The 144,179-nt window shown below is 42.0% G+C and overlaps 1 pseudogene; it reads left to right on the top strand.

Moving 5' to 3' along the window:
- Nucleotides 1–66,726: 66,726 nt before the first annotated feature.
- On the top strand, nt 66,727–118,275 carry LOC129556293 (frizzled-3-like; annotated as a pseudogene).
- Nucleotides 118,276–144,179: the final 25,904 nt, after the last annotated feature.

Genomic DNA, 144,179 nt, shown 5'->3' with positions numbered 1-144,179 from the left:
TTCCCGCTTGAAACTCGACAGGTTACTTAACATCCTTTATGCGACTCAAAAATTACACCGACATACCCAGCCCCAATCGAGAGAAACAATGAGTTTCTGGCCACATTGACAAATTTCCCCGTTTTCCAGTCCTCTTTTCCAGTTGAGAATCGAATCCTCTGCTTTCTCTGGAATGGAATTCACACGTTCATGTTGCACAGTACGAAGAGGTGGGTACTACCTTAAAACTTGGGAGGATCCCCAGGTCTTCAAAACACAAATGGAAAAGGTACAGATGTCACCACTGACTCAAGATATTGTCTGATTCTACTGCACAGGTTCAAATATATCCTCGAGTATCAACTCACAAGACGAGTGGAGACCTGACTCCCCAAGAATACTGGATACAATCTCCAGGTATAAATTCAACTCTAATGTGCACAACACCCATTTTAAAACTCGAGAAGTAAGCGCAGTTCCATGTTTGAACAAGAGACGAGGCCTGATTCCCCAGGTGATTTTGAGAGCAACCCCGAGATCCCTTTCAACACTGGCAAGGAAGACACAGTTGACCGACCTAAAACTAGATGCGGCCCTATTCGTCTGCTGAGCCTCGAGAGGAATCCCGAGGTTCCCCTTCCAACACGATAGGAGACCTGACTTCCCTGGGGCAACAGAAGCGAGTTCCTGAGGTCCCCGTCGCAACTCAGGAAGAACCCCAAGCTTCCCGCACCAACTCGAGAAACACCACAAAATTATACCCTCAATGCCAGATGAGGAACCGTTCCGCTGCAGAGTCTCGAGCGAAATCCCACATTTACACTTGAAATTCGAACGGGTTTTGACACACTTTATGTGACCCAAAAACTTCCCCGATATAGCCGTCCACGTTGAATAGGATCACACAATTTACATACACAACACTAGATGCGGCCCTATTCTTCCACAGCGCCTCGAGAGGAATTCCGAGGTTGCACTTCAAACACGAAAGTATACCTAACTTCCCTGGGACAATGTGAGCCCGTTCCTGAGGTCACCGTCACAGCTCAAGAGGAACCCCAAGTTTTCTGCCACAACTCGAGAAAAACGATAATGTTCCCCCATCAATGCGAGATGAGGAAATTTTCTGCTGAAGAATCTCAAGAGAAATCCCACATTCCCGCTTGAAACTCCAACAGATACTTGACACTCTAATGCGACTCAAAAAGTTCCCTAACATAGCCGTCCCCACTGGAGAGGAGCACACAAGTGATGGACTCAACTCGAGATGAGGCCCTATTCCCATTTAACGGCTTGAGAGTAATCCCGAAGTTCCCCTTCCAACAAGAGCGAGTTCCTAGGTCCTGGTCGCAACTCGAGAGGGACCACAAGCTTCCCACCCAAAGTCGAGAAAAACCAAAATATTCTCCCTTTAATGCGAGATGAGGAAATTTTCTTTTGCAGAGTCTCAAGAGAAATTCCACATTCCCGCTTGAAACTCGAACACGTCCTTTACACGCTTTATGTGACTCAAAAACTTTCCAGATATAGCCGTCCACACTGCAGAGGAGAACACAGTTTACTTACACAAGGCTAGATCAGGCCCTATTCCTCTTCTGTGCCTCAAGCGGAATCCTGAGTTACCCCTTCGAACACGATAGGAGACCTGACATCCCTGGGACAACACGAGCGAGTCCCTGAGCTCCCCATGGCAACCTGAGAAGGACCCCAAGTTTCCGCCGCAACTCAAGAAAACCACAATATTATGCACTCAGGGCGAGATGAGGAAAATTTCCCCTGCGGAGTCTCAAGAGAAATCCCACATTCCCTCTGGAAATAACAACGGGTACTTGACACCCTTTATGCGACTCAAGACATTCCCTGACATAGAATTCCCCACTGTACAGGAGCATACAATTTCTGACTCAAATATGAATGATGCCCTATTCTCATTCCACTCCTCGAGAGTAATAACGAAGTTCACGTCCAACACAAAAGGGGACCTCACTTCCCTGAAGCAGCAGAAGCGAGTTCCTGAGGTCCCCGTAGAAACTCGAGAGGGAGCCAAAACTTCCCGCTGTAACTCGAGATAAACCACAAGATTCTGCCCTCAAGGCGAGATGAGGAATATTTCTGTTATAGATTCTCAAGAGAAATCCCACATTCCTTATTTACAGTCGAGGTTCTTATCATCATTTATGTGACTCAAAAATTACACCGACATACCCAGCCCCAATCGAGTGGAACAGCGAGTTTCCTGCCACCTCTGACAAAGTGCCCTGTTTTCCAGTCTTCTATTCCAGATGACAGTCGATTCCCCTGCTTTTTCTAGAAAGGAATCACGATGTGGCCGTCGCAAGGTCAGAAGAGGTCGGTACGCCCTTGAAGCCCGGGAGCATCCCCAGGTTTTCAAACACAATTGGAAAAGGTACCGATGTCCCCACCCACTCGAAATATTCTCTGATTCCACTGCACAGATTCAAATGTATCCTCGACTATCAACTCACAAGATGAGTGGAGACCTGACTCCTAGAGTATCCTCGTTACAATATCCAGGTACAAATTCAACTTGACTGTGGCCTAAAACACCTTTTACAACTCGAGAAGAAAGTGAAGTCCCTTGTCTGAACACTAGACGAGGCCTGACTTCGCAGGTGAATTTTAAAAACAATCCAGAGATCCCTGTCACCACTGGAGAGGAACACGCAATTGACCAACTCAACGCTCGATGCGGCCCTATTCCTCTAAGGTGCCCCGAGAGGAATCCCGAGGTTCCCCTTCCAACACGATAGGAGACCTGACTTCCGTGGGGCAACACAAACGAGTTCCCTGAGGTCCCCGTCGCAACTCAAGAGGTACCCCAAGCTTCCCACCACAACTCGAGAAAAACCACAAGATTCTGCCCTCAAGGCGAGATGAGGAACATTTCCATTGCAGATTATTAAGAGAAGTCCCACAATCCCGGTTGAAACTCGACAGGTTACTTAACCTCCTGTAGGCGACTCAAAAATTGCACCAACATTTCCAGCCTCAATCGAGAGGAGCACCGAGGTTCCTGCCACAATGGACAAAGTGTCCCGTTTTACAGTCCTCTTTTCCAGATGACTGTAGATTCCCCTACTTTGTCTGGAATGGAATCTCGATATTCCCATCGCAGAGTAGGAGGAGCGGGTACCACCTTGAAACTCTGCAGGATCCCCAGGGTTTCAAAACACAATTGGAAAAGTGACCGATTTCCGCACCCACTGGAGATTTTGTCTGATTCCACAGCACAGGTCAAATGTATTCTCGAGTATCAACTCACAAGGTCAGTGGAGACCTGTCTCCCAAGCATTCTCGATATAAACTCCAGGGCAAATTCCACTCGAATGTGGCCTAACACCACTTTTATATCTTGAGAAGAAAGCGGAGTTCCATATCTGAACACTAGACTAGGCCTGACTCCCCAGCCGAAATTTTAGAGAAAGCCCGAGATTCCTGTCACCACTGGAGGGGAACACACAGTTGACCGCCTCAACGAAAGATGCGACCCTATTACTCTGCTGCACCTCAAGAGAAATACCGAGGTTCCCCTTCCAACACTGAAGGACACCTGACTTCCTTGGGAAAACACGAGCGAGTTCCTGAGTTCCCCGTCGCAACTTGAGAAGAACCCCAAGCTTCCCGCCGAAACTCAATAAACAACACAAGATTAATCCCTCAATGTGAGATGAGGAAGTTTTCCGCTGCAGAGTCCCAAGAAAAATCCCACATTCCCGCTTGAAACCTGAACTGGTACTTGACACCTTTATGCGACTCAAAACCTTCCCCGAAATAGCCGTCCCCACTGAAGAGGAGCACACAATATACATACACAACTCCAGATGAGGACCTATTCCCATTCCATGCCTCGAGAGGAATCCCGAAGTTGCCCTTCCAACATGAAAGGAGACCTGACTTCCCTGAAGGAACATGAGTGAGTACCTGAGTTCCCCGTCGCAACTCGAGAGGGACACCAAGCTTCCCGCCGCAACTCGAGAAAAGCCACAAGATTCTGCCTTCAAGGCGTTATGAGGAATATTTCTGTTGCAGAGTCTCAAGAGAAATCCCACATTCCCGCCTGAAACTCGACAGGTTACTTAACATCATTTATGCGACTGAAAAATTACACCAACATACCCAGCCCCAATTGAGAGGAACATCGAGTTTCCTGCCACCACTGACAAACTGCCCCGTTTTCCAGTCTTTTATTTCAGATGACAGTCGATTCCCCTGCTTTTTCTAGAAAGGAATACGGACGTGGCCGTCGCACAGTCAGAGGAGGCCGGTACGCCCTTGAAACTCGGGAACATCCCTAGGTTTTCAAACACAATTGCAAAAGGTACCGATGCCCCCACCCACTCGAAATATTCTCTGATTCCACTGCACAGATTCAAATGTATCCTCGACTATCAACTCACAAGACGAGTGGAGACCTGACTCCTCGAGGATTCTCGATAAAATCTCCAGGTACAAATTCAACTCGACTGTGGCCTAAAACACCTTTTACAACTCGAGAAGAAAGCAGAGTCCCATGTCTGAACACTAGATGAGGCCTAACTTCGCAGGTGAATTCTGAGAACTATCCAGAGATCCCTGTTGCCACTGGAGAGGAACACGCAGTTGACCAACTCAACGCTAGATGCGGCCCTATTCCTCTGAGGCGCCTCGAGAGGCATCCCGAGGTTCCCCTTCCAACAAGATAGGAGACTTGAATTCCCTGGGGAGAAACCAGCGAGTTCCTGAGGTCCCTGTCTCAACTCGAGAAGAACCCCAAGCTTCCCGCCGTAACTCGAGAAACAGCACAAGATTCTCCCCTCAATGCGTGATGAAGAAATTTTCCGCGGCAGAGTCCCAAGAGAAATCCCACATTACCGCTTTAACCTCGAACTGGTACTTGACACCCTTTATGTGAGTCAAAATCTTCCCCACATAGCCATCCTCACTAAAGAAAAGCACACAATTTAAATCAAAACGCTAGATACGGGCCTATTCCTCTGCTGCGCCTCACGAGGAATTGCTCGGTTCCTCTTCCAACACGAAAGGAGACTTGAATTCCCTGGGGAAAAACCAGCAATTTCCTGAGTTCCGCATCTCAACTCGAGCGGAACCCCATGATTCCCGCCTCACCTAGAGTAAAACCACAAGATTCTGCCCTCAAGGCAAGATAAGGAACATTTCCGTTGCAGATTCTCAAGAGAAATCCCACATTCCCATTTGAAACTAGACATTTTACTTAACATTCTTTATGTGACTCAAAAATTACACTGACATACCCAGCCCCAATAGAGAGGAACACCGAATTGCTGCCACAACTTCAAAGTGCCCCGTTTTCCAGTTCTCTTTTCCAGATGAGAGTCGATTCCCCTGCTTTGTATGGAATGGATTGGAATTCGGACTTTCCTTTCAAACAGTACGAGGAGGCCTGTACCATCGTAAATTTCGGCAGGAAATCCATGGTTTCAAAACACAATTGGAAAAGGTACCGATGTCCCCACCCCTCGAGATATTGTCTGATTCCACTGCACAGATCAAATGTATCCTTGAGTACCAACTCACAAGACGAGTGGAGACCTGACTCCCCGAGCATTCTCGATACAATCTCCAGGTACAAATTCAACTCGATTGTGGCCTAACACCCCATTTACATCTTGAAAAGAAAGCAGAGTTCCATGTCTGAACAGTAGATGAGGCCTGACTCCCCAGGTGAATTTTGAGTGCAACCCCGAGATGCCTGTTGCCACTGGAGAAGAAAACATAGTTGACCGACTCAAAGCTAGATGCAGCCCTAATCCTAGGCTGCACCTAGAGAGGAATCCCAAGTTTCCCCTTCCAACATGATATGAGACCTGACTTCCCTGGGGCAAAACGAGAGAGTTCCTGACGTCCCCGTTGCAACTTGAGGAGAACCCCAATCTTCTCGCAGCTTTTCAAGAAAAACCACAAGATTCTCTCCTCAATGTGAGATGAGGAAGTTTTCTGGGGCAGAGCCTCAACAGAAATCACACATTCCCGCTTGAAACTCAAACTGGTACTTGACTACCTTTACGGAACTCAAAAACTTCCACGATATAGCCGTCCCCACTGAAGAGGAGCACACAATTTACGTACCCAACACTAGATGCGGCCCTATTCCTCTGCTGCACCTCAAGAGTAATCCCGAGGTTCCCGTTCCAAAATGAAATGAGACCTGACTTCCCTGGGACAACACAAGTGAGTTTCCAAGGTCCCCGTTGCAACTCAAGAAGAACCCCAATCTTCCCTCAGATTAAAAAACAGAAAACACGAGAAAAACAGAAGATCCTCTACTCAAAGGGAGATGAGGAAACTTTCCGCTGCAGAATCTCAACAGGAATCCCATATTCCCACCTGAAACTCGAACGGGTACTTGACACACTTTATGTGACTCAAAAAGTTTTCTGACATAGCGGTCCCCACGGGAGAGGAGCACACAATTTACGGAATCAACTCTAAATGAGGCCCTATTCCCATTCAATGCCTCGAGAGTAAACTCGAAGTTCCTATTCCAACACGAAAGGAGACCTGACTTTCCTGAAGCAACACGAGGGAGTTCCTGATGTCCCCGTCGCAACTCGAAAGGTACCCAAGTTTCCCGCCGCAACTCGAGGAAAACCACAAGGTTCTGCCCTCAAGGCGAGATGAGAAACATTTCCGTTGCAGATTATTAAGAGAAGTCCCACATTCCTGGTTGAAAATCGACAGGTTACTTAACCTCCTTTAGGCAACTCAAAAATTACACGGACATTCCCAGCCCCAATCGAGAGGAACACCGAGGTTCCTGCCACAACAGACAAAGTGTCCCGTTTTGCAGTCCTCTTTTCCAGATGACTGTTGATTCCCCTGCTTGGTCTGGAATGGAATCTGGACATTCCCCTCGCACAGTATGATGAGGCTGGTACCACCTTGAAATTCGGCAGGATACCCTGGGTTTCAAAACACAATTGGAAAAGTGACCAATGCCCACACCCACTCGAGATATTGTCTGATTCCATAGCACAGGTCAAGTGTATCCTCGAGTATCAAGTCACAAGACAAGTGGAGACATGTGTCCCCGAGCATTCTCGATACAATCGCGAGGTACAAATTCAACTCGACTGTGGCCTAATACCCCTTTTACAACTGGAGAAGATAGCGGAGTTCCATGTCTGAACACGAGACAAGGCCATACTCCCCAGGTGAATTGTGAGAGCAACCCGGAGATCCCTGTCGCACTGGAGAGGAAAACACAGTTGACCAACTCAACTCTAGATGCGGCCCTATTTCTCTGTTGTGCCTCGAGAGGAATCCCGAGGTTCCCCTTCCAACACGATAGGATACCTGACTTAACTGGGGCCACACGAGCAACTTCGTAAGGTCACCATCGCAACTCGAGAAGAACCCCATGCTGACTGCAGCAACTGGGGAAAAACCATAAGATTCCCCCTTCAATGCGAGATGAGGAATTTTTCTCCTACAGAGCCTCAAGAGAAATCCCACATTCCCGCTTGAAACCCGAAAACGAACTTGAACCATTTATGTGACTCAAAAACATCCCGGACATAGCCGTCACCATGAAGAGGAGCAGACAATTTATGTACACAAAGCTAGATGCGACCCTATTCCCCTGCCACGCCTCGAGAGGAATCCCTATGTTCCCCTTTCAACACTAAAGGAAACCTGACTTCCCTGGGACAACACGAGAGAGTTCCTGAGGTCCCCGTCACAACTCGAGAGGAAACCAATGTTTCTCGCTGCAACTCGAGAAAAACCACAACATTCCCAATTCAATGCGAGGTGAGGAAATTTTCCTGCTGCAGAGTCTCAAGAGAAATCCCACATTCCAGCTGGAAACTCGATCGGGAACTTGAAACCCTTTATGTGATGCAAAAACATCCCCGACATAGCCATCCCCACGGAAGAGGAGCAAACAATTTACATACACAATGCTAGATGCAGCACTATTCCCCGGCCGCGCCTCGAGAGGAATCCTGAGGTTCCCCTTCCAACACCAAAGGAGACCTGACTTCCCTGGGACATCACGAGCAAGTTCCTGACGTCTGCGTCGCAACTTGAGAGGAACCCCAAGCTTCCCGCCTCAATTCGAGAAAACCCGCAAGATTCTACCCTCAAGGCGAGATGAGGAACATTTCCATTGCAGATTCTCAAGAGAAATCCGACATTCCCTCTTGAAACAAGACAGGGTATTTAACATCCTTTATGTGACTCAAAAATTACACCTACATACCCAGCCCCAATCGAGAGGAACACCGAGCTTCCTGCCACAACTGACAAAGTGCTCCGTTTTCCAGATGACAGTCTATTCCCATGATTTGTCTTAATGGAATCTGGACGTACCTGTCACAGAGTATGAGGAGGCCGGTACCACGTTGAAACTCGGGGGATCCCCGGGGTTTCAAAACACAATTTGAAAAGGTACCAATGTCCCCACCCACTCGAGATATTGTCTGATTCCGCTGCACAGATTGAAATGTATCCTCGAGTATCAAATCACAAGACGAGTGGAGACCTGACTCCCTGAGATTTCTCGATACAATCTCCAGGTACAAATTCAAATCGACTGTAGCGTAACACCCTTTTTACAACTCGAGAAAAAGTGGAGATCCATGTCTGAACACGAGACGAAGCCTGACTCCCCAGGTAAATTTTGAGAGTATCCCAAGATCCCTGTCACAACTAGAGAGGAACACAGTTGAATGAGTCAACGCTAAATACGGCCCGATTCTTCTTCTGCTCCTCGAGAGGAATCCCAAGGTTCACCTTCCAACACGATAGGAGACGTGACTTCCCTGGGGCAACATGAGTGACTTCCTGAGGTCCCCGTTGCAACTCGAGAAGAACCCTAAGCTTCCCATTGAAACTCGAGAAAAACCACAAGATTCTCCCCTCAATGCGAGATGAGGAAATTTTCCACTGCAGGGTCTCAAGAGAAATCCCACATTCCTGCTTGAAACTCGAATTGGTACTTGACACCCTTTATGCGACTCAAAATCTTCCATGACATAGCCGTCCCCAATGAAGAGGAGGACCCAATTTATGTACACAACGCTAGATGCGCCCCTATACCTATGCCGCTCCTCAAAAGGAATCCCAAGGTTCACCTTCCAACACGAAAGGAGACCTGACTTCCCTGACGCAACACGAGGGAGTTCCATAGGTCCTATTCACAACTCGAGAGGGACCCCAAGCTTCCCACCGCAACTGGAGAGAAAAAAAAAGATTCTGCCCTCAAGGCGAGATGAGGAACATTTCCATTGTAGATACTCAAGAGAAATCCCACATTCTCTCTTCAAACTCTAAAGGATACTCAGCACCCTATACGCAACTCAAGAATTTCCTTGAGACACCGGGCCAACTCGGGAGGATCAGTGAGCTTACTGCCACAGCTCAGAACTTTTTTGCCACCACAAGGATCCCTTGTGAGTCCTTTTTGTCTTTTTACAGCACAGAGAACTGTATTTAATATCTTTTAATCACGTGAAGCTCAACATTCAGAAAACAAAGATCATGGCATCTGGTTCCATCACTTCATGGGAAATAGATGGGAAAACAGTGGAAACAGTGTCAGACTTTTTTTTTTGGTCTCCAAAATCACTGCAGATGCTGATTGCAGCCATGAAATAAAAAGATGCTTACTCCTTGGAAGGAAAGTTATGACCAACCTAGATAGTGTATTAAAAAGCAGAGACATTACTTTGCCAACAAAGGTCTGTCTCGTCAAGGCTATGCTTTTTCCAGTGGTCACATATGGATGTGAGAGTTGGGCTGTGAAGAAAGCTGATCGCCGAAGAATTGATGCTTTCGAACTGTGGTGCTGGAGAAGACTCTTGAGAGTCCCTTGGACTGCAAGGAGATCCAACCAGTCCATTCTAAAGGAGATCAATCCTGGGTGCCCACTGGAAGGACTGATGCTAAACCTGAAACTCCAATACTTTGGCCACCTCATCCGAAAATTTGACTCACTGGAAAAGACTCTGATGCTGGGAAGGATTGGGGGCGATAGGAGAAGGGGACGACAGAGAATGAGATGGCTGGATGGCATCACCAACTCGATGGACATGACTTTGTGTGAACTCCGGGAGTTGGTGATGGACAGGGAGTCCTGGCGTGCTGTGATTCATGGGGTTGCAAAAAGTCGGTCACGACTGAGCGACTGAACTTAACTGAACTGATCACTGCAGGTATTGACTGCAGCCAAGAAATCAGAAGACATTTCCTTCTTAGCAGTAAAGCTGTAACAAACCTAAACAGTGTTGAAAAGCTGAGAGAGACATTACTCTGTCAACAAACGTCCGTACAGTCAAGGCAATTGTCTTCCCAATGGTCACATATGGTTGTGAGAGCTGGACCGTAAAGAAGGCAAAGTGCTGAGGAATTGATGCCTTCAAACTGTGTGCTGAAGAACACTCTTAAAGAGTCTCTTGGGCAGCAGGGATATCAAATCAGTCAATCTTAAGAGAACTCAAACCTAAATACATGTTGGAAGGACTGATGCTGAAGCTGAAACTTCAGTATGTTTGGAATATGATGCAAACATTAGAAAAATCCCTGATACTGGGAAAGATTGAGGGCAGAGAAAAAGAGAGAGTCAAAGGATGAGATGGCTGGATGCCATCACCAATGCAATGGACATGAACTTGGGCAAACTTCAGGAGATGGCGAGGGCTGCAGTTCATGGGTTTGAAAGAGTTGGATTGGCGACTGAACAACAACATCAAGAACAACAAATAAACTATAAGGGGCTTCCCAGTGGTGCTAGTGGTAAAGAATCCACCTGCCAATACAGGGGACGAAAGAGATATGGGTCCAGTCGCTGGGTTGGGACAATCCCCTGGAGGCGAGCACAACAAACCACTCCAGGATTCCTGTCTTGGAAATTCCTTGGACGGAGGACCCTGTTGGGTTACAATAAAGGTATGATCATAGGGTCACAGGAGTCAAACATGACTGAAGCTACTGACTATGCATGCTTTAAGCTATAATTGAAAATAACTTGAAAAGAATATATAGATAGGGGCATCCGTGGTGGCTCAGACAGTAAGGAATCCACCTGCAAAGTAGGAGACTCAGGTTCAATTCCTAGGTCAGGAAGATCCCCTGGAGAAGGGAATGGATGCCCACTCCAGTATTCTTGCCTGGAGAGTTCCATGGACAGAGGAGACTGGTGGGCTACAGTCCATGGGGTCATGAAAGAGTCAGACATGATTTAGTGACTAAACAACAATGATAACATATATATATGTATATATACAAAAAGGAATCATCCTGTTGTCCACCTGAAACCAACACATTTATATCAACGATACTTTAAAAAACTTTTAAACAAAAAATATGATTCTAGTCTAATAAATATTTCTAAGTGGATCAATATGAAAAAAAGAAAAAAGAAAAACCCCGTTTTCCACTCGTCATGTCGAGATGAGGATCGATTCCCCTGCTTCATTTGGAAAGGAATCCCGATGTTCCCGTCGAATCTGAAGAGGAGATTGATCTCTCCTTGAAACTCGAGAGGACACCGGGGAGTCATGCCACAATTCAAAAAGACACCGATTTCGCCATCTTCTCGATATAAGTCCTGATTCCACTGTACCGATTCAAATGGAACCCCAGGGATCAACTAACACCTCAAAGGGAGGCCTGACATCCAAGGTGCATCACTGAGAAAAAGACCCAGGACAGAAATACAACTCGACAGGTGGCTTCCCACCCCTTTAACAGCTAGAAAAGATAGCGGAGTTGCATGCCTGTACAAGAGACGTAGCATGATTCCCCTGTTGAAACTTCATAGGAACACTGAGATTCATGTCAGAACTGGAGAGGCACCCTGAGGTTAGCACCTCAGAGCCAGATGAGACCCTATACACATGCACTGACTCGAAAGGCATCCCAGAGGCTCCTCACACCTCAAAAGGATTCCGGACTTCCCAGAGACAACTAGAGAGCCTCTGTGAGGCCCCTGTTGCAAATCAGGGATCCGAAAGATTCCTGCCCCATCTCAAGAAACACTGTGTGATTACCCCTTTAAATGCGAATTGAAGCGTGATTCCTCTAGAGTGACTTGAGAGCTATCACAAGCTTCCCCTCACAACTTGACTTCGCTGAGGCAACACAAGAGTCTCCATGAGTTCCCTGTCATAACTCAAAAGGAAAGCAAACTTCCTTCCACAACTGGACAAAAAAACACGAGATGGCCCAGGAAACGTCACATGAGGCACTTTTTTCGTGCAGCGCCTGGAAATCAATCCAGAGTTCTCTCTCAAGATTCAAAAGGAGGCTTGAATCCTTATTTACTTCTCAAGGGGCTCCCAGAATACCAGTCTTCAATCGAGAGAAACCAGGAGTTTCCATCGACACCTCTAGAAAATCTCCATATTAACCACCTCCTCATGATATGAGCTTTCAATCCCTGCTTCAACTCAAGAGGTATCCTTCCTTCTTCTCAAGAAGGTTCCACAAGAGGAAACCTTTGTCTCCTATTGAAATCGAGTGCTCTTCCACATATCCTGCTGCATGGATAAAGTACTCTGAGTTGCCGTGCTAATAGAGGTAGGTACTGATGATTTAGCAAGGCTGCAATGGAACACTGAGTATCCCCTCACAACATGATGGGAGACCTGACACCCATGCTGAGCATATAGAAATACTCCTATTGAACCGCCTGTTCACGACACGAGGACTGACACCGCTTTTACAACTCGAAACGAAAGCACAATTCCATGCCCCAAATCGAGACTAGGCCTGATTTCCCAGGAGAATCTTCATAGCAACCCCCAGATCCCAGTCACCAATGGAGAGCAACACACAGTTGACCGACTCAACGCTAGATGCAGCACTATTCCTTTGCCGCCACTCGAGAGGAATCCCAAGGTTCCCCTTCCAACACTAAAGGAGACCTGACTTCCATGGGGCAAAACGACTGAGTTCTTGAGGTCCTGGTTGCAACTCTATAGGAACCCCAAGCTTCCCGCATCAACTCGAGAAAAACCACAAGATTCTCCCTGAAATGCGAGATGAGTAAATTTTCCTCTACAGAGTCTCAAGAGAAATCCCACATCCCAGCTTGAAACACAAACGGGTACTTGACACCATTTATGCGACTCAAAATGTTCCCTGTCATAGCCGTCATTATGGGAGAGGAGCACACAATTTAGGGACACAAAGCTAGATGTGGCCCTATTCCGCTGACGCGCCTCGAAAGGAATCCCAAAGTTCCCCTTGCAACATGAAAGGAGACCAGAATTCCCTGAAACAACACGAGCAACTTCCTGAGGTCCCCGTCGGCAACTCAAGAGGGACCCCAAGCTTCCCACCACAACTCGAGAAGAACCACAAGATTCTCCCCTCAAGGCGAGATGAGGAATATTTCCTTTGCTGAATCTCAAGAGAAACTCCACATCCCCGCTTGAAAATTGAATGGGAACTTGACATGCTTTATGACACTCAAAAAGTTCCCCAACATAGCTGTCCCCACTGGAGATGATGACACAATTTAAGGACTCAACTCTAGATGAGAACAGATTCCCATTCCACGCTTCAAGAATAATCCTGAAGTTTCCCTTCCAACATGAATGGAGACCTGACTTCCCTGAAGCAACATGAGTGAGTTCCGGAGATCCCTGTCGCAAATTGAGAGGGACACCAAGCATCCTGCTGCACCTCGAGTAAAAACACAACTTTCTCCACTCAAGGCGAGATGAGGAACATTTCTGCTGCAGATTCACAAGAGAAATCCCACATTCCCGCTTGAAACTCGAAAGGCTACATAACATCCTTTATGCGACTCAAAAATTACCCCAACATACCTGGCCCCACTCGAGAGGAACAGCGAGTTTCCTGCCACAACTGGCAGAGTGTCCCATTTTACAGTACTCTTTTCCAGAAGACATTCGATTCTCCTGCTTTGTTTGGAAAGGAAACCGCACTTTCCCATTGCACAATACAATAGGTCGGTATCACCCTGAAACTGGGGAAGCTATTTGGGGTTTCAAAACACAATTAGAAAAGGTACCGATGTCCCTACCCACTCGAAATATTCTCTGATTCCACTGCACAGATTCAAATGTATCCTCGAGTATCAACTCACAAGACGAGTGGAGACCTGACTACCTGAGCATTCTCGATACAATCTCCAGGTACAAATTCAACTTGACTGTGGCCTAACACCCCTTTTACAACTCGAGAAGAAAGCGGGGATCCATGTCTGAACATGAGATGAGGCCTGACGCCCCAGGTGAATTTTGATGATAACCCCGAGAACCCTGTTGCTACTGGAGAGGAATCCTGAGTTAATGGACACGAATCTAGATGCAGACCTATTTCTCTGCAGTGTCTCAAAAGAAATCCCACATTCCCTCTTCAAACTCCAAAGGATACTCAGCACCTTATACGCAACTCAAGAAGTTCCCTGAGATACCCGGCCAAACTCGAGAGTAGCAACGAGGCTCCTGCCACCGCTCAAGAAGAGCCCCGTTTTCCACTCATCATCTCTATCGATTCCCCTGTTTCTTATGGAAAGGAATCCCTATATTCACGTTGAATCTGAAGAGGAGGCCGATCTCCCCGAGGAACTCAAGGGGACCCCGGGGAGTTGCACCACAATTCAAAAAGACACGGATTTGCCCATCCGCTTTACATAAGGACAGATTCCACTGTACCGATTCAAATTAAACCCCCGGGATCAAATAACACCTCCAAGGGAGGCCAGACTTCCCAGGTGCATCATTGAGAAAAAGTCTCAGAACAGAGATTCAACTCGACAGGAGGCCTCCCAGCCCTTTTACAACCCAAAAAGAGAGTGGGATTTCATGCCTCAACAAGAGACGTGACATGACTCCCCTGTTGAAACTTCATAGGAACACTGAGATCCATGTCAGAACTGGAGAGACACCCTGAGGTTAGCGCCAGAACCCCAGATCAGACCCTATTCCCCTGCACTGACTCGAAAGGCATCCCAAATATTCCTCACACCTCAAAAGGATTCTGGACTCCCCAGAGACAACTTGAGAGGCTCCGTGAGGCCCCTATTGCATCTCAAGTGATCAGACAGATTCCTGCCCCAACTCAAGAAACACTATGGAATTAAACCTTTCAATGTGAATTGAAGCCACATTCCTCTGCAGTGACTCGAGAACAATCACAAGCTTCCCCTCGCACCTTGAAGTCCCTGAGACAACACGAGAGTCATCCTGAGATCCCCGTCATAACTTGAAAGGAAAGCCAAACTTCCCTCCGCAACTCGCCAAAAACCACGAGATGCCCCAGGCAACCTCACATGAGGCATTTTTTCCTGCACCGCCTGGAGTGCAATCCAGACTTGTCTCTCAAGATTCGACAGGAGGCTTGAATCCCTATTTACAGTTCAAGGGGCTCCCAGAATACCCGTCTTCAATCGAGAGAAACCCCAAGTCCCAGTCCAAACCGCTAGAAGAGCCCTGTATTCTTCACCTCCTCACGATATGAGCATTCAACCCCTGCTTCTACTCAAGAGGAATCCTTCCTTCCTCTCCCACCACAAAAGGAGGCCTCTGTCTCTTATTGAAACTAGAGTGCTATTCTGCGGATCCTGCTGCAAGGATAAAGGACTCTGGTTTCCTCCTCCAATTGCGGTAGGTCCTGATGATCTAGCACAGTTCCAATGGAACACCTAGTATCCTCTCACAACGTGATGGGAGACCTGACAACCATGCTGAGCCTATAGAAAAAGCTCTATTGCACCTTCTGATCACGAAACGAGGACTGACTCCTCATTTACAACTTGAAAGGAAAGTAGAATTTCATGCCTCAAATCGAGACGAGGCCTGACTCCCCAGTACAACCTTCATAGCAACCCCGAGATCCCTGTCGTCAACGGAATGTTAGGCCAAAGTCGAGCTGAATTTGTACCTGGAGATGGTATTGAGAATGCTTGGGGAGTCAGGTCTCCACTCGTCTTGTGAGTTGATACTCAAGATTACATTTGAATCTGTGCAGTGGAATCAGACAATATCTCTAGTGGGTGGGGACATGGGTACCTCTTCCAATTGTGTTTAGAAAGGCCGGGGACCCTCCCGAGTTTCAAGTTGGTACCTGCCTCCTCGAACTGTGCGACCGGAATGTCCAGATTCCACTCCAAACAAAGGAGGGGATTCGACTGTCATCTGGAAAAGAGGACTGGAAAATGGGCCACATTGTCAGTTGTGGGAGGAAACTCCTAGTTCCTCTCGATTGGGGCTGGGTATGTCGGTGTAATTCTTCAGTCACATTAAGGATGTTAAGTTGCCTGTCTAGTTTCAAGTGGGAATGTGAGATTTCTCTTGAGAATCAGCAACGGAAATGTTCCTCATTTTGCCTAGAGGACAGAATCTTGTGGTTTTTCTCGAGTTGCTGTGGGAAGTTTGGGGTCCCTCTCGAGTTGTGACGGGAACCTCAGGAACTTTCTCGTGATGCTACTGGGAAGTCATGTCTCCTTTCGTGTTGGAAGGGGAACTTCGGGATTACTCTCGAGATGTGGTATGGGAATGGGGCCTCATTTAGAGTTGAGTCCGTAAATTGTGTGCTCCTCTCGAGTGGGGACGGCTATGTCAGGGAACTTTTTGAGTTGCATAAAGGGTGCCACGGAAAAGGCAATAGCAAGCCACTCCAGTACTATTGCCAAGAAAATCCCATGGATGGAGGAGCCTGGTAGGCTGCAGTCCGTGGGGTCGCTAAGGTTCGGACACGACAGAGCGACTTCACTTTCAATTTCACCTTCACATATTGTAGAATGAAATGGCTACCCAATCCAGTGTTCTTGCCTGGAGAATCCCGGGGATGGGGGAGCCTGGTGGGCTTCCATCTATGGGGTCACACAGAGTCGGACAGCACTGAAGTGATTTAGCAGCAGCAGCAGCAAATGGTGTAAATACCTGTTCGATTTTCAAGCAGGAATGTGGGATTTCTCTTAAGAGTGTGCAGCAGAAAAGTTCCTCATCTCCCTTTGAGGGGAGAATCTTGTGGTTTTTTTTCGAGTTGCAGCCTGAAGCTTAGGTTTCTTCTCGATTTGCGATGGGGACCTCAAAAACTCGCTCATGTTGCCCCATGAGCAGGGGAAGTCAGGTCTCCTATCTTGTTGGAAGGGGAATCTCAGAATCCCTCTAGAGGCACAGCAGAATAATAAGGCCTTTTCTAATGCTGAGTCGGTCAACCATGTTTTCCTCTCTTGTGGTGACAGGGATCTCGGGGTTCCTCTCAAAATTCACCTGGGGAGTCAGGCCTTGTCTTGTGTTCAGACATGGAACTCTGCTTTCTTCTCGAGTTGTAAAAGGGGTGTAATGCCACATTCGAATAAAATTTTTACAGGAGATTGTATCGAGAATGCTCTGGATTTCTCTTGAGAATCTGCAAGGGACATGTTCTTCATCTCGCCTTGAGGGCAGAATCTTTCTGTTTTTCTCGAGATGCAGTGGGAAGCTTGGTATCCCTCTCGAGTTGCGATGGGACCTCAGGAACTCATTCGTGCTTCTTCACGGAAATAAGGTCTCCTTTCGTGTTGGAAGGGGAACCTCTGGATTCCTCTCGAGGCACAGCAGAGGAATAGAGCCGTATCTAGCATTGAGTCAGTCAACTGTGTGTCCTCTCCAGTGGCGACAATGATCTCTGGGTTACTATGACTGTTCTACTGGGGAGTCAGGTTTCATCTCGTTTTGAGGCACGGATTTCTGCTTTCCTTTCAAGTTGTAAAAAGGGAATCAGTCCTCGTGTCGTGATCAGGCTCTTCATTAGAGCTTTTTCTATCAGCTCAGCATGGGTGTCAGGTCTCCCATCAGGTTGTGAGCGGATAGTAGGTGTTCCATTGGAGCTTTGCTAGCTCACCAGGACGTACTTCAATTGGAGGGGGAACTCAGAGTTTTTTAACCTTTAGCAGGATCTGCGGTAGAGCACTCGAGATACAGTAGGAGATAGAGGCCTCCTCTTCTAGTGGGAGAATAAGAAAGGATTCCTCTTGAGTTGAGGCAGGGTTGGAACGCTCATATCTTGAGGAGGTGGGGAATACGGAGCTCTTCTAGAGGTGTGGATGGAAACTCGGGGTTTCCCTCAATTGAAGATGGGTATTCTGGGAGCCCCTTGAATTGTATATATGGATTCAATCCTTCTATCTTATCTTGAGAGAGAACTTGGGATTGCTCTCAAGTCGCTGCAGGAAAAAAACGGACTCATGTGACGTTGCCTTTGGCATGTAATGGTTTTTGGCGAGTTGCGGAGGGAAGTTTGGCTTTCCTTTCGAGTTATGACGGGGAACTCAGGGAGAGAGTCGTGTTGCCTCAGGGAAGTCAAGATGCAAGGGGAAGGTCATGATTGCTCTCGAGTCAGTGCAGAGGAATCAGGCTTCAATTCTCATTGAAAGGGGTAATCCCGAAGTGTTTCTCGAGTTGGGGCAGGAAACTTTCGGATCCCTCAAGTTGTAACAGGGGCCTCACGGAGCCTTTCAAGTTGTCTCTGGGAAGTTCAGAATCCTTTTGTGGTGTGAGGAGCCTTTGGGATGCCTTTCGAGCAGGAGAATCGGGTTTTATCTGAAATTGAGACTCTAAACTCAGGGTGCCTCACCAGTTCTGACATAGATCTCAGTGTTCCTATGAAATTTCAACAGGGGAGTCATGCCACGTCTCTTGTTGAGGCATGGAGCTCGCTATCTTTTCGAGTTGTAACAGTGGTGGGAGGCCTCCTGTCGAGTTGAATTTCTGTCCTGGGTATTTTTCTCCATGATGCATCTGGGAATTCAGTCCTCCCTTCATGATGTTCGTTGATCCCGGGGGTTCTCTTTGAATTGGTACAGTGGAATCAATCCTTTTGTCGAGCGGATGAGGAAATCGGTGTCTTTTCGAATTGTGGCACGACTCCCCGGGGTCCTCTTGAGTTCAAGGCAGATGGGCCTCCTCTTCAGATTCAGCGGGAACATCGGGATTAATTTCCAGAAGAAGCAGGGGAATTGATCCTCATCTCAAGACTACGAGTGGAACACGGGTTTCTTCTTGAGCTATGGCAGGAACCTCGCCGCTCCTCTCGAGTTTGGCCGGGTATCTCAGGTAACTTCTTGATTTGCCTATAGGGTACCGAATATCCTTTCGACTTTGAAGAGGGAATGTGGGATTTCTCTTAAGACGCTGCAGGGGGAAGGGGCGTGCTGTCGAGTGGAGTGGAGAATTTCATGGTTTTTCGCTAGTTGCGGCTTGAAGCTTCTAGGTCTTCTTGAGTTACGACGGGAACCATTGGGACTCAGTAGGTTTGCATCAGGGAAGTCAGGTCTCCTGTCTTGTTGAAAGTGAAACCTCAGGATTCCTTCCGAGTCCCTGCAGGACATGAGGGCCACATTTAGACTTGAGTGGGTAAACTCAGTGTTCCTCTCCAGTGGCCACAGGGATCTTGTGGTTGCTATGAAGGTTACACTGGGGAGTCAGGCCTAGTCTTTGTTGAGGATGGAACTCTGCTTTGCCCCCGATTTGTAAACGGATTGCCAGGTCTGCTGTCTCTTCAAGCGGGAATTTGGGCTTTTTCCAAAAGGCTTGACAGGGGACTCATGCCTCTAACCGTGTTGGGAGGTGATAGTCTGTGTTCCACTGGAGCTGCTGTAAGTGCAACATGACTCTTCTCTCGTTGAGTGTGAACTCGGAGTCCTTTGAACTTGCTACATGACCCAAAGGGTTGCCCTCCAGTGTCAATAGATGTGACAGGACTCCTCAAGTGGTGCGAGGGGAAGTTGGGATTCCTCTTCAGTTGAGAGTGGAATGGCCCATTATCTTCAGCTGAGGTGCGATCACAGGTCTTCTCTTAAATTGTGGCGGGGAAATTCGGTTTTCTTCTCTTACCAGGACGGGTATCTCTGGGCTACCCTTAAGTTGCATCAAGGAATTCAAGCCTCATTTCGAATTTTGAGAAGGAACTCGGGACTTCTGTCTATGTGCTGCAGGAAAAAAAAAAAGGGCCTCATGTTGCTTTGAAAGAGGAATCTCGAGGCTTTTCTCGAGTTGCTGCAGGAAGAGTGGTGATCCTCTCGAGTTGCAACGGTAATATCAGAGAGCCTCCCGTTTTGTCTCTCGGACGTCAGAACGCCTTTCCATTTCAAGGTTACCACGGGATTCCTTTGGAATCGCTGCAGAGTAATAGGTCTGCATCTAGATCTGAGTCCGTTTAACTCAGGATTCCTCTCCAGAAGCAACAGGGTTCCCGGAGTGGCTCTCAAAATTCGAAGATACATTTCAACCTGTGCAGTGAATCAGACAGTATGTCATGTGTGGGGACATCATAACCTTTTCCAGTTGTGCTTTGAAACCCCGGGGATTGTCCAGAGTTTCAAAGTGGTACCGGACTCCTCCTACTGTGTGCCTGGAATGTCGGGATTCCATTCCAGACAAAGCAGAGGAATCGACTGTCATCTGGAAAAGAGGACTGGAAAACGGGGGACTTTGCCAGTTGTGGCAAGAAACTTGGTGTTCTTTTCGATTGGGGATGGGTTTTTGGTGTAATTTTTGATGTTAAGTATCCTTTCGAGTTTCAAGTGCGAATGTGGGATTTCTCTTTAGAATCTGCAAAGGAAATGTTTCTCTTCTCACCTTGAATGCAGAATCTAGTGGTTTTTCACGAGTTGCAGCGGGAAGCTTGGGGTTCTTCTTGAGTTGCGACGGGGACCTCAGGAACTCACTCGTGTTACTTCAGGGAAGTCAGGTCTCATTTCGTGTTCGAATGGGAACTTCAGGATTACTCTCGAGGCGTGGAATCAGAATAGGGCCTCATCTAGATTTGAGTCCGTAAATTGGGTGCTTCTCTCCAGTGGGAACGTCTATGTTAGGGAACTTTCTGAGTTGCAGAAAGGGTGTCAAGTACCTGTTCGAGTTTCAAGCGGGAACGTGGGATTTCTCTTGAGACTCTGCAACAGAAATTTCCTCATCTCGCATTGATGAGGGAATCTGGTGGTTTTTCTTGAGTTGCGGCAGGAAGCTTGGGGTTCCTCTAGAGTTGCTATGGGGACCTCAGAAACTCGCTCGTGTTGTCACAGGAATGTCGTGTCTCCTTTCGTATTGGAAGGGAAACCTCGGGATTCCTCTCGAGGCGCTACAGATTAATAGGGTTTCATCTAGCGTTGTGTTCCTAAATTGTGTGCTCTTCTTCAGTGGTGACGGTTATGTCGGGGAAGTTTTTGAGTCGCATAAAGGGTGCCAAGAACCCGTTCGAGTTTCAAGCTGGAATGTGGGATTTCTCTTGAGACCCTGCAGCAGAAACGTTCCTCATCTCTCATTGAGGGGAGAATCTTGTGGTTTTACTCGAGTTGAGGCGAGAACATCGGGGCTCTTCTCGAGTGCAATGGGGACCTCAGGAACTCGTTCGTGTTGCCCCAGGGAGGTCAGGTCTCCTATCATGTTGGAAGGGGAACCTCGGGATTCGGCTCGATGTGCAACAGAAGAATCGGGCCGCATCTAGCTTTGAATCAGTCAACTGTGTGTTTGTCTACAGTGGCGACAGGAAGCTGGGGGTTGCTCTCCAAATTCACTTCGTGAGTCAGGCCTCGCTCGTGTTCAGACATGGAACTTCGCTTTCTTCTAGAGTTGAAAAAGGGGTGTTAGGCCACAGTCGAGTTGAATTTGTACCTGGAGATTTTATCAAGAATGCTTGGGGAGTCAGGTCCCAACTCGACTTGTGTGTTGATACTTGAGGTTACATTTGAATCTTCTGTGGAATCAGACAACACCTCGAGTGGGTGGGGACATCGGTACCTTTTACAGTTGTGTTTTGAAACCCTGGAACCCGGCTGAGTTTCAAAGTGCTACCGGTCTCCTCGTACTGTGCACCGGGAGCGTCTGGATTCCATTCAAGAAAAAGAAGGGGAATCGACTGTCATCTGGATAAAAAGACTGGAAAGTGGGGCACTATTTCAGTTGTGGCAGGAAACTCGGTGTTCCTCTTGATTGGCGCTGGGTATATTGGTTTAATTTTTGAGTCACATAAAGGATGTTAAGTAACCTGTCGAGTTTCAAATGGGATAGTGGGATTTCTCTTGAGAATCTGAAACGGAAATGTTGCTAATCTCACCTGAAGTCTATTCTTGTGGTTTTTCTCAAGTTGTTGTGGCGGGACGCTTGGGGTTCTTCTCGAGTTGCGACGGGGACATCCGGAACTAGCTCGTGTTGCCACAGGGAAGTCAAATCTACTACCGTACTGAAATCAAGATTGCTGGGAGAAATATCAATAACCTTAGATACGCAGATGACACAACCCTTATGGCCGAAAGTGAAGAGGAACTCAAAGACCTCTTGATGAAAGTGAAAGAGGAGAGTGAAAAGTTTGGCTTGAATCTTAACATTCAGAAAACGAAGATCGTGGCATCTGGTCCCATCACTTCATGAGAAATAGACGGGGAAACAGTGGAAACAGTGTCAGACTTTATTTTGGGGGGCTCCAAAATCACTTCAGATGCTGATTGAAGACAGGAAATTAAAAGACGCTTACTCCTTGGAAGAAAAGTTATGACCAACCTAGGTAGCATATTAAAATGCAGAGACATTACTTTGACAACCAAGGTCCGTCTAGTCAAGGCTATGGTGTTTCCCGTGGTCATGTATGGATGTAAGAGTTGGACTGTGAAGAAAGCTGATCGCCGAAGAACTGATGCTTTTGAACTGTGGTGCTGGAGAAGACTCCTGAGAGTCCGTTGGACTGCAAAGAGATCCACCCAGTCCATTCTAAAGGAGATCAATCTTGGGTGTTCATTGGAAGTACTGATGCTAAAACTGAAACTCCAATACTTTGGCCACCTCATGCGACGAGTGGACTCTCTGGAAAAGAGTCTGATGCTGGGCGCGATTGGGGGTGGGAGGAGACGGGGATGACATAGAATGAGATGGCTGGATGGCATCACCGACTCAATGGACATGAGTTAGAGTGAACTCCGGGAGTTGGTGATGGACAGGGAGGCCTGGCGTGCTGTGATTAATGGGGTCGAAAAGAGTTGGACAGGACTGAGCGACTGAACTGAACTGAGCATTGAGTCAGTCAACTGTATGTTCATCTCCAGTGGCAACAGGGTCCTCGGGATTGCTCTCAGTATTCACCTGGGGAGTCAGGCCTAGTCTCATGTTCAGTCATGGAACTCCGCTTTCTAATCAAGTTGTAAAATGGGTGTTAGGACAGAGTCGAGTGGAATTTGTACCTGGAGACTGTATCAAGAATTCTCGGGAAGTCAGGTCTCCACTCGTCTTATGAGTTGAACTCAAGGATCCATTGGAATCTGTGCAGTGGAAACAGACAATATATCGAGTGGGTGCAGACATCAGTATCTTTTCCAATTGTGTTTTGAAATCCGGGGGATCCTGCTAAGTTTTAAGTTGGTACCGTCCTTCTCCTACTGTGTGACGCGAACGTCCGGATTCTATTCCAGACAAAGCAGGGGAATCGACTGTTATCTGGAAAAGAGGACTGGAAAAAGGGGCACTTTGCCAGTTGTGGCAGGAAATTCGGTGTTCTTCTCAACTGAGGATCGGTTTTCAGTGTAATTTTTGAATGGCATAAAGGATGTTAAGTCTGACAGCATGTGGTCCACTGGAGAAGTGAATGGCAAACCACTTCAGTATACTTGCCTTGAGAACCCCATGAACAATATCAAAAGGCACAATGATAGGATACTGAATGTGGAATTCCCCAGGTCAGTAGGTGCCCAGTATGCTACTGGAGATCAGTGGAGAAATAACTCCAGAAAGAATGAAGGGATGGAGCCAAAGCAAAACAAATACCCAGTTTTGGATGTGACTCGTGATAGAAGCAAGGTCCGATGTGGTAAAGAGCCATATGCATAGGAACCTGGATTGTTAGGTCCATGAATCAAGGCAAATTGGAAGTGGTCAAACAGGAGATGACAAGAGTGAACGTAGACATTCTCGGAATCAGCGAACTAAAATGGACTGGAATGGGTAAATTTAACTCAGATGACCATTATATCTACTACTGTGGGCAGGAATCGCTTAGAAGAAATGGAGTAGCCATCATGGTCAACAAAAGAGTACAAAATGCATTACTTGGATGCAATCTTATAAACGACAGAATGATTTCTGTCGAACATACAGTTGACAGACTCAACGCTCAGTTCAGTTCAGTTCAGCAACACTCGTGTTGCCTCAGGGTAGTCAAATTGCGAGGGGAAGGTAGTGATGGCTCTCCAATCAATGCAGAGGAATCAGGCTTCAGTTCGCATTGAAAGGGGTAATCCCAAATTGTTTCTCGAGTTGGGACAGGAAGCTTTTGGATCCCTCGAGTTGCAACAAGGGTCTCACGGAGCCTCTCAATTTGTCTCTGGGAAGTCTGGAATATTTTTGAGGTGTGAGGAGCCTTTGGGATGCCTTTCGAGTCAATGCAGGGGAATAGGGTCTCATCTGGGGTTGAGGCGCTAACCTCAGTGTGTCTCTCCAGTTCTGACATGGAACTCAGTGTACCTATGTAGTTTCAACAGGGGAGTCATGCAACGTCTCTTGTTTGGGCATGGAAGTCCGCTGTCTTTTCTAGTTCTAAAAGGGGTTGGAGGCCTCCTGTCGAGTTGAATTTCTGTCCCGGAGCTTCTTTTCCATGCCTCCTTTCGAGCTGAATTTCTGTCCTGGGGCTTCTTTTCCATGATGCACCTGGGAAGTCAGGACTCCCTTCGTGGTGTTAGTTGATTCCGGGGGTTCTGTTTGAATCTGTACAGTGGAATCAGTCCTTAGGTAGAGCGGATGGGAAAATCTGTGTCTTTTTGAATTGAGACACCATTCCCCAGGGTTCTCTCGAGTTTCAAGGGGAGATCGGCCTCCTCTTCAGATTTGACGGGAACATCGGGATTAATTTCCAGACAAAGCAGGGGAATCGATCCTCACGTCGAGATGACGAGTGGAAAACGGGTATCTTCTTGAGCTGTGGAGCGATCCTCGCTGCTCCCCTTGAGTTTGGCCAGGTATCTCGGTTAACTTCTTGAGTTGCGTATAGGGTACCGAGTATCCTTTCGACTTTGAAAAGGGAATGTGGGATTTCTCTTAAGATGCTGCAGCGGAAAGGGGTGTCCTGTGGTGTGGAGTGGAGAATTTCATGGTTTTTCTCTAGCTGCGGCTTGAGGCTTGGAACTCTTCTCGAGTTACAACAGGAACCACTGGGACTCGCTGGGTTTGCCCCAGGGAAGTCATGTCTCCTTTTGTGTTGAAAGTGGAACCTCGGGATTCTTTTCGAGTCGTTGCAGGGCATGAGGGCCAATTTTAGACTTGAGTGGGTAAACTCAGTGTTTCTCTCCAGTGGCCACAGGGCCTAGTTTTGTTGACAATGGAACTCTGCTTTCTCCCCGAGTTGTGAAAGCATTGTCAGGTCTGCTGTCTTTTCAAGTGGGAAATTTGGCCTTTTTCGAGAGGCTCAGCAGGGGATTCATGCCTCCAATCATGTTGGGAGGTGATACCCCGTGTTCCACTGGAGCTGCTGTAAGCGCAACATGACTCATCTCTAGTTGAGTGTGAACTCGGAGTCCTTTGACCTTGCTGCAGGATCCACGGGGTTGCCCTCAAGTGTCCATAAAAGTGACAACACTCATCAAGTGGTGCAAGGGGGAAGCTGGGATTCCTCTTTAATGGAAAGATGAATGGCCCATTATCTTCAGCTGAGGTGTGATCACCAGGCTTCTCTAAAATTGTGGCGGGATATTCGGTTTTCTTCTCTCATCGGGACGGGTATCTCTGGGCGACCCTTAAGTTGCTCACGGAATTCAAGCCTCGTATCGAATTTGTAGAATGAACTCTGGACTTCTGTCTATGTGCTGCAGGAAAAAAAAGGGCCTCATCTTGCTTTGAAAGAGGAATCTCCAGGTATTTCTTAGGTTGCTGTGGAAAGTGTGCTGATCCTCTCGAGTAACGACGGGAATATCAGGGAGCTTCCCGTGTTGTCTCTGGGAAGTCAGAACGCATTTCATTTGCAAATGCAACGTCGGAATTCTTTTGGAGTCGCTGCAGAAAAATAGGTCTGCATCTATATTTGAGTCGGTTTAACTCAGGATTCCTCTCCATGGTTCTCGGGGTTGCTCTCAAAATTCATCTGGGGAGTCAGGCCTCGTCTCGTGTTCAGACATGGAACTCTGCTTTCTTCTCGAGTTTTAAAAGGGGTGTTAGGCCACAATCGACTTGAATTTGTACCTGAAGATTGTGTCGAGAATGCTCGGGGAGTCAGGTCTCCACTCGTCTTGTGAGTTGATACTCGAGGATACATTTTAATCTGTGCAGTGGAATCAGACAATATCTCGAGTGGGTGGGGACATCAGTACCCTTTCCAATTGTTTTGAAATCCCGGGGGTCCTCCCAAAGTTAAAGGTGGTACCGGCCTCCTCGTACTGTGTGAAGGACATGTCCGGATTCCATTCCAGAAAAACAGGGGAATCGACTGTCATATGGAAAAGAGGACTGGAAAACGGGACACTTTGGCAGTGGTGGCAGGAAACTCGGTGTTACTCTTGATTAGGGCTGGGTAAGTCGATGTAATTTCTGAGTCGCATAAAGGATGTTAAGTAACCTGTCGAGTTTCAAGTGGGAATGTGGAATTTCTCTTGAGAATCTGCAACGGAAATGTTCCTCATCTCACCTTGAGGGCAGAATATTGTGTTTTTTCTCGAGTTGGGGTGGTAAGGTTGGGGTTCCTCTCGAGTTGTGACGGGGACATCAGGAAGTCGCTCGTGTTGTCCCAGGGAAGTCAGGTCTCCTTTCGTGTTGGAAGGGGAACCTCGGGATTCTTGAGGCACAGAAGATAAATACAGCCGCATCTAGCGTTGTGTACGTACATGGTGTGCTCCTCTTCAGTGGGGACGGCTGTCGGGGAAGTTTTTGAGTTGCATAAAGGGTGTCAAGTACCCGTTGGAGTTTCCAGCGGGAATATGGGATGTCTCTTGATACTCTGAAGTGGAAAAGTTCCTCATCTCACATTGAGGGGAGAATCTTCTGCTTTTTTCTCGAGTTGTGGCGAGAAGCTTGGGGTTCTTATCGAGTTACGACTATGACCTCTGGAACTCGCTCTTGTTGCCCCAGGGAAGTAAGGTCTCCTATCGTCTTGGAAGGCGACCTCGGGATTCCTCTCATGGCGCAACAGAGGAATAGGGCTGCACCTAGCTTTGAGTCGGTCAACTGTGTGTTCCTTTCCAGTGGCGACAGGCATCTTGGGGTTGCTATGAAGGTTCTATTCGGGAGTCAGGTTTCGTCTCGATTTGAGGCATGGAATTCGGCTTTCCTTTCTAGTTGTAAAAGGGGAATTAGTAGTACTGTCTTAATCAGGTGGATCATTAGGGCTTTTTCTATATGCTTTGCATGGGTGTCAGGTCTCCCATCATGTTGTGAGGGGATAGTCCGTGTTCTATTGTAGCATTGCTAGATCATCAGGACCTACCTCGATTGGACGGGAACTCAGAGTCCTTTATCCTTACAGCAGGATCCGTGGGAGTGCACTTGAGTTTCAATAGGAGACAGAGGCCTCCTCTTGTGATGGGAGAAGAAGAAAGGATTCCTCTTGGGTTGAAGCAGGGTTTGAACGCTTGTATCATACGAAGCTCTTCTAGAGGTGTGGACGGAAACTTGGGTTTTCTCTCCATTGAAGACGTGTATTCTGGGAGCCTCTTGAATTGTAAATAGGGATTCAAGCCTCCTATCATATTGAGAGGGAACTCGGGATTGCTCTCCAGGCGATGCAGGAAAAAAAGGGGGGGACCTCATGTGACGTTGCCTGGGGCATCTCGTGGTTTTTTGCGAGTTGCGGAGGGAAGTTTGGCTTTCCTTTCGAGTTACGATGGGGAACTCAGTGAGACACTCGTGTTGCCTCAAGGAAGTCAAGTTGTGAGGGGAAGGTCGTGATTGCTCTCTAGTCAATGCAGAGGAATCGGGCTTCAATTCGCATTGAAAGGGGAAATCCCAAAGTGTTTCTCGAGTAGGGGCCGAAAACTTTTAGATCCCTCGAGCTGCAAAAGGGGCCTCACGGAGACTCTCAAGTTGTCTCTGGGAAGTCCGGAATATTTTTGAGGTGTGAGGAGCCTTTGGGATGCCTTTCGAGTCAGTGCAGGGAAATAGAGTCTCATCTGGATTTGAGGCACTAACCTCAGGGTGCTTCTCCAGTTCTGACATGGATCTCAGTGTTCCTGTGAAGTTTCAACAGGGGAAACTTGTTGAGGCATGGAACTACGCTATCTTTTAGAGTTGTAAAAGGGGTGGGAGGCATCCTGTCGAGTAGAATTTCTGTCCTGGGGCTTTTTCTCCATGATGCACCTGGGAAATCAGGCCTCCCTTCATGGTGTTAGTTGATCCTGGGGTTTCTCTTTGAATCAGTACAGTGGAATCAGTCCTTGTGTTGAGCAGATGGGGAAATCGGTGTCTTTTTGAATTGTGGCATGACTCCCCGAGGTCCTCTCGAGTTACAAGGGGAGATCAGCCTTCTCTTCAGATTTGACAGGAACATCGGGATTAATTTCCAGACGAAGCGGGGGAATCGATCCTCACCTCGATATGACAAGTGTAAAACGGGGCTCTTCTTGAGCTGTGGCAGGAATCTTGCTGCTTCTCTCGAGTTTGGCCGAGTATCTCGGTTAACTTCTTGAGTTGCATGTAGGAAGCAGAGTATCCTTTTGAGTCTGAAGAGGGAATGTGGGATTTCTCTTAAGATGCTGCAGAGGAAAGGGGCGTCCTGTGGCGTGGAGTGGAGAATTTCATGGATTTTCTCGAGTTTCAGCTTGAAGCTTGGAGGTCATCTCGAGTTATGACAGGAACCACTGGGACTCGCTAGTTTTGCCTCAGGGAAGTCAGGTCTCCTTTTGTGTTGAAAGTGGAACCTCGGGATTCCTTTCGAGTCTCTGCAGGGCCTGAGGGCAACATTTAGACTTGAGTGGGTAAACTCAGTGTTCTTCTCCAGTGCCCACAGGGATCTTGGGATTGATATGAAGGTTCTACTGGGGAGTGAGTCCTAGTCTTTTTTGAAGATGGAACTCTGGTTTAAGCCTTAGATATGAACGGATTGTCAAGTATGCTGTCTGTTCAAGCGGGAAAACTGGGCTTTTTCGTGAGGCTCAGCGGGGGATTCATGCCTCTGATCATGCTGGAATGTGATACTCTGTGTTCTAGTGGAGCTGCTGTAAGCGCAATACGACTCATCTCTAGTTGAGTGTGAACATGGAGGCCTTTGACCTTGCTGCAGGATCAACCTGGTTGCACTCGAGTGTCAATAGATGTGACAGGACTCGTCAAGTGGTGTGAGGGGATGTTGGGATTCCTCTTCACTTGAAAGGGGAATGGCCCATTATCTTCAGCTGAGGTGTGGTCACTGGGCTTCTGTTAAATTGTGGCAGGAAATTCGGTTTTCTTCTCTCATCGGGATGGGTATCTCTGGGCGACCCTTAAGTTGCATCAAGGAACTCAAGCCTCATATCGAATATGGAGAAGGAACTTGGGACATCAATCTAAGTGCTGCAGGAAAAAAGGGCCTCATCTTGCTTTGAAAGAGGAATCTCGAGGTTTTACTCGAGTTGCTGTGGGAAGTGTGGTGATCCTCTCGAGTAACGACGGGAATATCAGGGAGACTCCCATGTTGTTACTGGGAAGTCAGAATGCCTTTCTATTTGCAAGGGGAACCTCAGGATTCCTTTGAAGTCGCTGCAGAAAAATAGGTCTGCATCTTGATTCGAGTCCGATTAAGTCAGGATTACTCTCCAGGAGCAACAGAGTTCTTGGGGTTTCTCTCAAAATTCACCTGGGGAGTCAGGCCTCGGCTCGTGTTCAGACATGGAACTCCGCTTTCACCTGAGTTGTAAAAGGGGTGTTAGGACACAGTCGAGTTGAATTTGTACCTGGAGATTGTATCGAGAATGCTAGTGGAGTCAGGTCTCTACTTGTCTTGTGAGTTGATACTCGAGATTACATTTGAATCTGTGCAGTGGAATCAGACAGTATCTCGCATGGGTGGGGACATTGGTACCTTTTCCAATTGTATTTTGAAACCCAGGATTCTCCCTAGTTTCAGGGTGGTACCGGTCTCCTCCTACTGTGCGACGGGAACGCCCGGATTGCATTCCAGACAAAGCAGGGGAATCGAATGTCATCTGGAAAAGAGGACTGGAAAACGCGGCACTTTTCAGTGTGGTGGGAAATCGGTGTGCCTCTCGGCTGGGGACGGGTATGTCAGGGTAATTTTTGAGTCCCATAAAATGTTAAGTAACTTTTCTAGTTTCAAGAGGGAATGTAGGATTACTCTTGAGACTCTAGAGTGGAAATGTTCCTCATCTCGCCTTGAGGGGAGAATCTTGTGGTTTTTCTTGAATTCCAGATTGAAACTTGGATTCCTCTCAAGTTGAGACGTGGGCCTATGAAACTCGCTTGTGTTGCTTAAGGGAAGTCAGGTCTCCTTTCGTGTTGAAAGGGGAACTTCGGGATTAATCCCGAGTCGTGGAATTGGTACAGGGCCTCATCTAGAGTTGAGTCGGTAAATTGTGTTCTCATCTCCACTGGGGATGGCTATATCAGGGAACTTGCTGAGTCACATAAAGGGTGTCAAGTACCCAATCGAGTTTCAAGTGGGAATGTGGGATTTCTCTTGAGGCTCTGCAGCAGAAAATTTCCTCATGTCACTTTGAGATGAAAATCTTGTGCTTTTTCTCGAGTTGCAGCAGGAAGCTTGGGGTTCCTCTCGAGTTGCCAAGGGGACTTCAAGAACTTGAACGTGTTGCCTCAGGGAAGTCAGGTCTCCGTTTGTGTTGGAAGGGGAACCTCGGGATTCCTCTGAGGCGCCACAGTGGAATAAGGTCACATCTAGCGCTGAGTCAGTCAACTGTGTGCTCCTCTCCAGTGGCGACAAGGATCTCGGGTTTTCTATGAAGGTTCAACTGGGGAATCAGGCTTCGTCTTGATTTGAGGCATGGAATTCTGCGTTCCTTTTGAGTTATAAATGGGGAGTCAGTCCTCGTGTCATGATCAGGCGGTTCAATAGGGCTTTTTCTATAGGCTCAGCATGGGTGTCAGGTCTCCCATCATGTGCAGCAGGATCCGCGGGATAGCCCTCGAATTTCAGTAGGAGACAGAGGCCTCCTCTTGTGGTGGGAGAAGAAAGAAGGATTCTTCTTGAGTTGAAGCAGGGATTGAACGCTCATATTGCCATGAGGTGTGGAATACGGGGTTCGTCTAGAGGTGTGGGCAGAAATTGGGGTTTCTCTCGATTGAATACGGATATTCTGGGAGCCCCTTGAGTTGTAAATAGGGATTCAAGCCTCCTTTCGAATCTTGAGAGAGAACTTGGGATTGTTATCCAGGTGGTGAAGGAAGAAAAAGGCCTCATGTGACGTTGCATAGGGCATCTAGTGGTTTTTGTAGAGTTGCATGGGGAAGTTTGACACTCCTTTTGAGTTACTATGGGGAACTCAGGGAGACTCTCGTGTTGCCTCAGGGAAGTCAAGTTGCACGGGGAAGCTTGGGATTGCTCTCGAGTCACTGCAGAGGAATCTGGCTTCAATTCGCATTGAAGGGGGTAATCACAATGTGTTTCTGGAGTTGGGGCAGGAAACTTTTGGATCCCTCGAGTGGCCACAGGGGCCTCACAGAGCATCTCAAGTTGTCTCTAGGAAGTCAGGAATACTTTTGTGGTGTGAGGAGACTTTGGGATGCCTTTCCAGTTAGTGGAGGCGACTAGGGTCTCATCTGGAGTGGAGGTGCTAACCTCAGGGTGCCTCTCCAGTTCTGACATGGATCTCATGGTTCCTATGCAGTTTCAACAGGGGAGTCATGCCACGTCTCTTGTTGAGTCATGGAACTCCACTATCCTTTCGAATTGTAAAAGGGGTGGGAGGCTTCCTGTTGAGTTGAAGTAGGGCCCAGGGGCTTTTTCTCAATGATGCACCTGGGAAGTCAGGCCTCCCTTAGTGGTGTTACTGTTTGCCAGAGGTGCCATTTGAATCAGTACAGTGGAATCAGACCTTATGTTGAGCGGAAGGGGAAATGGTGGCATGACCCCCCAGGGTCCTCTCGAGTTTCAAGGGGAGGTCTCCTCTTCAGATTTGACGGGAACATCGGGAATCCTTTCCAGACAAAGCAGAGGAATTGATCCTCATCTGGAGATGATGAGTGGAAAATGGGGCTCTTCTTGAACTGTGGCAGGAAACTCGCTACTCCTCTCGTTTGCGGCCAGGTATCTCAGGGAACTTCTTGAGTTGCTTATAGGGTGTCTAGTATACTTTCGAGTTTGAGGAGGGCATGTGGGATTTCTCTTGACACACTCAGCGGAAAGGGTGGTCCTGTCGCGGTCAAGGGAGAATTTCACTGTTTTTCTCAAGTTGCATCTTGAAGCTTGTAGGTCTTCTCGAGTTACCAAGGGGACCTCTGGGACTAGCTAGTGTTGCCTCAGGGAAGTCAGGTCTCCTTTCATGTTGAAAGTGGAACCTCGGGATTCCGTTTGAATAGCTGCAGGGCATTAGGGCCGCATTTAGACTTGAGTCAGTTAACTCAGTATTTCTCTCCAGTGGCCACAGGGATCTTGGGGTTGCTCTGAAAGTTCCACTTGGGAGTGAGACCTAGTCTTTGTTAAGGATGGAGCTCTGCTTCTCTCCCGAGTTGTGAAAAAGTTGTCAGGCCTGCTGTCTCTTCATGCGGGGAATTTGGGCTCTTTCGAGAAGCTCAGCCGGGGATTCAACCCTCGGATCATGTTGGGAGGTGATACTCAGTGTTCCAATAGAGCCTAGGTAAGTGGATCATGACTCATCTCTAGTTGAATGTGAGCTCAGAGTCCTTTTACCTTGCTGCAGGATCCACGGAATTGCCCTCGAGTGTCAGTAGGTGAGACATGACATGTCAAGTGGTGCGAGGGGATGTTTGGATTGCTCTTCAGTTGAAAAGGGAATGGCCCATTTTCTTGAGGTGAGGTGTGATCACGGGGCTCCTCTAAAATTTTGGGGGGAAATTCGAGGTTCTTCTTTCATCATGACGGGTATCTCTGGGCGACCCTTGAGTTGCCTCAAGGTATTCAGTTCTCATATCGAATTTTGAGAAGTTCTCGGCATTGCTGTCTAGGTGCTCCAGAATAAAAAGATCCTCCTCTCGTTTTGAATGAGGAATCTTGACGTTTTTCTCGAGTTGCTGCGGGAAGTTTGGTAATCCTCTAGAGTAATGATGGAAATATCAGGGAGCCTCCCGTGTTGTCTCTGGGAAATCAGAAAAGCTTTCCATTTGCAAGGGGAACCTCGGGATTCCTTTGGAGTCACTGCAGAGAAATAGGACTGCATCTAGATTTGAGTCCTTAATTAAGGATTTTTCTCCAGTGGCAACAGGGTTCTCGGGGTTGCTCTCAAAATTGACCTGGGGAGTCAGTCCTCGTCTTGTGTTCAGGCATGGAACTCTGCTTTCTTCACGAGATGTAAAAGGGGTGTTACGCCGAGTCGATTTGAATTTATACCTAGAGATTCCATCGAGAATGCTCGGGGAGGCAGGTCTCCACTAGTCTTGTGAGTTGATACTAGAGGATACATTTGAATCTGTGCAGTGGAATCAGGCAATATCTCTGGTGGGTGGAGACATCGGTATCTTTTCGAATTGTGATTTGACCCCTGGGGTTCCTTCCGAGTTTCAAGGTGATACAGGCCTCCTCCTAATGTGCGACGTGAACGTCGGAATTCCATTCCAAACAAAGCAGGGGAATCTACCCTCATCTGGAAAAGAGGACTGGAAAACGGTGCACTTTGTCAGTTGTGGCGGGAAACTCGGTGTGCCTTTCGAATGGGGACGGGTATGTCAGGGTAATTTTTGAGTTTCATAAAATGTTAAGTAAACTTTTGATTTTCAAACGGGAATATGGGATTTCTCTTGAGACTCTAGAGCGGAATTGTTCCTCATCTCGCCTTGAGGGGAGATTCTTGTGGATTTTCTCAAATTCCGGAGGGAAGCTTGGGGTACCTCTCGAGTTGCGACGGGGACCTCTGGAACTTGCTCGTGTTGCTTAAGTGAAGTCAGGTCTCCTTTCGTGTTGGAAGGGGAACTTCTGGATTCATTTCAAGTCACGGAATTGGAATAGGGCCTCATGTAGAGTTGAGTCTGTATATTGTGTGCTCCTCTACAGTGAGGATGGCTATATCAGGGAACTTTCTGAGTTGCATAAATGGTGTCAAGTACCCATTTGAGTTTCAAGCAGGAACGTGGGATTGCTCTTGAGACTCTGCAGCGGAAAAGTTCCTCATGTCGCTTTGAGGGGAGAATCTTGTGGTTTGTCTCGACTTGCAGCGGGAAGCTTGGGGTTCCTCTTCGAGTTGCGATGGGGACCTCAGGAACTCGCTCATGTTGTCCCAGGGAAGTCAGGTCTCCCTTCATGTTGGAAGGGGAACCTCGAAATTCCTCTTAGGTGCAGCAGGTGAATAGGGCTGCATCTAGCATTGAGTTGGTCAACTGTGTGCCCCTCTCTAGTGGCGACAGGGATCTTGGAGTTGCTATGAAGGTTCAACTGGGGAGTCAGGCCTCGTCTCGATTTGAGGCATGGAATTCTGCATTCCTTTCGAGTTATAAAAGGGGAGTCAGTGCTCATGTTGTGAACAAATGGTTAAATAGGGATTTTATCTATAGGCTCAGCATGGGTGTCAGGTCTCCCTTTATGTTGTAGTGGACACTCAGTGTTCCACTGGAGCTGTGATAGGATAGCAGGACATACCTCGATTGGAGCTGGCACTCAGAGTCCTTTATCCTAGGAGCAGAATCCACGGGAGAGCACTCGAGTTTCTATAGGAGGCAGAGGTCTCCTCTTGTGGTGGGAGAAGAAGAAGGATTCCGCTTATGTTGAAGCAGGGTTTGAATGCTTATATCGTGCTCTGGTGGGAAAACGGGGCTCTTCTAGAAGTGTGGAGGAAAACTCATGGTTTCCCTCGATTGAAGACGGGTGTTCTTGGAGCCCTTTGAGTTGAAATATGGATTCAAGCGTCCTATCGAATCTTGAGAGAGAACTCGGGATTGTTCTCCAGGCGCTGCAGACAGGAAAGGGACTCATGTGACATTGCCTGGGTCATATCGTTGATTTTCTGAATTGCGGAGGGAAGTTTGGCTTTCCTTTTGAGTTACGACGGGGAATTCAGTGAGACTCTTGTGTTGCCTCAGGGAAGTCAAGTTGCGTGGGGAGCTCTGGATTGCTCGCGAGTCAATGCAGAGGAATCGGGCTTCAATTATCATTGAAAGGGTAATCACAAAGTATTTCTCGAGTTGGGGCAGGAATCTTTCGGATCCCTCGAGTTGCAACAGGAACCTCACAGAGCCTCTCAAGTTGTCTCTGGGAATTCGGGAATCCTTTTGAAGTGTGAGGAGACTTTGGGATGCTTCTCGAGTCAGTGCAGGGGAATAGGGTCTCATCTGGAGTTGAGGTGCTAACCTCAGAGTGCCTCTCCAGTTCTGACATGGATCTCAGGTTTCCTATGAAGTTTTAACAGGGGAGTCATGCCACGTCTCTTGTTGAGGCATGGAACTCCGATATCCTTTTGAGTTGTAAAAGGGGTGGGAGGCTTCCTGTCGAGTTGAAGTTGGGTCCTAGGGCTTTTGCTCAATGATGCACCCAGGAAGTCAGGCCTCCCTTAATGTTGTTACTTTTTCCCGGGTGTTGTCTTTGAATCAGTACAGTGGAATCAGACCTTATGTTGAGCGGATGGGGAAATCAGTGTCTTTTTGAATGGTGGCACGACCCCCCAGGGTCCTCTCGATTTTCAAGGGGAGGTCTCCCCTTCATATTCGACGGAAACATAGGGATTCCTTTCCTGATGAAACAGGGGAATCGATCCTCATCTCACGATGATGAGTGGAAAACGGGGCTCTTCTTGAGCTGTGGCACTAAATTCGCTGTTCCTCTCAAGTGCGGCCGGGTATCTCAGGGAACTTCTGGAGTTGTGTATAGGGTGTCTAGTATACTTTAGAGTTTGAAGAGGGCATGTGGGATTTCTCTTGAGACCCTGCAGCGGAAAGGGTCGTAGTGTCACGGTCAGGGGAGAATTTCATGGTTTTTCTTGAGTTGCAGCTTGAAGCTTGGAGGTCTTCTCGAGTTACAACGGGGACCTCTGGAACTCTCTAGTGTTGCCTCAGGGAAGTCAGGTCTCCTTTCGTGTTGAAAGTGGAACCTCGGGATTCCTTTCGAGTTGCTGCAGAGCATTAGGCCCTCGTTTAGACTTGAGTCGGTAAACTCAGTGTTCCTCTCCAGTGGAGACAGGAATCTTAAGCTTTCCATGAAGGTTCCACTTGGGAGTCAGACCTAGTCTTTGTTGAGGATGGAGCTCTGCTTTCCTCCCCAGTTGTGAAAGGGTTGTCAAGCCGGCTGTATCTTCAAGCGGGGAATTTGTGCTTTTTGAGAGGCTCAGTCGGGGATTCATGCCTTGGATCAAGTTGCGAGTTGATACTCAGTGTTACAATGGAACTGGTGTAAGCGCATGATGACATTTCTCTAGTTGAGTCTGAACTCAGAGTCTTTTTACCGTGCTGCAGGTTCCACGGTGTTGCCCTCAAGTTTCAATATGTGAGACAAGACTTGTCAAGTTGTGCAAGGGGAAGCTGGGATTGCTCTTCAGTTGAAAAGGGAATGGCCCATTATCTTGAGGTGAGATGTGATCACGGGGCTTCTCTTAAATTGTGGTGGGAAATTCGGAGTTCTTCTCTCATCATGACGGGTATCTCTGGGCGATCCTTGAGTTGCCTCAAGGAATTCAAGCTTCATATCGAATTTTGAGAAGATCTCAGGATTGCTATCTAGGCACTGCAGGATAAAAACAGCCTCCTATCGCTTTGAAGGAGGAACCTTGAGGTTTTTCTTGAGTTGCTACGGGAAGTTTGGGGTTCCTCTCGAGTTGCGACGGGGACATCAGAGACTCGCTCATGTTGTCTCAGGAAAGTCTGGTCTCCGTTCGTTTTGGATGGGGAACCTCGGGATTCCTCTGAGTAGGAGCAGAGGATTAGGGCCGCATCTAGTGTTGGGTCAGTCAACGGTTTGTTCCTCTCCAATGGCGACAGGGATCTCTGGGTTGCCATGAAGGTTCCACTTCGGAGTCAGACCTAGTCTTTGTCAAGGATGGAGCTCTGCTTTCCTCCATAGTTGTGAAAAGGTTGTCAGGCCACCTGTCTCTTCAATCGGAGAATGTGGACTTTTTTGAGAAACTCAGCCAGGGATTCATGCCTCGGATCACGTTGCGAGGTGATACTCAGAGTTCCAATGGAGCTAGTGTAAGCCCATCACGACGCATCTCTAGTTGAGTGTGAACTCGGAGTCCTTTTACCGTGGTGCATGATCCACGGGGTTGCCCTCCAGTTTCAATATGTGAGACGGGACTTGTCAAGTGGTTCGACGGGAAGTTGGGATTGCTCTTCATTTGAAAAGGGAATGGCCCATTATCTTGAGGTGAGGTGTGATCACGGGGCTCCTCTTAAATTGTGGCAGGAAATTCGGATTCCTTCTCTCATCGTGACGGGTATCTCTGGGCGATCCTTGAGTTGCATCAAGGAAGTCAAGCCTCATATCGAATTTTGAGAGGAACTCGGGATGCTGTCTAGGTGCTGCAGTATAAAAAGAGCCTCCTATTGCTTTAAAGGGGGAACCTCGAGGTTTTTCTCGAGTTGCTGCGGGAAGATTGGTGAATCTCTCGAGTAATGAGGGGATTATCAGGGAGCCTCCCGTGTTATCTCTGGTAAGTCAGAAAGCCTTTCCATTTGCTAGGGGAACCTCGGGATTCCTTTGGTGTCTCTGCAGACATGCTGCTACTGCTACTGCTAAGTCACTTCAGTCGTGTCCGACTCTGTGCGACCCCATAGATGGCAGCCGACCAGGCTCCGCCGTCCCTGGGATTCTCCAGGCAAGAACACTGAAGTGGCTTGCCATCTGCAGACATATAGGACTGCATATAGATTTGAGTCTGTCAACTCAGGATTCCTCTCCAGTGGCAACAGGGTTCTCGCTGTTGCTCTCAAAACTGACCTGGGGAGTCAGTCCTTGTCTCGTGTTCACGCATGGAACTCCGCTTCCTTCGCGAGGTGTAAAAGGGGTGTTAGGCCGCAATTGATTTGAATTTATACATAGCGATTCCATCGCGAATGCTCTGGAAGGCAGGACTCCACTCGTCTTGTGAGTTGATACTGGAGGATACATTTGAATCGGTGCAGTGGAATCAGACAGTATCTCGAGTGGGTGTGGACATCAGTACCTTTTCAAATTTTGGTTTGACCCCCGGGGTTCCTCCCGAGTTTCAAGGTGATACAGGCCTCCTCGTAATGTGCAACGGGAACGTCGGAATTCCATTCCAGACAAAGAAGGGGAATCGACTCTCATATGGAAAAGAGGACTGGACAGCGGGGCACTTTGTCTGTTGCTGCGGGAAACTCGGTGTGCCTCTCAAATGGGGACGGGTATATTGGGGTAATTTTTGAGTCGCATAAAATGTTAAGTAACCTTTCGAGTTTCAATCATGAACATGGGATTTCTCTTGAGACTCTAGAGCGGAAATGTTCCTCATCTCTCCTTGAGGGGAGAATCTTGTGGTTTTTCTCGAGTTGCAGTGGGAAGCTTGGGGTTCCTCTCGAGTAGCCACGGGGACCTCAGGAACTCACTAGTGCTGCTTCAGGGAAGTCTGGTATCCTTTCATGTTGGAAGGGGAACTTCGGGATTAATCTCGAGTCACGGAATTGGAATAGGGCCTCATCTAGAGTTGAGTCCATAAATTGTGTGCTCCTCTCCAGTGGGGACGGCTGTATCAGGGAACTTTCTGAGTCGCATAAAGGGTGTCAAGTACCCTTTATGCAGGAATGTGGGATTTCTCTTGAGACTCTGCAGCGGAAAAGTTCCTCATGTTGCCTTGAGGGGAGAATCTTGTGGTTTTCCTCGAGTTGCGACGGGAAGCATGATGTTCCTTCTGAGTTACGACAGGAACCTCTGGGACTCGCTAGTGTTGCCTCAGGGAAGTCAGGTCTCCGTTCGTGTTGGAAGCAGAATCTTGGGTTTCCTCTCCAGGCATGACAGAGGAATAGGGCCACATCTAGCGTTGAGTCGGTCAAATGTGTGTTCCTCTCCAGTGGCGACAGAGACCTCGGGGTTGCTATTTAGGTTCTATGGGGGAGTCAGGCCTCGTCTGGACTTGAGGCATGGAATTCTGCATTCCTCTAGAGTTGTAAAAGGTAGTCAGTCCTCGTATGGTGACCAGGTGGTTCAATAGAGCTTTTTCTATAGACTCAGCATGAGTGTCAGGTCTCCCATCATGTTGTGAGCGGGACCTACCTCAGTTGGAGGGGTCACTCAGAGTACTTTATCCTTGCAACAGGATCAACGGGATAGTCCTCGAGTTTCAATAGGAGACAGAGACCTCCTCTTATAGTGGGAGAAGGAAGGGTTCCTCTTGAGTTGAAGCAGGATTGAAAGCTCATATTGTGATGAGGTGGGGAATACGTGGCTCTTCTAGAGGTGTGGACAGAAACTCAGGGTCTCTCTCGATTGAAGACAGGTATTCTGGGAGACCCTTGAATTGTAAATAGGGATTAAAGCCTCTTATTGAATCCTGACAGTAAACTCCGGATTGCTCTCCAGGCGCTGCCGGAAGAAAATGGCCTCATGTGATGTTGCCGTGGGGCTTCTTGTGGTTTTAGTTGAGTTACAGAGGGGTGTTTGGCTTTCCTTTAGAGTTATTATGTGGAACACAGGGAGATTTTCTTGTTGCCTGAGGGAAGACAAGATGCGAGGGGAGCTCAGGATTGCTCTCGAGTCACTGCAGAGGAATCGGGCTTCAATTCGCATTGAAGGGTTTAATCACGTAGTGTTTCTCGAGTTGGTGCAGGAAAGTTTCGGATCCCTCGAGAGGCAACAGGGTCCTCACCGAGACTCTCAAGTTGTCTCTGGGAACTCAGGAATCCTTTTGAGGTGTGAGGAGCCTTTGGGATGCCTTTCCAGTCAGTGGAGAGGACTAGGGTCTCATTTGGAGTTGAGGCGCTAACCTCAGGTTGCCTCTACAGTTCTGACATGGATCTCAGTAGTCCTATGGAGTTTCAACTGGGGAGTCTCTTGTTGAGGCATAGGATTCCGCTAACCTTTCGAATTGTAAAAGGGGTGGGAGGCCTCCTTTCGAGCTGAAGTTGGGTCCTGTGGCTTTTTCTCAGTGATGCGCCTGGGAAGTCAGGCCTCCTTTCGTGTTATTATTTGATCCTGGGGGTTCCATTTGAATCGATGCAGTGCAATCAGGCCTTATGTTGAGCAGATGGGCAAATCCGTTTCCTTTTCAGTTGTGGCATGACCCCACGGTGTACTCTCGAGTTTCAAGGGGAGACCGGCCTCCTCTTCAGATTCTACGGGAAAATTGGTATTTCTTTCCAGGCGAAGCAGGGGAGTTGGTCCTCATTTCCAGATGACGAGTGGAAAACAAGGGCTCTTCTTGAGCTGTGGCAGAACCTCGCTGCTCCTCTCGAGTGCGGTCGGGTGTCTCGGGGAACTTCTTGAGTTGCGTATAGGGTGTCATGTATACTTTAGAGTTTGAAGAGGGAATGTGGTATTTCTGTTGAGACGCTGCAGTGGAAAGGGGCGTCCTGTCACGTGGAGGGGAGAATTTCATGGTTTTTCTCGTGTTGTGGCTTGAAGCTTGGAGGTCTTCTCGAGTTACGACGGGGACCTCTGGGAATCGCTAGTGATACCTCAGGGAACACAGGTCTCCTTTTGTGTTGTAAGTGGAACCTCGGGATTCCTGCCATGTGGCTGCACAGCATTAGGGCCGCATTTAGGCTTGAGTAGGTAAACTCAGTGTTCCTCTCCAGTGGCAACAGGGATTTTGGGGTTGTTGTGAAGGTTCAACTGGGGAGTCAGGCCTAGTCTTTGTTGAGGATGGAACTTTGCTTTCCCCCCGAGTTGTAAAAGTGTTTCAGGCCTGTTGTCTCTTCAAGCGGGGAATTTGGGCTTTTTCGCTAGGCTCAGCCAGGAATTCAAGCCACCAATCATATTGGGACATGATACTCAGTGTTCCACTGGAGCGTCAACTCAGAGTCCTTTTACCTTGCTGCAGGATCCACGGGGTTGCCCTAGCGGTTCAATAGGAGAGACAAGACTCCTCAAGTTGTGTGAGGGGAAGTTGGGATTCCTCTTCAGTTGAAAAGGGAATGGGGCATTTTCTTGAGGTGAGGTGTGATCACAGGCCTCCTCTTAAATTGTGGCAGGAAATTCATAATTATTCTCTCATCGTGATGGGTACCTCTGGGCGACCCTTGAGTTGCAACAAGGAATTCAAGTCTCATATTGAATTTTGAGAAGGAACTCAGGATTGCTGTCTAGGCACTGCAGGATAAAAAAGGCCTAATCTCGCTTTGCTGGCATATTGAGTGCAGCACTTTCACAGCATCATCTTTCAGGATTTGAAATAGCTCAATTGGAATTCCATCACCGCCACTAGCTTTGTTCGTAGTGATGCTCTCTAAGGCCCACTTGACTTCACATTCCAAGATGTCTGGTTCCAAGTGAATGATCACCCCATCGTGATTATCTTCGTCTTGAAGATCTTTTCTGTACAGTTCTTCTGTGCATTTTTGCCACCTCTGCTTAATATCTTCTGCCTCTGTTAGGTCCATACCATTTCTGTCCTTTATCAAGCCCATCTTTGCATGAAATGTTCCCTTGATATCTCTAATTTTCTTGAAAAGATATCTTGTTTTTCCTATTCTGTTGTTTTCCTCTATTTCTTTGCATTGATCGCTGAGGAAGGCTTTCTTATCTCTCCTTGCTATTCTGTGGAACTCTTTGGAAAAGGTCAGCCTTCATTCCAATCCCAAAGAAAGGCAATGCCAAAGAATGCTCAAATGCACAATTGCACTCATCTCACACGCTAGTAAAGTCATGCTCAAAATTCTCCAAGCCAGGCTTCAGCAGTATGTGAACCATCAATTTCCAAATGTTCAAGCAGGTTTTAGAAAAGGCAGAGGCACCAGAGATCAAATTGCCAACATCCGCTGGATCATGGAGAAAGCAAGAGACTTCCAGAAAAACATCTATTTCTGCTTCATTGATTATGCCAAAGCCTTTGACTGTGTGGATCACAATAAACTGGAAAATTCTGAAAGAGATGGGAATACCAGACCACCTGCCCTGCCTCTTGAGAAACCTGTATGCAGGTCAGGAAGCAACAGTTAGAACTGGACATGGAACAACAGACTGGTTCCAAATAGGAAAAGGAGGACGTCAAGGTTGTATATTGTCTCCCTGCTTATTTAACTTATATGCAGAGTACATCATGAGGAACGCTGGGCTGGAAGAAGCACAAGCTGGAATTAAAATTGTCGGGAGAAATATCAATAATCTCAGATATGCAGATGACACCACCCTTATGACAGAAAGTGAAGAGGAACTAAAAAGCCTCTTGATGAAAGTGAAAGAGGAGAGTGAAAAGGTTGGCTTGAAGCTCAACATTCAGAAAACGAACATCATGGCATCTGGTCCCATCACTTCATGGGAAATAGATGGGGAAACAGTGGAAACAGTGTCAGACTTTATTTTTCTGGGCTCCAAAATCACTGCAGATGCTGATTGCAGCCATGAAATTAAAAGATGCTTACTGCTTGGAAGGAAAGTTATGACCAACCTAGATAGCATATTAAAAAGCAGAGACATTACTTTGCCAACCAAGGTCCCTCTAGTCAAGGCTATGGTTTTTCCTGTGGTCATGTATGAATGTGAGAGTTAGACTGTGAAGGAAGCTGATCGCTGAAGAATTGATGCTTTTGAACTGTGGTGTTGGAGAAGAATCTGAGAGTCTCTTGGACTGCAAAGAGATCCAACCAGTCCATTCTAAAGGAGATCAATCCTGGGTGTTCATTGGAGGGTCTGATGCTGAAGCTGAAACTCCAATACTTTGGCCACCTCATGCGACGAGTTGACTCACTGGAAAAGACTCTGATGCTGGGAGGGTTTGAGAGCAGGAGGAGACGGGGACGACAGAGAATGAGATGGGTGGATGGCATCACCGACTCTGTGGACATGAGTTTGAGTGAACTCCAGGAGTTGGTGATGGACAGGGAGGCCTGGCGTGCTGTGATTCATGGGGTTGCGGAGAGTCAGACACGACTAAGCGACTGAACTGAACTGAATCTCGCTTTGAAGGAGGAAACTCGAGGTTTCTCTCGAGTTGCTGCAGGAAGGTTGGGGATCCTCTTGAGTAACGACGGGAATATCAGGGAGCCTCCCTTGTTGTCTCTGGGAAGTAAGAAAGCCTTTCCATTTGTGAGCGGAACCTCGGGATTCCTTTGGAGTCACTGTAGAATAATAGGGCTGCATCTAAATTTGAGCCCGTCAACTCAGGATTCCTTTCCAGTGGCAACAGGGTTCTCGGGGTTGCTCTCAAATCTCACCTGGGGAGTCAGGCATTGTCTCATGTTCAGGCACGGGACTCTGCATTCTTTGCGATTTGTAAGAGGTGTGTTCGGCCGCAGTCAAGTTGAATTTGTACCTGGAGATTCCATAAGGAATGCTTGGGGAGTCAGGTCTCCACTCCTCTTGATAGTTGATACTCGAGGATACAATTGAATCAGTGCAGTGGAATCAGTCAATATCTCGAGTGGGTGGGGACATCGGTACCTTTTTGAATTTTGGTTTGACCCCATGGGTCCTCCCTAGTTTCAAGGTGATACCAGCCTCCTCGAAATATGCAATGAGAATGTTGGTATTCCATTCCAGACAAAGCAGGGGAATCGACTCTCAACTGGAAAAGAGGACTGGACAACGGTGCACTTTGTCAGTTGTGGTGGGTAACTGTGTGCCTCTCGAGTGGGCACGGGTATGTCGGGGTTATTTTTGAGTCGCATAAAAGATGTTAAGTAACCATTTGAGTTTCAAGCTGGAATGTGTGATTTGTCTTGAGACTCTAGAGCGGAAATGTTCCTCATCTTGCCTTGAGGTGAGAATCTTGTGGTTTTCCTCGAGTTGCAAAGGGAATGTCAGCAACTCACTCGTGTTGCTTCAGGGAAGTCAGGTCTCCTTTCATGTTGGAAGGGGAAGTTCGGGATTCCTCTCGAGGCACAGCAGGGGAATAGGGCCGCATCTACCATTGAGTCGGTCAACTCTGAGTTCCTCTCCATTGGTGACAGGGATCTCAGGGTTGCTCTGAAGGTTGATCTGGGGAGTCAGGCCTCATCTCAATTTGAGGCATGGAATTCTGTTTAATTTGGAGTTGTAAAAGGTGAGTCCTCATATCATAATCAGGCATTTCAATAGATCTTTTTCTATAGTCTCAGCATGGTTGTCAGGTCTCCCATCATGTTGTGAGGGGATAGTCGGTGTTCCATTGGAGCTCTCCTAGGACATCAGGACCTCCCTTGATTTCAGGGGACACTCAGAGTCCTTTATCCTTGCAGCAGGTTCCACGGGATAGCTCTCTACTTTCAATAGGAGACAGAGGCCTCCTCTTGTGGTGGGAGAAGAAGGAAGGATTCCTCTTGAGTTGAAGCATGAATTGAACGCTGATATAGTATTGAGGTGGAGAATACGGGGTTCTTCTAGAGGTGTGGACAGAAAGTCGGTGTTTCTCTCGATTGAAGATGGGCATTCTGGGAGCCCCTTGAATTGTAATTAAGGATTCAAGACTCCTATCTTATCTTGAGAGAGAACTCGTGATTGCTCTCTAGATGATGCAGGAAGAAAAGGGCTACATGGAATGTTGCCCGGGGCATCTTGTGGTTTTTGTTGAATTGCAGAGTGAACTTAGCCTTTCTTTTCACGTTACAATGCGGAACTCAGGGAGACTCTCTGTTCCCTCAGGGAAGCCAAGTTGTGAGGGGGCGCTTGGGATTTCTCTCAAGTCACTGCAGAGGAATCAGGCTTCAATTTGCATTGAAGGGGGTAATCACAAAGTGTTTCTCGAGTTGGGGCGGGAATCTTTCAGATCCCTCGAGTTGCAACAGGGGCCTCACGGAGCCTCTCATGTTGTACGTGGGAGGTCAGGAATCCTTTTAGGTAGAAGGAGCCTTTGGATGCCTCTCGAGTCAGTGCAGGGGAATAGGGTCTCATCTGGAGTTGAGGCAGTAACCTCAGGGTGCCTTTCCAGTTCTCACATTGATCTCAGTGCTCCTATGAAATTTCAACAGGGGACTCAGGCAAAGTCTCTTGTTGAGGCTTGGAACTGCGCTATCCTTTCGAGTTGTAAAAGTGTGGGAGGCCTCCTGTCGAAATGAAGTTGGATCCTGGGGGTTTTTCTCAATGATGCACCTGGGTAGTAGGCCTCCCTTCGTGGTGTTAGTTGATCCCTGGGGTTCCATTTGAATCAGTACAGTGGAATGAAGCCTTATGACAGCGGACAGGGAAATCGGTGTCTTTTTGAATTATGGCACGACCACCCGGGGTCCTGTCCAGTTTCAAAGGCAGACCAACCTCCGCTTCAGATTCGATAGGAACATCGGGATTCCTTTCCAGACGAAGCAGGGGAATGGATCCTCATTTCGAGATGACGAGTGAAAAACGGGGCTCTTCTTGAGTCAGGAAACTCTCTGTTCCTCTCGAGTGCAGCCGGTATCTCAGGGAGCCTCTTGAGTTGCGTACAGGGTGTCTAGTATCCTTTCAAGTTTGAAGGGGGAATGTGGGATTTCTCTTGAGACGCTGCAGTGGAAAGGGGCATCCTGTAGCTTTGAAGGGAAAATTGGATGGTTTTTCTCGAGTTGCAGCTTGAAGCTTAGAGGTCTTCTCGAGTTACGATGGGGATCTCTGGGACTCGCTAGTGTTGCCTCAGGGAAGTCATTTCTCCTTTCGTGTTGAAAGTGGAACCTCGAGATTCATTTCGAGTTGCTGCAGGGCATTAGGACCACACTTAGACTTGAGTCGGTAAACTCAGTGTCCCTCTCCAGTGACGACAGGGTTCTTGGGGTTGCTATGAATGTTCCACTGGGGAATCAGGCCTAGTCTTCGTTGATGGAACTCTGCTTTCACCCGAGTTGTAAAAGGGTGTCAGGCCTGCTGTCTGTAAAGGCGGGGAATTTGGGCTTTTTCGAGAGACTCAGCAGGGCATTCATTCCTCCAATCATGTTGGGAGGTGATACAGAGTTCAATTGGAGCTGTTGTAAGTGCATCAGGACTAATCTCTAGTTGAGGGTGAAATTGAAGACATTTTACCTTGCTGCATGATCCACGGGGTTGCCCTCGAGTTTCAATAGGTGAGACAGGACTCGTCAAGTGCTGAGTGGGGAACTTGGGATTCCTCCTCAGTTGAAAAGGGAATGGCCCTTTATCTTGAGGTGAGGTGTGATCACGGGGCTCCTCTTAAATTGTAGTGGGATATTCGGAGTTTTCCTCTCATTGTGATGGGTATCTCTGGGTGACCCTTGTGTTACATCAAGGAATTCAAGCCTCAAACTGAATTTTGAGAAGGAACTCGGGATTGCTGTCTAGGCGCTGCAGGATAAAAAGGGCCTCCTCTCGCTTTGAAGGAGGAATCTCGAGGTTTTTCTCGAGTTGCTGCGGGAAATTGGGTGATCCTCTCGATTAATGACGGGAATAATAGGGAGCCTCCAGTGTTGTCTCTGGGAAGTCAGAAAGCCTTTCCATTTGTGAGGGAAACCTCGGATTCCTTTGGAGTGGCTGGAGAGGTACAGGGCTGCCTCTAGATTTGAGCCCGTCAACTTAGGATTCCTCTCCAGTGGCAACAGGGTTCTCGGGGTTGCTCTCAAAATTCACCTGGAGAGTCAGGCCTCGTCTCGTGTTCAGGCATGGAACTCCACTTTCTTCACAAGTTGTAAAACGGTGTTAGGCCACAGTCGATTTGAATTTTTACCTGGAGATTGCATGGAGAATGCTCGGGGAGTCAGGCCTCCACTCGTCTTGTGGAGTATCACATAATCGAGGATACGTTAGAATTGGTGCAGTGGAATCAGTCAATATCTCGAGGAGGTGAGGATATCAGTACCTTTCCAACTGTGATTTTACCCCCTGGGTTCCTCCCGAGTTTCAAGGTAATACCGGTCTTTTCTTAATTTGCAATGGGATCATTGGGATTCCATTCCAGACAAAGCAGGGGAATCGACTGTCATGTGGAAAATAGGACTGGAAAATGGGGCACTTTGTCAGTTGTGGCGGGAAACTCGCTGTGCCTCTGGAGTGGGGACGGGTATGATGAGGTAATTTTAACTCACATAAAGGATTATAAGTAACCTGTTGAGTTTCAAGCGGGAATGTGGGATATCTCTTGAGACTCCAGAGCAGAAATGTTCTTCATCTCGCCTTGAGGGGACAATCTTGTGGTTTTTCTCGAGTTGTGATGGAGACCTCAGGAACTCGCTCGTGTTCTTTAGGAAGTCAGGTCTACATTCATGTTGGTAGTGGAACTTTGGGATTTCTCCTGAAGCGCGGAATGGGAATAGTCCCTATCTAGAGTTGAGTCCACAAATTGTGTGCTCCTCTCCAGTGGGGACCACTATGTCAGGGAACTTTTTGAGTCGCATAAAGGGTGTCAAGTACCTATTCGAGTTTCAAACGTGAATGTGGGATTTCTCTTGAGACTCTGCAATGGAGAAGTTCCTCATCTAGAATTGAGGGGAGAATCTTGTGGTTTTTCGTGAGTTGTGGTGAGAAGCTTGGGGTTCCCCTCGAGTTGTGACGGGGACCTCAGGAACTCGCTCATATTGCCTCAGGGAAATCAGGTCTCCTTTCGTGTTGGAAGGAGAACCTCGGGATTCCTCTTGAGGCGCTGCAGAAGAATAGGGGCACATCTAGCATTGAGTCGGTCAACTATGTGATCCTCTCCAGTGACGACAGGGATCTCGGGGTTGCTATGAAGTCTCAACTGGGGAATCAGGTCTCGTCTCGACTTGAGGCATGGAATTCTGCTTTCCTTCCGAGTTGTAAATGGGGACTCAGTCCAAGTGTCGTGATCAGGCGGTTCATTAGGGCTTTTTCTATAGGATCAGCATAGTTCTCAGGTCTCCAATCATGTTGTGCTGGGATACTCGGTGTTCCATTGGAAATGTGCTAGGACATTGATTAGAGGGGGAACTCAGAGTCCTTTATCCTTGCAGCAGGATCCGCATGGTTGCCCTTGAGTTTCACTAGGAGAGAGGCCTCCTCTTGTGGTGGGAGAAGAAGGAAGGATTCCTCTTGAGTTGAAGCAGGGATTGATTGCTCATATTGTTATGAGGTGGGGAATACGGGGCTCTTCTAGAGGTGTGGATGGAAACTCGATGTTCCTCACAATTTAAGATGGGTATTCTGGGAACCCCTTGAGTTGTAAAAAGGGTTTCAAGCCTCCTATCGAATCTTGAGAGAGAAATCGGGATGGTTCTCCAGGCGCTGCAGGAAAAACAGGGCCTCATGTGACGTTGCCTGAGGCATCTCGTGGTTTTTTTTTTTTTTTTTCAGTTGCAGAAGAAAGTTAGGCTTTCCTTTCGGGTACGACTGGGAACTCACGGAAACTCTCCTGTTGCCTCAGGGTAGTCAAGTTGCAAGGGAGAGCTCGGGATTGCTCTCCAGTCACTGCAGAGGAATTGGGCTTCAATTCGCATTGAAGGGGGTAATCACAAAGTGTTTCTCGAGTTGGGTCAGAAATCTTTGGGATCCCTCAAGTTGCAACAGGAGACTCACGGAACCTCTCAAGTTGTCTCTGGGAAGTCCGGAATTCTTTTCAGGTGTGAGGAGACTTTGGGATGCCTCTCGAGTCAGTGCAGGGGAATAGGGTCTCCACTGGACTTAAGGTGCTAAGGCCAGGGTACCTCTCCAGTCCTGACATGGACCTCAGTGTTTCTATGGAGTTTCAACAAGACATTCACAACACATCTCTTGTTGAGTCATGGAACTCCGCTATCCTTTCGAGTTGTAAAAGTGTGGGAGGCCTCCTGTCGAAATGAAGTTGGATCCTGGGGGTTTTTCTCAATGATGCACCTGGGTAGTAGGCCTCCCTTCGTGGTGTTATTTGATCCCTGAGGTTCCATTTGAATCGTTAGAGTGGAATCAGGCCTTATGTCGAGAGCATTTGGAAATTGGTGTCTTTTTTAATTGTGGCACTACCCCACGGGGTCTTCCCGAGTTTCAAGGGGAGACCAGCCTCCTCCTCAGATTCGACACAATCATCGGGATTCCTTTCCAGACGAATCAGGGGAATTGATCCTCATCTCGAGATGATGAGTGGAAAATAGGTCACTTCTTGAGCTGTGGCAGGAAACTCGCTACTCATCTCGAGTGTGGCCAAGTATCTCACAGAACTTCTTGAGTTACGTATAGTGTGTTGAGTATCCTTTCGACTTTGAAGAGAGAATGTGGGATTTCTCTTGAGATGCTGAAGCGGAAAGGGGTAACCTGTCACGTTGAGGAGAGAATTGCATGGTTTTTCTCGAGTTTTGGCTTCAAGTTTGGAGGGCTTCTCGAGTTACCACGGGGATGTCTGGGACTCGTTAGTGTTGCCTCAGGGAAGTCAGGTCTCTTTTCGGGTTGAAAGTGGAACCTCGGGATTCCTTTCAAGTCTGTGCAGGGCAATCAGTTCAGTTCAGTTCAGTGGCTCAGTAGTGTCCGACTCTTTGCGACCCCATGAATCACAACACGCCAGGCCTCCCTGTTCATCCATCACCAACTACCAGAGTTCACTCAGACTCATGTCCATCGAGTCCGAAATAACATCCAGCAATCTCATTCTCTGTCGTCCCCTTCTCCTCCTGCCCCCAATCCCTCCCAGCATCAGAGTCTTTTCCAGTGAGTCACCTCGTCGCATGAGGTGGCCAAAGTATTGGAGTTTCAGCTTTAGCATCAGTCCTTCCAATGAACACCCAGGATTGATCTCCTTTAGAATGAATTAGTTGGATCTCCATGCAGTCCAAAGGACTCTCAAAAGTCTTTTCCAGCACCACAGTTCAGAAGCATCAATTCTTCAGCGATCAGCTTTCTTCACAGTCCAACTCTCACATCCATACATGACCACTGGAAGAACCATAGCCTTCACTATATGGACCTTGGTTGGCAAAGTAATGTCTCAACTTTTTAATATGTTATCTAGGTTTGTCATAACTTTCCTTCCAAGGAGCAAGCGTCTTTTAATTTCATGGCTGCAATCAGCATCTGCAGTGATTTTGGAGCCCCCCAAAATAAAGTCTGACACTGTTTCCACTGTTTCTCCTCTATTTCCCATGAAGTGATGGGACCAGATGCCATGATCTTTGTTGTCTGAATGTTGAGCTTCAAGCCAACCTTTTCACTCTGCTCTTTCACTTTCATCAAGAGGCTTTTTAGTTTCTCTTCATTTTTCCATAACGATGGTGTCATCTGCATATCTGAGGTGATTTATATTTCTCCTGGCAACCTTTATTCCAGTGTCATCGGCATTTCTAAGGTGTTTTATATTTCTCCCGGCAATCTTGATTCCAGTTTGTGCTTCTTCCAGCCCAGGCTTCCTCATGATGTACTCTGCATAGAAGTTAAATAAGCAGGGTGATAATATACAGCCTTGACGAACTCCTTTTCCTATTTGGAAACAGTCTGTTGTTCCATGTCCAGTTCTAACTGTTGCTTCCTGACCTGCATACAGATTTCTCAAGAGGCAGGTCAGGTGGTCTGGTATTCCCATCTCTTTCAGAATTTTCCACAGTTTATTGTGATCCACACAGCCAAAGTCTTTGGCATAGTCAATGAAGCAGAAATAGATATTTTTCTGGAACTTTGTTGCTTTCTCCATGATTCAGCAGATTTTTGCAATTTGATCTCTGGTGCCTCTGCCTTTTCTAAAACCTGTTTGAATATTTGGAAGTTCACGGTTCACATATTGCTGAAGCCTGGCTTGGAGAATTTGGAGCATGACTTTACTAGCGTGTGAGATGAGTGCAATTGTGAGGTAGTTTGAACATTCTTTGGCATTGCTTTCTTTGCAATTGGAATGAAGACTGACATTTTCCAGTCCTGTGGCTACTGCTGAGTTTTCCAAATTTGCTGGCATATTGAGTTCAGCACTTTCACAGCATCATCTTTCAGGATTTGAAATAGCTCAATTGGAATACGATCACTTCCACTAGCTTTGTTTGTAGTGATGCTTTCTAAGGCCCACTAGGGCTGCATTTAGACATGAGTCTGTAAACTCTGTGTTCCTCTCCAATGGCGACAGTGTTCTTGGGGTTTCTATGAAGGTTCCACTGGGAAGTCAGGCCTAGTCTTTCTTGAGGATGGAACTCTGATTTCCTCCCAAGTTGTGAAAGGGTTGTCAGGCCTGCTGTCTGTTCAAATGGGGAATTTGGGCTTTTTCGAGAGGCTCAGCCAGGGATTCATGCCTCCGATCATGTTGGGAAGTGATACTCAGTGTTTCACTGGAGCTGGTGTAAGCGCATCTCTAGTTGAGTTGAACTCGGAGTCCTTTTACTTTGCTGCAGGATCCACGGGGTAGACCTCGAGTTTCAATTGGTGAGACAGGACTGGTCAAGTGGTGCTTGGGGTAGTTGGGATTCCACTTCAGTTGAAAAGGGAATGGCCCATTATCTCGAGGTGAGGTGTGATCACAGGGATTCTTTTAAATTCTATGGGAAATTCGGAGTTCTTCTCTCATAGTGACGGGTGTCTATGGGCGACCTTTGAGCTACATCAAGGAATTCAAGCCTCATATCGAATTTTGAGAAGGAACTCTGGACTTCTGTCTAGGCCCTGCAGGATAAAAAGGGCCTCATTTGGCTTTGAAGTTGGAATCTCAAAGTTTTTCTAGAGTTGCTGTGGGAAGTTTGGTGATCCTCTCGAGTAAAGTCGAGAATATCAGGGAGCCTCCCATGTTGTCTCTGGGAAGTCAGAAAGCCTTTCCATTTGCGAGGGGAAGCTCGGGATTCCTTTGGAGTCACTGCAGAGAAATAGGGTTGCATCTATATTCGAGTCCGTCAACTCAGAATTCCTCTCCAGTGACAACAGGGTACTAGGGTTGCTCTCCAAGTTCACCTGGAGAGTCAGGCCTCGTCTCATATTCAGATATGGAACTCCACTTTCTTCTCAAGTTGAAAAAGGGGTGTTAGGCCGCAGTCGAGTTGAATTTGTACCTGGAGATTCCATCGAGAATGCTCGGGGAGTCAGGGCTCTACTCGTCTTGTGAGCTGATACTCGAGGATACATTTGAATCTATGCAGTGGAATCAGGCAATATCTCGAGTGGGTGGGGACATCGGTTCCTTTTCGAATTGTGTTTTGACCCCCGGGGATCCTCCCGAGTTTCAAGGTGATACTGGCCTCCTCATTATGTGCGACGGGAACGTCAGGATTCCATTGCAGATAAAGCAGGGGAATCGACTCTCATCTGGAAAAGAGGACCCCAAAACGGGGCACTTTGTCAGTTGTATCGGGAAACTCAGTCTTCCTCTCGAGTGGGAACGGGTATGTTGGTGTAATTTTTGAGTCACATAAACAATGTTAAGTAACCTTTCGAGTTTCAACTGGGAATGTGGGATTTCTCTTGAGAGTCTAGAATGGAAAAGTTCCTCATCTCGCCTTCAGGGGAGAATCTTGTGGGGTTTTTTTGACTTGAGGCGGGACGCTTGGGGTCCCTCTCGAGTTGCGACTGGAACCTCAGGTTGTCGCTCTTGTTGCCTCAGTGAAGTCTGGGCTCCTTTCTTGCTGGAAGGGGAAACTAGGGATTCCTCTCGAGGAGCGGCAGGGGAATAGGGCTGCATCTAGCATTGAGTCGGTCAACTGTGTGTTCCTCTTAGGTGGCGACAGGGATCTCAGGGTTGCTATGAAAGTTCAACTGGGGAATCAGGCCTCATCTAGATTTGAGGCTAGACATTCTGCTTTCCTTTCGAGTTCTAAAAAGGGTGTCAGTCCTCTTGTCTTGATGAGGCAGTTCAATAGGTCTTTATCTATAGACTCAGCATGGGTGTCAGGTCTCCCATCATCTTGTGTGGTTATACTCGGTGTTCCATTGGAGCTGTGCTAGGACATCTGGACCTACTTCGATTGGAGGGGGAACTCAGAGTCCTTTATCCTTGCGGTAGGAAGAGCAGGACCTCCCTCGAGTTTCAATATGAGACAGAGGCCTCCTCTTGTGGTGGGAGAAGAAGGATGTATTCCTCTTGAGTTGAAGCAGGGATTGAATGCTCATATCATGATGAGGTGTGGAATACGGGGCTCTTCTAGAGGTGTGGATGGAAAAACGGGGTTACTCTCAATTGAAAACGGGTATTCTGGGAGCCCCTTGAGTTGTAAATAGGGATTCAAGCCTCTTATCGAATCTTGAGAGAGAACTCGGGATTGCTTTCCAGGTGCTTCAGGGAAAAAAAGGCCTCTTGTGACGTTGCCTGGGGAATCTCGTGGTTTCTGTCAAGTGGCAGAGTGAAGTTTGGCTTTCCTTTAGAGTTACGATGGGGAACTCAGGGAGATTCTTGTGTTGCCTCTGAAAGTCAAGTTGTGAGCGGGAGCTCGAAATTACTCTCGAGTCACTGCAGAGGAATCGGGCTACAATTTGTATTGTAGGGAGTAATCAAAAGTGTTTCTTGAGTTGCTGCAGTAAACTTTGGGATCCCTCGAGTTGCAACAGGAGACTCACGGAGCCTCTCGAGTTGTCTCTGGGGAGTCAGGAATCCTTTTGAGGTTTGAGGAGCCTTTGGGATGCCTCTCGATTCAGTGCAGGGGAATAGGGTCTCATCTGGAGTTGAGGCGCTAACCTCAGGGTGCTTCTACAGTCCTGACATGGATCTCAGGGATCCTATGAATTTCAGTAGGGGAGTCATGCCACGTCTCTTGCTGAGGCATGGAACTCCGCTATCCTTTTGACTTGTAAAAGGGGTGGATGGCCTCCTGTTGAGTTATAGTTGCATTCTGGGGCTTTTTCTCAATGATGGGAAGTCAGGCCTCCCTTTGGGTGTTAGTAGATTCTGGGGGTTCCATTTGAATCCGTACAGTGGAATCAGGCCTTATGTCGAGTGGATGGGGAAATCAGTGTCTTTTTGAATTGTGGCACGTCCCCATGGGTGTCCTCTCGAGTTTCAAGGGTAGACTCCCTCCTCTTCAGATTCAACGGGATATCAGGATTCCTTTCCAGACGAAGCAGGGGAATCGATCTTCATCTAGAGATGGGGAGTGGAAAACAGGGCTCTTATTGAGCTGTGACAGGAACCTCGCTGCTCCTCTCCAGTGTGGCCGGGTATCTTGTATAATTTCTTGCGTTGTGTGTAGGCTGTCGAGTATCTTTTAGAGTTTGAAGAGGGAATGTGGGAATTCTCTTGAGACACTGCAGTGGAAAGGGGTGTCCTGTCCCGTTGAGGTGAGAATTTCATGGTTTTTCTCGAGTTGCGGCTTGATGCATGGAGGTCTTCTCGAGTTACAACGGGGACCTTGGGACTCGGTAGTGTTGCCTCAAGGAAGTCAGTCTTCTTTCTTGTTGAAAGTGGAACCTCGGGATTCCATTTGAGTCACTGCAGGGCATTAGGGCCGCATTTAGACTTGAGTCGGTAAACTCAGTGTTCCTCTCTCATGGCAACAGGGATCTTGGGGTTATTGTTAAGGTTCCACTGGGGAGTAGGCCTAGACTTTGTTGAGGATGGAACTCTGATTTCCTCCCACGTTGTAAAAGTGTTCTCAGGCCTGCTGTCTCTTCAAGCAGGGAATTTGGGCATTTTCGAGAGGCTCAGTCAGGGATACCTGCCCCCAATCATGTTGGGAGGTGATACTCAATGTTCCACTGGAGCTGGTGTAAGAACATCACTACTCATCTCTAGTTGACTGTGAACTCGGAGTCCTTTTACCTTGCTGCAGGATCCACGGGGTTGCCCTCGAATTTCAATTGGTGAGACAGGACTCGTCAAGTGGTGTGCGGGAAAGTTGGGATTCCTCTTCAGTTTAAAAGGGAATGGCCCATTATCTTGAAGTGAGGTGTGATCATGGGGCTTCTCTTAAAATGTGGCGTGAAATTCGGAGTTGTTCTCTCATCGTGACGGGTGTGCTGGGCGACCCTTGAGTTGCATCAAGGAATTCAATCCGCATACCGAATTTTGAGAATGAACACGGGACTTCTGTCTAGGCATGGCTAGATAAAAAGGGCCTAATCTTGCTGTGAAGGAGGGATCTCGACGTTTTTCTCTAGTTGCTGCGGGAAGTTTGGTGACCCTCTCGAGTAACGACGGGAATATCAGGAATCTTCCCATGTTGTCTCTGGGATGTCAGAAAGCCTTTCCATTTGCGAGTGGAACCTCGGGATTCCTTTGGAGTCACTGCAGAGAAATAGGACTGCATCTAGATTCTAGCCCGTCAACTCAGGATTCCTCTCCAGTGGTAACAGGGTTCTCGGGGTTGCTCTCAAAATTCACCTGGGGAGTCAGGCCTCGTCTCGTGTTCAGGCATGGAACTCTGCTTTCTTCTCGAGTTGTAAAAAGGGTGTTAGGCTGCAATTGAGTTGAATTTGTACCTGGAGATTCTATCGAGAATGCTCAGTGAGTTAGGTCTCCACTCGTTTGTGAGTTGATACTCGATGATACATTTGAATCTGTGCAGTGGAATCAGACCATATCTCTAGTGTGTCGGGATATTGGTGCATTTTCGAATTGTGGCTTGACCCCCGAGCATCATCCAGAGTTTCAAGGTGATACCGGCCTGCTCATAATATGTGACGGGAACGTCGGGATTCCATTCCAGACAAAGCAGTGGAATCGAATCTCATCTGGAAAATAGGACTGGAAAACGGGGCACATTGTCAGATGTGGCGGGAAACTCGGTGTTCCTCTCGAGTGGGGCCGGATATGTCAGGGTAATTTTTGAGTCGCATAAAGGATGTTAAGTAACCTTTCTTGTTTCAACCGGGAATGTGGAATTTCTCTTGATTCTATGGAGCAGAAATATTCCTCATCTTGCGTTGAGGGGAGAAACTTGTGGTTTTTCTCGAGTTGCAGTGGGAAGCTTGTGGTCCCTTTAGAGTTGCGAGGGGGACCTCAGGAACACGCTCATATTGCACCAGGGAAGTCAGGTCTCCTTTTGTTTTGGAAAGGGAACCTCGGGATTCATCTCATGGCCCGAGAGAGGAATAGAGCCACATCTAGCATTGAGTCGGTCAACTGTATGTTTCTCTCCAGTGACGACAGGGATCTCGGTGTTGCTATGAAGGTTCAACTGGGGAATTAGGCCTTGTATCGATTTGAGGCATGGACTTCTGCTTTCCTTTCGAGTTGGTAAAGGGGAGTCAGTCCTCTTGTCATGATCAGGCAGTTCAATAGGGCTTTTTCTACAGGCTCAGCATGGGTGTTAGGTCTCCCATCATGTTGTGACCGATACTCAGTGTTCCACTGGAGCTGTGCTAGGACATCAGGACCTACCTCGATTTCAATTGGAAGTGAGAAAATCCACGGGATAGCCCTTGAGTTTCAATCAGAGACAGAGGCCTCCTTTTGTGGTTGGAAAAGAAGGAAGTAATCCTCTTGATTTGAAGTAGGGATTGAATTCTCATATCATGATGAGATGGGGAATATGGAGCTCTTCTCGAGGTATGGACGGAAATTCGGCATTTCTCTGGATTTAATACTGGTATTCTGGGAGCCCCTTGAACAGTAAATAGGGATTCAAGCCTGCTATTTAATCTTGAGAGAGAAATCGGGATTGCTCTCCAGGTGCTGCAGGAAAAAAAAAAAAATGGGCCTCATGTGACATTACCTGGGCCATCTCGTGTGTTCTGTCGAGTTGCGGAGGGAAGGTTGGCTTTCCCTTCGAGGTATGACGGGGAACTCAGGGAGATTCTCGTGTTGCCTGAGGGAAGTCAAGTTGTGAGGGGGAGTTCTTGATTGCTCTCGAGTCACTGCAGAGGAATCTGGCTTCAATTCGCATTGATGGGGGTAATCACAAAGTGTTTCTCGAGTTGGGGCAGGAATTTTACGGATCCCTCGAGTTGCAATAGGGGCCTCACGGAGTCTCGCATGTTGTCTCTGGGAAGTCAGGAATATTTCTGAGGTGTGATGAGCCTTTGGGATGCCTCTTGAGTCAGTGCCGTGGAATAGGGTCTCATCTGGAGTTGAGGTGCTAACCTCTGGATGCCTCTCCAGTTTTGACATGGATCTCAGTGTTCCTATGGAGTTTCAAAGGTGAGTCATGCCACGTCTCTTTTTGAGGCATGGAACTCTGCTATCTTTTCGAGTTGTAAAAGGGTGGGAGGCTTCCTGTCGAGTTGAAGTTGGGTCCTGGGGCTTTATCTCAATTATGCACCTTGGAAGTCAGGCCTTGATTCACAGTGTTAGCTGATCCCGGGGGTTCCATTTGAACCGGTACAGTGGAATCAGGCCTGATGTCGAGCGGATGGTGAAATCGGTGTCTTTTTAAACTGGTGCATGGTCCCTAGTGTCCTCTCGAGTTTCAAGGGGAAACCGGCTTCCTCTTCAAATTCTACGGGAACATCGGATTTCCTTTCCAGACGAAGCAGGGGAATCGATCCTCATCTCGATATGAGTGGAAAACGGGGCTCTTCTTGAGCTGTGGCAGGAAACTCGTTGTTCCTCTCGACTGTGTCTGGGTATATCCAGGAACTTCTTGAGTTGGGTACAGGGTGTTTAGTATCCTTTCGAGTTTGAAGAGGGAATGTGGGATTTCTCTTGAGACACTACAGCAGAAAGGGGCGTCCTGTCGCGTGGAGAAGAGAATTTCATGGTTTTTCTCGAGTTGTGGTTTGAAGATTGGAGGTCCACTCGAGTTACGATGGGGCCCTCTGGGACTCGCTAGTGTTGCCTCATGGAAGTCAGGTCTCCTTTCCTGTTGAAAGTGGAACATCAGGATTCCTCTTGACACACGGCAGGGGAATAATGCCACATCAAGCATTGAGCTAGTCAACTGTGTGATCCTCTAAGTGGTGACAGGGATCTCGGGGTTGCTATGAAATTTCAACTGGGGAGTCAGGCCTCGTCTCGATTTGAGGCATAGAATTCTGCTTTCCTTTCCCTTTTTTTTTCTTTGTTATGAATTTTTATTTTTTAAGGTGATTTTTATTTATTATTTTTTTATTTTACAATATTATATTGGTTGGTTTCACCATACATTGACATGAATCTGCCCCGGGTTTACATGAGTTCCCCTTTCTGTAACCCCCTCCCACCTCCCTCCTCCCCTTATACTCCCTCTGGGTCATCCCCGTGCACCAGCCCCGAGCATCCTGTATCATGCATCGAACCTAGATTGGTGATTCATTTCACATATGATAACGTACATGTTTCAATGCAATTCTCCCAAATCATCCCACCCTTGCCCTCTCCCACAGAGTCCCAAAGACTGTTCTGTACACCTGTGTCCATTTTGCTGTCTCGTATACAGGGCTAAGGTTACCATCTTTCTAAATTCCATATATATGCGTTAGTGTACTGTATTGGTGTTTTTCTTTCTGGCTTACTTCACTCTGTATAATAGGCTCCAGTTCCATCCACCGCATTAGAACTGATTCAAATGCATTCTTTTTAATGGCTGAGTAATACTCCATTGTGTATATGTACCAAAGCTTTCTTATCCATTCGTCTGCAGATGGACATCTAGGTTGCTTCCATGTCCTCGCTATTATAAACAATGCTGCGATGAATATTAGAGTACATGTGTCTCTTTCAATTCTGGTTTCCTCGGTGTGTATGCCCAGGAGTGTGATTGCTAGATCATATGGCAGTTCTATTTCCAGTTTTTCAATGAATCTCCACACTGTTCTCCATAGTGGCTATACTAGTTTGCATTTCCACCAACAGTGTAAGAGGGTTCCCTTTTCTCCACACCCTCTCCAGCATTTATTGCTTGTAGACGTTTGGATAGCAGCCATTCTCACTGGCATGAAATGGTATCTCATTGTGGTTTTGATTTGCATTTCTCTGATTATGAGGGATGTTGAGCATTTCTTCATGTGTTTGTTAGCTATCTTTCTGTCTTCTTTGGAGAAATGTCTGCTTAGTTCTTTGGCCCATTTTTTGATTGAGTCGTTTATTTTTCTGGAGTTGAGCTGAAGGAGCTGCTTGAATATTTTGGAGATTAATTATTTGTCAGTTGTTTCATTTGCTATTATTTTTCCCATTCTGAAGGCTGTCTTTTCACTTGGCTTATAGTTTCCTTTGCTGTGCAGAAGCTTTTAATTTTAATTAGGTCCCATTTGTTTATTTTTGCCTTTATTTCCAATATTCTGGGAGGTGGGTTATGGAGGATCCTGCTGTGATATATGTCAGAGAGTGTTTTGCCTATGTTCTCCTCTAGGAGTTTTATAGTTTCTGGTCTTACATTTAGATCTTTAATCCATTTTGAGTTAATTTTTGTGTATGGTGTTAGGAAGTGTTCTAGTTTCATTCTTTTACAAGTGGTTGACCAGTTTTCCCAGCATCACTTGTTAAAGATACTGTCTTTTCTCCATTTTATATTCTTGCCTCCTTTGTCAAAGATAAGGTGTCCATAAGTGCGTGGATTTATCTCTGGGATTTCTATTTTGTTCCATTGATCTATATTTCTGTCTTAATGCCAGTACTATACTGTCTTGATGACTGTGGCTTTGTAGTAGAGCCTGAAGTTCAGCAGGTGGATTACCCCAGTTCCATTCTTCTTTCTCAAGATTGCTTTGGCTATTCGAGGTTTTTTGTATTTCCATACAAATTGTGAAATTATTTGTTCTAGCTCTGTGAAAAATATCATTGGTAGCTTGATAGGGATTGCACTGAATCCATAAATTACTTTGGGTAGAATACTCATTTTCAAAATATTTCTTTTTCCAATCCACGAACACGGTATATTTCTCCATCTCTTAGTGTCCTCTTTGATTACTTTCACCAGCGTTTTATACTTTTCTATGTACAGGTCTTTTGTTTCTTTAGGTAGATGTATTCCTAAGTATTTTATTCTTTTCGTTGCAACAGTGAATGGAACAATTTCCTTAATTTCTCTTTCCATTTTCTCATTATTAGTGTATAGGAATGCAAGGGATTTCTGTGTGTTGATTTTATATCCTGCAACTTTACTGTATTCATTGATTAGGTCCAGCAGTTTTCTGGTAGAGTCTTTAGGGTTTTCTGTGTAGAGGATCATGTCATCAGCGAACAGTGAAAGTTTTACTTCTTCTTTTCCAATTTGGATTCCTTTTATGTCTTTTTCTGCTCTGATTGATGTGGCCAAAACTTCCAGAACTATGTTGAATAGTAGTGGTGAGAGTAGGAGCCCTTCTTTTGTTCCTGACTTTAGGGGAAATGCTTTCTGTTTTTCACCATTGAGGGTAATGTTTTCTGTGGGTTTGTCATATATTGTTTTTATTATGTTGAGGTATGTTCCTTCTATTCCTACTTTCTGGAGGGTTTTTATCATAAATGGATGTTGAATTTTGTCGAAGGCTTTCTCTGCATCTATGATTTTTATTTTTCAGTTTGTTAATGTGGTGTATTACATTTATTGATTTGTGGATATTGAAGAATCCTTGCATTCCTGGGATAAAGCCCACTTGGTCATGATGTATGATCTTCTTAATATGTTGTTGGATTCTGATTGCTAGACTTATGTTAAGGATTTTTGCATCTATGTTCATCAGTGATATTGGCCTGTAGTTTTCTTTTTTTGTGGGGTCTTTACCAGGTTTGGGGATTAGGGTGATGGTGGCCTCATAGAATGAGTTTGGACGTTTCCCTTCCTCAGCAATTTTCTGGAAGACTTTGAGTAGAATAGGTGTTAGCTCTTCTCTAAATTTTTGGTAGAATCCAGCTGTGAAGCCGTCTGGACCTGGGCTTTTGTTTGCTGGAAAATTTCTGATTACAGCTTCTATTTCCATGCTTGTGATGGGTCTATTAAAATTTTCTATTTCTTCCTGGTTCAGTTTTGGAAAGTTGTACTTTTCTAAGAATTTGTCCATTTCTTCCAAGTTGTCCATTTTATTAGCATATAATTGCTGATAGTAGTCTCTTATGATCCTTTGTATTTCTGTGTTGTCTGTTGTGATCTCTTCATTTTCATTCTAATTTTATTGATTTGGTTCTTCTCCATTTGTTTCTTGATGAGTCTGGCTAGTGGTTTGTCAATTTTATTTACCCTCTCAAAGAACCAGCTTTAGGCATTGTTGATTTTTGCTATGGTCTCTTTTGTTTCTTTTGCATTTATTTCTGCCCTAATTTTTAATATTTCTTTCCTTCTACTAACACTAGGGTTCTTCATTTCTTCCTTTTCCAGTTTCTTTAGGTGTATCGTGAGGTTATTTAGCTGACTTTTTTCTTGGTTCTTGAGGTGTTCCTGTATTGCTATGAACCTTCCCCTTAGCACTGTTTTTACAGTGCCCCAGAGGTTTTGGGTTGTCGTGTTTTCATTTTCATTCATTTCTATGAATATTTTGATTTCTTCTATGATTTGTTCGTTATTCAGCAGCGTGTTGTTCAGTCTCCATATGTTGGCATTTTTAATAGTTTTTCTCCTGTAATTGAGATCTAATCTTACTGCATTGTGGTCAGAAAAGATGTTTGGAATGATTTCAGTTTTCTTGAATTTACCAAGGCTAGATTTCTGGCCCAGGATGTGATCTATCCTGAAAAAGATTCCGTGTGCACTTGATAAAAAGTTGAAATTCATTGTTTTGGGGTGAAATGTCCTATAGAGATCTATTAGGTCTAACTGGTCTATTGTATCATTTAAAGTTTGTGTTTCCTTGTTAATTTTCTGTCTAGTTGATGTATCCATAGGTGTGAGTGGGGTATTGAAGTCTCCCACTGTTATTGTGTTATTGTTGATTTCCCCTTTCATACTTGTTAGTAATTGTCTTACATATTGTGGTACTCCTATGTTGGGTGCATAAATATTTATAATTGTTATATCTTCTTCTTGGATTGATCCTTTGATCATTATGTAGTTTCCTTCTTTGTCTCTTTTCACAGCCTTTGTTTTAAAATCTATTTTATCTGCTATGAGTATTGCTACTCCTGCTTTCTTTTGGTCTCTATTTGCATGGAATATCTTTTTTCCAGCCCTTCACTTTCAATCTGTATGTGTCCCTCATTTTGAGGTGGATCTCTTGTAGACAACATATATGGGGGTCTTGTTTTTGTATCCATTCAGCCAGCCTTTGTCTTTTGGTTGAGGCATTCAACCCATTTACGTTTAAGGTGATTATTGATAAGTATGATCCCTTTGCCATTTTCTTTATTGTTTTGGGTTCGAGTTTATATACCCTTTCTGTGTTTCCTGTCTAGAGAAGATCCTTTAGTATTTGTTGGAGAGCTGGTTTGGTGATGCTGAATTCTCTCAGCTTTTGCTTGTCTGTAAAGCTTTTGATTTCTCCTTCATATTTGAATGAGAACCTTGCTGGGTACAGTAATCTGGGCTGTAGGTTACTTTCTTTCATCACTTTAAGTATGCCTTGCCATTCCCTCCAGGCCTGAAGAGTTTCTTTTCAAAGATCAACTGTTATCCTTATGGGAATCCCCTTGTGTGTTATTTGTTTGTTTTTCCCTTGTTGCTTTTAATATTTGTTCTTTGTGTTTGATCTTTGTTAATTTGATTAATATGTGTCTTGGAGTATTTCGCCTTGGATTAATTTTGTTAGGCACTCTCTGGGTTTCTTGCACTTGGGTGATTATTTCCTTCCCCATTTTAGGGAAATTTTCAACTATTATCTCCTCAAGTATTCTCTCATGGTCTTTCTTTTTGTCTTCTTCTTCTGGGACTCCTATGATTCGAATGTTGGGGCATTAAACATTGTCCTCATTTCTTTTAATTCATTTTTCTTTTTCTGTCTCTGTTTCATTTATTTCTACAATTCTATCTTCTAGCTCACTTATCCTATCTTCTGCCTCCGTTTTTCTACTGTTTGTTCCCTCCAGAGTGTTTCTGATCTCATCTATTGCATTATTCATTGTATATTGACTCTTTTATATTTCCTCTACTACCTTATTAAACATTTCTTGCATCTTCTCAATCCTTTTCTCCACTTTATTTATCTGTAACTCCATTTTGCTTTCCAGATTTTGAATCATTGTCACAAATAAAATTCGAAATTCTTTATCGGGTAGATTCCCTATATCTTCCTCTTTTGTTTGCGTTGGTGGGCATTTATCCTGTTCCTTTAATCCTGGGTATTTCTCTGCCTCTTCATCTTGCTTATATTGCTGTGCTTGGGGTGGCCTTTCGATCTTCTGGCAGTTTGTGGAGTTCTCTTTATTATTTAGTTACCTCATTGTGTGTGGGGTTGGACGGGTAACTTGTCAAGGTTCCCTGGCTAGGGAAGCTTGTGTCACTGTTCTGGTGGGTGGAGGTGGATTTCTTCTCTCTGGAGTGTAATGAAGTGTCTAGTAATGAGTTTGAGATGTCAATGGGTTTGGGGTGGCTTTGGGCAGCCTGTATATTGAAGCTCAGGGCTATTCTCCTGTGTTGCTGGAGAATTTGCGTGGCATGTCTTTCACTGAAACTTGTTGACCCTTGGGTGGTGCCTGGTTTCAGTGTATGTATGGAGGCATTTGATGAGCACCTATCAATTAATGTTCCCTGAAACAGGAGATCTCTGGTGTTCTCAGGACTTGGACTTAAGCCTCTGCCTCTGGTTTTCAGTCTTATTCTTGCAGTAGGTTCAAGACTTCTCCATCTGTTACTTCCAAAGCTGTTCCTTCTGTTAAAGCTCTTCTGTTTGCTGTTTTCTTCAGTGTCTAATTCCCGTCCTGACCCCAGGGAGCTGTGGTGGACACTTTTCTTTTTTTCTTTTTTTAGCTCACCTGTTCAGTCCTGCTGTGGGGAGGGAGGAACCCTGCTAACAAATGTCACTGGCATCTGTGTGGAGTGCTTGCAGTGTCTCGGCTACAATGGGATTGCTCCCGCTCGCGGCATGTGTGCTTTCCCTGTTTATGCTGCTCAGGCTCTAGGTTGCTCTGCCAGGAGCTGTCTGCGGCCGGCGCTGGGTTGCGTGCACTTCCCAGGTCTTATTGGCTCAGGTTCAGGTATTCGGGTACTCCACAAGGGCGCAGACTTGGTTGGGCCTGCGTTTTGTGCCTTCCCGGGTCTGAGCAGCTCAGGTGACCAGGCATTTGGCAAGTGCGGTAGCTGTGACTTATCGCCTACCCGGCCCTGCCGCTCGGTTTTCTGGGTGTACAACTGGCTCACCTGCTCAGGCAGATATCGACCAGCCCAAACCCAAGAAGTATTGGTTAGCAATGAAGCCTGCCTGCAGCTTGGTATGGGAAGCCTCTCTGGGGCCACGGTTGCCCCATCCTGCGCTGGCCACCCTCCCCTGCCTGTCCCGGCAGGGGATGGGGGATGGGCCATCCACAGCCGGCTTGCTCTGCTCAGTCCTTTGTTCTGTGAGCGGGGCTGGCGGAATCTTAGGTTGGGGCTTTTCACCTTTTCGCAGGCTTTTCGCCTTTTAGCAGCACAGTCTGCTTAGCTATTTCCCCGTTAGCACCCTCAGATTGCCCTCAGGGTGTTCAGGCCCAGTCCTCTCTCTAAGCGCTGCTGCCGCTCCTCCCTGCCCAGCCCCCACTTGCTAGTGAGGGGTGCGGGCGTCTGCCCCGCTTCTCCGCTGAGAGTTTCCTCTGGGCACTTAGTCTATGGGCTTTAATTATTTATTTCTTTTTTCTCCCGGTTATGTGGCCCTCTGAGGCACCAAGACTCGTCACAGACTCTCCTATGAGTGTTACCAGGTGTTTGGAAACTTCTCTCTCTCTTTTTTTTTTAGGCCTCCCTTCCCGGGACGGAGCTCCGTCCCTCCCTCTTTTGTCTCTCTTTTTATCTTTTATACTATTTCCTACCTCCTTTCAAAGACTATGGGCTGCTTTTCTGGGTGCCTGATGTCCTCTGCCGGTATTCAGAAGTTGTTTTTTGGGATTTTCTCAGCGTTCAAATTTTCTTTTGCTGATTTCGTGGGGGAGAAAGTGGTCGCCCCATCCTATTCCTCTGCCATCTTCTACTTCTCTCCCCCTCAATGACTTTTTATATATTCCATAGACACAGAGTCTGCCTAATTGATCATGTGGATTTAACCTGCAGCTTGTACAGCTGGTAGTAAGGTTTTAGGTCTTCTTCTTTAGCCACACTGCCCCTGGGTTTCAATTGGGGTTTTATTTCCACCTCTGCATGTGGGTCCTCCACTGGGGTTTGCTCCTTCGGCTGCCCTGGAAGACTTGGGTTTGCCCCTGTGAGGGCCAGGTATGGAGGTGGTTCAGCTGCTTGGGTAGCAGGGGTTCTGGCAGCACCAGGTATTCGGGGGAGTTGGTGGCTAGGGGAAAAGGAAATACAGTGCTCTAGAAGGATATGACAACCAGTACTGGCCAATATGCTCCAGTATTCTTGCTTGGAGAACTCCCCTCCTCCCTGACAGATATGCCTGTCAGGTCACAGTTTACAGGGCAGCATAGAGTTGGACATGATTGAAGCGACCCTGTGGGCATAGACGCAGGACTTTTTTTTGCCTATCGCAGCTCCGCCCCAGTAAGAGTTGAGCATGAAGCTGGCGCAGCTGCTTGACTTGCAGGGACCCTGGCAGCGCCAAGTGTGCAAGGACACGGACTGCCTCTGCTGCCAGAGTTACGTCCCTATCAGAGCCTCTTGTAGCTGGCGATCGAAAGGCCTCTTTGGCCATTCTACCTGTAACTCCTCCTTTTCAGGAACTTAGAGGGCTACTTTGCCTGGGGTCCTTATCTGTTGTTCGGTGTATCAGGCACATTGAGGGGCCCTCCCGACTAGGATCCTAGTCTGTAGGTTGGCGTCTCTAGCACTTAAAGTGGCACCTTGGGTGGGGTCCTACTCTGTAGTTCAGTGTGTCAGGCGTTTGATGGGCCAGCCTCTCTATTGTTCAGCTGCCAATGCTGGCGTGTGGGGGAGAGAGGCTATGGTGATGGCTCCATCCCCTACCCATGACTCAGCAGTATTGCCTTGCTTCCGTGGCTGGCTGGATTTCCTCCCTCACATCCCCTTAATCCGTCTCTCCTCAGTCAACAGCAGCCCTCACCCTGGGATTGCCCCACAATCCCTAAACTCCAGCTCCCAGCTGCTGCGCCTTCCAGGGGACCAGTGTTCCTGTCTGAGGTATGTATTGCTGTGGCAAGGACTGTCTGATTCTCATTTCATTTAGGCTACCACAGATCAGCTGTTTCACTCTCAGCCTTAAATCTTTCTCCTCTGACTCAGACAACTGCCCCAGTGCAGGGATTGGACCCCTGCCTCAGTTCCCCCACCAGCCGAGGGCAGGTCCAGTACTTCTAACACTCTTGTTTTTCCCCGTAGTTCCTTCGTCCTACCAAGTTCTGCGTGGTTCTGTATATTCTTTTCCACTGGTCACATACTCTTGTCTGCTGTTAGCTGGTGTTCTGCATGCACCTCTGTCTCTGAAGGTGTATTCCCGGCGTATTCTTGAAGAGAGAAGTACTCCGTGTCCACCAACTCCTCTGCCGTCTTGCTCTCCTAGGGAAGATTTTTACCTCTTATTTTTAAGAAAGTTCTATTTGAGGCTAGGGTAAATTGAGGACTATCTTGTAATTAAACGTTTTTAAAAAAATAACTTTTAGCTACTATTCTACTGGAGCTTTTTATTTATGTATGTTTATTATATATATATATATATATATATATATATACACTTTTTTATAGTTTGAAATCTTCCTGTAAACTGTGTGTCCTAAATAAATAGTATTAATTACACTATTTATTAATGGCTATGCCTGTTTTAATAAAGAGTAATATTTTTGAAGACAAAGCAAAATTAAGTATACATTTTTCGTTTTTTTTGCCAACTGTAGAATATCTCATTGCATGACCCACAAGCAAGATATTTGCATTATTTCTTTGACATATCGTCGTGTTCTCCAAGGACATAAGCATAAATAAGCCACAAGTGCTAAATGAGGAAATCCAAATCATTAGGTTCCCAATAAGTAAATGATTCTTGTCTTATGTTTTTAGGTTCTCAGATTGTGATGAGTCGTATCCTCAGCTGGTGGACCGGAATTTAGCTGGTGATCCTACTGAATGAGTCTCAGTGGCAGTGGAGAGGGACTATGGATTTTGGTGTCCCCGAGAGTAGAAAATTGATCCTGATCTTGGCTGTTCCTTTTTGCACATAGGTGGTTGTTCACCTTTTTGGCCAAATATGTACTTTAGGAGAGAAGAGCTTTCATTTCCTTGGTATTTCATAGGATTGATTTCAGTCATTTACCTTTCTGCCATGTTGTTTACTTTTTTAACTTTTTTGATTGATGTGATAAGATTCCGTTATTCTGAAGGACCCATTATATTTCATGCCGTCTGCTACATGATAGTGTCATTAATTCTCTTTTTGGGATTTTTGCTTGAGGACTGAGTCGCCTGCAATGCATCCAGCCCTGCACAGTATAAGGCTTCCACAGTGACCCAAGGATCTCATAACAAAGCCTGTATCATGCTTTTTATGATACTCTATTTTTTTTTTTTACTATGGCTGGCAGCGTTTGGTGGATGATTCTTACCATCACGTGGTTCTTAGCAGCTGTGCCAAAGTGGGGTAGTGAAGCTATTGAGAAGAGAGCCTTGATGTTTCATGCCAGTGCGTGGGGCATCCCTGGAATGCTGACCATCATCCTTTTATCAATGAATAAGATTGAAGGTGACAATAAGAGTGGCATGCGTTTTGTTGGCCTCTACAATGTTGATGCCTTGAGGTATTTTGTTCTTGCACCCCTCTGCCTGTATGTGGTAGCTGGGGTTTCACTCCTTTTAGCTGGCATTATATCCCTAAACAGAGCACGAGCGTAGATTTCATTAGAAAAGGAGAACCAGGATAAACTGGTGAAATTTATGATCTGGATTGGTATTTTCAGTACTCTTTGTCTCCTACCATTCTTGATTGTAATTTGATGCTAGTTTTGTGAGTGAGCTTACCGCGGCATCTGGAAAACAACGTGGACACAGGAACGCTGCAGAGGATATCACATTCCATGTCTTTATCAGGTAAGGGAAAACTTATTCTCAATTTCAGAATGTTTAACAGTGAAAAGAGCTAATCTTAGCTGTTTATTTAACTCTTCATGAAAAACCTGAACATTAAAATTCTGAAGTCAAGTTAATGAACAAATTTATTGTAGTAAGAATGTCATACACACGTTTCTGTTAACATCTTCCTTTTAAAAGATCACTTTCGTGAGTCCAAGCCATGGGCTTTTAAGCACTTTACTTCTGTTTTCACAAAATAGTTGCTTGTTGATTACTTAGAAGTCTTCAGGTTTGAGGGGAAGATGTTGATGAAAAGAAGTGTCTGTGGAAATTTTACTGATACTTAGAAAGGGGGTTTTAACAGTTTTGAAAAAAAAAATTAGAATGCATTTGTACAAGCACTTTCATCTTTTAGTTGGTCTTAGTTTTTCTTTTTTGCATACTGAACATTTTGTGATTTATCTTTTAATTTAAAGAGATCAGATAATCATAGAATTTTAGATCTAGAGAGGACCTTAGAGATGGTTTATTCAAGTTCCCTCTATCATTTAGAGTTCTTAAACATCTATCTTATTTGAGGCTTAGAAATGTTAAGTGACTTGCTCACTTTATTAAAGTACTTATGCTTTATAGATAATTTCTGTTTACTTGTCTCTTTCCGCTAATAGACAGTGAACTCTTTAAACGCAAGAACATCTTTTCCATATTTTTTCAAAGCATGTTCTATAAGTCAGTAGATGATGGCATTGAGAATGGGAATGTGTAGACTGAGAAGAAAAGATATTTTAAAGAAATGTTCCAGTTTTACTGGAAACAAGGAGTGTGTGATTATCACATAGTCAATTCTCGTAAATACTTGATGACTGAAAATGCCATTTCCTTTTTTTATTTTGTGATATAAATAATTCTACACAGAATTACATTTTTATTATAATATAACATTACTATAGAATAATATAATATTAATTATAATATTATAAATATTAGCTACTGGCTTTTAAAAAACTAACATATAATTGAAAGACCTGAAAAAAATGAATAATTGAAATTTTCTTACACTTCTTGACAGAATTGCTTATTAAAAACTCTTAATATGAGTTTTTAGGTCTGAAGCTAAGTAATCAAATTTTGCCTCTAATGAGAGAGAAAGAGATGATTGAATTACATCATATGGTTCTCCATGTAAGGTTTCTAGGATTCCAAATATATATTATCTTAGGACTATAAAAGAAATAATGTATAATGATCTGAAAAATACCAGACCTGAAACATGTAAGTAAGGAAATTAAAGTAGTTGGGATGCCACTATTTTCAAGACATTCCTAAGAATCTTTTAGCATCTTTAGAACCAGTTTGAGCTATACAAAATCAGTGTGTGTATTAGTTTCTTTACAGTCATAGGTTCTATAAGTGATTTTTTATTTCCAACTTACAGAAATAGTGTTAGATTTCCAACATCCTAAAAAGATAGAAAATGGTATAACTATAATATAGTTATTAAGCTATAAAGTCTGGGTCAGGAATCCTGGATTCATACCTAACTCTTTTTATTTACTAGCTTTATAGATTTAGATCAACTTCACTTCTTTCCACTTCAATTATTCATCTGTAGAATGAGTAATGGAATCTCATAGTAATAGAACAGTAATCATGCTCATAGAAATAGTAGTAGAATCTGTCTCCTAGGACTGTTTTTAGGTGGAACTATGGTGTTGGAGAAGACTCTTGAGAGTCCCTTGTACTGCAAGGAGATCCACACAGTCCATTCTAAAGGAGATCAATCCTGGGTGTTCATTGGAAGGACTGATGCTAAAGCTGAAACTGCAATACTTTGGCCACCTCATGCGATGAGTTGACTCACTGGAAAAGACTCTGATGCTGGGAAAGGTTGGGGGCAGGAGGAGAAGGGGACGACAGAGAATGAGATGGCTGGATGGCATCACTGACTCTGTGGACATGAGTTTGAGTGAACTCCGGGAGTTGGTGATGGACAGGGAGGCCTGGCGTGCTGTGATTCATGGGGTCGCGGAGAGTTGGACACGACTGAGTGACTGAACTGAACTGAACTGAAGAGGCTCAAAGCATTTTATGAAACAGTTACACATTTCAAAGTTTGTTAATATTTCTAGAAAGCCATTCACATATAACATATTTTAAAGACATGGGGTTTAAAATCCCATATGTAACACTTTGAGTCTCAGTTTCCTCATGTAGAATATGTTAATTACAGTAATATCTACCTTATAGTGGGCTGTGAAGATTAAATGAGAAAATAAAGTTAAACCTCTTACTAGAATGCCATGCACAAAGAAAAATTTCATTATTCTGTTGTTGCAAGTACATAATTCCTGAGGTTTAAAAAAGAATTGTTCTTATATTCTGTATTATAATCATCATTTGGTCTTTTAAACATTGATTTTCAAAAGAACATGTTTCCTTTCCTAAAGTTTCCCCCTTCATTTTTTCTCTTTCATCCATCTAATCCAATGATCTATGTCCCACGGAATTTTTATACTAGAACCTGTGTTTCAATAATTGAAATGTGTTACCGTAATAGAAGCAGCTTAGCTAAGACTGTCAAGTTCACATTAGAGCCATTTGTAGAATTAAAAAAAATTATTTCTGTAGAAAACAAACAAAAACCCATTATTTCTATTTTCTGCCACAGAAGGCATCCCATCTGTTGTTTATCTAATCCTGATTCAGAAACATACAAAAAAAATCATATCTAACTTATGATTCTATCTTCATTTTCTGATAAGAGTGTTTCCCCTTTACTAGACAATAACAGAAGGAATCAGCATTGTTTATGAAAGGACCATAAGGAAATGGGTATGTTTTGCTCTTCAAACATTAATGGCAGCAAATAATTCTCTATAAATATATAATATGTACTACTAATCTTTAAAGTGGTAAGTATCCTGCTTATGACTTCCTAGCATGAAACTGATTTTTCCTCAAAATAGTTCAGTGACTGTAATAGAGGGAAAGAGGGAGAGTTACTGAAAAATATTCTAAGTCTCTTATAGGAAAATATTTTGAAATATTATATTTTAGAAGTGTAGAATATTAAATTTATTTTAAAATTATTCATACTATTATGTTCAGGCAGTAAAATGCTATCAAGTAGGCACTTTTGGATAAATCCTTTAAAATATACAAGTCATTTTGGCATCTGCTAAACAGACTAAGTAGCCTAAGCCATGAGTTCCATTTTAGTCTTAACTGCAGATATATCTGGTGGTAGTGGTGGTGGTGGTGGTGTTCATTCGTTGTCATGTCTGACTCTTTGTGACCTGAAGAACTGCAGCACGCCAGGCTTCCCTGTCCTTCACTATCTTCCAATATATACTATCTAGTGTACAAATGGTTTATACATATTTAAGAAAAAATTCAGTGTTCTGGCTTTTGTTGTAACAAGTCAGCTCTACGGGTGTAGTGCAAAAGCAGCTATCAGTCAGTTCAGTCGCTCAGTCAGGTCCAATTCTTTGCAACCCCATGGACTGCAGCACTCCAGGCTTCCCTGTCCTTCACCAACTCCCGGAGCTTGCTCAAACTTATGTCCATCGCATTGGTGATGCCATCCAGCCATCTCATCCTCTGTCGTCCCCTTCTCCTTCCGCCTTCAATCTTTCCCAGCATCATGGTCTTTTCCAATGAGTCAGTTATTTGTATCGGTGGCCGAAGTATTGGAGCTTCAGCATCAGTCTTTCCAATGAATATTCAGGACTGACTTCCCTTAGGATTAACTGGTTTGATCTCCTTGCAGTGGAAGGGACTCTTAAGAGTCTTCTCCAACAGCACAGTTCATAAGCATCAATTCCTAAGCTTTCTTTATAGTCCAACTTGCACACCCATACATGACTCAGGAAAAACCATAGCTTTGAGCAGTGACCCCAGAAGAGAGTTGACCCAGACTTGCCTGTGAGCATCCAGGAGTCTCTGGAGGAGGTGTGAGTCAGCAGGGGCCTTCTGCAGGATGGGGGGGCACTGAGTGTGCCAGTGCATTTATGGGACCTTTTGAAGGAGTTCGCCATTATCTTCATTACCTCCACCATGGTTTCGTCTCAGGTGAAACAACAGGGAAGGAACACAGCCCCACTCATCAACAGAAAACTGGATTAAAGATTTACTGAGTAAGACCCCACCAAACATAACAAGACCCAGTTTTCCCCACAGTAAGTCTCTCCCATCAGGAAGCTTCCATAAGCCTATTATCCTTATCTGTCAGGGGCTGGACATAATGGAAACCACAATCACGGAAAAGCAGCCATCAGTTCAGTTCAGTTCAGTTGCTCAGTCGTACCCGACTCTCTGCAACCCCATGAATCATAGCACGCCAGGCCTCCCTGTCCATCACCAACTCCCGGAGTTCACTCAAACTCATGTCCATTGAGTCGGTGATGCCATCCAGCCATCTCATTCTCTGTCGTCCCCTTCTCCTCCCGCCCACAACCTTTCCCAGCATCAGAGTCTTTTCCAGTGAGTCAACTCATCGCATGAGGTGGCCAAATTATTGCAGTTTCAGCTTTAGCATCAGTCCCTCCAATGAACACCCAGGATTGATCTCCTTTAGAATGGACTGGCTGGATCTCCTTGCAGTATAAGAGACTCTCAAGAGTCTTTTCCAACACCACAGTTCAAAAGCATCGATTCTTCGGCGATCAGCCTTCTTCACAGTCCAAATCTCACATCCATACATGACCATGGGAAAAACTATTGCCTTGACTAGACGGACCTTGGTTGGCAAAGTAATGTCTCTGCTTTTTAAGATACTATCAAGGTTGGTCATAACTTTCCTTCCAAGGAGTAAGCGTCTTTAAATTTCATGGCTGCAATCAGCATCTGCAGTGATTTTGGAGCCCAGAAAAATAAAGTCTGACACTGTTTCCACTGTTTTTCCATCTATTTCCCATGAAGTGATGGGACCAGATGCCATGATCTTTGTTTTCTGAATGTTGAGCTTCAAGCCAACTTTTTCACTCTCCCTTTTCACTTTCATCAAGAGGTTTTTGAGTTCCTCTTCACTTTCTGCCATAAGGGTAGTGTCATCTGCATATCTGCGGTTATTGATATTTCTTCCAGCAATCTTGATTCCAGCTTGTGCTTCTTCCAGCCCAGCATTCCCCATGATGTACTCTGCATATAAGTTAAATAAGGAAGGTGACAATATACAACCTTGACGTACTCCTTTTCCTATTTAGAAACAGTCTGTTGTTCCATGTACAGTTCTAACTGTTGCTTCCTGACCTGCATACAGGTTTCTCAAGAGGCAGGTCAGGTGGTCTCGGATTCCCATCTCTTTCAGAATTTTCCACAGTTTATTGTGATCCACACAGTCAAAGGCTTTGGCATAGTCAATGAAGCAGAAATAGATGTTTTCCTGAAACTCTCTTGCTTTATCCATGTTCCAGGGGATGTTGGCAATTTGATCTCTGGTGCCTCTGCCTTTTCTAAAACCTGCTTGAACATCTGGGAGTTCACGGTTTACATACTGCTGAAGCCTGGCTTGGAGAATTTTGAGCATGACTTTACTAGCGTGTGAGATGAGTGCAACTGTGCGGTAGTTTGAGCATTCTTTGGCATTGCCTTTCTTTGGGATTGGAATAAAGACTGACCTCTTCCAGTCCTGTGGCCACTGCTGAGTTTTCCAAATCTGCTGGCATATTGAGTGCAGCACTTTCACAGCATCATCTTTCAAGACTTGAAATAGCTCAACTGGAATTCCATCACCTCCACTAGCTTTGTTACTAGTGATGCTTTCTAAAGCCCACTTGACTTCACATTCCAAGATATCTGGTTCTAGGTCAATGATCACGTAGACAATACATAAACAACTGGAAGTTTTTCAGTAAGACTTTGTTTGTAGTGACATAATTGGGGCAGATTTGCTCTGTAGGTTGTAGTTTGCCAGCTTCTGAACTATAGCAAGCATTATTCTCTATCACTTTTGATAATTCTTTCATTTCAGTGGTTGGTGACCTATGGCACTTTTCTTTCCCATGGAAATTGTCACTGTTTCATTCTCGTTACTGTTTTTGAGGATCATCATTTTACTCTGTCACATAATGGTACTAAAAATATTCAATAATATAAATTCTAATGCATCACTATAATAAACATATGCCAATAAATCTTATTTCCAGTTGTCTTTGAAGTCATACCACACCAGTTTAAGGGAAATTTTCAGAAGTTTATGGGAATAGTAAAATAGAAACAACATAATGTAATAGTCATAGAAGCTTCTAGTTACTTAGTATGTACTATGCATCAGGTTCTGTACTCAGTGAATTTATACACATTATGTCCTTTAATTCTCAAAATAGCACAATAAGTGTATTCTGCTTTACAAATGAGGAACTGAGTCATATAATTAAATACAACTTATCTAGTTTATTACAGTAAGTGATAAAGCTAAGGTGTGAATTGTATTTATTATTCCAAAGACTACTAACCACCTACCTGATCATGTCGAATATGAAATCTTCCATTTTATTTCCTCTGCCTGCTTGGCTGCTCAGTCGCTTCAGTTGTGTCTGACTCTTTGTGACCCCATGGACCACAGCCCACCAGGATCCTCTGTCCATGGGAGTCTTCAGGTAAGAATGCTGGAGTGGGTTGGGGATTTTCCCAAACCAGGGACTGAACCTGGGTCTCTTGCATCTTCGGCATTGCAGGCAGATTCTTTACTGCTGAGCCACTGGGGAAAACCTTCTAGTGAATCAAAAATATTTTATCAGTGATTTTATGAAGTGTGTTAAGGTAATTTGATTTCCCAAGTGGCACTAGTAGTAAAGAATCCACCTGCAGTTCAGGAGACGCAAGAGATATGGGTTCAATCTCTGGGTTGGGAGGATTCCCTGGAGGAGGAAATGGCAACTCACTCCAGTATTCTTTCCTGAAAAATTCCATGGACAGAGGAGCCTGACAGGCTACAGTCCATGTGGTGGCAAAGAGTTTGACATGACTGCATGCACTGTAACTCCAGCAATCCCACTCCTGGGTGTACACACTGAGGAAACCAGAATTGAAAGAAACACATGTACTCCAATGTTCATTGCAGCACTGTTCATAATAGCGAGGACATGGAAGCAACCTAGATGTCCATTTGCAGGTGAACGGATAAGAAAGCTTTGGTACATATACACAATGGAGTATTTTTCAGCCATCAAAAAGAATGCATTTGAGTCAGTTCTAATGAGGTGGATGAAATTGGAGCCTATTATCAGCCTGAAAGAAAAACATCAATACAGCATACTAATGCATATATATGGAATTTAGAAAAATGGTAACATTAACCCTGTATACGAGACAGCAAAAGAGACATAGGTGTATAGAACAGCCTTTGGGACTCTGTGGGAGAAGGTGAAGGTGGGATGATTTGGGAGAATGGCATTGTAGCATGTATATTATCATATGTGAAATGAATCACCAGTCCAGGTTCAACGCATGATACAGGATGCTTGGGGTTGGTGCACGGGGATGACCTGGAGGGAGGATATGGGGAAGAGAGAGGTGGGACGGGGTTTCAAGAGGGGCAACACATGTACACCCGGGGCAGATTCGTGTCAATGTATGGCAAAACCAACCAATATATTAATGTAAAGTAATTTGCCTCCAATAAAAAATAATTTTAAAAGGTCATTGAGTTCATTAATATTGTTAAGTTTGTTAAAGAGCTAAGAAGTTTATCTTAAAGTAGAGCATTAGGAAAATAAATATGCTCAGGTTTCTTCAGACAGTATGACTTCTGAGAATATGTCTGAGTAGAAGCATCAGCATAGTCTGAACCAGTTAAATCTGGAAAGAATTCACTATTTGAGATATCATAGATCTTGCATGATGGAGGGGAGATCTCCAAAGAGTCCCCCACTTCAAAAATTATTATGACTTGGGACCAGTCCAATAAGGAGCTATGGCTCGTCAAGCAGGGGCTATTAGGTGGATGAGATGGGAAAGGCCACACAAGTGTGGTTGCTATTTATTGAGGAAAGGTGAGCCTTGGGCCAGTTGGTAAGTTGAGAAAGGGATCCAGGAACTACCTTGCTAGCCTAAATCACCAGGTCCATAGGCTGAAGTGTTTGCAAGTTAGTTGTGCCTCCTATCAATCAGCTTGAACAATACTTTCTGCAGGATTCCCACTAACTGATTCATCAAAGAGCTCAAAATATAAAGCCACCAAACACATGAGAAAACAAACCACTATGACTGAGTCACAGCATCAAACTTAGAACTACTGATACTGAAATTGTCAAATACTGAATGATAGAATAGGTAAATATGTAATATTTATAGAAATAAGAAATATAGTCACAGGTTACCAATATACCAGAAATTACTTGAAATAATAGATTTTAAAAAATCTAGAAACATAATTTTTGAAATGGAAACTCATCTAATAGAGTTCCTGAAATATTTAATATAAAACAGCAATTTAGGCTGCTGTTTGAAGAGAAATTCAATGAACTGGTAGTAGGTGAAAATAAAACTATCCAGAATGCCATAAGAGAGACAAAGAAAATGTGAAAGTGATGTTAAGAGAAAGTGAGAGCAGAATGAGAAGGTCGAATACAAGTATATTGGGTTGGCCAAAAGATGGTATGGGTTTTCTGTATCTGAATGAACTTTTTGGCCAACCAAATAATTAGATTCCCAGGAGGGAGGGAATTGAGAGAATCTAGGAGAGACAATATTTAAAGCGATAATGACTACAAGTTTTCCACAACTGCTAAACAGACCAAGGAGGTACTGTATACCACTAGCAGGATAAGTAAAAAGAAATACACACTTCAATGAAACTGCAAAACTCCAAAGACAGGAGTCACAAAAAACAGTCTCAGAAAAGGGGACAGATCTAAAAAAGACCAACAGTTAGAATGACAGCAGAGTCCTTAACAATAACAAAAGCCAGAAAACGATATATTTTAAATGTTGAGAGAATAAAACCTTTTCAACCAGAATTTTGTACCAGGTAAAACTCTTGTGGGGATGCACAGCCAGATCCCCCTTCACAGAAGGACAAGCCTCTCAGCTGCATGGAGTGGGGTCAGTAGACACCCTTCAGGCGGAGAGCTGCCTTATCTGAGGTGGGCCTGCAACCAGCGATTCTTAGGTGGGCTAAGAAGGCTTGGCCGTTGGCCCAGCAAAGAACCCTCTGATGGTTCTTATTTGCTCCGGAACTCCCTACCAGTTTGGCTGAGGCTTTTCTGAGAATGGATGGCAGGTCACTTTCTTCTGTCCAATTGTAGATATTGTTCCCAGATAAATATCTCACACTCCAAACTTCGTCACTGAATGTTCTGGAAAACGCCAATTTGTTCGCAAGAATAGAGATGAAATAAATCCATTTACATATAAACAAAAACTGTGAGTTTACCACCAAAAGATTTGTACAAACTTCTAAAAGTTATATTTCAAGAAGAATGAAAATAATCTCATGATAGTAGGAGATGCAAGAAGAAATGATGAAGTTAAGTTGTAAACGTATATGTAAAGCTAAATAAATGTTTCTATAAAATACCAACAACAGTTTTTACTTTGGGGGTTTTAAAAAAAAATCTAAAGACCTATAGAGAAAAAAATACACCAAAAAAATGTATATATATACACATATACATATATACATATACATAAATATATATATCGACCAGAATTGGGTTAATGCTCTAATCAGCTGTATCAGATATATTGATGATCTAGGACCCCTGACAGATGCCTGTCCCCAACCCTCTTTTTTTTTTTTTTTTGCTCTTCTCATAGGCCTCTTGTTCTTAAGGGTGTAAAATTTTTTGATGGTTTTTTTAATTTTTTGAATAGGTGATTTGTAATGTTTATAATGTTAAAAATAGTAAACATATATATTGAGAAGCATTATTCCTACTCTTGGTTCTCGTTTCTCAATTTTTGCCCCCCTCCATCTCTACCAGTAATCACGATCTGTATCAATAATTTCTTGTATGTATTTCAAGAATTTTTTTTCTACATGGTTGTTTTGAAAAGTAAGTCATAATTAAAAAAGCCTGTCACGCACTAAGAGGTCACTAAATTTAGTTCCCTTCTCTCCATAACCTTCTTGTGACCATAAGACCCAGAAAGAATAATTTTCCATAATTTTGCTACTGAATATCACATTTTTTTGCTTTATATTTATAAACATAAATTGGAAACATAAAACCATGTTTCATGCATGTCATATTCTTTTTTTTATTTTTTATTAGAAAACTGAAATTTAAATGTGTTTATATCACTCATTGAGTATATGGCATTTAAAAACAACATCTATAGATAATCCTGTATACAAAACAACTAATCTTCAAATGTATAGGCATAAAGTTGTTTCTATTATTTATATTCTTAATGCTTCTATGAGTAATTCCCATTTAGTATTGTTTATTTCCAAGATTTTTTTGATTATTGTTACCTGATGTTTCCCTTTTTAGAGAAACTTTTTTAAGGCAGCTTTGACTCTGTCAAGCCTCTCAATTTTATCTTTATTTTTATTGTATTAATACATGGTATGTATTAGTTGCTTTCTTTTCTTTATGATTATTCTGTTTATTTTTCTAACTTCTTAAACTGGCTGTATACTTGTATACTCATTGCTTTTCTTTTTTATGTGAAGTCTACTACATTTAAGGCCTCAATGGATAATGTTTTCCATATCCCGTAGGTTTTAAGACTTTGTATTTTTGTTATCTTTCTGTGATGATGTCATATTTTTAATAAAAAGTTTATGGAGATTTCCTAGCCTTGACCTAGAGCTAATTGAAAAGGCAAAATATTTTTTAAAGATGTGAATATGATTAATAGAACCTTGTGTGTTTTCTGTAAAGTGATTCTGGTGTTTCAGAATATGATACCATAAAACTAGAAAGTTTGGTTGTGCTATTTTTTCCAAGATGCAAATTGTTTTATTATTTCAAGTATTCTAAAATGATGGGGAAACAGTGGAAACAGTATCAGACTTTATTTTTGGGGGCTCCAAAATCACTGCGGATGGTGATTGCAGCCATGAAATTAAAAGATGCTTACTCCTTGGAAGGAAAGTTATGACCAACCTAGATAGTATATTAAAAAGCAAAGACATGACTTTGCCAACCAAAGTCCGTCTAGTCAAGGCTATAGTTTTTCCAGTGGTCATGTATGGATGTGAGAGTTGAACTGTGAAGGAAGCTGATGGCTGAAGAATTTATGCTTTTGAACTGTACTGCTGGAGAAGACTCTTGAGAGTCACTTGGACTGCAAGGAGATCCAAATAAACCATTCTAAAGGAGATCAATCCTGGGTTTTCATTGGAAAGACTGATGCTGAAGCTGAAGCTCCAATACTTTGGGTACCTCATGCGACGAGTTGACTCACTGGAAAAGACTCTGATACTGGGAGAGATTGGGGGTAGGGGGAGAAGGAGACGACAGAGAATGAGATGGCTGGATGGCATCAAAGACTCGATGGACATGAGTTTGAGTGAACTCCGGGAGTTGGTGATGGACAGGGAGGCCTGGCATGCTGTGATTCATGGGATCACAAAGATTTGGACATGACTGAGCGATTGAACTGAAGTGGTTTGCCATTCCCTTCTCCAGTGGACCACATTCGGCTGTGGTCCATGTGATCAGATCGGCTAGTTTCCTGTGATTATGATTTCAGTTTGTCTGCTCTCTGGTGCCCCCTAGCAACACCTACCGTCTTATTTGGGTTTCTCTTACCTTGGTCGTGGAAAATCTCTTCACAGCCGCTCCAGCAAAGTGCAGCCGATGTACCTTACCTTGGAAGAGGGGTATCTCCTCAAGGCCGTCCCTCCTGACCTTGAACGCAGAGTAGCTCCTCTCGGCCCTCCTGCGCCTGCGCAGCCACCACCTGTTGGACGTGGGGTAGCTCCTCTCTGCCGCCGGCCCTGGCCTCAGGCGTTGGGTAGCTCCTTACGGCTGCACCTCTTTGCGTCGTTCGTTGCGCCCGGGCCCGGCGTCTCTCACGTCGCGTCTGCGCCGCTGGGGCCGGCGTCTCTCGCGTCGCGTCTGCACCGCCGGGGCCGGCGTCTCTCGCGTCTTGCCTTGAGAACCCCATGAACAGTAACAAAGGGCAAAATGTTAGGATACTAAATGAGGAATTCCCCAGGTCAGTAGGTGCCCAGTATGCTACTGGAGCTCAGTGGAGAAATAACTATAGAAGGAATAAAGGGATGGAGCAAAAGCAAAACCAATACCCAGTTGTGGATGTGACCAATACCCAGTTGTGGATAGAAGCAAGGTCCGGTGCTGTAAAGAGCAATATTGCATAGGAACCTGGAATGTTAGGTTCATGAATCAAGGCAAATTGGAAGTGGTCAAACAGGAGATGGCAAGAGTGAACGTCGACATTCTAGGAATCAGTGAATTAAAATGGACTGGAATGGGTGAATTTAACTCGGATGACCATTATATCTACTACTGTGGACAGGAATCCCTTAGAAGAAATGGAGTGGCCATCATGGTCAACAAAAGAGTCCGAAATGCAGTACTTGGATGCAATCTTAAAAATGACAGGATGATTTCTGTTCGTTTCCAAGGCAAACCATTCAATATTACAGTAATCCAGGCCTATGCCCCAACCAGTAATGCTGAAGAAGCCGAAGTTAATCGGTTCTATGAAGACCTACAAGACCTTTTAGAACTAACACCCAAAAAAGATGTCCTTTTCATTATAGGGGACTGGAATGCAAAAGTAGGAAGTCAAGAAACACCTGGAGTAACAGGCAAATTTGGCCTTGGAGCGCGGAATGAAGCAGGGCAAAGGCTAATAGAGTTTTGTCAAGAGAACACACTGGTCATAGCAAACACCCTCTTCCAACAACACAAGAGAAGACTCTACATGTGGACATCACCAGATGGTCAACACCGAAATCAGATTGATTATCTTCTTTGCAGACAAAGATGGAGAAGCTCTATACAGTTAGCACAAACAAGACCAGGAGCTGACTGTGGCTCAGATCATGAACTCCTTATTGCCAAATTCAGACTGAAATTGAAGAAAGTAGGGAAAACCACTAGATCATTCAGATATGACCTAAATAAAATCCCTTATGATTATACAGTGGAAGTGAGGAATAGATTTAAGAGTCTAGATCTGATAGATAGAGTGCCTGATGAACTCTGGACGCAGGTTCGTGACATTGTACAGGAGACAGGGACCAAGAACATCCCCATGGAAAAGAAATGCAAAAAAGCAAAATGGCTGTCTGAGGAGGCCTTACAAATACCTGTGAAAAGAAGAGAAGTGAAAAGCAAAGGAGAAAAGGAAAGATATAAGCATCTGAATGCAGAGTTCCAAAGAATAGCAAGGAGAGATAAGAAAGCCTTCCTCAGCGATCAATGCAAAGAAATAGAAGAAAACAACAGAATAGGAAAAACAAGAGATCTTTTCAAGAAAATTAGAGCTATCAAGGGAACATTTCATGCAAAGATGGGCTCGATAAAGGACAGAAATGGTATGGACCTAACAGGAGCAGAAGATATTAAGAAGAGGTGGCAAGAATACACAGAAAACTGTACAAAAAAAGGTCTTCAAGACGAAGATAATCACGATGGCGTGATCACTCACCTGGAACCAGACATCTTGGAATGTGAAGTCAAGTGGGCCTTAGAGAGCATCACTACAAAGAAAGCTAGTGGAGGTGATGGAATTCCAATTGAGCTATTTCAAATCCTGAAAGATGATGCTGTGAAATTGCTGCACTCAATAGAGCAGCAAATTTGGAAAACTCAGAAATGGCCACAGGACTGGAAAAGGTCAGTCTTTATTCCAATCCCAAAGAAAGGCAATGCCAAAGAATGCTCAAAATACCGCACAACTGCACTCATCTCACAAGCTAGTAAAGTCATGTTCAAAATTCTCCAAGCTAGGCTTCAGCAATATGTGAATCGTGAACTTCCATATGTTCAAGCAGGTTTTAGAAAAGGCAGAAGCACCAGAAATCTAATTGCCAACATCCTCTGGATTATGGAGAAAGCAAGAGAGTTCCAGAAAAATATCTATTTCTGCTTCATTGACTATGCCAAAGCCTTTGACTGTGTGGATCACAATAAACTGTGGAACATTCTGAAAGAGATGGGAATCCCAGTCAGGAAGCAACAGTTAGAACTGGACATGGAACAACAGACTGGTTCCAAATAGGAAAGGGAGTATGTCAAGGTTGTATATTGTCACCCTGCTTATTTAACTTATATGCAGAGTAGTTCATGAGGGACTCTGGGCTAGAAGAAGCACAAGCTGGAGTCAAGATTGCTGGGAGAAATATCAATAACCTCAGATATGCAGATGACACCACCCTTATGGCAGAAAGTGAAGAGGAACTCAAAGGCCTCTTGATGAAAGTGAAAGAGGAGAGTGAAAAGTTTGGCTTGAAGCTCAACATTCAGGAAACGAAGATCATGGCATCTGGTCCCATCAATTCTTTGGAAATAGATGGGGAAACAGTGGAAACCATGTCAGACTTTATTTTTTTGGGCTCCAAAATCACTGAGGATGCTGATTGCAGCCATGAAATTAAAAGGCGCTTACTCCTTGGAAGGAAAGTTATGTCCAGCCTAGATAGCATATTAAAGAGCAGGGACATTACTTTGCCAACCAAGGTCCATCTAGTCAAGGCTATGGTTTTTCCCGTGGTCATGTATGGATGTGAGAGTTGAACTGTGAAGAAAGCTGATTGCCGAAGAATTGATGCTTTTGAACTGTGGTGTTGGCGAAGACTCTTGAGAGTCCCTTGGACTGCAAGGAGATCCAACCAGTCCATTCTAGAGGAGATCAATCCTGGGTGTTCATTTGAAGGACTTATGCTAAAGCTGAAACTCCAATACTTTGGCCACCTCATGTGACGAGTTGACTCATTGGAAAAGACTCTGATGCTGGGAGCGATTGGGGGTAGGAGGAGACGTGGAAGACAGAGAATGAGGTGGCTGGATGGCATCACTGACTCGATGGACATGAGTTTGAGTGAACTCTGGGAGTTGGTGATGGACAGGGAGGCCTGGCGTGCTGTGGTTCATGGGGTCGCTAAGAGTCGGACACGACTGAACGACTGAACTGAACTGAATTTACATATAACTTACTAGTTTCAGGTATGCAGCATAATGATTTGATATTTGTATATATTGCAAGTGATCACTGTAATAAATCTTAACATCCATCACCATACATAGTTAAAAAGTTTTTTTTCTTGTGATGAGAACTTTTAAAATCTACTCTTAGCAACTTTCAAAACTGTAGTACAGTATTATTAACTACTGGCAACAAACTGTACATTACATTTCTATGTCTTATTTCTTCTATGACTTGAAATATGTACCTCTTGACCACCTTCACCCATTTTATCCGTTGCCCTACCTTTGCCTCTGGCAACAACCAGTCTGTTCTCTTCATAAGTTTGGTGGTTTTTTTGAGGTGGGTGGGTTTTTTTTTTAAGATTCTATATACAAATGAGATCATAAGGTATTTGCTTTTCTCTGACTTAATTTCCCTTCGCACAAACCTTCAGAGTCAATCCATATTGTCACAAAATGGAAAATAGCATCTCTCTTTACTGCTGAATAGTATCCATTGTATCTGTGTTCCACGTCTTCTTTGTCTGTTCAGTCATCAGTGGACACAGGTGGATTCCATCTCTTGGTGGTTGTGACTAATGCTGCAGTGAGCATGAGGTGCAAATATCTTTTCAAGTTTGTGTTTTTGTTTTCTTAAAATAAATACCCCAGAGTGGAGTTGTTGGGTCATATGGTGGTTCTGTTTTTTACTATTTGAGGAATCTCCATATTCTTTTTCCATGGTGGCTGCACCACTCTTCACTCCCACCAGCAGTGCACAATGGTTCACTTTTTCCTCATCCTCACCCATGCGTGTTATTGCTTCTCTTTTTGGTAATAGTCATTCTGTCAGTTGTGAGATGATATTGTGGTTTTGATTTGTGTTTCCCTGAAGATTAGAGATACTGAACACCTTTTCATGTATATGTTGACCATCTGTGTGTCTTCTTCGGAAAAATGTCTGTTCAGAACTTTTGCCCATTTTTTAATTGGGTTGCTTGGGTTTTTTAATTGAAATTGTATGAGTTCTTTATATATTAAAGAACTCCTTAACATATATATGACTCACAAATATTTTCTCCCATTCAGTTGGTTGCCTTTTTATTAGGATGATGATTTCCTTTGCTGTGTAGAAGCTTTTTAGTTTGATGTAGTCCCACTTGTTTATTGTTACTTTTGTTATCTTTACTTTTTGTATCCAAAAAAAAATTTTAATCATTGTTAAGACTGATGTCAAGGAGCTTGTTATTTGTTTTCTTCTGGGTATTCAAGTCTTTAATCCATTTTGAATTAATTTTTGTATATGGCGGTCCCGTTTCATTCTTTAACACATGGTTGTCCAATTTTTCCAACATCATTTATTGAAAAAACTGCTCTGTGAAATGAATCGGCAGTCCAGGTTCAATGCATGATATAGGATGCTCGGGGCTGTTGCACTGGGATGACACATAGGGATGATATGGGGAGGGAAGGGGGTGGGGAGTTCAAGATGGGGAACACGTGTACACTGGGAGTGTATTCATGTCAATGTATGGCAAAACCAATACAATATTGTAAAGTAATTAGCCTCCAATTAAAATAAATAAATTTAAAAACAAAGTTAAAAAAATAAAAAGACTGCTCTTTCCCTATTGTGTATTCTTGGCTCTTTTATCAGAAATTAATTGACCATATATGCATGGGTTTAGTTTTGGACTCTGTTCTGTTCCATTGATCTATGTGTCTGTTTCTGTGCTACTGCCATGTTGTTTGAGTACTAAAACTTTGTAATATAGTTTGAAATCAAGGAGCATGAATGATACCTCCAGCTTTGTTCTTTTTTCTCATGATTGCCTTGGGTATTTGGATCTTTTGTGGTTCCATGTAAATTTTAGAATTTGTCCTATTTCTGTGAAAAACGCTGTTGGAATTTTGGTAGCAGTGCAAAGAATCTGTAGATTGCTTTGGATAATACACACATTTTAACAATATTGATTTTTCCAGTCTTTAAGAATGGAATATCTTTCCATTTATTTGTTTTCAGTTTTTCTCCACTAATGCCTTATTTTCTTATTGTAAATCATGAGATTATAGGACAGTTTCATGGAGTTTCAAAGAACTCATTTCTGAACATAGTCTTTCCATAGTTTTTTCAGGGCTGAGGAAGTTGACCTATTATTGTAATGCTTAGGAAAGTCTAAACTATGTTTTCTGTTTCATTATTCTATACATAATAACAAGCTAATTTAAAATTTTCCTGTTTCCTGGTTAATTTTCAGTTCATATTTAGAAGAGAGAATGGAAAATTTCAAAAATTATTTACCTTCAATTTGATTTGTTTCGAGAAAATAGCAGTTTATTATTTAATCCATAAAAGAAAGATTATGCTTTTCACGTGATGAATGAGCATTATTATACTATGAAGTCTGATTAATAGTTCTTTATGTACATCAAGATTAAGTGTAAATTCTTCAGAGTTTTTAATTATTTGCTTTCCAATTATTTCATCCATTATTGTAAAGTATATATATACAGAATACTATTCTATTTTCCAGCTAGTTCTAGTTTATAAGATTAAGGTGACATAAGAGTGATGATCATTTTCCCCTCAGTAAAATTAGGATGAAAGTTCAAGATGTTGTCCTTTGCTTAATCAAATTTAATTTCTGAAGAAGTAATATTTTCTATTTTGTAGTATCAAAGCAAAGGAATAGAATTGAGGTAATTATTATTTTTGTTTTCATTTTAACTTCTTGAGTGAACTTTCTTTAAGCCTTTACTTACCTAATTTGTGAGTTTTCCATGAGGTTCATTAAATAATAGGCACAGTATATCCAGATGTCATAATCAGTCTTTATGATGTTGATAGTCTGTGGTGAATAGTAACACTCTGAGAATGTATGGTCTGTACCAGTCAGTTCCTTCCTAATCAGACATGCTCTCCTTTATTTCCTCTCGGTTTAATGAAACCATTTTCTCATCTTTTTCCCTGGCTAAACTTTCACTTGGAAAGTTGTCTATTTTTTAGATAATGGGATAAAAATTTATTCTTTAATGATTAAATTTTATCTTTTATTTATCTAAAAGTTGACATCACCCACAGTTTACAGCAGTCACTGGTAAAGTCAATTTGGATCTAAATTAACTTTCCTCATTGCCATTAGCCATTCTTGAATTTAGAATGCAACATTCATTTAAGGTAGTCTCAGTGCTTGGAAAAGAAAATGAAATTATTTGCAAAATATCAGTAGTGTGGAGTTTGTATTTTGTCATTTCCTCTATTGATTGAAGGAAAGCTTGAGAATTGAAATCCCAGCTTACTATACCTATTTTTCACTGCGTTAAAAACAAATTGGTGGTCCAACAATGGGAGAAGGTAAACTTAGAAATAAAAGGAAGATTGATACATAAAGATCTGGTTAAAGAAGTGAATTGCTAATTAGTTTTCTATTTACCCAACCTAGTGCTGCTTTAATTTCAAAACTACTGCCTCTCAGAAAGTAGCAAGGTATGGTGACATTGTAGGAGCCTTAACTGCCTTTTTGTCCTTTATTTTTAAAAAAAAAATTATAACTGTTTCTGACATACAGGTATTTATACACACACACATACATATACATATATATGCATGTATATGTTGGATTGGTCATAAAGTGCATTTGAGTTTTCCATGAAAAGTTACTGAAAAATTTGACCCAGATAATCACGATGGTCACTCATCTAGAGCCAAACATCCTGAAATGTGGAGTCAAGTGGGCCTTAGGAAGCATCACTACGAACAAAGCTAGTGGAGATGATGGAATTCCAGTTTAGCTATTTCAAATCCTGAAAGATGATGCTGTGAAAGTGCTGAACTCAATATGCCAGCAAATTTGGAAAACGTGACAGTGGCCACAGGACTGGAAAAGGTCAGTTTTCATTCCCATTCCAAAGAAAGGCAATGCCAAAGAATGCTCAAACTACCGCACAATTGCACTCATCTCACACGCTAGTAAAGTCATGCTCAAAATTCTCCAAGCCAGGCTTCAACAGTACGTGAACTGAGAACTTCCATATGCTCAAGCTAGTTTTAGAAAAGGCAGAGGAAGCAGAGATCAAACTGCCAACATCCGTTGGATCATGGAAAAAGCAAGAGACTTCCAGAAAAACATCTATTCCCACTTTATTTACTATGCCAAAGCCTTTGACTGTGTGGATCACAGTAAACTGTGGAAAATTCTGAAAGAGATGGGAATACCAGACCACCTGACCTGCCTCTTGAGAAATCTGTATGCAGGTCAGGAAGCAACAGTTAGAACTGGACATGGAACAACAGACTGGTTCCAAATAGGAAAAGGAGTTCGTCAAGTTTGTATATTGTCACCCTGCTTACTTAACTTCTATGCAGAGGACATCATGAAAAACACTGGGCTGGAAGAAGCACAAACTGGAATCAAGGTTGCCGGGTGAAATATCAATAACCTCAGATATATATACAGATGCCACCACCCTTATGACAGAAAGTGAAGAGGAATTAAAGAACCTCTTGATGAAAGTGAAAGAGGAGAGTAAGTGCCTGGAGACTCAACATTCAGAAAACTAAGATCATGGCATCTTGTCCCATCGCTTCATTGCAAACAGATGGAGAAACAATGAAAACAATGAGAGACTATTTTGGGGGGCTTCAAAATCACTGCAGATGGTGACTGCAGCCATGAAATTAAAAGACACTTGCTCCTTGGAAGAAAAGTTATGACCAACCTAGATAGCTTATTAAAAAGCAGAGACATTACTTTGCCAACAAAGGTCTGTCTAGTCAAAGCTATGGTTTTTGCACTAGTATGTATGGATGTGAGAGTTGGACTATAAAGAAAGCTAAGCACTGAAGAATTGATGCTTTTGAACTGTGGTGTTTGAGAAGACTCTTGAGAGTCCCTTGGACAGCAAGGAAATCAGTCCTGAATATTCATTGGAAGGACTGATGCTGAAGCTGAAACTAATATTTGGCTACCTGATGCAAAGAACTGACTCACTGGAAAAGACCCTGACGCAGGGAAAGATTGAAGGCGGGAGGAGAAGGGAACAACAGAGGATGAAATTGTTGGATGGCATCACCAACTCAATGAACATGAGTGTGAGTAAATTCTTGGAGTTGGTGATGGACAGGGAGGCCTGGCGTGCCGTAGTCCATGGGGTCTCAAAGAGCTGGACCCGACTGAGTGACTGAAGTGAACTGCAAAATCTAAATGAATTTTTTGGCCAACCCAATATGTCATATTCATATATATGTATATTATAAAGAATAACACATTGAACAACAGTAGATTTATCATTCATTTAATAAATGAAACACAAAACACCAGATCCCCCTCCCTCATTGAATCTCCCTTGTAAACTGTCATTTTCCAGAACTTGGTGTTATTGTGTATTTACACTCATATGTATTTACCTAAACAATATATTGCATTAGTTGAAGTATTTTAAAATTTTTTAGTGTCAAAACTGCATGTATTTTTACAGTTTGCTTTTGTCATTTATTATTTCTGTGAGATTTATCTATGGTAATATGTACAGTGTGTGTTTATTTGCTGTCTTTGCTGTTGAACTTTCTGTTGTATGAATATATCAAATTTGTTTATGTGTTTTACTGTTAATGGATATTTAGGTTACACATTGTTTTTACTCTGTTATAAATAATACTGCTATGAATATTGTGCATCTGTGTGAGTTTCTCTAGAATATATAGCTAACGTAGATCTTGTGACTCTTCAGCATTACCAGATGTTGCCAAATTGTTTACAAAGTTGCTGTCCAATTTAGAACTTCATATGAAGGTACAGAGAGTTCTCATTGTTCTACATGCTCACCATCACATGTACAATTTTTTCAATCTTATTGACAATCCTCATTGCTATTTTAATTTGTATTTCCTTGATTACTAGTGAAATTGAACTTCCTTTTTCTTACATATATAACTTATAATAGCTAAATAGCTTATTGTTTAGGTTTCCTCTTCTGTAAATTGCTTGTGTATAATACACAGTTCAGTTCAGTTCAGTTCAGTCGCTCAGTCATGTCCGACTCTCTGCAACCCCATGAATCACAGGTAAATATATTCTGGTATAATATCTTAATCTGTTTTATGCGCTACAGATAAAGTCTAACTTTGTTTTTTTCATTGTTCTAATGGTGTCCTTGATGAGCAAAAGTTTAAAATTTTAATATACAGTATTCTTTTTGTTTTTTTAAGAAAATTGTTGAAGAAATCTCTACTCAAAGATTGCAAATAATATTCTCTTTTGTTTTCTTTAAACAGTTTTAGAGTTTTGATTCTCAGATTTGGAATTTTTTTCTACAGAGTGTATTTTTGGATCTGGAATAAGGAGGTGATATCTTTTAAAAACTACGTAGATGTCTAGCTAGCACTGTTTATGACTCGTCCATCCTTTCTCCACTGATTTGTGATGCTACCTCTGTCATATGGTATCTAGTTTTCACTTGTGAAATTTATTTTGCTATTCTTCTCCTCGGTCCATTTTCTACCCTTGTCTTGATCTTCTGTCATTGTCCTAATTCTGATAGGTCTTTGTATCTGATATGGTGAGTAAGTGAGTTTTCAAGGCAGAATAAAAATAAAGACAGATAAAGCTATGCAGTGTAGTAGGTCACAAAATTTGAAATCAGAAGACCTAGACCTACATTCCAGAACTGTAGTCACTCATCAACATGGATGAGCCTGATCAGAAGTTTATTTTTATGTGGGCTTTCAATGACCATAAACCAACACTCTGAAATGAATATTTTTTTAAGAAAACAAATCTAATACAATGTAGGTCTCATTAGTAAAGAATAGATTCCCCTTGATCAGGAAAGAAGCCAAAGACTCTGCCTACCTGATTCAAAGCCAAAGTCTCAGAAACAATAATTGGACTTCAGTTCAGTTCAGTTCAGTCGCTCAGTCGTGTCCGACTCTCCGCGACCTCATGAATCACAGCACGCCAGGCCTCCCTGTCCATCACCAACTCCCGGAGCTCACTCAAACTCATGTCCACAGAGTCGGTGATGCCATCCAGCCATCTCATTCTCTGTCATCCCTTTCTCCTCCCGCCCCCAACCTTTCCCAGCATCAGAGTCTTTTCCAGTGAGTCAACTCATCGCATGAGGTGGCCAAAGTATTGCAGTTTAGGCCACCACAATAATGATACATATGTCCTTGTTGTTTTTCTTCTTCTGTGAGACATTTTTTCCCACTTTAGCATGAATAATTTTTCTGTTTAATTAAAAAGAATTTAAGCCCCAGGGTCTTTGGTAGATGATGGATCTAAATTGGGAGAACATTTTCTGTATTGTGTTCAAATAAAGTCATGTTGCAAAATTCTGTTGATTGACATTAGAGTGTTGTTAGTGGAGACTGGTTGTTGAAAAGATAGGAAAAGTGGGCTCTTCACAGCGAGGCAGGCAGTTGTAGAAAAAGGACACTGACCAAGATATAAGGATAGTGGTGGAGGCTGATTGTCTGCCTTTTCTGCTGGGGATTCTCTATCAGTTCCCAGTAAAGAGACCAAAGAAATATATCAGTTGAGGCTTTTCAACTGTTAAGGTGGCATTTTTTAAATTTAACTTTATTTTATGTTGGAGTAATGGTGATTTATGATACTGTGTTAGTTTCAGGTGTACAGCAATGTGATTCAGTTATGCATAAACATATATCCATTCTTTTTTGTATTATTTTCCCGTATACGTTATTACAGAATATTGAGTACAGTTCTCTATACAGTAGGTCCTTGTTGATTATCTGATTTATATATAATAATGTGTATATGTTAATCCCAAACCCAATTTATCCCTCTTTTCCACCTTTCCCCTTTTGTAACAGTAAGTTTATTTTCAAAGTTTATGAGTCTCTTCCTGTTTAGCTTGAGTTGCTTTCTCAGTGTATCGTTATCATGGCAGGTACTGAATTGTGCTACATGGGGATTTGGCTTTAACCAGAACTGTGTAATACAAAATGTCCCACTTTACAACCCTCTGTCCTACAATTCTCCTCTTTACTGTCTGGCCCAGTTGAAGGTTTTTGTTGTTGCTGTTATTACTGATTTTGTTTTTCAGTTCAGTTCAGTCGCTCAGTCATGTCCGACTCTCCGCGACCCCATGAATCACAGCACGCCAGGCCTCCCTGTCCATCACCAACTCCCGGAGTTCACTCAAACTCATGTCCACAGAGTCGGTGATGCCATCCAGCCATCTCATTCTCTGTCGTCCCCTTCTCCTCCCACCCCCAACCTTTCCCAGTATCAGAGTCTTTTCCAGTGAGTCAACTCGTCGCATGAGGTGGATTTTGTTTTTAGAACTCCTTTAATTCAAACATTGTGATATATGGAAAGTATTTCTAATTTATGAAAGATAATACAATGCAGTTTAAAAGTACTGAAGGAGTCATCAGGAGTCTCCCCCAAGTTCCCTTTTTCTCCTCTCTTCCTTTTCTGGGTAAACGTATTCGGTCTCATATCTTGGATTATATAGGTCAACTTTTCTTCTGAACTCCAGACATGTATCTATTTATATGACATTTCCAACTTAACATGTCTAAAATACAATTCTTAATTTTTCTTCTTAAACCCTGTTCCTGCATTCCATCCCCAATTATTTCCATTCAGTAAATGGTATTGTCATCTGTGAGTAGTTGTTCATTTTCTAAGTCATGTCTGACTATTTGCAACCCCATGGACTGTAGCCCACCAGGCTCTCCATCTCATCGAATTTGCTCACCTTCATATCCATGAAGTCAGTGATACTATCTAACCATTTCATCCTCTGCTACCTGCTTATCCTTTTCTCTTCAGTCTTTGTCAGCATCAGGGTCTTTTCCAGTGAGTTGGTTCTTCACATCAAGTGTCCAAAGTATTGGAGCTTCAGCATCACTTCTTCCATTGAATACTCAGGGTTGATTTCCTTTAGGATTGACTGGTTTGATGTCCTTGAAGTCCAGGGCCCTCAAGAGTCTTCTTCAACACCACAATGAACTAAAGCATCAATTCTTCAGCACTCACTCAAACTTCTGTATGATCCAACTCTCACAGCTGTACATGAGTACTGGAAAGATCATATCTTTGACTGTATGGACCAATCCAGCTATAATCATGTGCCAGTTAGAGCTAAAGTGTAATAAGGGAATTTTTAAACAGAGTCAGCCTAAAAGACAAAATAAGTTAATTTGTAGAATAGAAATGCAAAATGATGACTGGAAATAAAAACATGGGCTACCAGAATCCAGGTCTGAAGTGGCTGGGATAGCTAGGCCTTCAGTTTCTATGGGTATACAGAAGTAAAAGTGTTACATGGGAGTCAGAGAGTCCTCTGACTAGGCTTATCAGTTAAAAGTAGGAGTCAGAAATAGGACTCTTCTGCTCCTAGAAGAAAGTTTACATAAAAGGTGGAACCAGCTCTTTCCTGAAGCTGCATTTAACATAAAAATACTTAAAATATTTATCTAGAGATGTGAGAGGGCCAAACCATAATGACTCAGTAGCTGAGTCTATGGTAGATGATAATGTCTGGAGTGTGCAGTCATCAATATTTGACCTGGTTTTTAACTAGGGCCCCATAAAGTAAAGTCACTCAGTCATGTCCGACTCTGTGACCCCATGGACTGTAGCCTACCAGACTCTTCCATTCATGGGATTTTCCAGGCAAGAGTACTGAAGTGGATTGCCATTTCCTTCTCCAGAGGATCTTCCCAACCCAGGGATCAAACCTGGGTCTACCATCTGAGCCAGCAGGGAAGTCCAAGGCCCCATGGGTACTGGTAAAGACAAAAATGAATGAAACATGGTGGATAAATGGAGGAAGTGAGTAAACAGAAATTCCAAAGCACAATTAAAGAAAAAAGGCTAAACCAAAAAAGTCATTCAATAAAATCAAGTCAGGAGATGGATTCACTCCCAAATGTGATAAAAGTAGTAAATAGAAAGTAATAATTTTCTTAAGACTTATTTTTAAAATATGTATGTTTAGGATTCTTCAATAGATAAATAATAAACAGCACTTTAAAAGAATAAAAACTTATGATAAATTAGCAGAAAGGAAATAAGAATAGACAAAGATAAAAGTCAATTTGCCTAGAAATGTAGTTATAAGAATTAAGTCAATAGATGGAATGAATTCTAAAATAGACATGATTAAAGAGAGAACTAGTAAAGTGGAAAATTGTTCTAACTCTAGATCACCCAGAATGCATAATAGAGACATAAAATACTCAAAATTACCTAATGATGCCATTCAGTTCAGTTCAGTTAAGTTCAGTTCAGTTCAGGATATTAAAAATAGGTTGAGAAGCTTCAGTATACATCAAATGGGAGTTCTAGAACAAGGGGCTGTAAGAATGATTAAGAAATGATAACTAAAGAACTGCATCCTGAATTTTTCAGAACTGAAAACTTGAAACCTCACATTAAAAGTACACTCTGCATATTAAGCAGGACAAGTAAAAACCAATCATAATGAGAAACATTCTTTGCGACTATAAGGATAGAGCAACTAGAAGGCTAGAGACATTTAAAAGCTACCAGAGAGAAGAAATCTCCAAAAGATTATCAACTGTGCAGGCTTCTCAACAGCAACAATAGCAGCTAGAAGATAATGAACTAATATCTTTAAAATGCTGAGTGATGATAACTTTATCCATCTAAAGCACCACTGAAGATTGAGGACAAGAGAAAGACATTTTGGGTCAAGGACTAAAATAATTTATCTCCACCATACCCTATCTATAAGAATTTCTAAAGAGCATCCTTTAGTAGAAAGAAAAGAGAACCCCAAGATAAGATAAGGGTGTACTTTTTGGCAAAGCCACTAAACGATGATAATAACAAGACCAATTAATTTTGTAAAGGTTATTCTGAGTCTCTGGAAAATAATAACAAGGAGTATTAGGTAGGTCAAGTGTGCTAGGAGAATAGTCTTGTTCAAGAAGATGGAAGTGCTGAATACTTTTAACTATAACTTTTTCTCATAAAGCCAAGTATAAGTACATATTGTAAATGTATGTATGTATTTATTGAGCACCTGCTATGTGTCAGACACTGATCTAGGCTCTGGAAATAAGACTGCTGGGGGAAAAACTCCTCGTTGAGTTTATACTTTAGTAGGAGGAAACTATATATTGTTCAAAAACAGTAGTATAGCACAAACAGGCTTGAAAGAAATATACTGGTAAATAGGAAAACACACTTGAAAAATGTGATGGTATGATGAAAAAAAAAAAAAAACTGTGTGACAACATTGACATGAGACAAAATACTCTTTAAAGTAAGCACTGAAATATTGGGCAGCTAGAGCATTTATATAACACCTAACATAGACTTGAGTTTGAGTGAACTCTGGGAGTTGGTGATGGACAGGAAGGCCTGTTGTGCTGTGATTCATGGGGTCGCGGAGAGTCGGACACGACTGAGCGACTGAACTGAACTGAACTGAACATAGACTTAAAAGTGAAAAGTGAAAGGATTAGAAGGAAAACTGATGAGCCCACAGATTAGCATATCTCTATTAAAATAGATAGGTAGGGACTTACCTGGTGGTCCAGTGGTTAGGAATAACCTTGCAGTGCTGGGGACATGGGTTTGATCCTTGGTAAGGGAACTAAGATCCCACGTGCTGCCTGACAATCAAGTCCACACACCACAGCTAAGACTCTATGGAACCAAATAAATACATATCCTTAAAAACAAAAATGAATAGGTAAACAGAAAATTAGTCAAGAAAGCATATACCTTGTTTTAGTGCACTTCTTTTATTGTACTTTGCAGACACTACACTTCAGTCACTTCAGTCGCTCAGTCATTTCCAACTCTCTGTGAACCCATGGACTACAGCACGCCAGGCCTCCCTGTCCATCACCAACTCCCAGAGTTTACTCAAACTCGTGTCCATTGAGTTGGTGATACCATCCAACCATCTCATCCTCTGTCATCCCCTTCTCCTCCCGCCTTCAATCTTTCCCAGCATCAGGGTCTTTTCCAGTGAGTTAGTTCTTTGCATCAGGTAGCCAAAATATTAGAGTTTCAGCTTCAGCATCAGTCCTTTCGATGAATATTCAGGACTGATTTCCTTTAGGATGGATTGGTTGGATCTCCTTGCTGTCCAAGGGACTCTCAAGAGTCTTCTCCAACACTACAGTTCAAAAGCATCAATTCTTCAATGTTTAGCTATCTTTATAGTCCAACTCTCACATCCATGCATGACTACTGGAAAAACCAGAGAACTAGATGGACTTTTGTTTGCAAAGTAATGTCTCTGCTTTTTAATATGTTGTCTAGATTGGTCATAACTTTTCTTCCACAGAGTAAGTGTTTTTAATTTCATGGCTGCAGTCACCATCCGCAGTGATTTTGGAGCCCCCCCCAAAAAAATTAAGTCTGTCACTGTTTTCACTGTTTTCCAATCTATTTGCAATGAAGTGATAGGACCAGACACTGTGATCTTAATTTTCTGCATGTTGAGGGTTTTATTTTCTTGTTTATTTTTTAAATTTATTTATTTTAATTGGAGGCTAATTGCTTTATATCACTCTATTGGTTTTGCCATACATTGACATGAATCTACCTCGGGTGTACATGTGTTCCCCATCTTGATCTCCCCCCCACCTCCCTCCCCGTCCCATCCTTCTGGTTTATCCCGGTACACCAGCACCGAGAATCCTTTGTCATGCATCGAATTTAGACTGGCAATAACCCTGTACACGAGACAGCAAAAGAGACACAGATGTATAGAACAGTCTTTTGGGCTCTGTGGGAGAGGGCGAGGGTGGGATGATTTGGGAGAATGGCATTAAAACATGTATATTATCATATGTGAAACGAATCTCCAGTCCATGTTCGATGCATGTTGAGTTTTGAGCAAACTTTTTCACTCTCCTCTTTCACTTTCATCAAGAGGCTCTTTAGTTCTTTGCTTTCTGCCATAAAGTTGGTGTCATCTGCATATCTGAGGCTATTGATATTTCTCCTGGCAATCTTGATTCCAGCTTGTGCTTCCTCCAGCCCAGCATTTCTCATGATGTCCACTGGATACTAGTTAAATAAGCACGGTGACAATATACAGCCTTGACGTACTCCTTTTCCTACTTGGAGCCAGTCTGTTGTTCCATGTCCAGTTCTAACTGTTGCTTCTTGACCTGCATACAGATTTCTCAAGAGGCAGGTCAGGTGGTCTGGTATTCACATTTCTTTAAGAATTTTCCACAGTTTATTATGATCCACACAAAGGCTTTGGCATAGTCAATAAAGCAGAAATAGATGTTTATCTGGAACTCTCTTGCTTTCTCCATGATCCAGCTGACGTTGGCAATTTGATCTCTGGTTTCTCTGCCTTTTCTCAAACCAGCTTGAACGTCTGGAAGTTCACGATTCACGTATTGCTGAAGTCTGGCTTGGAGAATTTTGAACATGACTTTACTAGCGTGTGAGATGAATTCAATTATGGGGTAGTTTGAGAATTCTTTGTCATTACCTTTCTTTTTGATTGGAATGAAAACTGACCTTTTCCAGTCCTATGGCCACCTCTTGAGTTTTCCAAATTTGCTGACATGCTGAGTGCAGCACTTTCACCACATCATCTTTCAGGATTTGAAATAGCTCAACTGGAATTCCATCACCTCCACTAGTTTTGTAAGTAGTGATGCTTCCCAAGGCCCACTTGACTTCACATTCCAAGATGTCTGGCTCTAGGTTGTTGATCACACAATCGTGATTATCTTGGTCATGAAGATCTTTTTTGTATAGTTTTTCTGTGTATTCTTGCCACCTCTTCTTAATATCTTCTGCTTCTGTCAGGTCCATACCATTTCTGTCCTGTATTGAGCCCATCTTTGCATGAAATGTTCCCTTATTATCTCTAATTTTCTTGAAGAGATCTCTTTTTCCTATTCTGTTGTTTTCCTCTATTTGTTTGCACTGATCACTGAGGAAGGTTTTCTTATCTCTCCTTGCTATTCTTTGGAACTCTGCATTCAAATGAGTGTATCTTTCCTTTTCTTCTTTGCTTTTTGCTTCTCTTTTTTTCACAGTTATTTGTAAGACCTCCTCAGACAACCATTTTGCTTTTTTGCATTTATTTTTCTTGGGGATGGTCTCGATCGGTGTCTCCTGTATAGTGTCACGAACATCCATTGATAGTTCATCAGGCACTCTGTCTATCTTATCTAATCCCTCGAATCTATTTGTCACTTCCACTGTATAATGGTTAGGGGTTTGATTTAGGTCATACCTGAATGGTCTAGTGGTTTTCCCTACTTTCTTCAATTTAAGTCTGAATTAGACAATAAGGATTTTATGGTCTGAGTCACAGTCAGCTTCCAGTCTTGTTTTTGCTGACTGTATAGAGCTTCTCCATCTTTGGCTGCAAAGAACATAATCAATCTGATTTCAGTATTGTACATCTGGTGATGTTCATGTGTTCTGTTGTGTCATTCTGTTGTGTCATTGGATGAGGGTGTTTGCTATGACCATTGCATTCTCTTGCAAAACTCTATTAGCCTTTGCCCTGCTTCATTCTGTACTCCAAGGCCAAATTTGCCTGTTACTCCAGGTGTTTCTTGACTTCCTACTTTTGCATTGCAGTCCCCTATAATGAAAACGACATCATTTTGGGGTGTGAGTTCTAGAAGGTCTTGTAGGTCTTCTGAGAACCGTTCAACTTCAGCTTCTTCAGCATTACTGGTCAAGGCATAGACTTGGATTACTGTGATATTGAATGGTTTGCCTTGGAAACGAATAGATCATTCTGTCCTTTTTCAGATTGCATCCAGGTACTGCATTTCAGACTCTTGTTTTGCAGACACCACAGTTTTTACAAATTGAAGGTTCGTGGCAACCCTGTGTTGAGCAAATCTGTTGATGCCTTTTTTTCCAACAGCATTTGCTCACTTCATATCCCTGTGTCACATTTTGGTAACACTTGCATAACAGGCATATCTCTGAGATATTGCTGATTTTGTTTCAGACCACTACAATACAGAAAATATCACAATAAAGCAAGTCATACAAGTTTTGGGGGTGGGTTTATATACAAAAGGCTCTCCATGGGCCTCCCTTTTCACTGAGACACAACGATACTGAGATCAGGCCAACTAATCTTACAATGGCCGCTAAGGGTTCAAGTGAAAGGAGTTGCACACCTCTCACTTTAAAACAAAAGCTAGACATGATTAATCTTAGTGAGAATGTCGTCTTGAAAGTTGAAACAGGCCAAAAGTTAGGCCTTTTGAGCCCAACAGCCAAGTTGTGAATCCAAAGGGAAGGTTTTTAAAGTAAATTGAAAATGACACTCTAGTGAATTAATGAATGATAAGAAAACAAAACAGCCTTATTGCTGATATAGAGAAGGTTTTGGGATCTGCATAGATCAGCCAGCAATGGCATTCCCTTAAACCCAAGCCTAATCTAAGACAAGGCCCTAACTCTAATTCTGTGAGGGTTGAGAGAGATGAGACAGCTGCAGAAGAAAGGTTTGAAGCTAGCAGGGGTCAATTTCGTGAAGATTAAGGAAAGACGTCATCTCTGTAGCATTAGAGTTCATGGCAGAGCAGCAAGTGCTGATGTAGAAGCTGCAGCAAGTTATCCAGAAGATCTAGCTAAGATCATTCATGAAGATGGCTGTTCTAAACAACAGATTTTCAGTATAGACAGAACAGTCTTCTATTGGAAGAAGATTTAACCAGGACTTTCATAGCTAGAGAGGAGAGGTCAGTGCCTGGCTTGAGAGCTTCACAGGGCAGGATGACTCTCTTGTTAGGGGCTAATGCAGCTGGTCTGGTGGCTCAGTGGTAAAGAATCTACCTGTCAATGCAGGAGATGTGGGTTTGATCCCTGAGTCGGGGAAAATCCCCTGGAGCAGGAGATGGCAACCCACTCCAGTATTCTTGCCTGGGAAATTCCATGTACAGACGAGCCTGGTGGGCTACAGTCCATGGGGTTTCAAAAGAGTAGGATATGACGTGGCAACTGAACAGTAACAAAATGCTCATTTGCCATTCTGAATTATGCTAAATCTTTTCTTCCTGTGCTCTCTAAATGGAAAAACAAAGCATTGGTGACAGCACATCTGTTTACAACATCATTTACTAAATATTTGAAGCCCACTGTGGAGATCTACTGCTCAGAAAAAAGAGATATCTTTGAAAATATTACTGCTTATTGACAATGCGTTTGGTCACCCGAGCACTCTGATGGAGATATACAAGATTAATGTTGCTTAATGCCTACCATCTCAACATCCATTCTGCAGCCCACAGATCAAGGAGTAATTTGAACTTTCAAGGCTTTATTATTTAAGAAACATATTTTGGGAGTGGCACACCTCACAGCTTGCAGGATCTTAGTTTACTGACCAGGGATTGAACCTGTGCCACCACAGTGAAAGTGCCAAATTCTAACCACTGGACTGCCAGAGAAGTCCCATAAGAAATACATTTTTAGGCTATAACTACCGGAGTGATTCCTCTGATGGATTTGGGTGGTTAAATGAAAACCTGGAAAGGATTGACCATTCTAGATGCCATTGAGAACATTCATGATTCAAGGGAAGAGGTCAAAATATAAATATTAGCAGGAGTTTGAAAGAAGTTGATTCCAACACTCATGGTGCCTTGCGGGGTTTTAAGACTTTGGTGGAGGAAATAATACCCAGTGTGGTAGAAAAATAGCAAGAGAACTAGAATTAGAAGTGGAACCTGAAGATGTGACTAAATTGCTTCAATCCCATGATAAAACTTTAATGGATGAGGAGTTGCTTCTCACGGGTGAGCATTAAGAAAATGATTTCTAGACATGGAATCTATTCCTGGTGAAGATGCTGTGAGGACTGATGAAATGACAACAGAGGACTTAGAATATTACATAAACTTAGTTGATAAAGCAGAAGCAGGCTTTGAGAGGATTGACTTCAGTTTTGAAAGACATTTTACTTTGAGTAAAATGTTACAAAAACAGTAATTCATGCTACAGAGAAATTTTTCATGAAAGGAAGAGTCAATGGATGTAACAAACTTCAATATTATCTTATTTTAAGAAATTGCCACAGTCATCTCCTACATAAACCACCCCGATCAGTCAGCAGCCTTCAACATCGAGGCAAGACCCTCCACAACAAAAAGAGTATGACTCATTTGAAGGCTCAGGTGATGATTAGCATTTTTTAGCAATAAATTTTTTTAATTTATATATGAGCATTGTTATTTAGACTCTTATGAGTAGATACTACATTCTACATTATAATATAAATGTAGGTTTTATATGTACTGGGAAACAAAATAATTCCCATGCCTCATATTATTGTGGTATTTGTTTATTGTGGTGGTATGGAACCGGACTACAATATCTTTGAGAATGCCTATATAGAAGATTTGAACAACACAATTAATAAATTTGGTTTAATACATATAGAAAATTTTGTACCTAACAAATAGAGAATAAGCGTTATTTCTGAGCACAGAAGGAGTACTTTTAAAACTGGACTATGAAAAATCATAGGCTCCAGTTTCATCCACCTCATTAGAACTGATTCATATGTATTCCTTTTAATTGCTGAGTAGTGCTTCATTGTGTAAATGTACCACAGCTTTCTTATCCATTCGTCTGGGCCAGTCCAAGTTCGATGAATGATACAGGATGCTCGGGGTTGGTGTACTGGGATGAACCAGAGGGATGGGAGGGGGAGGGAGGTGGGAGGGGGGTCAGGACGGGAAGCATACATAGAAAAAAAAATAGAAACAACTGTTCTACTTCAAAAATAAATAAATAAATAAAATTAAACATAAAAAAATAAAAGTTGTATTAAATTTAACCTATTTTTGTTACTAAGATTTCTCTAACTTCTCTTTCTGCTATGGGTTACTATTCTTGGTTTCAAATATTAATGGAGATGTTACTTGCGTATTAAACTCTGAACTGAGAAAAAAATAGAAACTAAAAATTGTACTTATAAATAACTCATAGGTTAAAGAGGAAGCTTGAAACCAGCCAGCAAAGCAGACATGAAAGGAGGAACATATTAAATAAAAGAACATAAACTAATAAAATGGGGGAAATGATTAACACTTTCTTAATTGTATATTGTGATAACCAATGATAGGATGAACAAAATTGGCCAAGAAGAATATAGTATTATTTGCACCTCTATTCTTATTCATGGTTTATTTTCTATATTAGAAATCTTTTTCTTTAGACAATATCTAATATGCAAGGATACCCAACCAGTCCATTCTAAAGGAGATCAGTGCTGGGTGTTCATTGGAAGGACTGATGCTAAAGTTGAAACTCCAATACTTTGGCCACCTCATGCGACGAGTTGACTCACTGGAAAAGACTCTGATGCTGGGAAGGATTGGGGGCGGGAGGAGAAGTGGACAACAGAGAATGAGATGGCTGGATGGCATCACCGACTCGATGCACGTGACTTTGAGTGAACTCCGGAAGTTGGTGACAGACAGGGAGGCCTGGCATGCTGTGATTCACGGGGTTGAAAAGAGTCGGACATGAATGAGCAAATAAACTGAACTGAACTGAACTGAATATGGGCTAGCAAGAAAATTATGGAACTCAGGCTATAGAATATATAGTCATTGTCAATTTTTCAGCAGTATATCTTTTCCATATAACGAGAAAATTATAGGACTGTGTAAGTGCAAACATCAGACTTGTATAATTATTTTGCTGTTTATTTAAAAGATTTTACAGTGGTCTTTAAGAGAAATTTCTATTTATATATTTAAGGTATTCTTCTTTCCCTTCTTGTAGGTTACCCAAATGAGTCGTCCAGATTTGACTCTCTTTCTGATGAAATACCTGATGGCTCTCATAGTTGGCATTCCTTCCATTTTTGGGGTTGGAAGCAAAAAGACTTGCTTTGAATGGGCCAGTTTTTTTTTTTTTCACGGTCATAGGAAAAGAGTAAGTTGAAGTAAATTATCATGGTGTTCACAGGTTTCACATTTACATAATTTTGTGTGTGTGTTTCCTATGTTGAAACAATTTTGACTTGAAAGAAATATTCCAAAAAGATTATAACTTCAGCTGCCACCAGGTATGATTAAATCTTAAACCTAAATACTTACTCAGAAAAGATAGCCAAGTAGAACCAGGCTTAAGGCCTGTTCCTTACTAATTCAGAATATTTGAGGGAAAGCCAATCTTTAAAAAACACAAAAACTCCAAATTATAATCTTCTTAAAATTAAAAACAAATGAATGCATATATATATATATTCTTATTTGGTCTTTTTTACATTTCTGTGACGATTAGTATTATCATATCTTTGTTAAAGATATGAAAACATGCACAGAGAGGCTCAGTACCTTCGCTAAAGTCACACAGTATTAGATTTCCATTTCCAATTGTCCATTGTTCTTCCAAGTTACACCATAAATTATTTAAAAGGGTAGCATGTTATTTTATCCTAAGTTATACACATTAAAGCCAAAATAGTGAAATGATATTAGCAGATAAATTGAAATAGGTTAAAGATGCTATTTTAATTCATAATTGGCCAAATTGCCTATTAGAGAGTCATGGTAAAATATAAAATTTGGCCATATTTGAGGAATCTTTCATTTTTTGACTGCCTAATTAATAGAATAAAATAAAACCCTACAGTATTCACAAAGGAACAGATGACTTCAAACTTTTTACTAAGTATAAAGCTAATATTTATACTGTATTTGAATTGTCACAAATTCTGAGTTAGTGGAATCCATATTCTTATGATTTTATTTAACCTAAGTTACATGGAAAGTAAGTTTTGGGAAAATGAATTTCTAGAAAAGTCTTAAGACTATATGTAAAATGTTATTGTGCTTTGTATGGGTTAATGTGCTTTTAAAATAGATCTTAAATTACCATATTATAAGAATCTTCTGTTTTCTCAGTTATCACTAATTAGCAGCTTCTGTTACACATATTAGATTGAAATCTATAAAAACCACAATTTTAAAATATACATTCCTTATTACCATATTTGAGACTACTGCTAGTGATATCAGATAATGACTTTCTCCTTTAAATGCAATTTCATTGGACAGAGAAGTAAAGAAGGGGAAAGGTTAATTCAACAATGACAAAAATGTCTTTTCTGGGAATTCATCCTTTGAGAAAGACATTAATGAGTGGATACTATGTGCCGTAACTATTCAGTGATGCCAAAGTTCAATAGCAAACAAAACAAACCAAGTCCTTGATTTCTGTGGAACAGCTTTACTTGGGAGATTTATCTGTGTATTCTTTGAAATTTTTAAATGTATTTTAATCACAGTAAAACATAATTCTAAGGAGAGGGTTTGAATTAGCATTCCTGGTCACCTCGGAGCCATACACAAGCCATTCTGTCACACAGCAATTCTGTTGTGTTAGAAACTCCAGATGGGGCTAAACTAAACCAACACTGCCCTTTTGGGGACTCATCCCAGTTATTTGGGGGATCTCGACTGGGCCAGAATCCTTTTGAAACTGGTTAGACCTCCCCAAAACCCTTCCACTTGGTTTTCTGGAACCATGGGCCACCCACTTCCCTGACTCAACAAAGTCACTGTGACCCTCCCAGGTGGGACAGTGCTCTGGGCTAAAGAGTCACTCTTCCAGAGTGTGAGCAGCCTACAGTCATTTCTAACATTTGTCTGGTTGAGCCTTTGAGAAATGTCTAGAGAGTAACCGTAATAATGGTTTCCAATCAATTGAGCCTGCTTAATACTCTAAGCACTGTTCTAAGCACTAAATCATTTAATACTCTAGACAACCTTGTGAGGAAGATTGTCGTTTTACAGATCAGAACACAGAACCAAGGTTCAATAGCTAGTGAGTGGTAGACCTGAGATTCAAACCCAAGCAGTCTGATTCTAGCCTTTAGTCTTTACCATTAACCCCTCTGTTATACTGTGCTGTCGAAAGACTGGCTTCTAAACTTATGACAGTCAAATTAGTGTTCTTTCTCTCAGTGAAGCCACATTTAAGATTTCTTATGCTAATAATTCTGACACTGGTTGAAATATTTTTAGAAATCTTGTTTTGGACTTATCTGAGTCACATCAGTTAATTTTTCTGGACCCCTATTTTCTTATTGTAAAATGAGACAGACCTTCACCATTTGAAGATAGATTGAATTTTTGGAAAGACCAGACGTCAGTTTGAACCAATTTTTAAAGATAAGTTTAGAAAATTCAACAGTCCAGAGCAACTTTGGGTTTATGTATATGTGCACAGGGCCATTGATGACAGAAGAATAAATGTGGTAATAACTATGTTTGAGTTGTTCTTTCCTTTCTAGTTTTTGATACTTCCAGGACATATGTAAACATGTTTTATCATTACTTTATGATTGACTTTGAAACATTTCAACTTCAGTTTGATCCCCAGCTGTTGTTCTGCTGTATGACTTTTGAAAAGTTCTTTAATCCCTTGTGATCTCAGTTTCTTCATCAATAAAATGGGGATCACAAAATTTACTCTTGATGGATATCCACCGCATAGAAGTGTCTGTTCAGGAGTTAATCTCCATAATAAAAATATTATTAAGAAAGATTAACAGAGAATATATGTGAAATGTTTGGCATTATGCAGGTACTCAACAAATACTAGTCTTGCCACAGGACTGGAAAAGGTCAGTCTTCATTCCAATCCTAAAGAAAGGCAATGCCAAAGGATGCTCAAACTACCGCACACATGCACTCATCTCACCTGCTAGTAAAGTCATGCTCAAAAATCTCCAAGACAGGCTTCAGCAGTACGTGAACTGTGAACTTTCAGATACTCAAGCAGGTTTTAGAAAAGGCAGAGGAACCAGAGATCAAATTGCCAACATCCGCAGGATCATGGAGAAAGCAAGAGAGTTCCAGAAAAACATCTATTTCGGCTTCATTGACTATGCCAAAGCCTTTGACTGTGTGGATCACAATAAACTGTGGAAAATTCTGAAAGAGATGGGAATACTAGACCACCTGACCTGCCTCTTGAAAAACCTGTATGCAGGACAGGAGGCAAAAGTTAGAACTGTACATGGAACAACAGACTGGTTCCAAATAGGAAAAGGAGTACGTCAAGGTTGTATATTGTCACCCTGCTTATTTAACTTCTATGTAGAGTACATCATGAGGGATGCTGGGTTGGAAGAAGCACAAGTTGGAATCAAGACTACCAGGAGAAATATCAATAACCTCAGATATGCAGATGACACCACCCGTATGGCAGAAAGTGAAGAGGAACTCAAAAGCCTCTTGATGAAAGTGAAAGCGGAGAGTGAAAAGGTTGGCTTGAAGCTCAACATTCAGAAAACAAAGACCATGGCATCTGGTCCCATCACTTCATGGGAAATAGATGGGGAAACAGTGGAAACAGTGTCAGACTTTATTTTTGGGGGGCTCCAAAATCACTGCAGATGCTGATTGCAGCCATGAAATTAAAAGACGCTTACTCCTTGGAAGGAAAGTTATGACCAGCCTAGATATCATATTAAAAAGCAGAGACATTACTTTGCCAACCAAGGTTCGTCTAGTCAAGGCTATGGTTTTTCCCGTGGTCGTGTATGGATGTGAGAGTTGGACTGTGAAGAAAGCTGAGCACCGAAAAATTGATGTTTTTGAACTGTGGCACTGGAGAAGACTCTTGAGAATCCCTTGGACTGCAAGGAGATCCAACCAGTCCATTCTAAAGGAGATCAATCCTGGGTGTTCATTGGAAGGACTGATGCTAAAGTTGAAACTGCAATACTTTGGCCACCTCATGCGACGAGTTGACTCACTGGAAAATACTTTGATGCTGGGAGGGATTGGGGGCAGGAGGAAAAAGGGACGACAGAGAATGAGATGGCTGGATGGCATCACCAACTCAATGGAGATGAGTTTGAGTGAACTCCGGGAGTTGGTGATGGACAGGGAGGCCTGGCGTGCTGTGATTCATGGGGTGACAGAGTGTCGGACAAGATTGAGCGACTGAACTGAACTGAACTGAACTCCAGCACTAAAAATTACAATGGCAATAACAGCAGTGATTCGTTTCTAATGTGAAAACTTAGAATATATGCACTTTTTTTGTCAGTTTATGATATAATCTTCACATCGGAACTTTTTTTTAATAATATTGTCTAATTTTAACTTTATGATTTTTATAGTCACTTATTTACCCAAACTGATACACTGACCTTTGCACCTATTTAATTGGCTCTTTAATTACCATTTTGTGCATCAACATAAACACCTATCTGTTTTCAGTCTTTTCATAGCAGTTAAAAACTTTAGCTCTGGACATAATTCATCCCCTTAATTCTTTTTTTCCTAAGCCTTTATTATGTCTGGGACTTCACTGTATGTTTGCTTAAATTAATTTTTCATATGTTTTGTTCTAGTTACGGTCATGTTTATTCAAGAACTAGATAGCAGCTTCTGTCATAAAATCAACTTGTAACCAAAAACAACTGCCCTTACAAATTAAAAAATGAGTCTATGCCATGATGAGACCTCCACTACTTCTATAAACCATGCAAGAAAATAGTATTTTTACTTTATAGTAGTACCTTTGCAATATTTCAGTGTCTTCAAGAATGATACATTTCTTTAGCTGAAAGGGACTTTTTAAAAATGATGAAATTGCATGCCTTCATTTTATAGATGAGGAAAATTAAGAAAAGGGGATAGTGACTTGCCTAAGATCACGTATTTATTGATAGAGTTGGAACTAAAATCCTGAGTTCCATGTTCTAATACAAACCTCTTTCCATCAGAACAATTTAGGGGACAGATTGACACAGATTTTTTTTTTTTTTTTTAGTCTCTCTTCTGTCAACAGTGTTACCTTATATCTGTCCTAAAGACATTGCTTGGAGAGCTTTTTTTTTTTTTTTTTTGAGCAATAACATCAGTCTGTCAAAGTATTGTTTTTGGTCCGTAGGGTTATCTTACACTTAGTTTTTTCTTATCTAGGATAATGAAGAAGAGCCGACAGGTACTCCAGGAACCTGATTTTGCTCAGTCCCTCCTGAGAGATCCAAATACTCCTATCATAAGGAAATCAAGAGGAACTTCCACTCAAGGGACATCACACATGCTTCTTCAACTCAGCTGGCAGTGGTGGATGACCAGAGAAGCAAAGCAGGGAGTGTCCACAGCAAAGTGAGCGGCTATCACGACAGCCTCCACAGGTCCCGTGATGTCAGGTGAGGTTTATTGGCAGCTTAGTTTATATCATGTGCTGAGTTAGAGTCATATGGTGTCCGAAGGAAGAGCAGCCAGTTCTGAAACAGAAGTTGATCATTATTAACCTTTCTGAACTTTGCTAGGTTCAGTTGTCCCAAATTATGGTCAGGCTTAATGCCAGCCAGAGGAGTTTAGACACGATGCAGTGAGCAATGTGGAGTCATTGCTCATCAGCGAGAAGACAAAGTAAAAGTGGTTATTTTAATAAGATTAACTTAGCAAACAATTATGGAATACCTAGTATGTCAGACACTGTGTGAGTTTCTGGGACTACAAAACTTATTTAGGCATGATCTTTGTTCTCAATAAGCTCAAGAAAAATAAGGTAGTCATTATTTGTGTTGTAATTGAAAGCATGGGGCCTAGAATAATAAGCCTCAGTGTCCTCATCTGTAAAATGGAAATAGTAATAATATCTGTCCCTTAGTAATGTTGTAAAAAATAAACAAGATCGTATACCTAATTGCTCAGAACAGTGCCCATCTCAGTAAGTGCCTGTGATCAACTTTTATTGTCAACATGATATGGTAATAATTAAAGTAAAATGCAAATATAATGGTATAGTCCAGAGGTTGTCAAATTTTTCTATAAAGAGAAAAATAACCTATATAATAAATATTGTATTATAGATGAAATAACATAATAAATAACTTTAGGCTTTGTGGGTCACATGGTTTTTATTGCTACCATTCACTTCTGCTGTTAATACCATGAAAGCAGCCATAGACAGTATGCAGTCAAAATAGGAATGGCTGTGTTCCAGTAAAATTGTTTACAAAAATAGGAAGGGGCCCAATTTGACGAGCAGGCCACAGCTGGAGAGCCCCTGTTTGGTAGCATGGACAAGGGGGTGATTAAATCTGGTGGGGAAAAGGTGGGAGAAAGCATCACAGAGAATGTCTGAGAGTGGGCAGGATATGCTTTCTTGTTATATTTGATGGTAGAGACACTAGAATTAGAAACCTCTCAGGAGCTCTGCAGCAATTCAGTTAAGAGATGATGGAGGTTTATGAAAGAACAGTGACAGTGCCAAGAGAGTCATAGCTGATCTGAAAGATACGTAAAAATAAGAAATGAAAAGATAGGAGTTGTGAGATGGATTAAAAGCAGTTGGAGAGAAGGAATGTGTTGAAAGAATTTTTTTTAAGATTTCTAAGCTTGGGAAACTGAAAGAATGAAAATTATGATGCCTGAAATTCTGTTTTGTGTTTCTGTGGCTGTCCTGTTATCCTTCCAGCCTCATTCCAGCCTTTCTTTCAGTCTTCCCGGTCCTTGTCATGTAGGGTATGATTTCTAGTTGTACTCTTTTTTTTAGACCTTCTTATTTGTCCTCTCAACTTGCTTTCTTTTGCCTTCTAACTTGGTCAGCTACTCTAGGTTTTGAAAAGAAGCAGCCTTTGACATGTTTTCTATCTTGTATCCATTAACTTCACATGTTTTCTAACTTTGACATGTTTTCTATCTTGTATTTATTTCTTTTTATTTTCCTTGCCAGATTTTTGAAATATTTTTAATATTTCCTTTCTACCAATTCCATCTTTCATTCTTTGTATTTCTGGTCTTTTTCACCTTCTTACCCCACTTCTAACATAACCAACGACCTGTTTTTAAACCACCATCAAAGATCTTTTCTCTTTCCTTCCTTTTCCTTTCATTCAGCACTCCTAAGTGAAAAGCATTCTTCTAGGTGCTAGGAATGCAGAGATGGAAGACAAAAGAGTAGTAGGTATGATAAAATCATACACAGTGTGGTTTAAGAATCCAGAGAAGAAACCCTTTTAAGTTACTGTGGAAAGTCTTGTTCACAAACAAGGTAGTACTTTAATTTGACTAGCGTACAGAGGAGGCAGCTGGAAATCTCAGACAAGGAAATAGCACATGCAGAGGCAAGGAGGACAAAAGGGCATTTAGTTATCAGGGCCACCGTAGGAGATGAAACATGCTGAGGAGTTCGGGTTTTTTTTTTTTTTTTCTCCTGGAGCAATGAGAAACTATTAAAAGACTTTGAGCATTGGGGTGATAAAATTAGATTTGTGTTTTAGGAAGATCACTTTGACTACAGCATAGGAGAGGAGGTTGTCAGTAAGCCCAGTTGGGAAGTTTCTAGAGTAAAACTAGAGCTCTTAACTTAAAACACTCAGAGAGAGAGAGAGGAAACTGGAGAATCTTTCAGAATACCTGCCTCCATGAGGCAGCGCCAGTTGGCGCTAGTGGTAAAGAACCCACCTGCCAATACAGGAGATGTAAGAGACATGAGTTGGATCCCTGAGTTGAGAAGATTCCCTGGAGGAGGAAATGGCAACCCATTCTTTCCCGGAGAATCCCATGGACAGAGGAGCCTGCCATGGAGTCACAAAGAATTGGATATGACTGACGTGACAGCATAGCATGGCTCCATGGACTGACTTTCAGCAGTATTTGATATTTGACATTATTAGCCTCATCATTTTTAATAAGGAATGAACTGTTATACTACAACTCTTATGCATGTGGCATTCTGTGTATTAAGAGATATATAGAAGAAAGCTAAAGTATAATTTCTGCTTTCCAGGAGAATAGAACCTTATAGGAAAGGTAGGGCATATACATAATAACCAATTAAAAATAGTTCAAGCTAGCATATAATTAAAACTGTGAGTGTTAGAGATGATCAGTGTTATAGAACTTCAAATGATCAGATTGGCTCCTCTGAAAATATCTCAGAGGAGATAAATATGGTGAGCAAATGGTAATACAAGTAACCAGTTCATATTGAGAAGAAAATTTCTGAAGGGAGTTAAATATAGGAGAATTTCAGCTTCTGTAATCTAAATGAAATTAAAGTTTACATAAGAAAGCTTATCAGAGAAGGCAATGGCACCCCACTCCAGTACTCTTGCCTGGAAAATCCCATTGATGGAGGAGCCTGGTGGGCTACAGTCCATGGGGTCACTAAGAGTTGGACACGACTGAGCAACTTCACTTTCACTTTTCACTTTCATGCACTGGAGAAGGAAATGGCAACCCACTCCAGTGTTCTTGCCTGGAGAATCTCAGGGACGGGGAGCCTGGTGGGCTGCCATCTATGAGGTCGCACAGAGTCGGACACAACTGAAGTGACTTAGCAGAAGCAGCAAGAAAGCTTATAATCTATTTTTTTAATTTATTTTATTGGAGGCAAATTACCTTACATTAATATATTGGTTGGTTTTGCCATACATTGACATGAATCCACCCCGGGTGTACATGTGTTCTCTTTCTTGAACCCCCCTGCCACCTCTTTCTTCCCCATATCCTCCCTCCATGTCATCCCTGTGCACCAGCCCCAAGCATCCTGTATCATGCGTCGAACCTGGACTGGTCACTTATGATAATATACATGCTACAATGCCGTTCTCCCCAATCATCCCACCTTCACCCTCTCCCACAGAGTCCCAAAGACTCTTCTATATGCGTATGTCTCTTTTGCAGTCCATATACAGGGTACAGGTTACCATCTTTCTAAATTCCATAAATATGCGTTAGTATACTGTATTGATGTTTTTCTTTCTGGCTTACTTCACTCTGTATAATATAAGGTGGTGGTAATTAAAAAGCTGTGAGATGGAATTCCTTGAAGTTTAATAGGACATACCAAGAACAAGATCATCAGTCTACATCAGTTCAGTTGCTCAGTTGTGTCCAGCTCTTTGTGACCCCATGGACTGCAGCTTGCCAGGCCTCCCTGTCCATCACCAACTTCTGAAGCATGCTCAACCTCATGTCCATCGAGTCAGGGATACCATCCAAACATCTCATCCTCTGTCGTCCCCTTCTAGGAGAATAACAAGATACAGTAATGAAAACAGTACAGTAAGAAGAGCCTAGCATGTGATTCAGAGAAAATGTTTATAAACACATGAGGGTCTCTATGAAAGTTTAGTGTCATGGAAACTAGGGGATAGCGTATGACCTCCTGTGATGGCATTTCTTGTCTCTCTGCTTAATTAAAACCACATTCATCCTTTAAGTCCCGCTTAATTCCCATAACATGGCAGCTAATTAATTGCTTTTAAAACATTCTTTGAGTGTGACCTATTTTCAGTACAGTTTGTTTTTCCTCAGCTAAGTTTGCAGTTTCTGGAGAATGTGAACTTGCTGACAGATATCTGTATAACCCTTGACAGTATCTAGCCCTGTGCTGTTCTTCAGTTATTAAGTCATGTCCAACTCTTTGCAACCCCATGGACTGTAGCCTGCCAGACTCCTGTCTGTGGGGTTTTCCAGGCAAGAATATTGGAGTGGGTTGCCATGTCCATTTCCAGAGAATCTTCCCAACCCAGGGATCGAACCCATGTCTTCTGCATTGGCAGGCAGATTTTTTATCACTGAGCCACGAGGGAGGAAACAAATAAATCTGTCAAACAATTTTAGAAATAATTTGGGTATATCATCTCATGGATATTTCTATATTTTGGTCGTGGTTTTCTCATCATCTTACGTTATCTTGGCTGTAAGATTATACATATGCACACATATCTGCTTCTCAGTACTCACTGTAGTCCAGATTCCTTGATGGATAATTACTGATCTCAGTCCTATGTAAAATAAAATAGACTTAGGTAAATATACCTACACATACATATCGACTTCAAAGAATAAGTAATTGGTAGTTAGATGAGAGGATATAGAAAAGGAAAAGGATGAGTAGCTGGGTGGAATTTGAGAATGAGTGGTTAGTTTCGTAAGAGGGTGACATTTTACTGTGTAGTCAAGTCCTAATTATCCATGGGCAGATGGTTCATATACTAGAATTTTGTGAATAACCATGTATTTCACTTAAATAGACATAACTCAGTTTTTTCTATGAAAAAGGTATTTGAGTCTTATTCACTAAATTAAACTCAAAGATTTATGTTTCAGTTTTAGAAAATGTAGTTCACATTTTTAATTACTTTGATATCATATTTTGCTTTTTACATTTGCCATATTTACTTGAATTAGATACTTATGAAGTCATCGAGAGGTGAAAGTTCTCCAAATTAGCTAGCAAGTTACAGTTAGAAATTTTTTTCAGTTTAGGGCAATAATTATTATGTAAAATAGGTATTAACTAGGATAACATGCTTATTCTATTTTCATTATTTTGATTTGCAACATTGTAATTATTTAATCAAAAGTTACAAATCAAATTTAAAACCTTTATGTTCTGAATGTGAAGTCTTTTAATAAATAAAAATTAAATGCTTTTTTATCCATTAATTTGAGGAATTTAAAAAATATTCTAAAGGTAGTTTTCCATTCTTAAATTTTCATTTCTGCTTTACTCAAACAGGGGAAGAAAGACATGCTTTCTTTTATCATTTTAAAAGGACTTAATTTTTAAACTTTGTGATCTAATGAAAACAATGTTTGATAAGCACTGCTATATGAGACTAAATTACCTCAATAGTATATGAATCAGTCTTTCCAATCTTTAAATTTTACAAATGATTCATAATGAGTCATGAAATTTGTTATAATCATTAACTGAGGGAAATGGTAAATTGGTATTTTCTGACAGCCAGTAGGTATTCAGCTGTTCATGACTAGTTCTTTGGATAACTTTAAAACCTCTTTTTTATTTTTAGAACTACTACTAAAAATTTAATGTATTAATTATACCTGGTTGATTTCTTTGATCAGTGTTATTCTAAATTAAATACTTTTTACTTGCATTCCTATACACTAATAATGAGAAAATAGAAAGAGAAATTAAGGAAACTATTCCATTCACTGTTGCAACAAAAAGAATTAAATACTTAGGAATATATCTACCTAAGGAAACAAAAGACTTGTACATAGAAAACTATAAAACTCTAGTGAAAGTAATCAAAGAGGACACTAATAGATAGAGAAATATACCATGTTCGTGGATTGGAAGAATAAATATTGTAAAAATGAGTATACTACCCAAAGTAATTTACACATTCAATGCAATTCCTATCAAGCTACCAATGATATTTTTCACAGAACTAGAACATATAATCTCACAATTTGTATGGAAATACAAAAAACCTCGAATAGCCAAAGCAATCTTGAGGAAGAAGAATGGAACTGGGGGAATTAACCTGCCGGACTTCAGGCTCTACTACAAAGCCACAGTCATCAAGACAGTATGGTATTGGCATAAAGACAGAAATATAGATCAATGGAACCAAATAGCCCAGAGATAAATCCACGCACCTATGGACACCTTATCTTTGACAAAGGAGGCAAGAATATAAAATGGAGAAAAGACAATCTCCTTAACAAGTGGTGCTGGGAAAACTGGTCAGCCACTTGTAAAAGAATGAAACTAGAACACTTCCTAACACCATACACCAAAATAAACTCAAAATGGATTAAAGAACTAAATGTAAGACCAGAAATTATAAAACTCCTAGAGGAGAACGTAGGCAAAACAATCTCTGACATAAATGACAGCAGGATCCTCCAAGACCCACCTCCCAGAATATTGGAAATTTGTTTTTGAATAAACAAATGGGACCTAATTAAAATCAAAAGCTTCTGCACAGCAAAGGAAATTATAAGTAAGGTGAAAAGACAGCCTTCAGAATGGGAGAAAATAATAGCAAATGAAGCAACTGATAAAGGATTAATCTCCAAAATATACAAGCAGCTCCTGCAGCTCAATTCCAGAAAAATAAATGACCCAATCAAAAAATGGGCCAAAAAACTAAACAGACATTTCTCCAAAGAAGACATAAAGATGGCTAACAAACACATGAAAAAATGCTCAACATCCCTCATAATCAGAGAAATGCAAATCAAAATCACAAAGAGATACCATTTCACACCAGTCAGAATGTCTGCTATCCAAAAGTCTACATGCAATAAATGCTGGAGAGGGTGTGGAGAGAAGGGAACCCTCTTTCACTGTTGGTGGGAAGCAAACTAGTACAGCCACTATGGAGAACATGTGGAGATTCCTCAAAAAACTGGAAATAGGACTGCCATATGATCCAGCAATCGCACTCCTGGGCATACACACAGAGGAACCAGAATTGAAAGAGGCACATGTACTCCAATGTTAATTGCTGCACTGTTTATAATAGCCAAGACATGGAAGCAACCTAGATGTTCATCTGCAGACGAATGGATAAGAAAGCTTTGGTACATATACACAATGGAATATTCAGTTCAGTCGCTCAGTCGTGTCCGACTCTCCGCGACCCCATGAATCACAGCACGCCAGGCCTCCCTGTCCATCACCAACTCCCGGAGTACACTCAAACTCATGTCCACAGAGTCGGTGATGCCATCCAGCCATCTCATTCTCCGTCGTCTCCTTCTCCTCCCGCCCCCAACCTTTCCCAGCATCAGAGTCTTTTCCAGTGAGTCAACTCGTCGCACGAGGTGGCCAAAGTATTGCAGTTTCAGCTTTAGCATCAGTCCCTCCAATGAACATCCAGGATTGATTTCCTTTAGAATGGACTGCTTGGATCTCCTTGCAGTATCTCAGCCATTAAAAAGAATGCATTTGAATCAGTTCTAATGAGGTGGATGAAACTGGAGCCTATTATACAGAGTGAAGTAAGCCAGAAAGAAAAACACCAATACAGTATATATGGAATTTAAAAAGATGCAAATGATAACCCTGTATACGAGACAGCAAAGGAGACACAGATGTATAGAACAGTCTTTGGGACTCTGTGGGAGAGGGTGAGGGTGGGACGATTTGGGAGAATGGCATTGAAACATGCATGTTGTCATATGTGAAACGAATCACCAGTTCAGGGTCAATGCATGTTACAGGATGCTTGGGGCTGGTGTGCGGGGATGACCCAGAGGGAGGATAAAGGGAGGAGGGAGGTGGGAGGGGGGTTCAGAGGGGGAACTCATGTACACCCGGGGCAGATTCATGTCAATGTATGGCAAAACCAACCAATATAATATTGTAAAATAATTAGCCTCCAATTTAAAAAAATTAAAAAAAAAATAAAGTTTGAGACTCCATAAAAGTCTCAGCAAAAAAAAAAAGGGGGGGGTCTATGGTTATATAAATAATCAGGTCAAGTTTATTGAGAACAGATCTATTTTTTAAACAAGTCTTAATTTGGTTATATTTGGTAAAAATGAGGATAATTTTAGGGAGAAAAGGATGTTTCAATAAATGTTAAATCCCAGTTTGTTAATGACGGTCTACCAATGGAGGTAGTAAGACTTCTTTCTTGGATAGTTCCTTGCTGTTATGTGATATTAATGTAAAATTTAATTGAATTCTTAAAGAACACCCTAAGTTTCTTTCTGAAGCTTATCTCAGTGAGCTATCTTTGGATGAAGATCAGATGCCTCATGACCTGCAACCACGACTAAAAAAAAAAAGGACATAATTTAAAGGACTGTCTCCAACCTGGATGGAAGGACTTTTTTCAGAAGAAACTACACTACACCAGGATGAGAAGACGATGACATCAGAGGTAGACAGCTTGCCCAAGATGCTGGACCTGATTCGTATGATCATTTATAATGTTTTCTTGACTTCTTAGCCCTCTGCATGTAAATCAAATGCTTTTCTACCATAGGCCTGATCCTATGTTAGTTTCAGAAATTAATCCAATTGTCGTGTTTGTAGACATGTAGAAGCTCATTCGGCTTATACAAAAACTCTGTTAGACTTGTTCCATCCTAATGTCCTTAAACCATGGCAACAGTCTGCTTCTAAATTGGAAAATTAAAAACAATAGCTGGAAATCAGAGTCAGGGCTATGGGAAATCCAAGATGGCTGCTTGGCTTTTCCCAGCTCCCTGACAAACCACATTTTTTATTTGATGGGTTAAAGCCTCCATGGCTACAGGGCCTCCATAATGAAAAACCACGGAATATTAAGTTTTGTAAATTGTTAAATTAAGTTTCTAGTTTTATTAATGTCTAGTGTTTACTAAGACTCACTGCTGAGACAGCTCCTTGTTACGTGATACTGCTAAAAGATTTAATTAAGTTATTAAAAAGGACACTCTAGGTTAGTTTCTAAGGCTTATCTCAGTAACCAATCTTCAGATAAAGGTCGGATGCTCCATAATGTACAACCAGGAGATTAACACCAGATTATAATCATTTAACGAATGAAGTCAGGTGACTTGGGGTATACCAGGCTTTATCTAATGAAAGTTCTTGACTTATAATTCTTATTTTACTAATAACTGCTAGCTATGGCTATATTATTTTCTATGTAACTTGTTTCACTGAGCCTGTGATATAATGCTGAACTGACAGTTCCATATGAGATCAATAATTGTAATAATGTGACTCTGGGTATGGGAAAAAGCAACAAGAGGAAATATTTTCCTGGACCAGAAGGCTAGTAAGACAGTGGTCCAGAGACTTTTGCTACTTGCAAGGCCTGGTCCAATTTTAGCACACTGAGTGGCCCATCACTTCCCTAGACCTGGGAATGAGACTTCCCAGCACCGCGGGACACAATAGCCATGAAATGGTGTCATGTGGTCAGATATGTGGCTATGAAGGGACCCTGCTGACTGGAAATTGGTACTTGCCAGCTGCCTCTACAAAGATTACATCATGACCATTGCAAGCTGCTGACCTTCAACACCCCCTGAAAGAAGTTCAGGGTGAAAATCAGGAATGAGGCACTCTGTGCTCCGAAAAAGAAATAAAAAACTGACAGAACAGGCCTTCAGATAGTTAGATCTTTTCAGAAAAAGGTTTTATGAGTTCCAATTCTTGCATCTTTTCATACCTAGAAAAACACTGATGTCGTTAATGGTGAAATCTGCTTTGGCTATTAATTTTTTTTTTTTTTTACAATTAAAAGTCAAAATAAAGTAGCTATGATTCAGACATCCTGGGAAATAACTATTTCTCAGATATCCTGAAAAATGATATTATGGATGTGATTTCAGATTAGACGCTGTGACCTAATGTAGAACTTAATGCTCCTGTAATGTATTTTTGATTCGGTACTTTGCTTGCTGCTCGTAAAACCAAAGTTACTCCATTTAAGATAAGGTTGTTTTTAAGTAAAGATTCCAAAAATTGTTTTTGAAAAAATAAAAAATAAAAACTGTGTATAGTTACACGGGGGCTTTCCTGGTGGCTCAGTGGTTAACAATCCACCTGCAAAGCAGCAGCCACAGGAAACACAGGTTCAGTTCCTCTGTCAAGGAGATCCACTGGAAGAGGGCATGGCAACACACTCCCGTACTCTTGCTTAGAGAATCCCATGGACAGAGCAACCTGGAGGGCTACAGTCCATAGCGTCACACAGAACTGGACATGACTGAGTGACTTAGCATGCACACACATATAGTATATATGACTGTGAGTTTTCTTAGCTCTAATGGGGATTCAGTGAGTCAGAATCACAACAAAAGAAAAATTTAACAGGTCCCACTGCTGCTTTTCAAGATAAATAGAATGATGGAGAGGACGGACTGCGATGAGCAATGGAGCCCAGTTGACACACTCAAAAGCTGCATCGTGGGGAAGGGATAAGGAGAGAATTTGCTTCTGAGGGAACATGGGTTACAAAGTGTTAGGAGGTTGTTAGCTGTGTATTTAAGTTGATGCAGCTTTTATGAACTAGCATCCTGACAGCATTATTCCCTAATGAAAAGTAAGACCATTCTGCTACTAACTGGGCTCTCTGGAAGGAAGCTGTCCACATTTAACATCACCATTGCTTGCCAACTCCCTTACTTTTTTAAGGTTCCGCAAATTTCTCCTCTAATTTCATATGCTTCCTTTTCCATTCCCAGGGTTGCAGTAAAATTGTAGTTTGCTGTACCATGACTATCACCATTCTTCTAGATTGCCTGGGATGATGCCATATTTCTTCTGTCCTTGTTCGTCCTCTCCCAGGACCAACCTCACAACCCAAAACTTATTTGAATGAGAAAAGTATCCTTACTTAGTGTAGTTCTAGATGAATCGGCTCTGCTTAACTTCAGCTTCTGTCTTGTTGCAAGGCAGTTCTTAATTCTGAGCCTAAATAGTAGACTTTTTCTCCCTTTTGTTTGGCCATTTGAATAATTCAACAATGTAAATCATGAAATTATTTTGTAAATCAGTGTTATTTTCATGAAAAATTTTAGTATTATTTTCTAGTGTGTTCTGTTACCTCCCACATTAGGTACACTCCCTGCAGTTACGGAGGAGTGGAGGAGAGACTACCTCATGGCAGCATGTCACTACTTACAAATCACTCCAGGCACAGTAGTCCCCATCAGCTCAATGAGCAATCATGACATAGCAGCATCAGAGATCTCAGTAATCATCCTATGACTCATCACACATGGTACCAGCATGAATCGGGTTATTGAAGAAGATGGAACCAGTGCTTAAATTGTCCTGTCTAAGGTGGAAAATTTGTGCTGTTTAAAAAGCAGATTATATTCTTTGCCTTTTCATGACTGATTGCTATAGCTCAGTTATGATGCTTTCAGTCAGGTGCAGATTGTGTCCACTGAAAAGTAAATTTTTGCTTTTTATGCTTCATCAAACTTGGAACCTTGAGGCATCCAAAATGCGAAGAATGATATCATCAATTAAATAATTCTTATTTCTAGGTTATGAAGAAATAATTATTTGTCTGGTAAGCATTTTTATAAACCCACTTGTTTTATATTTGGAAAAATCCTAAATGTATGGTGACTGCTTTATAGTGAACTTTCATAAAATATCAACTAGTTGTGAGATAACATTCTGGTAGTTCTCTGTTAATAAAACAAAATTTCAGAATTAAAGAAATTTTCTATGCAAGCTTTATTTCTCAGATGAATAGTAGGACTTTGTAGTTTTCTTTCTACTAAGTGGAAAAGAACTGTGTTTTTAAACTGAAGGAGAATTTGATAAATCAGCAAGGGTATGTTAGCTAATAGAATATAAAATAAACTGAAGAATCTGATTAGTCTACTGAAGACTCTTTTGAAATTCTGTCAAAATAGTCTTTATCCAGAGAAATACAGGAGTAGGATTAGCAACAGAGTAAAAGCAGAGATGGGCATTTTTTCCCCTCAGTAATTGTGTTGTTTTTGTTATTTTAGTAAATATTACTTTTACAGGCTGTGTTTTATATTGATAACTTATCCGTATGCCTGACAGAAAATTTTCACTTTTAGCCGTATTTTCCCATGTAGTAGTATTGATTTGTAGAGAAGTTCATGTTCAGATATGTTCTATGGAAGCATGTAATAAGATAAGCATCACACCCTGTAAGCCTTTTTGTAGCAACCATAGTTACAAAACAGCAAGGTGTTTCCTCTGTATTTGTTATTGTGTTTTTTGCAGTGAGATGTAATCTTGCCAAAGCCATCAGATGTTGGTATCCAGGCCCCTCCTATCAGTGGACTCGTTCGCACTCACATTGCCCAGTAGCCAATAAGCTACAGCTTTTGCCCCACACCCTTATCTTCATATTATGGGTCATTCTTGTTTACAACTGAAATATATATATAACCCGAGTCAACAGTGGTGATTAATTTGGGATATTTGAAATTCATTGTAGCTTAATGAAGCATGATTAGTCTTGCTATGAAGTATTTTTTAACCTTAAAAATATCAACTCAAAAATCTTTGACATTTTGCCTTGTAATATTTAATAACTTAAATAAAAATTGTAAACTTTATTAGGCATGATAATGATCGGAAGGGAAAGAAAAATTCTGGAAAATGCTGGATCTGTTGTGTAGACAAGCATATTTAAACCATCCTCAACCCTGACTGCAGATAAGCCATCCTCAACCCTGACTGCAGATAAGAATCACTCAGGGAACCTCGGATGCCTCACACCTTCCTTTCATTGAGATGAGGACTGGTAGTTTGTAAAAAGCTTCCCCAGTGATTCTAATCTGCTGCAGGCCTGATTGCAGGCTGTTTGAAACTAACTTGCCCCTGCTGACAATGTGATGGCATCGTATTATAGCATGTGAAAACCTAGCTGGACACAATGTTAGGCTTTTATATCCATTACCTGATTGATCTACAACTGGAATTCTGGACCCCACTTCTAAATATTCATACTCAGTAAGTCAAAGGTGATGGTAGGACTTCGGTGATTCTTATGCAGATACCCAAGAATTAGACTTTAAAAAATATTCTAGACTCCAGAGAGGTATGACTTTGCCGTGTGTTAGTTTTTGACCTTTTACAAGTTAATTTCTCTGAGCCTCAGTTCCCTTGTTTTGGAATGAAGATAGAAAAAAAAAATACCTACCTCACAAAGTTGTCAATAGGTATCAGACGAAAAATCGTATGAAAGATGAAAGCTCTTTGAAATCTTTAGTGTTACGGACTAGAGGTGATTGAGATTATTGAGGACTTAAGATATTTATTTGAGGATTCCCATAGTAAAATCTTTGACATGTGTTTGAACTCATGTGGACTTTTTCCTCTCCTTTTACCAAGAAATTTGGTGTTGGAAAAGTTTTCATCAGGCACAGAAGTCAGTTTTCTAATAATAATAATTTGTTTGCCTGTCATGTTTTTTTCTTTCAAAGTACATATTTCTTAATATTTAAGGCAAAATGATAGGATACGGAATGAGGAATTCCCCAGGACAGTAGGTGCCCAGTATGCTGCTGGAGATCAGTGAAGAAATAACTCCAAAAAGAATGAAGGGTTGGAGCCAAAGCAAAACAAATACCCAGTTGTGGATGTGACTGGTGATAGAAGCAAGGTCCGATGCTGTAAAGAGCAATATTGCATAGGAACCTGGAATGTTAGGTCCATGAATCAAGGAAAATTGGAAGTGGTCAAACAGGAGATGACAAGAGTGAATATAGACATTCTAGGAATCAGTGAACTAAAATGGACTGAAATGGGTGAATTTAACTCAGATGACCATTATATCTACTACTGTGGGCAGGAATCCCATAGAAGAAATGGAGTAGCCATCATGGTCAACAAAAGAGTCTGAAATGCAGTACTTGGATGCAATCTTAAAAATGACAGAATGATTCCTGTTGGTTTACGAGGCAAACCATTCAATATTACAGTAATCCAAGCCTATGCCCCAACCAGTAATGCTGAAGAAGCCGAAGTTGAATGGTTCTATGAAGACCTACAAACCTTTTAGAACCAACACCCAAAAAAGATGTCCTTTTCATTCTAGGGGACTGGAATTCAAAAGTAGAAAGTCAAGAAACACCTGGAGTAACAGGCAAATTTGGCCTTGGAGCACGGAATGAAGCAGGGCAAAGGCTAATAGAGTTTTGCCAAGAGAATGCACTGGTCATAGCAAATACCCTTTTCCGACAACACAAGCGAAGACTCGACACATGGACATCACCAGATGGTCAACACTGAAATCAGATTGATTATAATTTTGCACCCAAAGATGGAGAAGCTCTATACAGTTAGCAAAAACAAGAACAGGAGATGAGTGTGGCTCAGACCATGAACTCATTATTGCCAAATTCAGACTTAAATTGAAGAAAGTAGGGAAAACCACTAGACCATTCAGGTATGACCTAAATCAAATCCCTTATGAATATACAGTGGAAGTGAGAAATACATTTAAGGGACTAGACCTGAAAGATAGAGTGCCTGATGAACTCTGGACGGAAGTTCATGACATTGTACAGGAGACAGGGACCAAGACCATCCCCATAGAAAAGAAATGCAAAAAAGCAAAATGGCTGTCTGAGGAGGCCTTACAAATAGCAATGAAAAGAAGAGAAGCGAAAAGCAAAGGAGAAAAGGAAAGATATAAGCATCTGAATGCAGAGTTCCAAAGAATAGCAAGGAGAGATAAGAAAGCCTTCTTCAGCAATCAATGCAAAGAAATAGAGGAAATCAACAGAATAGGAAAGACTAGAGATCCCTTCAAGAAAATTAGAGATACCAAGGGAACATTTCATGGAAAGATGGGCTCGATAAAAGACAGAAATGGTATGGACCTAACAGAAGCAGAAGATATTAAGAAAAGATGGCAAGAATAAACAGAAGAACTGTACAAGAAAGATTTTTATGACCAAGATAATCACGAGGGTGTGATCACTGACCTAGAGCCAGAAATCTTGGTATGTGAAGTGAAGTGGGCCTTGGAAAGGATCACTACAAACAAAGCTAGTGGAGGTGATGGAATTCCAGTTTAGCTATTTCAAATCCTGAAAGATGATACTGTGAATGTGCTTCACTCAATATGCCAGCAAATTTGGAAAACTCACCAGTGGCCACAGGACTGGAAAAGGTCAGTCTTCATTCCAATCCCAAAGAAAGGCAATGCCAAAGAATGCTCAAACTACCGCACAATTGCACTCATATCACACGCTAGTAAAGTCATGCTCAAAATTCTCCAAGCCAGGTTTCAGCAGTACGTGAACAGTGAACTTCCAGATGTTCAAGTAGGTTTTAGAAAAGGCAGAGGCACCAGAGATCAAATTGCCAACATCCGTTGGATCATGGAAAAATGCAAGAGAGTTCCAGAAAAATATCTATTTCTGCTTCTTTGACTATGCCAAGGCCTTTGACTGTGTGGATCACAATAAACTGTGGAAAATTCTGAAAGAGATGGGAATACCAGACCACCTGACATGCCTCTTGAAAAACCTGTATGCAGGTCAAGAAGCAACAGTTAGAACTGGACATGGAACAACAGACTGGTTCCAAATAGGAAAAGGACTAGCTCAAGGTTGTATAATGTCACCCTGCTTATTTAACTTCTATGCAGAGTACATCAAGAAGAACAGTGGGCTGGGAGAAGCACAGGCTGGAATCAAGAATGCTGGGAGAAATATCAATAACCTAAGATATGCAGATGACACCACCCTTATGGCAGAAAGTGAAGAGGAACTCAAAAGCCTCTTGATGAATGTGAAAGAGGGGAGTGGAAAGGTTGACTTGAAGCTCAACATTCAGAAAACTAAGATCATGGCATCTGGTCCCATCACTTCATGGGAAATAGATGGGGAAACAGTGTCAGACTTTATTTTGGGGGGCTCCAAAATCACTGTGGATGCTGATTCCAGCCATGAAATTAAAAGAGGCTTACTCCTTGGAAGGAAAGTTATGACCAACCTAGAAAGCATATTAAAAAGCAGAGACATTACTTTGCCAACCAAGGTCTATCTAGTCAAGGCTATGGTTTTTCCAGTGGTCATGTATGGATGTGAGAGTTGGACTGTGAAGAAAGCTGATCGCCGAAGAATTGATGCTTTTGAACTGTGGTGTTGGAGAAGACTCTTGAGAGTCCCTTGGACTGCAAGGAGATCCAACCAGTCCATTCTAAAGGAGATCAATCCTGAGTGTTCATTGGAAGGACTGATGCTAAAGCTGAAACTCCAATACTTTGGCCACCTCATGCGACGAATTGACTCACTGGAAAATACTTTGATGTTGGGAGGGATTGGGGGCAGGAAGAAAAGGGGATGACAGAGGCTGGATGGCATCACCGACTCAATGGACGTGAGTTTGAGTGAACTCCGGGAGTTGGTGATGGACAGGGAGGCCTGGCGTGCTGTGATTCATGGGGTCGCAGAGAGTGGGACATGACTGAACGACTGAACTGAACTGAACTATTATTCATTCTTCATAAGATATTTGAACATTTGGCTCAAATGCTTTACTTTTCCCTCCATCCTCATTGTCTTCATCCTTGAAAGTTGAATTAATACTCAAGGCAAGTAGATTCTGAATTCCCTCACATCTGACAATAGACCTTTACTCTGAAGATCAAATTGGTAAGAACTCATTTCTAAATAAATCAGTAATTCTTGAGGCTTTTGTCTGAAAATTTCTCTTGAGAACAGCATGAAAGACCAAAACATTCAGTCACAAAAATAAGTTAACATAGAAGGTTCCAGTTTGAACTCAAAATGCTGTAATTCATTGCCATCTGCATTATATCATCAGTTGCCAAAATGTTAATTGGTTTCTTTGTGGGCCAAGTATAGACAGTTAGTTCAGTTCAGTTCAGTCACTCAGTCATGCCTGACTCTTTGCAACCCCATGAATCACAGCACACCAGGCCTCTCTGTCCATCACCAACTCTCGGAGTTTACCCAGACTCATGTCCATTGAGTCAGTGATGCCATCCCGCCATCTCATCCTCTGTGGTCCTCTTCTCCTCCTGCCCCCATTCCCTCCCAGCATCAAGGTCTTTCCCAATGAGTCAGCTCTTTGCATAAGGTGGCCAAAGTATTTGAGTTTCAGCTTCAACATCAGTCCTTCCAATGAACACCCAGGACTGATCTCCTTTACAATGGACTGGTTGGATCTACTTGCAGTCCAAGGGACTCTCAAGAGTCTTCTCCAACACCAGAGTTCAAAAGCATCAGTTCTTTGGCACTTAGCTTTCTTCACAGTCCAACTCTCACATCCATAGACAGTTAAGTGAACATCAATAAGAAAATCTTAACCCTGTGCTTCCTGATTTTTAAATATTCATTTGTATCTTCTCTATTAAACTGTTGATATATTTGTAAATGCTTTATTGGCCTTTCAGTTATTTTCACTATCTTAGTTTTGCTTCACAGAACTTAATTAATATTGTTAATCCGTCATTTTAAATAACAGTATTTAGTTTGGGTTGTGTTATTTATCAAACTAATGCCCCAAATTAAGATTTTTTTTCTTTAAAGAAACAGTTGAAGAACTATATTAAAACAGCAATTTCAACTCTCAACTAACTTAAACCAACTTGAACAAGTCCGGACAGCTTTTTTACCATATGTTTAATTTGTGTTGTGATTGGCAGATGATAATGTTTAGTATTTTATTTGTTTAATTGACAACTGAGAAAAAATAATTCTCTCTAAAATGTTAACATATAACCAAAAAGTTTTCGAAAAGTACTCTGCTTTTAGCAACATTGAATTGAATTTTTTCAGTGATTAAAGCAAACAATCCAAAGTAATATTAAGCTCAAAACAATAATTAGTTTCAAAGAACAGTTAATAACTCAGCAACTAGAAGAGGACATGGTAGGTTTTCAAAAAGTAAAGTTACGCAAGTCACTTTAGTAGTGATAGTCTCAGTTCAAAGAAATTTGAAGAGTCTAAATTTAAGCTAAGTGAAATGACTCTCTGCTTTTCCAGAATAATCTGTGGCAAGTAATAATCGATGTTGCACCAAATAAAATTTATTTCTCCTAGAGTAACAGCACATATTACTATTTTAATTAAATATATATACAAACTTATACCAACACTTTATATTATTTTAAAAGGTTAACAGCAGTTTTTAGAAGTAGGTTCTTATTGGTTTTATGTGAAATTACATCTTTGTATGCTAGCTGGGTGAATGAATATTCAAGTGAAACTTTATTAATAATGATTTTCTTTTTCTAAAACTGTTTCTTACAGCATATTTAAGAAAATTCTGAGAATCTCTTCAAATGAGTAAAATTAACTACATTTTAACATACCTCATTAGTTTCTTTGTGATAATAGCTGGAAATAGCTGAAGTTGTAACTTTATTTATGTAGACAATATCCCCATGAAATAAAAGGAAGTACTTACAATTTTTTGATAAAATAGTGCATCATTGGCTGGAGCTTAAAAAATTTTAACATACTAAATTTTCACTATGATGATATTTATATTGTTTTTGACATGCCAAAGGTATACTTATATATTATCATACTTGGATGATTAACATAGTCTAGCATAATGAAAATTGCCTTGGGGAGGAATTCAATTCAATTCATTCAGTTAATATGGTGTATTATTATTACACCATAATAATGATGTAAACTGAACAGGTCATTTAATTTCTCTTTGTCTCAATTTCTTTGATGTAAAATGAGGATAGGTAATTTGGGGCTCTGAGACCTGCTTTACAAACATTGTGAGGATCAAATGAGCTAACAAGAGTTATAGTGCTCTTTAAGAAAACACTGATGGTATTTGTTTTTGTTAGAATTTGGGGGTTACAGAAAGTAAGCATAGTGGTGAAGTGAAGTGAAGTGAAGTCGCTCAGTCATGTCCGACTCTTTGCGACCCCATGGACTGTAGCTTACCATGCTTCTCTGTCCATGGGATTCTCCAGGCAAGAGTACTGTAGTGGGCTGCTATTCCTTCTCCAGAGGATCTTCCCTACTCAGGGATTGAACCTGGATCTCCCTCATTGTAGGCAGACGCTTTACCGTCTGAGCCAAGCAGTAAAAAACAGAATAGGCAGTTAGGCCAGTATTCATTTGACAGTCTTTATAATCAGCAATCCAACTGACCTTTTAAAAATGAGATTCTTTTTTGAGAATGACTATGCCCTTAGATTGTATTGGCCCTTTATTATATGTTATACCAGAATATGCTCTGAACATTTATATGGTTGAATTTATAGGTCACTTTAAACAGAAATTTGGGGATATCCATTATATGTCTCCTTTGATATGGAATGATATAACTACATCAGTTTGGCAAGAAAGCTATAAAGAGAAGTGTAGGCCTTGTTACTATTTTTCCTTTGAGGTGTTTCATATGCCTAATTATTTCCAATTAGGAACAATTCTTTTCTATTAAAAAAGGATTACTTTTATCTTTACTCAAAAGAATTTTGATTACTGTAGCTTATTGGTTTTCATCATGGCAAAAATTTTAAATTTTAAGTGATACTATTATATTTGTATATGTAATTTTTTAACCTGCATAAAGTAAGGATTTCTCCACTCTTCCACACATAAGCACACAAAAGGGCATTTTTATAGAACTTAGATGTACAAAGGAACTCACGATTCTTTTAAACTTCTTTTGTGCCTTTTTACAACTGAGTAAGGAAAGGTGTTTATGTTTAATTCAGCTATGTTTCTTAGTAGCTGTATGATTTTATACATTATTCTTGTGTCATTTTTATATTTTTTATGAAAAATATTATGGTGACATCTCTTCAAATTTTAATTCACTTCAATTCTGTTTTGCTAAAATTATATGATTTTTGAGAAAGGAATGGGAAAACTAAGGAACCTTTACCTACCATCTTTTGTAATTACTCTCCTGGATTTTCTCCTAATTTAAATTTTATACTTCCTTAATAGCAAAATTGATAGGATTATAATAATTTCTCTCAAGGTCCAAAGTGTTCTGGGAAAGAGAATATTAAGGTTTATCCAGAACCAGCCATCTTTGTAGACATTCCTATTTGGTTGATTTGTAAAGATTTAACACAGTAAATTAATATGCATATTTCTTATTCTGTGATCTCTAATTAGAAAGTAACTTTTTGTTGCCATATAGATAAAATAAAGTAAATTTTCACTTAAATTCACTTTCAAATCCCATTACTTCTTACAAAAGAGAGTAGTTCAATCTACTTAAATGTATTGAAGAATGGTTTCCTTCAGAATTGTTTATTTTAATAATCACCTTTCTCAGAAAATCTGTTTTGTTCTTTCTTGGACATTTTCATTGGTGTGATATAGCATTATTTATAATTTTTTATCATTTCATTGGCCACTGTCAACAGTTTTCCCTGATCAAGAGAAGCAAGTATTTACCTTAGAGTAATTCAGACCTTGAAAATTCAGTGTTTCATTATTTTCATAATTACTGTTCATTAATAACATTAATTTTCATAAGACAGTGATATTTTTCAAGCTTTTTATCGTATTTCGTGCAGTGGGATGAGCTATATTTTTATTATAGCCCTGGGATTTTTATTATATAAGTTACCTTCTTTGTATTGCTAATTTGCAAGTATTAAACTTTAACTGTGTTGACATGCTATTGACTTAAAAGAACTTTAGAGCTTAATAGTTTCTTTTTTCTAAATTGGCAGATTTTTTGAATGCTTAGTAAAAACATATTATGTTAATTTTAAAATCTGACAGAACTTTGTATCAGAGGGCTGAATTGTAGTGTTGACTCTGTTTTCAATGAGTTGTGGAACGTTGCAATTTTATCTCTTGGGACCTCAATTTAACCATCTGTAAGTGAAAGAAAAAGGGGATTAGACCAGGTTGTGTCTCAAATTCCACCTGTCTCTGGTTTGGTTATCCCTTGACTATTTTATAATCATTATCTTATTCTTGTTATCCTCCCATGAACTCCATTTACTAGATCAGCCTGCAATGTTAATACAAGTTGCACTTAAATTGAAAGAATTCAGATGTTGCTGATTTTGTTTTTCATTCTTGATTTTAGGTAATTTTAACAGAGGAAAATTACATTACAGATTGTAAAAGTAAAAAAAAAAAAAAAAAAAGATTACAAATAATCAACATGACCTTTTTTCCTCCCAAGGGAAAAATCTCCTAAGGAACCAATATAAGCACCTTAAAACTGATGTACAGTAAAATAAAATAACATCTCTAATTTGTGGTCTTTGTTTCCTTAAATATGAGCATAGCTACTTAGGCTAAACTTTAAAAAAAAAAAACTGTATTAAGGTAAAATTAGTAAACAAAGCATGTAACAGTTATATGAACTGAACTGAACTAATTAAAAAGCTGTTATTTTTTGCTGACATTAAAATAATTATAAAATACAAAAAGAATTGAGGACTGGATTGGAATTTGTCTGTTCAGTAATTATCCGTAAACTGAATTCTTAGATTCTTTGCGTAATTACAGTTGCCAGATTGCCATGAGCAAATGAATGTCCTGCTTTAAAATATCTTTAGAGATAAATGTGCTTTGTTTGTTTTATTTTTTCAGCTCTGCAGAAGATGTTTCTATGAAGCCTCCTTCTGTAATAAAATGTAGAGATTCTATTACTTCCATCTCTCGACAGAGTTCTCTTCTAGATTTCTTGATAATTACATTCTCTGAGAACCAGGCCATAGAGGTTCCTATTACTCTTAAAGATCATTGTCTTTGCTCTAATTGTCTTCATTAACTCCTGTCAATCTCTTGAACCCTTGGTCTGTAGATTTACAATCTAGGTACTGGGTTTGGTGTCTGGTGGGTAGAGAAGAATAATGGAAATTGATACAGAAAGTTGCACTGGTTTCTGATGTAATTTGTTTGGCTGTACTTGATTCCTTGTCTTTCTTTGGTCAGTTCACTGGGCAGGGAGCTCTCCTGACATCCAAAAGTTCGATTAGATGCCCAGCGTCTCTCATTCACACATTGCTATATTACAGTGTTATATTAACCACCTGTTAAGAACAACCACCACAACTTTCTTTTCAGTTATCTGACTCTGTGTGTTTTGCTATTATATTTGTTAAACCTTGAGTCTGAAGTCTAAACATTTCATTGAGTATTTTCTGGGTTTTGATAATAGGATATTCTATAAGGTAAAACAGATAATCCTAGTGTGGTTTAATTTATATTTATCCATCCACCAATTTTCTGCTTTTCTAACTGACCCCTCCTCAGTTTTGAAAATTAAGTTTATAAATATCTTCCATCTCTCCCTTAGCCCTGCTTCAGGTAATTTTTCTTTGAACTACTCTTGTTGGCAGAAAGTTTTAGTATGAAATAATTCTGTGTTTCTGAGACATTGAGTTGAGGTGAACATTTACTTGAAAATGTTGCAGTTTCTTTAAATGTGAACATTTTTAATCATGAAAAGGACTCTCTGATTTGAAAACGTTTGGAAGTTCTCTTCTCATCTGGTGTGAATTATAATAAATCTGAATTTTTTATCATTCATCTTTTTTAAAAAGTTAATGCCTCTATAATGATCCCATTTCACAAATCTTTTTCCCCAAATCTTTAATACCAACTTCAAACAACTTTTCTGCTTTTATTTTCAAACACCACACGCCATTTTTAAGTTTTATTTTTTCATTGAAGTTTAAACATATTACAATGTGAAGGAGTGACTGAAGTTTGAACATTTAATTTGGCATGATAAAGAGAGCTACACCATCCATACACCATCGCTTTCTCCCGTTCCCAGAAAGAAAAGTTCGTTTGACACTTAAAAGCTGTTAAATTGTCTTATTTTTATTTGAAAGAGCTATGGAAGCTGTTTCTTCTCATTTAAGCTTTTTAAGAAAATGCCAACTTTGCTGTATTTTAATATGATAGTGAATTTGGATTATTTATATAAGTATGTCTACAGTTTATCATCAGTTTAGTTCAGTCGCTCAGTCGTGTCTGACTCGTTTCAACCCCATGAATCACAGCACACCAGGCCTCCCTGTCCATCACCAACTCCCGGAGTTAACTCAAACTCACCTCCATCAATTCGGTGATTCCATCCAGCCATCTCGTTCTCTGCCATCCCCGTCTCCTCCAGCCCCCAATCACTCCCAGCATCAGAGTCTTTTCCAGTGAGTCAACTCGTCGCATGAGGTGGCCAAAGTATTGGAGTTTCAGCTTTAGCATCAGTCCTTCCAATGAACACCTAGGATCGATCTCCTTTAGAATGGACTGGGTGGATCTCTTTGCAGTCCAAGGGACTCTCAAGAGTCTTCTCCAGCACCATATTTCAAAACGATCAATGCTTCAGCAATCAGCTTTCTTCACAGTTCAACTCTCACATCCACACATGACCACAGGAAAACCATAGCCTTAACAGGTCGGACCTTGGCTGGCAAAGTAATGTCTCTGTTTTTTAATATGCTATCTATGTTGGTCATAACTTTCCTTCCAAGGAGTAAGCGTCTTTTAATTTCATGGCTGCAATCAGCATCTGCAGTGATTTTGGAGCCCCCCCAAAATAAAGTCTGACACTGTATCCACTGTTTCCCCATCTATTTCCCATGAAGTGATGGGACCAGATGCCATGATCTTTGTTTTCTGAATGTTGAGCTTCAACCCCAACCTTTCCACTCTCCTCTTTCATTTTCATCAAAAGGCTTTTTAGTTCCTCCTCACTTTTTGCCATAAGGGTGGTGTCGTCTGCATATCTAAGGTTATTGATATTTCTCCTGACAATCTTGATTCCAGCTTGTGCTTCTTCCAGCCCAGCATTCCTCACGATGTACTCTGCATAGAAGTTAAATAAACAGGGTGACAATATACAGCCTTGACGTACTCCCTTTCCTATTTGGAACCAGTCTGTTGTTGCATATCTAGTCCTAACTGTTGCTTCCTGACCTGCATACAGGTTTCTCAAGAGGCAGGTCAGGTGGTCTGGGATTCCCATCTCTTTCAGGATTTTCCACAGTTTACTGTGATCCATATAGTCAAAGGTTTTGGCATAGTCAATGAAGCAGAAATAGATGTTTTTCTGGAACTCTCTCGCTTTCTCCATGATCCAGCGGATGTTGGCAATTGATCTCTGGTGCCTCTGCCGTTTCTAAAACCTGCTTGAACATCTGGCAGTTCACCGTTCACGTATTGCTGAAGCCTGGCTTGGAGAATTTTGAGCATGACTTTGCTAGCATGTGTGATGAGTGAAAATATGCAGTAGTTTGAGCATTCTTTGGCATTGCCTTTCTTTGGGATTGGAATGAAGACTGACCTTTTCCAGTCCTATGGCCACTGCTGAGTATTCCAAATTTGCTGGCATATTGAGTGCAGCACTTTCACAGCATCATCTTTCAGGATTTGAAATAGCTCAATTGGAATTCCATCACCTCCACTAGCTTTGTTCCTAGTGATGCTGTCTAAGGCCCCTTTGACTTCACAGTCCAAGATGTCTGGCTCTAGGTCAGTGATCATGCCATTGTGATTATCTTGGTCTTGAAGATCTTTTTTGTACAGTTGTTCTGTGTATTCTTGCCACCTCTTCTTAATATCTTCTGCTTCTGTTAGGTCCATACCATTTCTGTCCTTTATCGAGCTTATCTTTGCATGAAATATTCCCTTGATATCTCTAATTTTCTTGAAGAGATCTCTTGATTTTCCTATTCTGTTGTTTTCCTCTATTTCTTTGCATTGATTGCTGAAGAAGGCTTTCTTATCTCTCCTTGCTATTCTTTGGAACTCTGCATTCAGATGCTTATATCTTTCCTTTTCTCCTTTGCTTTTCGCTTCTCTTCTTTTCACAGCTATTTGTAAGGCCTCCTCAGACAGCCATTTCGCTCTTCTGCATTTCTTTTCCATGGGGATGGTCTTGGTCCCTGTCTCCTGTACAATGTCACGAACCTCCGTCCAGAGTTCATCAGGCACTCTATCTTTCAGATCTAGTCCCTTAAATCTATTTCTCACTTCCACTGTATAATCATAAGGGATTTGATTTAGGTCATACCTGAATGGTCTAGTGGTTTTCCCTACTTTCTTCAATTTAAGTCTGAATTTGGCAATAAGGAGTTCATGATCTGAGCCACAGTCATCTCCTGTTCTTGTTTTTGCTAACTGTATAGAGCGTCTCCATCTTTGGCTGCAAAGAATATAATCAATCTGATTTCAGTGTTGACCATCTGGCGATGTCCATGTGTAGAGTCTTCTTTTGTGTTGCTGGAAGACGGTGTTTGCTATGACCAATGAATCCTCTTAGCAAAACTCTATTAGCCTTTGCCCTGCTTCATTTCATGCTCCAAGGCCAAATTTGCCTGCTACTCCAGGTGTTTCTTGACATCCTACTTTTTCATTCCCGTCCCCTATAAGGAAAAGGACATCTTTTTTGGGTGTTCATTCTAAAAGGTCTTGTAGGTCTTCATAGAACCGTTCAACTTTGGCTTCTTCAACATTACTGGTTGGTTTATACACCTGGATTACTGTAATATTGAATGGTTTGCCTTGGAGACGAACAGAAATCATTCTGTCTTTTTAAGATTGCATCCAAGTACTGCATTTCAGACTCTTTTGTTGACCATGATGGCTACTCCATTTCTTCTAAGGGATTCCTGCCCACAGTAGTAGATATAATGGTCATCTGAGATGGCTGGATGGCATCACCGACTCTGTGGACATGAGTTTAAGTGAACTCCGGGAGTTAGTGATGGACAGGGAGGCCTGGCGTGCTGTGATTCATGGGGTCGCGGAGAGTCTGACACGACTGAGCGACTGAACTGAACTGAACTGAGTTAAATTCACCCATTCCAGTCCATTTTAGTTCACTGATTCCTAGAATGTCTATGTTTACCCTTGTCATCTCCTGTTTGACCACTTCCAATTTTCCTTGATTCATGGACCTAACATTCCAGGTTTCTATGCAATATTGCTCTTTACAGCACCAGACCTTGCTTCTTTCACCAGTCACATCTACAACTGGGTATTTGTTTCACTTTGGCTCCATACCTTCACTCTTTCTGGATTGATTTCTCCACTGATCTCTAGTAGCATACTGGGCACCTAACAACCTGGGGAATTCCTCATTCAGTATCCTATCATTTTGCCTTTTGATACTGTTCATGGGCTTCTCAAGGCAAGTATACTGAAGTGGTTTGCCATTCCCTTCTCCAGTGGACCACATTCTGTCAGACCTCTCCACCATGACCCATCCGTCTTGGGTGGCCCCACACAGCATGGCTTAATTTCATTGAGTTAGACAGGGCTGTGGTCCATGTGATCAGATCAACTAGTTTTCTGTAATTATAATTTCATTGTGTCTGACTTCTGATGCCCCCTTGCAATACCTACCGTCTTATTTGGGTTTCTCTTACTTTGGTCATGGAATATCTCTTCACAACTGCTCCAGCAAAGCACAGCCACTGTACCTTACCTTGGACGTGGTGTAGCTCCTCTCTGTCACACTTCTGCCTGTGGTCGGTTCCACCGGAGCCAGCGTCTCTCACGTCTGCGCCACCGGAGCCGGCGTCTCTCACATCTGCACCGCTGGAGCCGACAGTTAATAGTTTTTTCACTTTCTGTAATATACAATACCTGAAGCTCACATTTATTTAATGTGAGTGGGTTTTTTTTTTTGAGCCCCTTTTTTTGTTTTGTCTTTTATTTTCTTAGTGTTGTACATTATTGTATATGTTAAGTTATCATGGTCATCTCAGTAGAAAGCTCTTGAGTAGATGGGTTTTTGTTTTTGAGTTTCAGCCCAAGGAGAGTCATATGATGTGGCCATAGCTAGGTATTATTATTCTGAGCTATGTGAAGTTGCTGGTTTTGTTGATCAAATGTTAACAGTTTCATAATACATATTTAAGAAACAATCAAACAAAAGATCTTTTAGAAGAGATATTTCAACTTCCCAATTCAACTCTTTTAACTGACTTACCAGAGATGAGGCTTCATGAAGATTCAAACTACAGATAATCAGAGGCCTATCAAGAAAATTCTGCTTTGTTTTGCTGTTAAATTGCCCAGTTTTCAAAGGTTTTTAATCAAAATGACTTCAATAATTGAAGCAAATATCTTTTGGGAATGCTTAAATTATGTAAGTTTTTCATTAAATCTGTGTATAGTTTTTCAGCTTTCATTCACTGAGATATTGTCATATATCAAAAGATTAATCTGTAATATCATTTGAAGGCAAAATAACTACCCCCAACAATATCTAATTGAGCCGGACTCAACTTTGCCGGCTATATAATTTTGTATTCTTAGTATGCTTTCTAAAATAATAATGTTATGTAGCCAACAAATTTGCCTAAACATGCCATTTTAAAGATTTTCTTTATACTTGTGTTTCAAGTAATAAGAATTAAAACGTAAGAGTATAAAAGAGCATATAGAAATTAGAAGCTCCTACATAGGAAATCCCCAATTTTAAATACAACTGTGTTTTGAAAGGTTGTGGATTGGGTTGTTCCAAAGTCAGACTATATCTCATCATGTATATAATATTATGAATAATAAGGTTAGCAGATAGCCAACAAGAGCTGACCTAGTGCTCTCCAAAATTAACCTAGGGGTCTTGGTTTGGAATAAAGTGTTGTTGACTATAGCCCTTTCACCTGTTTTAAAAAAACGAATACATTGTTGCTAGCACAGATGACTATCAATTAGTAAAATAAATAGCTTTAAAATAAAAGTGGAAATAGTTCAATCAGTGTTGGTGAAATTATTTTGAGACAAGAGATTTCATTTAGGTGACTTAAGTTGGGAATCTGCTCCTCTTTTGAAAAGCCCATGTGATGACTGAAAGTCCTGTGTGTTTTCAGTGACCTTGAGGAAGGGAGTCAGTCATTTCTTCTTAAAGGTCATAAAAAGTAGGGTCCTTGGTGATCTTATGATTTTCAGTTCAAAAACTGTGTCTGGAAAATCTTAGATATCCTTCACCCACATTGTTCAAAGGCTGTCTGTATTTCAGACTCAGTCTACCTTCAGCTGAGCCTGTTTTCCAGTTCTGCTTCCTCATACTAAATTTATAGGTAGGCATTCTCCATTCTTTTTTTTTTTTTAAGTCTTTACTCATTTTACTGCTATGAGAAATGACCACCACCTTCTCCTTTTTTCAAGAAATATAAAGGTAGAGGAGATATTCCTTTTTCATTATTTTTAAAAGCTATTGTTTTTGAACTGCTGGAACTTAGCAGTTTAGTTTTTAGACCCTAATCTGAATTACGTTGATGGAGGTGATCCTAAAATTGATCTAAAGTTTTAATCTTGCTTTATCATATAAGCATCCGGTTGGAAACTGTGCTGATGAAGATTTGTATTTTGTGGCATTAGTTCTTCATATTTCTTTTTTATGTGTTTAAAATTGATTATTAATTTCCAAATGAGTAGAGAATTTACTGTTGTGAAGCTATATAGAGGGCAAGTGTGCTTGATTAGAGCATGAACCATGCTTTCACATTAGCTGATGTGCTTTGTACTCTGCTCTTGTAGATTTATTTTGTTTTCAGTAGACTGATGTCAAGTTTTTGTAAATGTTTTTACTTACCACTTTAACTATGATTGTACAAACTGATTTTAAATGTAGTGGTTGTATATTTTGGTTATAAATTGGAAAATTGTAAAAAAAATTTAAATGATTTGTTCTCTATTTTATCATCAGTACCTGATTGAATGTAATTTTGTACATCATATACACTGCTATTTTTATTTTTTTTATTATTTTTTTATTTTTTTAAATTTTAATTGGAGGCTAGTTACAATATTGTATTGATTTTGCCATACATTGACATGAATCCACCGTGGGTACACACGTGTTCCCCATCTTGAACCCCACTCCCACTTCCCTCGCTATACCATTCCTCTGGGTCATCCCAGTGCACCAGCCCCGAGCATCCTGTATCATGCATCGAACCTGGACTGGTGATTCGTTTCACATATGATAATATACATATTTCAATGCCATTCTCCCAAATCATCCCACCTTCACCCTCTCCCACAGAGTCCAAAAAACTGTTCTATTCATCTGTGTCTCTTTTGCTGTCTCGCATACAGTGTTATCGTTACCATCTTTCTAAATTCCATATACATGCATTAGTATACTGTATTGGTGTTTTTCTTTCTGGCTTACTTCACTCTGTATAATAGGCTCCAGTTCCATCCACCTCATTAAAACTGATTACAATGTATTCTTTTTAATGGCTGAGTAATACTCCATTGTGTATATGTACCAAAGCTTTCTTTTCCATTTTTCTGCTAATGGACATCTAGGTTGATTCCATTCCCTGGCTATTGTAAACAGTGCTGTGATGAACACTGGAGTACACGTCTTTTTCAATTCTGGTTTCCTCGGTGTGTATTCCCAGCAGTGGGATTGCTGGGTTGTATGGCAGTTCTATTTCCAGGTGTTGTTTTTTTTTTTTTTTTTCCTCATTTTTTTTTTCTCTCATTTTTTTTTTTTTTTTTTACTTTACAATATTATATTGGTTGGTTTTGCCATACATTGACATGAATCCGCCCCAGGTGTACATGAGTTCCCCTTCCTGTACCCCACTCCCACCTCCCTCCTCCCCTTATCCTCCCTCTGGGTCATCCCCGTGCACCAGCCCTGAGCATCCTGTATCATGCGTCGAACCTGGACTGGTGATTCGTATCACATATGAAAATATACATGTTTAAATGCCTTTCTTCCAAATCATCCCACCCTCGCCCTCTCCCACAGAGTCCCAAAGACTGTTCTATACACCTGTGTCTCTTTTGCTGTCTCGTATACAGGGTTATCATTTCTATCTTTCTAAATTCCATATATATGCATTAGTGTACTGTACTGGTATTCTTCTTTCTGGTTTACTTCACTCTGTATAATAGGCTCCAGTTTCATCCACCTCATTAGAACTGATTCAAATGTATTCATTTTTAATGGCTGAGTAATACTCCATTGTAAATATGTACCAAAGCTTTCTTATCCATTCGTCTGCAGATGGACATCTAGGTTGCTTCCATGTCCAGGCTATTATAAACAGTGCTGCGATGAACATTGGAGTACATGTGTCTCTTTCAATTCTAGTTTCCTTGGTGTGTATGCCCAGGAGTGTGATTGCTGGATCATATGGCAGCTCTATTTCCAGTTTTTTAAGGAATCTCCACACTGTTCTCCATAGTAGCTGTACTAGTTTGCATTCCCAACAACAGTGTAAGAGGGTTCCCTTTTCTCCACACCCTCTCTGGCATTTATTGCTTGTAGATGTTTGGTTAGCAGCCATTCTGGCTGGCGTGAAATAGTACCTCATAGTGGTTTTGATTTGCATTTCTCTGATTATCAGTGATGTTGAGCATCTTTTCATGTGTTTGTTAGCCATCTGTACTTTTTCTCTGGAGAAATGTCTGTTTAGTTCTTTGGCCCATTTTTTGATTGGGTAGTTTATTTTTCTGGAATTAAGCTTCAGGAGTTGCTTGTATATTTTTGAGATTAATTCTTTGTCAGTTGCTTCATTTGCTATTATCTTCTCTCATTCTGAAGGCTGTCTTTTCACCTTGCTTATAGTTTCCTTTGCTGTGAAGAAGCTTTTAATTTTAATTAGGTCCTATTTGTTTATTTTTGCTTTTATTTACAATATAAGGTGTGTCATGGAAGATCCTGCTGTGATTTATGTCGGAGAGTGTTTTGCCTATGTTCTTCTCTATGAGTTTTATAGTTTCTGGTCTTACATTTAGATCTTTAATCCATTTTGAGTTTATTTTTGTGTATGGTGTTAGAAAGTGTTCTAATTTTATTCTTTTACAAGTGGTTGACTAGTTTTCCCAGCACCACTTGTTAAAGAGACTGTCTTTTCTCCACTGAATATTCTTGCCTTCTTTGTCAAAGATAAGGTGTCCATAGGTGTGTGGATTTATCTCTGGTCTATCTATTTTGTTCCATTGATCTATATTTCTGTCTTTATGCCAGTACCATACTGACTTGATGACTGTGGCGTTGTGGTAGAGCCTGAAGTCCGGCAGGTTGATTCCCCCAGTTCCATTCTCCTTTCTCAAGATTGCTTTGGCTCTTCAAGTTTTTTTGTATTTTCATACAAATTGTGAAATTATTTGTTCTAGCTCTGTGAAAAATATCATTGATAGTTTGATAGGGATTGCATTGAATCTATAAATTACTTTGGGTAGTATACTCATTTTCACAATATTTATTCTTCCAATCTACAAACACGGTATATTTCTCCATCTATTAGTGTCCTCTTTGATTTCTTTCACTAGTGTATATATGTCTTTTGTTCCTTTATGTAGATATATTCCTAAGTATTTAATTCTTTTCATTGTAATGGTGAATGGAACAGTTTCCTTAATTTCTCTATTTTCTCATTATTAGTGTATAGGAATGCAAGGGATTTCTGTGTGTTGATTTTATATCCTGCAACTTTACTATATTCATTGATTAGCTCTAGTAATTTTCTAGTAGAGTCTTTAGGGTTTTCTGTGTAGAGGATCATGTCATCTGCAAACAGTGAGAGTTTTACTTCTTTGCCAATTTGGATTCCTTTTATGTCTTTTTCTGCTCTGATTGCTGTGGCCAAAACTTCCAAAACTATGTTGAATAGTAGTGGTGAGAGTGGGCACCCTTGTCTTGTTCCTGACTTTAGGGGAAATGCTTTCAGGTTTTCACCATTGAGGATGTTTGCTGTGGGTTTGTCATATATAGCTTTTATTATGTTGAGGTATGTTCCTTCTATTCCCGCCTCCTGGAGTGTTTTTATCATAAATGGGTGTTGAATTTTGTCAAAGGCTTTCTCTGCATCTATTGAGATAATCATATGGTTTTTATTTTTCATTTTGTTGATGTGGTGTATTACATTGATTGATTTGCGAATATTGAAGAATCCTTGCATTCCTAGGATAAAGCCCACTTGGTCATGATGTATGATCTTCTTAATGTGTTGTTGGATTCTGATTGCTAGAATTTTGTTAAGGATTTTTGCATCTATGTTCATCAGTGATATTGGCCTGTAGTTTTCTTTTTTTGTGGCATCTTTATCAGGTTTAGGGATTAGGGTGATGGTAGCCTCATAGAGTGAGTTTGGATATTTACCTTCCTCAGCAATTTTCTGGAAGAGTTTGAGTAGGATAGGTGATAGTTCTTCTCTAAATTTTTGGTAGAATTCAGCTGTGAAGCCATCTGGACCTGGGCTTTTGTTTGCTGGAAGATTTCTGATTACAGTTTCAGTTTACGTGTTTGTGATGGGTCTGTTAAGATTTTCTGTCTCTTCCTGGTTCAGTTTTGGAAAGTTGTACTTTTCTAAGAATTTGTCCATTTCTTCCAAATTTTCCATTTTATTGACATATAGTTGCTGATAGTAGTCTCTTATGATCCTTTGTATTTCTGTGTTGTCTGTTGGGATCTCTCCATTCTCATTTCTAATTTTATTGATTTGGTTTTTCTCCCTTTGTTTCTTGGTGAGTTTGTCAATTTTATTTACTCTCTCAAAGAACCAGCTTTCGGCTTTGTTGATTTTTGCTACAGTCTCTTTTGTTTCTTTTGTATTTATTTCTGCCCTAATTTTAAGATTTCTTTCTTTCTACTCACCCTGGAGTTCTTCATTTCTTCCTTTTCTAGTTGCTTTATGTGTAGAGTTAGATTATTTAGTTGACTTGTTTCTTGTTTGTTGAGGTATGCCTGTATTGCTATGAACCTTCCCTTTAGCACTGCTTTTACAGTGTCCCACAGGTTTTGGGTTGTTGTGTTTTCATTTTCATCCGTTTCTATGCATATTTTGATTTCTTTTTTTATTTCTTCCGTGATTTGTTGGTTATTCAGCAGCGTGTTGTTCAGCCTCCATATGTTGAAATTTTTAATAGTTTTTCTCCTGTAATTGAGATCTAATCTCACTGCATTGTGGTCAGAAAAGATGCTTGGAATTATTTCAATTTTTTTTAAGTTACCGAGGCTAGATTTATGGCCCAGGATGTGATCTGTGGTGGAGAAGGTTCCATGTGCACTTGAGAAAAAGGTGAAATTCATTGTTTTGGGGTGAAATGTCCTATAGATATCTATTAGGTCTAACTGGTCTATTGTATCATTTAACATTTGTGTTTCCTTATTAATTTTCGGTTTAGTTGATCTATGCATAGTTGTGAGTGGGGTATTAAAGTCTCCCACTATTATTGTGTCATTGTTGATTTCCCCTTTCACATTTGTTAGCATTTGTCTTACATATTGTGGTGCTCCTATGTTGGGTGGGTATATATTTATCATTGTTATATCTTCTTCTTGGATTGAGCCTTTGATCATTATGTAGTGTCCTTCTTTGTCTCTTTTCACAGCCTTTGTTTTAAAGTCTATTTTATCTGATATAAATATTGCTACTCCTGCTTTCTTTTGGTCTCTGTTTGCGTGGAATATCTTTTTCCAGCCCTTCACTTTCAATCTGTATGTGTCCCTGTTCCGAGGTGGGTCTCTTGTAGACAACATATATAGGGGTCTTGTTTTTGTATCCATTCAGTCAGGCTTTTTCTTTTGGTTGGTGCATTCAACCCATTTACATTTAAGGTGATTATTGATAAGTATGATCCCATTGCCATTTACTTTATTGTTTTGGGTTCGAGTTTATATACCCTTTCTGTGTTTCCTGTCTAGAGAAGGTCCTTTAGTATTTGTTGGAGATCTGGTTTGGTGATGCTGAATTCTCTCAGCTATTGTTTGTCTGTAAAGCTTTTGATTTCTCCTTCATATTTGAATGAGATCCTTGCTGGGTACAGTAATCTGGGCTGTAGGTTATTTTCTTTCATCACTTTAAGTATGCCCTGTCATTCCCTCCTGGACTGAAGTGTTTCTATTGAAAGATCAACTTTTATCCTTATGGGAATTCCCTTGTGTGTTATTTGTTGTTTTCCCCTTGTTGCTTTTAAAATTTGTTCTTTGTGTTTGATCTTTATTAATTTGATTAATATGTGTCTTGGGGTATTTCACCTTGGGTTTATCCTGTTTGGGACTCTCTGGGTTTCTTCGACTTGGGTGATTATTTCCTTCCCCATTTTAGGGAAATTTTCAGGTATTATCTCCTCAAGTATTTTCTCATGGTCTTTCTTTTTGTCTTCTTCTTCTGGGACTCCTATGACTCGAATGTTGGGGCATTTAACATTGCCCCAGAGGTCTCTGAAGTTGTCCTCATTTCTTTTAATTCATTTTTCTTTTTTCCTCTTTGTTTCATTTATTTCTACCATTTTATCTTCTAACTCGCTTATCCTATCTTCTGCCTCCGTTATTCTGCTGTTGGTTTCCTGCAGAGTGTTTTTTATCTCATCTATTGCATTATTCATTGTATACTTACTCTTTTTTATTTCTTCTAGATCCTTGTTAAACCTTTCTTGCATCTTCTCAATCCTTGTCTCTGGGTCATTTGTCTGTAACTCCATTTTGTTTTCAAGATTTTGGATCATTTTAACTCATTTTTCGGAATTCTTTATCAGGTAGGTTCCCTATCTCTTTCTATTTTGTTTGGGTTTTGTGTGTGCATTTATCCTGTTCCTTTTCTTTCTGGGTATTTCTCTGCCTCTTCATCTTGCTTATATTGCTGTGTTTGGGGTGGCCTTTCCATCTTCTGGCAGTTTGTGGAGTTCTCTTTATTGTGGGGTTTCCTCGCTGTGGGTGGGGTTGAACAGGTGACTTGTCAACATTCCCTGGTTAGGGAAGCTTGTGTCGGTGCTCTGGTGGGTGGAACTGGATTTCTTCTCTCTGAAGTGCAATGAAGTGACCAGTAATGAGCTATGAGATATCAGTGGTTTTGGAGTGACTTTGGGTAACCTGTATATTGAAGCTCAGGGCTATTTTCCTGTATTGCTGGAGAATTTGTGTGGTATGTCTTGCTCTGGAACTTGTTGGCCCTTGGGTGGTACTTGGTTTCAGTGTAGGTATGGAGGCGTTTGATGATCTTCTATTGATTAATGTTCCCTGAAGTCAGGAGTTCTCTAGTGTTCTCAGGTATTGGACTTAAGCCTCTGCTCTGGTTTTCAGTCTTATTCTTGCAGTAACCTCAAGACTTCTCCATCTGTCATTTCCAAGGTGGTACCCTCTGTTTCAGCTTCTTCTGTTTGCTGGTCTCTTCAGTGTCTAATTTCCGCCCTGACACAAGGGGGCGGTAGTGGACACTTTTTTAGGCTCCCTTGTTCAGTTGTGCTGTGGGGAGGGAGGAACACTGCAAATAAATATCACTTGCATCTGTGGGGAGTGCTCGCAGTGTCTCGGCCACACTGGGTTTTCCCCCACTCACGGGCACACAGCGTGTGTGCTTTCCCAGTCTATACTGCTTAGGCTCTAGGTTGCTCTGCCAGGAACTGTCAGAGCCCTGGGTTGCATGCACTTCCCAGGTGAAAGTTGCTCAAGTTCTGGTACTCGGGTACTCCACAAAGGCGCAGACTCGGTTGGGCCAGCGTTTTGTGCCCTTCCGTGGGCCGAGCAGCTCAGATGACCAGGTGTTTGGCTAGCGCTGTTTCTGTGACTTATCACCTCCCCGTCCCTGCCTCTCGGTTTTCTGGGTGTACAACCAGCACACCTTCTCAGGTGGATGTCGACTGGCCAGAATCCCAATAAATCTTGGCTAGCAATGAAGCCTGCTTGAAGTTTGGTAGATGATGCCTCTCTGGGCTCGCGATTGCCCCCTTCCGGCTCTGGCTGCCCTCCCCTGCCTGTCTCAGTGGGGGATGGGGGACAGGCCATCCACATCCAGCTAGCCCTGCTCAGTCCCCCACTCTGTGAGCAGGGCTGGCAGTGTCCTAGGTCAGGGCTTTTCACCTTTTCACAGGGTAGTTATACCATAGTCTGCTTTGCTATCTCAAGTTAGTTTCCTCAGATTGCCCTCCCATGCATTCTTTAGTTGGAAGGGACCTTAAAAATCATAAAGTTCAACTTCGAACCCAGTACCGACATCCTCCAAAGCCATCTTTTATAAGCCTCTGCTTGAATGATTTCAGTAACAGGAAACTTATTACTCTAAGGCCTTCCATTCCATTTTGAAGTCAGTTGACAACCAAAATGAGCAAAGTGAGCAAGGAAATTAACACTTCCCTAAAGCCTTCATAAAAGTTTACCCACTCCAGTATTCTGGCCTAGAGAATCCCATTGGTTATATAGTCCTTGGAGTCTCAAAGAGTTGGACACAACTGAGTGACTTTCACTTTCAAAGTCTTCATAAAGGAGCTTCTGACATCTTCATTTCAGCCCCCTGAGACCCATGTCAGACTTCTAACTTACAGAAGGTGATAAGTTGCTTAAGTGTTGCTTAAGCCCATAAATTTAGGGTAATTTATTAGAGCAGCAGTAGAAAACTGAAATATTCAGCCTCACACTTGCACATCTGCAAAGTGTGGGCAGCGAACAAGAGAGGAATGGAAAATGGCCCAAGGAATCCATTAAAGACCAGAAACACTGCACAGAACTGGCCTGTTGCCATGAAACAGACTGTTGAGGTGGCTTGGAGAAGTTGGAGGTACTGAGATTAATAAAAGCAATCAGTCTCCGGTGCCCTTCTTCCAATATTATCCTTCAGTTTTTTTCACCATTATTGTCCAGTTTTCCTTTTATTCCCACTTCTCCTTTACCTTCTCCTCCATCGTACTTTCCTCCGTTTTTAAATAATGCTCTTTATTTTTATCTGCTAATCGTGTATGTTTTTCTATCAACCTCATACTCCCACTAGCATACCCACCCAATTTGTTGGAAGGAGATAAGGAGTAGAATATGAGAGGAGCATTGGGAGAAGGTTGAGATTTTGCAGCATGCCAAGAATTAAAATGGTAAGGAACGTAGCTTTACCACCTGGTCTCTGAGTACTCCAGTGAGGCACACGAATTCACAAATGAGGGTTACATACAAATCCATTTATTAGGAAAAAAATCAAAACTAAGCAGGCACTCAAAAGTATTTTGAAAATTATAAAAGGTTTTTACTAAGGTACCGATTAGTGACTGTCTCCTATTTTGCTACTGAAAAATTATATTGACCCCCTTTTCACTATCTCTAAGCTCAAAACTAAGGCCTTAAGGAGCGAATGGAAGGTTTTCATCAACGTCAAGTAACATTAGATGAGCTACTGAACAATAAAAAATACAAGAGAAGCATCTAAACACTTAAGTGAATCAGTGGCGCATGTACATTTTAATTTTAAGAATTGTTTGGCACCAGATTTTTAGGAACATGTTTGCTGAGTGTGATGACTAAGATCCATGCACTAATGTCTTTGTAAAAGCTTCTGA

The sequence above is a fragment of the Moschus berezovskii genome, chromosome 1 (genome assembly GCF_049115385.1).
Source record: "Moschus berezovskii isolate FMDL1 chromosome 1, NW_MosBer_1.0, whole genome shotgun sequence".
NCBI lineage: Eukaryota > Metazoa > Chordata > Mammalia > Artiodactyla > Moschidae > Moschus > Moschus berezovskii.
This window is presented reverse-complemented; position numbering and strand designations above follow the sequence as displayed.